The sequence below is a fragment of the Pipra filicauda genome, unplaced genomic scaffold (assembly GCF_003945595.2).
Source record: "Pipra filicauda isolate LSUMZ 115617 unplaced genomic scaffold, ASM394559v2 scaffold210_size2929891_pilon, whole genome shotgun sequence".
In the NCBI taxonomy this organism is placed as follows: domain Eukaryota; kingdom Metazoa; phylum Chordata; class Aves; order Passeriformes; family Pipridae; genus Pipra; species Pipra filicauda.
This window is the reverse complement of record NW_024104322.1, coordinates 2,184,132-2,327,553: the sequence shown is the minus strand read 5'-3', so window position 1 is coordinate 2,327,553 and position 143,422 is coordinate 2,184,132. Positions and strand designations below refer to the sequence as shown.

The 143,422-nt window shown below is 40.2% G+C and overlaps 1 protein-coding gene across 3 annotated transcripts; it reads right to left on the bottom strand.

Annotated features, from left to right (window-relative positions):
* Positions 1–22,061: 22,061 nt before the first annotated feature.
* MET (MET proto-oncogene, receptor tyrosine kinase) lies at positions 22,062–114,462 on the bottom strand. Of its 3 annotated transcripts, none has more exons than XM_027731067.2 (21): positions 114,402–114,462; positions 93,248–94,462; positions 81,250–81,441; positions 69,401–69,535; positions 67,826–67,999; positions 62,320–62,480; positions 61,047–61,149; positions 60,704–60,840; positions 59,424–59,597; positions 58,444–58,543; positions 46,692–46,910; positions 40,825–40,971; positions 38,696–38,852; positions 37,753–37,893; positions 35,166–35,396; positions 32,543–32,623; positions 31,780–31,961; positions 30,128–30,237; positions 27,342–27,507; positions 26,305–26,441; positions 22,062–26,160 (listed from the first exon to the last, which is right to left on the bottom strand). In XM_027731067.2, the coding sequence occupies exons 2-21, from the start codon at positions 94,445–94,447 to the stop codon at positions 25,950–25,952; spliced, it is 4,158 nt and encodes a 1,385-aa protein (XP_027586868.2). In that variant the 5' UTR covers positions 94,448–94,462; positions 114,402–114,462; the 3' UTR covers positions 22,062–25,949. The 3 variants fall into 3 exon arrangements, with proteins under 3 accessions (XP_027586868.2, XP_027586866.2, XP_027586864.2); XM_027731065.2 differs by lacking the exon at positions 114,402–114,462 and adding an exon at positions 114,216–114,291; XM_027731063.2 differs by lacking the exon at positions 114,402–114,462 and adding an exon at positions 113,981–114,060.
* Between the last annotated feature and the right edge of the window lie 28,960 nt (positions 114,463–143,422).

Below are 143,422 nucleotides of genomic sequence, written 5' to 3'. Positions count from 1 at the left end.
CATCCCCCAGGGTGCTGGGGGAGGTTGTGGCAAGCTCAGTCTGGTGCGACTGACAGTGACTGAGGAAACAGACTGTGTGAAATGATTCATACTGTAGAAGATTGCACATGGAATATGGTTGGTGGGAGGAAACAGAAAAATAAATAGATTGGGAAATTTTTACCACAAGACCGAGAAACATGAAGTGTGTCATCCAGTGGTGTGACATTGCAGGTGCACAGGGGCATTTGAGATGATGACTCACAAGGATTGCCCGTAGTCCATTGATAACTCTTTGTAACATTTCAATGTCCAGCACAGTGCACTTTACCCCAGTTATGACAGAGAAGGAAAAGCTCATCATTGACTGGAAAATCACAGGTGTCAGGGTATACCTAAAGTCAGTCATGGTTAGTGGTGTGAATGTAGCCAGCTTCTTTTATGCTATGCAGTTCATCCACTTCCGTCTTTCTTGCGTGAGTGTTTATACACAAATCCTGTCACATGCAGTAGAGCAAATTATTGCTAATATTTGTAGAATTTTTCAGGGCTATCACTCTAGATGCAGTAACAGGTCTGTTGCATGGAAATGAAGGAAAGTGATATTCGACAAAAAGTTGTTACAGTCAAATGGATACATGGATATCACAATAGCATCAAAAATCTATATATGAACAAAGGATGTAAATGAAAATAAGTCAAAATAATGGTTGGACAATCTGGCTGATTCAGGAAAGTCGAAGAGATTTAAAATTTCTGAAGCTATGGAGTATAAAGTAATGGACAATAGTTTATTTATGTCAGAAACAAAATTAAGGATGACCAAAGCTCATGTTTGATTAGGCCATTGCTAGATGTAGAGTGGTGAAATGTAGAACAGAAAAGGTGCATCTAAGGGATATTTGGGTTTAGAATATCGCACATTTATTTTTTGGACTCAATAATAAAAGGTAATGGTCTGTAGCATGGGAAGGCATTGTGCAATGTTCTGTTTCATGCAACAGGACTTTAACTTCCACCCAGGAGTCTGAAGAGTAATTAGCTGAGGAGGTCTGTGAAGTGCTCCTGTTAATTTTTAACACACCTTGGGATTTGCCATGAATGTTGCTTTATTTAATATTTTTAGAAGGATAGTTCAAAAAGGTAGATCTTATCAGATAAATGTGAATAGTTTTCTTATGAGTTAATACATCTATCTATTGGATGTACCATATTTAGACCAGTTTTTTTTCTTGGAAGTTTGCTGAAACTAGCATAATGAAGTAAATGATTCAGAGGAGGACTGCGTAGTCATCATAGAAACTGGTGGGAATCTTCTGGATAGTATCCTCACAGGTGATTTACTGTGACCGTAGGACTTAATGGGAAATGAATAATCATGCAGAAATAAGTAGTGTTCTTGCCTTGTGACTCAGTATTTTGGAGTGCTTGTGTGTCTTTTCAGGAAGAATATGAAAATTTCAGAGGGATTTTAAAGGAGAACTAAAAGTAATCCTGGAGATGCAGAGCAAATTTCAGGAGATGAGGCTTAAGGATGTCAAGACTGAGAAGTGACTTCGGAAATAGCAGTGATACACAAGTTAGTTTGGAATTTATATGCATCTTATCTGAAGTCATATATCTTTACTTGCTATTTTAAATTGAGTACAGCCGATTTCCAAACAGCACATCTTCTCATGCTATAAAATTCACCTTTTTTCACATGCCAGTTTCTTTACACATTGATTGAAGGCTAATTTGCACTACAATCACATACAGAACAACAAAACATCCTTTTGCTCCCTGGGTAGCTCATGTCTTAGTAGATGCCTAGTCCCACTACATGAAGCTCAGTGTGGGCTAGCAGATCTGTCTGATGAGCAGCGTGCGGTTTACTGATGTAGTGAGACAAAAACAAATTAATTAAACAAAACAAAAACCCAAACCCAAACAACAGCTATTGAGTTCTACTGGATCTGATCAGATATGACAGTTACCAATCATGTACCCTGCTATTTTGCTGTACTGCTTCTGTCACTTCTTTCTGTACTGACTTCATAGGGCCAGACCCCTGGCCCTTGAGTACCATTGGGAGGGAGAGTGCAACACTTCTTCCTGCAAGGTCTCCCTGCAGGGCTGTCAAAATGGCTTGAGAGAAGTGCAGTTTCTGTGCTAAAGCCATCCTGAAGACTGGCGAGGAGGCGATGGAGCATAGCGGTTAGCACAGCACACCTCCTTTCTCCTCCTGCTCTGGCCCCAAAGGTTGAGATAAACAATGCAGAAAAAAATAAAGTAAATAAATTGACATTTTATCTATTGCATCTGCTCAGAGGACAAACTGATGAGAAGTGTATTTGGTGCTTGCTCCTTTAATCTGGAGGATGTACTACACTCTTGTTTCCTAGGACAAGCTCTGAGTCCTGCTCAGATGGTGCTCCTGGCAGTGGGACAGGAGGAGTGGCCAGAAAGGTGTGGTAGGCTGTATCCCTGCTGCCTGCTCCTTTCCATGGGAAGAGTTTTCCTGCATCCTGATACCTGTTGGTATAAATCCTCACAGTCCTGTGGGTTGATGGGAGGCATACTCCAATTCCTGAGATTCCCAAATATGTATCAGATCTTAGGGCCTTGGGCTTTGCCTGTCAGTTTGTGTCCGTATTTCTGGGGACTTGTTGTTTGCAAACCTCCCAGTTTGCTCTGTGTACCTGACAGATCCTTAGCAGCGAAAGCAAATAGGTTTGTTCTAAAGAAGTTGAATGTTAAATCCTTAAAATAGCATTGGAAGAAAAGCTATGATAGGAAGAAAACTATTAATCAAGTGTAACTGTAGGGCAAACCTGAGACCAAGCTTCCTTCTAAGGTAACACTTAGGATCTTTTAGGCCCCAGCAGACATTCAAGAGAATGACTCAGTAGTCCTTCACCTGCTGTGGAGGTCCCTCTTAGAGTCATGGAACAGCCCAACTTGGAAGGACCTTAGAAGATCATCTGGTCCAACCTTTCATGGGAAAGAGAGAATTGATGAGATTTGTCTAGTGCCCTTTCCAATTGCATCTTGGAGGTTGTTCCAGTTTGTTCCCACAAAAATGTCTTTCCTATATTAAGATTTTTTTTGATACCTTAGAATTTACTGTCATTAGGTTTTTTGCTTATCAGGTTCATCGTCTTGCTTACTGTGGCATTTTTAAGATTGTTACAACATTCTTTATGCTTTACAACCAAAATATTTTTACAAGTTTTATTAGTTTTGAATTCTATTTTATGGTTTTCATGGATAGTATGGATGCCATAATTATTTAAATCACAAACTGGATAGTTAGAGTGCATTTCTTTTGTTAGTTTTAGGAATCTTGATTAACACATTTACCCTGGAAGCTCTTTTTAATTTCCTCATAGGATTGGATTAGATCTTATCCAGATCTAATGACTGGATAATGACTTCCTACTGGATAGTGACTTCCTACTCTGTTTCTATTCTTGGGAGTTTTCTCAGCTTCTTTCTCCACCCCATCCCCTCCACAAATAGTCAGCTATATAGCTTGCCTTATGTAATTCAAATTCAAAGTTTTGCATTTGCCTTTCTTTTGACATGTGCCGAGGAATTAGATACCCGTGCTGTTTCTTAGATTTATCTTGAAATGCAGGCCAGTGGTTTACTTCACTGGTTACAACAAGATTTAGCTCTCTCATAAATTGAGGTGCTTTGAAGCAGATGTTCTCTTTCAAGAGCTGAGTGAAATAATTAATTTGCAATACAGAATTTTTATCCAGGAATGGGAATATGCGAAAGTAGGGTGAAAAAAGCAAGTGTTGAGCATTTCAGAGGAGGACACCCAAAGGAAGGAAATACAGCTATGCTCGTTGGCTGCTACTCTAGTTCCAGCAGAGATAAGGAAGTTACACATTTTTGAAGGCAATGGGCAGTAGTGCAGCAGCATCTGCAAAGAGCTGAAGTCAACAAGAGGATGAAGTGCTGCATACTGAGCAATATACTTTTCAATCTAGCCAATTTCAAGCTATCTTTTCAAATGAGCAATGCCTATATATTCCAAATTGCCTAGAGAGTTTCAAAGCTGCTAAAAATGTCATGTTCTACTGATCCTGTAGCCTGTAATCTTCAAACATGGGTTATGTGTTGGTAGCGTTCTCCACAGTGTTAGCTATTAAAATGTCTCTACCTGCAACTTCTTTTCTTCATCTATCCTTTGACTTCTTGAATGTATTGTTTGATAAAGTTGTCAGACTTGCAAAAGCACTTTATCCAGAATTCTCTAAGGAAAGAATCCTGATTTCCTTCTGAAGTGCAAAATGAAGTACTGTCGAGCAAAGATTAGTAACTTCTTATAAAACATCTTTCACTACAGAAAATCTTCTCTCTATGCTAATTTATTTAGTTCTGATGCAATGTAAGGAACAGCTGCATAGTAAAAGTGCATTCTAAAAGTGGTCTTCAAGTTAGCAGTGCATGATCTGAACTGAACAAAGCAGTGCCAGAACTGAACAATTTTAGGGATTTAAATTACAACACCAGAGTTTCGAGGAAAAATAAGACAACTAGAAAAGTCTTCTGTGGCATTGTTCACAGTATCTGTGGGAAGGTTGCTAACTTAAACAATCTGTGCTACAGTGATAAATGTTTTGTTAATAAAATATATCATATCCATGTACCGTGACAGTGCTTTGAAAGAAGAGTCTGAAACATGTCTATTTTACAGCCTGTTTTTCAAAGATAAATAAATTTGCTATAGACAGGTACAGCTAGAGGTTTTCAAGGAGAACATTTATGAATTGCAAAGAGTTCAAAGAATAATCAGGGACCGGAAAATGCAACCAATACGATCTCTCATTAGTTTTATCAGAAAAAAAACACAACAACAAACACCTTAAATGTTTCTAAGTACTTTCTGGGAGATCAGAAAGTTGTTAATAGGATGTTTTGGTATATTAGAACATTACAGGATTCGTGGCCAGTAGTTTAAACAGGACAAATTCAGGCTAAAAATAAACTTAGTATTAATTGTCAGAGTAGTCGACTACTGAAACAATTTAACCAAGGCAACACTGGCATTAGCAATTTTTGAGTAAAGGTTGACCATTTTTCCGGAAGATATATTCTGCAATTCAGCAAGGACTTAAGGAATCTTGTGGCCTGTGTTGCAGGAGAAGGTAGCAAGGAAGATCCTGAAGCAATCCTTCTAGCACTATATGCCATGATTCTCTGAGCCCTTTTCCTGTTCAGCAGCTGACGGAGAGAAACTCAAGTGAGAATGGAAGTGGCTTCATGGAAGAGCTAAATTAGAGAGAGAATAGTTTGAGCATAATGAACTGGATCCAGTGAGAATGGAATTCAAAAGGGAGAAAAAAAAAGGTAACCAGGAAATTACTGAGGATAGAGTAGGTGTTATTGAAATGGGGAATATCATGGTCAAATAACCGGTCGTAAAAAGGTTTAGCTGAGTATTTAAAATTGGATTGTTGGGGAGTATTTTTGATAGTTAACTGATAAACGCCTGAGTCTGAGCTGGGGACTCTCAGCTTCTGTAGCATCAAGAGGGAGAAATAAGCACTCCAAGGGTGAGATTCATCTGACTTAGTTAAGATGCCTTTCATAGGACAAGATTATTGTCTGTAATGAGGTGGCTAATTCAGGTGCAGTTGTCTAAATACTAGGTGTCTCTGTTATGGCAGCCAAATCCTTTTTCAGTGTTAGAAGATCAAAGGGAAAGATAGTGATGGACCAATGAAAGGGGACAAGGGCTAAGGGAAGAACACGAGGGACTTGTAAGAACTTAAAAGGTAAGAGAGAAAGGACTGCACTTGTCATTCAGCATTGCTCTATGCTCCTTAGGGAACCTCTACTCAGGGAGGTAAATCTCATATTGATCCACAAAGGACTTTGTACCAAGAGGACTGTAGTTCTGTACAGCCTTTATTGCAGCTCCTACTCAGACATCAGGAATGCTGTATCAGTAACTATGGATAAGAGAGCAGGATTAGGATTAACAAAGGAAGACGACAAATCAGAATCAAAGGATAAGGGTTCTGCACCCCATAAGAGCTGAAGAGTACCCTTAAGATAGCAGTGTGTCTTACAGTAACTCTGAGACTTCTCCATCCTGAACCAGTCTTGCTCTCTTTTGGTGTACATCATTTGCTCTGTACCAGGAAAGACTGAGAAAACAACATGGTACTAGGAGAAAGCAAAACTGAGGAAAGCAAAGGAGCTGGAGCACTGCTTTCCCCAGCCATCAGCTTGTTACAGGAATAGAACATTAGCTCACAGGAATTGAGCAGCCACCTGATTCTGGAAAGCTCTATGAGAAAATGCAAAAATTCCTTTCCTTCCTTCTCACTGAGCCTGGTTCCTGCTTATATTTTTAGTTATTCCCTTTTGAAAAAAGAAAGTGTAGTCTTCTAGCTGGATTTATTTACTTTCATTCTAAAGGAGACATTGTTTGGCAATTTTATTTTTCAACAGGAAATGGCAAATGTGCTGATTTGTTTAATGAAGTTGAGATTCACTGCAGGAGTCCAAATTCCTTTTTCTTTTACTCTCTGTAGAACCAAATGTCTTATGAAGATAAAATCTCAGTAAAGATAAACCATGCAAACAGATGTGACTGAAGCACTGGGAATTTCTGTGCTTATGTGGTAAAAAAGGCCTCACAGAGTCAGTGGTACTTTGTGCTGTTTAACAGTGGTATGGGGTCTTAAGTTTTGATCTTGTGTCACATATTAGAAGAAATAGTAGGAAGAGGAATCAGGATTTTGAAATAAAGCAATGTAATTTTATTTTTAATTGTGTGGGCTTTGAATGATGCACAAAATTAGTACTTGAGTGCACTTGCTGCTGTGATCAGCTTCATAGGCTTCATATTGACAACCCTTTATTCAATGGTTTACAAGGAAGAATTCCTACCCCCTCCACCAAGCATTTCCACTATGGATTATCTCTGTAAGAATGGGATTTCGAGTAGGTTAATAATTCTATCTATTCCTGCGAAGATTGTGAAAAGGGAAAAAATTTTTTTGTTGTTACTGCTGCACTAAATGGGGATAAAGGGATAGTTCTCCCTCAACTGGCATGAAAGGCAACTGACAAATGTCTAATGCAAACCCAGCAAAAATACATCTCACCATAATGTCCTCAACACCCCCCAACCCCACACCTCCAAAGTAATCTTTTGGTTAAGAAGAATAACAACTCAGAACAAAAGTAACACAAAGATTAGAGGTCCGATTTTACTAGTTTCATTTCTCCATGTTCAATAAATGCACAGAGGAATAAATCATTATGCTTACTCTGAAAAAATGCTGTCATTTTTCACTTTGTGGCCCTTTAGCAAGCATTTTGTTTGAACTAACCAAAAGTGGAAAATATTAAAACTGGGAGTGTATTTTGGTAGTACTTAATAACTCACTAAATAATTTCAATACCTAGATGGATGAACTATTTTGAACCAAAGAAAATGCTTTTGATCCTTTTTTTTCCACATGTGCTTTAACCAGTTTTCTAATTTTTAGAGAATTGCTTTTGCTACGTACCTGTGCCTGTTTTAACTCCTTTTGCTGTGTTATAATGATATCCCTGCCTGATATGGAACATTATTAGTCTGATGGAAATCCTCGTATGCATTTTTTCCAGATGGTAAGCTCAGGCTTTTGCTATCTGTGGAAAGTAAGTCCAAATACTGTACTCCGCTTCTTTTCTCACCAGAAAATTTTGAACTTCTGGTTTTAGTCTCTCATGTCAGATCAGGATATGCAGCAAAAAAAAGGAGTCTCACATCTCTGTTGTGCTGTGTAGGATGAGGTGACAAAGAGGTACAAATAGAAGTGGGATATCCAGATATGAAAGTAACACCATCTAGTGTGATGGAGAGGGCTGTCTTTTCTCCCTACTTTTTTTTTTTTTTCTCATTTTTGTGGCCTTAAAGTCAAAAGCCATTTTTAGGGAAAGAGGTAGAGAGCAGCAGGGAGCCTTTATAAATGTTTCAGGTGCAACACAGGAGATGACAGAGTTTTCTTGAAAATTTAATGGTGGCAGAAGGTGAGACTTCGATAACTTATGAAAGAACTAGTAGGAACGATACTAGGCAGGAGGTGGTGAGACAGGTAGACCACTGTTTTTGTGTGCTGCTTGCTGGCATGATGACATGAAAAGCTGTTTCTAAACCTAGTTGAGCTTATTTACAGACCTGCTGTACCTGAGTCCACCTTCCTCATGCAACCTGTGTCCTCACACATTGTTTTCTGGCTGTTCTCTGTTGTAGCACGTGATGATTGGACCTCTATGTGTTCATTTCTGGTAGTTTTTAGCTTTTCATTGCTAGTTACTTGTTTCTGGGTTTGGCTTTACATTCCTTTTAGTCACAATCTTTTCTTTGCTCTGAGTCATATCAGGTTGTTGCTGCCACCACTGCTTCCTGCCTCCTGTGCTGGGACTTTTCCTGTGAGCCAGGAAAGAAAGAGGCGGCCTAGGAAAGTAGTGGGAAAATGGGAGGGTAGGGAGGAAGGGGAAGCACATCTCATGTCATGTTTTTTCCTTACAGTGTACTGTCCTTCACAGTTTCTGTGCAATACAGCCTGCCTCTTGTGGGTTGTATTCCAGGGAAGGATTTTTCAATGGTCTGTTAATAAACCCTCCATCAACTCATGAAAGTCTGTTGCAGCTCTCTAAACCTGGCAAAGTTGGGATTTTGTCATGCGTACAGTGGAGGAGCCCTGCACATGGCTGAGGCCAGGAGGGACAGTGGCAAGGGTCTGTTCTTGCCCATGGCAGGAGGTGGAGGGGAATGGACTAAAACAGGCCAGCTCTGTGTCACACCAAGGGTTTTATGTTTTAATATTTATGGGAATTTCTGTTAGCCAAGCAAAACAAAAGGGAAACCAAAACAAATAATGAAGTGGTTTCAGTGGGTGTTGATCATCCCCTGATGTCAGCTGGTGAAGAAAGCTGCAAAATCTGAGGGATGTGTGCTTGACTTCTGTGTGTGCTGCCCAATGTCATCTGAGACGTGCCTGACACTAGATTGTATGGGTTAAAGATTACTGATACCAGGCTATGGGGCAAAAAAGCCCCTGTGAAATATGACTCCTTGGGGTAGGAGGGAATCTGAGGCAACTGACATAGAGATTGTAATCTTTCTTCTCCTGCTGCAGGATATACAGCCTTAATTTTAGGCTCTCTTTTGTAGTTTAAGGCAATCAATATTAAAAGCTGACAATGAATGTACATTTGTCTAGTGTAGAAGGCCAAGAATAATGCTAGATATGGTGGGAGGGCTCTATAGGGTTTTGGGAAAAGAAAGCCAAGTCAATATTCAGTGTACCTGAAAGGGAACACTTAATTATTGGGAACATTAAAGCAGACAAACAGAAGCATAAAATTCTGTGGCAACAAAATAGGAGAGCAAATCTGTGGAATTATGACTTCTGTGAGGGCTCCTCATGTGGGTTGGACTCTGACTCTTCTAGGGAAGAGGGTTTAGAAGCAAGCCTACGTGCTTTGTTAGTACTGTATGGGAAAAAAAAAAGTTAATGGCTTACATCTTTCTGATAAAAATGATCAGTGTCCATTTGCAAGGGTTACATTAAGCAGATCCTGTGCAGATACTACACTACAAAAAATAAAATGATACTATCCCTTTTTGCTCTCTATGATTGCTCACTGGTGTGTATATGTATAGATCAGAGGCAGCATAGCTTCATGAGGGAAAAGTCCCGCTTGTCACATCTAATTTCCTTTTATGACAAGGGAACTCACCTAGTTGATCAGGGGGAGCCAGGTGATGTAATCTTTTTGGATTTCAGTAAAGCTTTTGATACTGTCTCTCACAGTATCCTTCTGGACAAACTGTTTATCCAGCACACAGCTGGATAAACACATCATGTGGTGGGTGAGCAATTGGCTCACGGGTTGAGCACAGAGGGTAATAGTGAATGGGGTAGAACCAGACTGGCGACCTGTCACTAGTGGGGTTCACAGGACTACATCTTAGGCTCTGTGCTCTTCAACGTCTTCATTAACAACTTGAACGCAGGACTGGAAGGGATACTAAGTAAGTTTGCCAATGATACCAAATTGGGAGGAGCTGTTGGCTCCATAAAAGGCAGAGAGGCCCTGAAGAGAAACCTCAGCAAATTAGAGGACTGGACGATCACCAACTGTATGAAGTTTAACAAAGACAAGTGCCGGATTCTGCACCTGGGATGGGGCAACCCTGGATGTTTGTACAGATGGGGGAAGATGCTGGAGAGCAGCACTACAGAAAGGGACCTGGGGGTCCTGGTCAATGGCAAGTTAAATATGAGTCAGCAGTGCTCTGCCAGCCAGGAGGACCAACTCTATCCTGGGGGGCATCAGATGAAGCATCGCCAGCTGGTGGAGGGAGGGGATTGTCCTGCTCTGCTGTACACTGGTGCAGCCTCACCTTGAGTGCTGTGTGCAGTTTTGGGCACCACAGTGTAAGAAAGATTTAAAGCTATTAGCATCCAAAGGAGATACAAAGATGGTGAAGGGCCTCGAGGGGAAGCCATATGAGGAGCGACTCATTTGGCTTGTTTAGCCTGGAGAAGAGGAGACTGAAGGGAGACCTGATGAGGGGAAGTGGAGGAGCAGGTGCCAATCTCTTCTCTGTGGTGACCAGTGAGAGGACCCAAAGGAATTTCATGAAGCTGAGTTAGGGGAGGCTTAGGTTAGATATGAGGAAAATGTTCTTCACCCAGAGGGTGGCTGGGCACTGGAACAGGCTCCCTTGGGAAGTGGTCACAGCGCCAAAGCTACCAGAGTTCAAGATGGGTTTGGACAATACTTCCAGGTACATGGAATCATTCTTGGGGTTGTCCTGTTGTAGTGGGTTGACCCTGGCCAGATGCCAGGTACCCACTAAAGCCACCCTCTCTCTCCCCTTTGCAAGTGGACAGAGGAGAGAAAAAACCCAACAGCTAAGGGTTCATGAGTTGAGATAAGAGCTGTGAGAGATCACTTACTGATTACCTTCACAGGCAAAACAGACTCAAAGTAGGGATATTACTTTGTTACTAACAGGATCAGAGCAAAAGAGTGAGAAAAAATAATCTTAAAAACATCTTCCCCTCACCCTTCCTTCCTTCCATGTTCTCCCTCCTTCCCCCCAGCAGTGCAGGGGGATGGGGAATGGGTGTTACAGTCAGTTGTTGTTTCTGCTGCTGCTCAGGGAGAGGAGTCCTTCCTCTCCTCCCGTGGGGTCCCTCCCATGGGAGACAGTCCTTGATGGACCTCTCCAGTGTGAGTCCATCCCTTGGGCAACAGTTCTTCACAAACTGCTGTCCGTGGGTCACTCCTCCATGGGGTGCAGTTCTTCACGAATGAGCTGTACCAGCGTGGGTCCCCCACACGGGCCACAAGTCCTACCTGGCAAAAGCCTGCTTCCCTCTCCACAGGCTGCAGGTATCTGGCAGGACCCTGCTCCATCTTGGGCCTCCCATGGAGTCACAGCCTCCTTCAGATATCCACCTGCTCCAGCATGGGCTCCTCCATGGGCTGCAGGTGGGTCTCTGCACCCCGATGGTCCTCCATGGGCTGCAGGGGCACAGCTGCTCCACCATGGGCTGCACCACGGGCTGCAGGGGCCTCAGCTCTGGTGTCTGGAGCATCTCCTGCCCCTCCTTCTGCACTGACCTTGGTGTCTACCTTGTTGTTCCCATGTTCTCACTCCGCTCTTTCCTGTCTGGAAATTTTCACCCGCACAACAATCTTCTATTCTTAAATATGTTATCACAGAGGCATTACTGTCACTCCTGATGTACTCGGCCTTGGCCAGTGGCAGGAAGCCCGTCCTGTAGCTGGCTGGCATTGGCTCCACCAGCCAGGGAAGCTTCTAGCAAGTTCTAACAGAAGCCACCTCTGTAGCCCCCCTGCTACCAAAGCCCAGCCACAGAAACCCACTGGACTTCAACGATCCTTGTGGGTCACTTCCCATCTCAGGATATTTCATAATTCTAATAAAAAACCATGAAAGATATGCAGAGATATTTATGTATTTTAGTTTATATTATAAAGAACATAGAATCATAGAATGGTTTGGGTTGGAAGGGACCTTAAAGATCATCTAGTTCCAATCCCTCTGCTGTGGGCAGGGATACCTTCCACTAGACCAGGTTGCTCAGAGCCCTTGAACTCTTCCAGGATAGGACACTCACCACTTGTCTGGGCAACCTGTTGCAGTGTCTCACTACCCTCACGATAAATAATTTATTCCTAATATTTAATCTAAACTTTTCCTCTTTCAGTTTGAAGGCATTACCCCTTGTCCTGTAACTTCATGCCTTTGTAAAAAGTTCCTCTCCAGCCTTCTGGTAGGACCTTTAGGTACTGGAAGGCCACAATGAGATCTCCCCGAAGTCTTCTCTTCTGCAGGCTGAACAATCCCAACTTTCTCAGCCTAGATACCATCTAAAGACAACAGGGATGTTTCAGTGTAGTTGTTTTGAAAGACAGAACCAGTTTAGAAACCAGAGAATTACTGTCAATGTAGAACTTTGTTTATTTCAGTCAATTTACAGGCAATATCTACTGTTTGAGTAGATTTAACTTTAAGGTTCTATTGATAATACAAATGTAAATATGATGTAAAACTTTCTTTGCCTAGAAGTCATGTATTCCCCGATGGAAAGACTTAGGACTTCAGGCATATGGAGTATGACAGTAATTTATCTGTCCTTTTCTGTTTACCATTAGGAAATAGCTGAAATAAAGAATTGTGTGATCCTGTGTGATGCTCCTCGACCACAGCAGTGCACTAGATGGCACTGTTGGTTTTAGTTTTACTGCTGCCTTCCTCTTCTAGGGAACTTGTCTTAATTAGCTTCCTTTTGAAAACAAACATGCTGTTTCAACAAAGGGCCAGTGTACATTGTTCTGGGCTGCTGCTTTTATGTTTATAGTCATGTAATCAATATGTTGGAAGGGTAATTAATTTTTAACTTCAAGCCAATTGTAGATCAAATGCCACTAGAGTTACTGGGTGGAGACAGTTTAATTTCCTTTGAAGCAATGATACTGATTAGCTGTAAAGGGTTTGCAGTGAGTTGCTAGAGGTCCAGAAGACCTTTTGCTTTGAAATACTGGTGTAAACTTTAAAGTAACACTGTTCCTCTGATACAGATTAATGAGTTGTGGCATAATTCTGATAAAGTTCCTCTCATTTACTTGCTACATTTTGTCCTGTAAATTCGTTTTTCAAAGCAGCTTTATTTGCTTTGACTATTCCCTTCCTATCAAAGGAATGGTACAAAGTCAGCATTAAGTTGATCAAACTAACTTTATGCTTTTTATCCCTTTTCTCTTATTATCTGCCTTTGGGGACTGTGGAGGCCCATGGATAAGGATAAGATATGACCCTCCATACAGCAGCATAAAGGAAGGATAGTGTAAGAAGCTGGGGGATTTTGAAATTTGTCCAACCCCTGCTTGTGGGGCACATGGTGTCCTGTCCTCCTGTCCCTTTCTGCTGCTGTCCAGAGCAGCTCTGTCTGTCTCTCAGGTTCCTTGCTTTGAGACATTTGCTAGCTCAATACTTCCAGTGCTTTCAACCTGTCCCCTTAATGCTTCCTTGTCCTCTGAGCTAACCTTTCTTGATCATATTTTCATCCATTCTCTCTCTTTCATCTTCTTCCTTGCCTCTGTACTTCCACATTCAAACAAACTGGAATCTCAACGCTCAGCTCTCCATCCCTGTCTTACAACTTTAACATCTTCCTCCTGCTTCTTTTTACAATCAATAAATGGGCCATTTTCATGGATAGGCTATTGATCACTTCTCCAGGAGTCTGGATTCTTTCTGATCTTGTGTCTTTGCTTTCCATTACATAAAAATTTCACTATAGGCTCTGACTATCCATTCTTGGGCAAGTTGCAGAGCCTCTCTACTGTTCTCATCTTAATTGATCTCTTGGGCAACTTTTGATACTTTGATCATTTAATTGGATTTTATGCTGAGTAAAACAATGAGCACTGGTTTAATCTGAAATGAAACCTTTGTTTAGTCTAACATTAAAAAAATAAGGTCAATTTCAAAACAAAAAATATTTCCTTTCTCTGAAAAAAGCCAGCCTCTTGTATTTTTATGTTTAAACTATTAATTGAATTCAGTCTGGCCTGAGCAACAATTTCTGTCCTTGTGAGTCATACTTTTGAGTAAATCTTATCAATTAATGGGACTGTGTTACTGAGCCGTGCTGCAAAAGTCTCTGATTTCTGTTGGAACCAAGAATAGCCCTCGGTATAGATTGACACAGCCATCAGCTATTGAGACTAGTCAGATTTTTAACCTTTTCAGGAAGACAAAACATCATCAGTAGGATAATGATCAGCAGAGGTTTGGGTATATGCCATTATGTTTTCTGTCAGAAATTAATGTTGTGACTAATAAAGGCAAGACTGCAGTTACTGCAGCAGACTGTTCTGTAGACTGTAGTCTACAGTTGTTTGTGAGATATTAGATTAGGACCATGAAATTTATTCTAGTTTTGAGACAAACTAGAGATGGATATTTGCAGCATACAAGAAGACTGAAAACCCAATTATCATAACCACAGGAACTGGAAAGAAAAATCTGCACTATCTTCCTGTCTGTCAGTTCTACAGGATACATCTTTCCAGTGATCTCAGTCATGGTGCTTCAGAGTGGTACTTTTATCAAATCAGACTGTTTTGGGAGGCGGTGGGGTGGCAGAGTAACATATCCCAATGTATTTACAGTAGAGGGAGCTGATGTTCAATGCATATGCCTGTCAGTTTTTACTGCTGTGCCACTCTTTGTACAGTATGTGCCACTTACCTGTTTGTGTGTAAGCATTGCTGAAGAAATGCCACCTTCTCTCAGGGATTTGAGTGGGATACCTCTGCATCCCTTGCCCACTGGCTGCAGTCTGACGGAGCTCTCTGGGAGGATAAGTGGCCTCAGAGAGCACTTGTTAGAAGAAGGCCTGGGGCCCCGGGGCATCAGGCTTGACATGAGGCAGAGACTGGCAGTAGTGATGTATAATATTGCAAACAGGGAGCCTCAGCCACCTTCTCCCTTACCTGCCCAAGTCTGATGTTTCCATCTTTCCAAATATCATAACTTCCTATTACACTGCAAACAATATCTCTTTTGTGCTCTTAGCTTTGCTCCGTTCCCTGGGTTTAGCTTGTTTTTTGCCTGACCCATCTTATGAATATGCGCTCAAGAAATTCCTTGATTTATAGCACTCTTTTTAGAAGCCAGAGATCTCTCCTTCTCTGGCACTGCCTGGCTGGATTATGCAAGTTATTCAAAGTTAATGGATCAAAGTTAGTTAAAATAGGGACAAAGGAAGTGTGAAACCACTGAATACATATACATTTAAAAAATGTATTATGTAAAATTCATGTAATATTATTTTAAATTAATTTCTTTGAATAATGCAGGCTAAGAGATTGAAGGATTAGGGTTCCAACCAGTTTGAGTTCCTGCTGGTGGTAGCTCTTTTGTTGAAAGTTGTCCTCCTCGTGAGGCAGTTTTCCTGACTGCAATGGTTCAGCTAAGGTAATCACAAAAGAATGAGTTAGGAAAGGGACATTGTCTCAAGACAAATGTAGGATATATACTTATATAAAAAAGAAGAGAACTCAGAGAACTGCAGACCCATCTAACTTGTATGACCAGAAGGATCCTCAAGCAAGTTATTAATTTCCCTTGTTAGCACCTAGAACCACAGTTCTTAATCTGTTTGTGGACAAAACCTCTAAGCACATAATGGGCTGTAGTACCTTGTTTATGCAGACAAGTTTTATTATTGATGTCTTTATTTAGCCATAAGCAACAGAGACGCTGACCTAATCACTCTACAAAGTGGTACATTTGGAGACTACCAAGTTCATCCTTGGCAGCACACTACAAAAATAAAGATAGACTAGGAAGAACGAGAAAGAAGAAAGTTAAGAAGTTTAGAAAATAAAGTCCATGACTAAAGGTTGAAAAAACTTTTTATCTTAGAAAAGATGAGATTAAGATGGGACATCTTTGCTTAAAATTTTTCTATAGATAACCTGACTTTCATTTGTAATCAGTGTTGGGGCAAAAAGAAAGTGGTGGGTCTCATGCTGAGCAAGAAATTCAGGAGAATTTTTGCACTATACAAATAATGAAACCCTGAAATCCTTGTAGCTTGCAGAGTTTGTTTTTTTTTTTTTTAAAGAAAACATTAGACAAATGTTTGCCAAGGCAGCTTAGGTATGCTCACCCTATCTTAGTGACATGGGATGGACCAAATAATCTCTTGATGTGTCTTCCAGCCCTATATTTCTGTGTAAAAAACTCTCCAAAATGGGTAGTAGTATTTATTATAGTACTTCTTAGCATAGTTATAAAGGAAAACTTGTATCTCCAAAATTGGTTCTTTCTGGTAATTCTCTGGTCAGCTTTCCTCCTCCGGCCTTGGCACTAGGCATTATCATAGCAGGCTGAAATTGTCACTAGATGTTTAAACAGAGTGTTTGATTAGAAGCATCAAAAAAGGAAACGAGGCTTTTACAATGACATTTCTACAATGTTACAGTACTTCTTAATCACAGGTAATTTTGGTATTAATTTTCTTAACCAGTCTTCCTCAGAGAGATTGATTTTTGAGCTGTATGCTGTGGTCTGCGCTACTGGATAACACCTTAATATTGGACCATGTACTGATGTTATCTCAGCTATTGCAGAGGTAGGATGGATTTGCCACTCTTTCAACAGCTTTTTATCACTTCTCCCTTGTCATGAAGCATGAGTGATAGGCTCATAGGCTGAGGGACATATTTTATACTCTCTAAGTGTAACTTGGCTGTGTGGGAAGATGCCTTATATACACAGTTTGTATCTAAAGAAAACCCACTCCCCAGTGTAAGTGTCTGAAGTTGAGGATACCTTTCACATACATGAAAAAAACACTGGCATTGCAAAACATAGATAAGTCAAAGCAGCAGCCCTCCTTGTTCAGATCCCCTGTATCTGACTGACACAGCTTCCTGCTCAGTTCTGCTTTACTACTGAACAGAAGTTCCCTTGCAACTGTGCAAGTCTGTCACTTTCTGCTTAGATATTTGGAACTTGCACTACATCTGGGAAGCGAAAAAACACTGGGAAGCATTTCAGATCTTGGAGCTGAGCACTTCAAACAGATGGCTTCTTTCCAGAGAAAGCTCTTCCAGCTTTCAGAAATGCTCCTCATAAAATTAGACCTAGCTATTAGGGGTAGTATATAGCTCAGTATGGGGGATGGGGAGGAGTGACGTGAAAGTTGTAGAAAATAGTGTTGGGTTCCTTGAACAGTAAAATCTTTTGATCTCCATGCAGTCTCTAATTTCCTGATTGTGGCTGAATGTATAAATGGTAGACAAAGTTTCTATATTCTCATTCAGGTGGGTTGGGGTTTTTTAGTTTTTTGGTGTTTTGTTTTTTTTTTTTTTTTTTTTTTTTTTTGTTTTGCTTTGTTTTTTTTTCACTGAAATGAGACCTCATTAGTTTAAATTCAGATTGAAAATACCAGAGTGTATTTGCTCCTCTGTGTTTTACTTTATGAATGGGTCGTGAGTCTGTTTTATACAATCTGCTTGGCAGATTAGTGCATAAGCACAGTATGACAAATATGATCTAAACTGAGCATTTCATTAAGGAAAGACATTTGTTATTGGCTTTCAGTATAAGCCATTAACCTTCATGGACACCACTTTCTCTGTAATGAAGTTACTATTTTAACACCATTCAAGGTTTTATGCAGTAAAATATACAACTATATAAATTTTAATGCAGCCATGGTAAGTACTATAAGGACTGTGGAAGAGGGGCATGAGAAAAGTGCTGTGTTAATGATTTATTCAGCACAGTAATAATATTTGTTTATATTGTTCATCACCATCCAGATTTTATCTTCCTATTAAGGATTGTCTGCAGAAAATAATATTGGGTAGATATTTGCACACAGAACCTCCATATCGTGATGCTTTCTGGTAATGTGAAGATACTAGAGACAAGAAAAAGAATGAAGTACTTGGTAAATCAGTCCTGTTAGACAAAAGAACCCTCAAGTACTGCAGAGAAATCTAGTTTCTGCCAAATAATCCAAAATCAGTTTCCCTTGACTCAAACTTTCAGAAGAAACGAAACTCATTTTAAGATGCTCAGAATGGTTAACAGAAAAAAATTCCCTTTATTTATCCAAATGGGCTGGCAGATACATTTTGAAGCAATTCGCGCTCCTAGACATAGATTTAAACACATTTTAAAATAATTTACTTTGTATTTTTGTGATGGTCTTAAGAAAACCATGCTGCTATAAATTGGTATCAAGATGCCTAGCAAATATATTTTATTGTTGTTGCAGATGCACAGATATTTTTTCAGGATATTTTTGAGTAAACTTAATATTTAACAAAAAGAAGTGGACATAGTCCTGCCATAGATGCTCTTTATTTACTTGCATTTCATGCAGCAGCCCAGGTTACACTTGTCAATGAGGTGTTTTCATCACTTCAGTGACATGATTCATGAGAACTGCCTGGGTCTGACAAACTTTTACCCTCTTTCCATCTGATTCAGATCTTCTGTTCAAAAGTTCTGCCAATAGCTGCAACAATTTGGTGTTCAGGAGTGTATAGAGGACACAAGCAGTTCTGGAGCATTTTTGCAATTATTGAGCTGTTGATCTTTGAGGGAAGTACTTCAATACTGTTACTGTTCTTGTGGCCAGGTGGCAGATATATCACATAGGCATGGCTAGTGATTTAATAGACCAGGTAATTTCAATTTCCAACTGACAATGAATGAAGAAGCTATTCAGATAATTACATTTCTCTACAAAGTGCAAAAATTACATAGTGAGAGTGTTTTTAACATCTAATGATGGTTGTCCTTCTTGAAGCAGTAACCTCTTCTAAGGTTTGCTTAAGGAAACCAATAACATGCAATTGGAGTTGGATGTGACTCGATCCTTGTTATGTCCTACTTGCTTACTAGTGTGTGTGTATTGTCACATCTTCCCATGTGTTTGCCGTCAGTTCTGTACCATAAGCTCCAACAAGCTGCAGCTCCACTGTCTTTCTTAAATTGCCTTTATTTTTTATTGAGTCACACAAATGATAGAGATGACAGTCACACTGTCATCTGAGGGCCTTTTTTCCTTCCTAAATAAATCTCAAACCCTATTTTAAGCATTTGTTTTCAGTTTTATCACACTTGCAAAACATGCCAACTGCCCCAGTGAGCTGCAACCTCGTGGCAGCTGAGGTGTCCATGTTTGGTCATGCGCCCTAAAGTTTTTGGCAAAACTTTTCACATCCTAAAGGAGGATATTCAGCTGTCATTTGTGCCAGAGAGAGTCTCCATGTGTGCTTGATAATTAGAACTCTGGCAAGTGTTAATTCATAGTGTTTGTAGAAATGCAGAGAGCCTCAGAGGCCCGAGCAAGGATGATTTCCCTGTTAAATCGTCACAATGAATATGAGAAAACATTGGCAGATACTAATGAACCTCCTAATGGCACTGGGTTGCAGCAAAGTACTTATTACTGAAACAGAAAAGCACATGGAAACCAGAGGTCTCCTCCAGCTGACTATGGCAAGGATTTACCTTCTGCTGAGGGTCTCTCTCTGGGCATGGTGTGTAGGGAGGAGGCTGCTGACTCTGGAAAGGAAAGCACCAAAATTAATAGTAACAGCAGCCAGGGAAGCAGCATTCCTTACAAAACAGAAATCTTTTCTGTCCCCTGGAGGTCATGGAGTGGCTGCAAGTGCTTAAGATTAGGACTCAGAAGAGTCTTTTGGCATCCTCATTGGAAGTGATTACACCTGGAGTGTTAGCAGGATGGGGATTACAAAAGGCAAATTCAGGTTCAGTGTCAGAGCACACAGTTTCAAGATGAGAGACTGATTTCCACTGGGTTGGTGTCCGTTGGGTCAATAAAGTTGCTCTGAATTCTCCCTGCTGTCTGTGAGATCACAATTTCTTGTAAATGTTTTTCCTAATCGGTCTGGCATAATCCTAAGATTTCCTGTGTCTTTCTTCAATGCTCGGAATACTCAGTTCATGACCTGTTTGTTAAAAATAATGGAAATTGGAATTTTCAGGAATAGATGTTTGGCTTAGTGAGTAAAAAACCCATTAGGATCTCTATTTCATTTATCTACTGTGACCTTTTCCTGTGATATAGTGTTACTGCTGAATCCCAGAAATGAAATTTCTGAAGGAAGAGTTTCATGTTTAGGATTAAAATTTATTTTGATGTGCTTTTGCAGTTGCTCACCTGTACTGCTTCTGCCACTGTAACCCAAATTGCAACCTCATCACTTATTTATATAAAGCACGTAGGTCTCTTCTTCATGACTGAATTTAACAGAGACAGAAAATTAGCAATATGCAAAGACTTAGCAATCCAGAGGTACAGTGTACCATTTTTCTTGATTTTAGAAACCTTTAATATTGTTTGTTGTATAAAAAATCTTCCTTAATAGAGGCAAATTACTCTCAGTGGGTTATAGTGCACTAAAAAAAGTAGGTGTGAATTCAGTAGGAAAATTTCTGTGGGGTGAGGATATCCTTCCCTATTTTTTTAATCTCTTGGCTTTTGTGTAGGGTACCTGTTTTGCAATGTTTTGAGCACTGGCCACATCCACTGTTAATATTCCTGTGGGGGGAAGGCTACCAGTTTAAGTCAGCTGCAGATCTGCTGCAGTGTGTACCTGATATAAACAAAATTAATAGGATGAAAAATTGAGCATGGGAAGCTTGTGATTCTGTTGACCCTTTCAAAAATGCAATATATACCATCCCTGAGAAATCATGAGAAGTAATCAGAGGAATGTGTTACAAATCTGGTATTTAAGTTCAGGCCATCATTTGACTGTGTGTTATGCTGGTTTAGACTGAAGACCCTGGTATTAATAGCGGTCTGCAGTAAAACCTTGGAGATTTTTTACTGACTTTTCAGGGAAATCCTCAAAATGTATTGGAAAGTACATTAGATGTAAATAATAGAATAAAAAATGGATTAGGATTGTGACACAGCAGAATGTTTCCATCCTGAACTGCTATTTTCAATGCCTTTTTTCACAGAATCACAGAATAGTTAGACTTGGAAGGGACCTCTGAAAATCATCTAGTCCAAACTTTTTCCCCAAAATATACTTTGAGTTGAAACTGGGCATATACATTTTTTGTTAAGAAGTAAACATGCCTGGAGAAAATGTGTTTTGATGTTGGGTTTGCATGATATTTTGAAATGACAGCAGCATATAAATTCTGTTTTTTAATCAGCTGAGACATTGTGCAATAAAGTATTTCTGAGTGAGTTAAGTAAGAAAGTTCCCCTGAGATAAGATGCTGGAGAAATGAGCTTGTAGTATCATCTGAGTTAAGAGTAGCACAGGACAGTGTGTGTTGCAATGTTTGTGGGGTACCCACTTAAAATACTCTTCACAAAAGTGAATTTGTGAATTCAGCAGGAGACACCTAAGGTAAGTGGGAGGAAATGCATGGGAGAAAGGTGGGGCTAGCTCCTCTTATCCCAGAAGAACCAGGGTCCCTGGGGACTGCAATGCCTTTTCTCTCCAGGTGTCACAGATACAAAGCACCTTGCAGAGATGAAACACAAGATGGATGACCATGAGGGACATAAGTTCAGGTCCTTGAAATTTCTCATGGATCATGACTGATTAGGGACTTGGATGCTAAATGCAAGCGCTGGCATCCTTGCTGGGCCACGCAAGTACTCCTTATGATACCTAAATTCTGAGTTTCAAATGTCACCCCAACTCTTAAGTGCATCAGGAATTTTAAAGCTCTGCATGGGTGTAGCCTGTGGTTAGGCAAGAGCCTTCCTAATCAAACAGACTGTGCCATAGTTGATGATGACAAATGCTCTGCACCTTTCTCTGACCTATTAATGGGCAGGAGGCTCATGAACTGTGTGTTTGATTTATTGGTGCACTCTGTATTTTTATGTTTCTGAGTTGTTTCCCCTCTACTCCACAGTTCCACAGGTTGCTCTTCCCATGTTAGTCAGAAAAAGCATACAGACATGTAAGCTTAACAGTAAACATGAACAGTAATTTCAGCACTCAGAGCATAAAGTATTACAATAATTCATTTTAATAACATTTATTAGGTCGTAACAACAACTATAAACATAAGTACCATTCAGCTCTTTGCAGATATATGAACTTACTAACATCAAATCTTTACCAGAATCACATATTCTTACAGGTGTCCCAGACACAACATTAACTTTATTAATCAAAAGTTCATAAATAGTAAAAATGTCCTCTGTTTCACATTGCAGCATTCCTCAAGCATGTACATAACAAGTTTGGAGTAACTTCTCCAAATCTATGTGTCATAAACTTCCTTAGCTGTTTCAACAACCATAGAGATGATTTTTTTTGCCTGCAGCAAAGCCTTTTGTCCTTGAGCAATCTACAATTAGTATCTCTCTCAGCAGACATGAAAGTTCATTTCTGAAACGAAAGTGGTGATGAAACACAATACAATATTATCTGCTTATAGGTTGCCTACACACTCTGCCCTCATTATAAATCCTTCAGTTATAACACTGGCTCCCAAGAAGAATATATCCCCCTTATCTGTTCTTTATCTGCACTACCTCTCTTTGAAGATCTTAAAATGGTTGGCTTGCAGCAATGGAGATATTGTACTTAGGGTGGAGTGTGTTTACAGTCAGTTCTTTTCCTTTTTACTATTTACATAGTATTTTTTTAAGGTTGCTACAATTTATGAATCATGTACATTGACTTACATTTTCTGAAATGTTCACAGTGCAGTATTTTGTGGCCTAACCAAACTTTGTAAATGTCATTAAAAATAAACTTTTTTTTAATATAAAAATAGATTACTTTATGTGTTTACACCAACAAACCCAGTTCTATCCTATTCTAAACAAGCTATACAGTAGTATGCACAGAATTCCACAGGAACAGAAATGACATGTGATGTTTGCCCTAAAGCTATAGTACTCTTCCCTAATGAATGAAGGTTTTATTTACTGTCTCTTTTCAAAATTGTTTCTCTGGTCAAAATTTAGAATTAAAAGTAGGTATCATAATTCACTGGGTTGTGTGATTCAAGAAGAGGGTAAAGGGGGCCTAAAGTTATTTCTTTTGATTGGTCATCTCCGCTCTTCAGGGATGGCATGAAGAAGTTATCAATATGCCTGCTATGGCAGTGTCTTTTTAGGTCAGGGCTGTGGCAACACCTCCACTCTTTACTTACCTGTGGCAGCAGCTCTACCCAAGGTTAGGTGGCAGAGCTTCATCTGCTTGTCAAGTGACTCATCAAACAGCAGCCTTCAAGTTTTTAGTCTCAGAGTGATTCATTCTTTATTGAAAGAAATGGAGGCTTTGCATTTTTCAGAAAGGGATCTGCTGATACACGCTGTTCAACTCAATGAAATAGTTGAACGTCGGAGTAACATTGACACTAGGAATGCTTTAAGCTACATGATGGTCCCTTTGTTTTATGTACCGTCTGACTACACCAGAGGACTGGTAAGACTGATATAAAAACATAGAATGGTTTGGGTTGGAAGGGGCCGTTGAAGATCACCTAGTTCCAAACTCCCTGCTGGGGGACATCTTCACCTAGACCAAGTTCTTCAGAGCCTCCTTCAACCTGGCATTGAATGCCACAGGGCATTCACAACTTCCCTGGACAACCTCCTCCAGTGCCTCACCACCCTCACAGTAAAGGATTTTTTCCTAATATAAAATCTAAACCTACTCTCTTTCAATTTAAACCCCTTGTCCTGTCAGTACATGCCCTGGTAAAAAGTCTTGGCCCATCTTTCCTATAAGTTCCCTTTAGGTAGTGGCACACTACAGTTAGGTCACCCTTCTCTTTCCCAGGCTAAACAATCCCAATTCTCTCAGCCTTTCCTCACAGGAGAGGTGGTTCATCCCTCTAATCATCTTGGTGGCCTTCTCTAGACTTGGTTGATGTCCTTGCTTTGCCGAGGACCCCAGAGCTGGATGCAGCACTCCAGGTGGGGTCTCACAAGGGCAGAGTAGAGAGGCAGAATGCCCTCCTTCGACCCGCCCTGCCTTTGATGCAGCCGTGGACACAATTGGCTTCCTGGGCTGTGAGCGCACATCGCCGGGTCATGTCCAGCCTCTCATCCACCCCAAGTGCTCCTGGGCAGGGCTGCTCTCCCCCTGTTCATCCCCCAGCCTGTATTGATACAGAGGGCTGCCCTGAGCCACGTGCAGCATCTTGCACTCGCTCTTGTTAAACCATCATGAGATTGCCATGGGCCCACTTCTTGAGCTTGTCCAGGTCCCTCTGGATGGCATTAGGTGTGTCAACGACACCCCTCAGCTTGGTGTCAGCTGCAAATTTGCTGAGGGTGCACTTGATACCTTCGTCTGTATCATTAGTGAAGATATTAAATAACACTGGTCCCAATACAGACCCCTGAGGGACACCACTCGGCACTGATGTCCCTCAGGACTCTGAGCCATTGATCACTACCTCTGGATGTGACTGCTCACCCAATTTCTTATCCATCTAACAGTCCACACATCAAATCCGTCTCTCTCCAGTTTGGAGAGAAGGATGTTGTGGGGGACTGTGTCAAAGGCTTTCCAGAATTACAGGTAAATGATATCTGTAGCCCTTGTCCACTGATGCAGTCACTCCATCTTAGAAGGCCACGAGGTTGGTCAGGCAGGATTTTCCCTTGATGAAGCCATACTGGCTGTCTCAAATCACCTCTCTGTCCTTCATGTGCCTTAGCATAGCTTCTAGGAGGATCTGTTCCATGATCTTCCCAGGCACAGAGGGGAGGCTGATAGGTTGGTAGTTCCCAGGGTTGTCCTTTCTTTCCTTTTTAAAGATGGGTAGAGTGTTTCCCTTTTTGCAGGCACCTGAGACTTCACCTGACTGCCATGATTTTTTGAATATTGTGAAGAGTGGCTTGGCAACTATATTAGCCAATTCCTTCAGTACTCTGAGATGCATGTCATCAGGTCCCATAGACTTGTCCACATTTAGGTTCCCCAGGTGGTCATGAACCTGATCTTCAGTTACAGTGGGAGTGGCTTTGCCCTCCCTGTCCTCATTCTGTTGTCCATCTGCTCAAGAGGTGTGGAAAGAGAGGTTGCCATTGAAGATTGAGGCAAAAAAGTTAAGTACCTCAGCCTTCTCCTCATCCGTTGTTACCTGTTCGCCACCGTTGTTTATCAGGAGGGTTACACCTTCTTTGAACTTCTGTTTGTGATTAACATACCTGTAGAAACCCTTCCTGTTATTCTTTGCCTCCCATGCTAGGTTTAGTTCCAGTTTTGCCTTGGCCTTCCTCACCCACTCCCTACACAATTGTACTTCTCTGTACTCATTTTACTGCACACCATTTCTTGATTTTGATTTCTGTTAAGACACTTACCATGAGGCTGGCTCTCTTGGCTGCCTAGGTTCTTAGAAACTTTGTTGATGTAGTGTAAAAATCCAAAGTTTGCACCATGTAGGAGGAAAATACATTTTAAAATCTTGTAACTTTCATTGTTTGCCTTAGCCTTTTGTGTGAAAACCATTTCTGCACTGCTCATCATCCTAAAAGACATGCACAGTAATAGTCCTTCCAGCCATAATGATTGATATTCTACTTTCTCCTTCATGGCATTAATGATGAATTTTTGTTCTTGGGTCTGAGCACACATTAATGACAGTTTGTGGGAACTAGCTCTGTATGGTAGCACACCACATTTCCATTTGGTAAATTGATGCAGTTGTCCAAATACTTGGAAATTACTGTGATGGTTTATAGAATCCCATAGCCTTAAACAGTATGATACTGTGTCCTTGTACTAGTGCAACTTGGGCAACAACATAAACATGTGCAACAGTGTTCTCACAAAGACCAGGCAGTAAAAATTAGTGGACAAAATGTTTTGCTTTTTTGTTCATACAACTAAGAATGGATTTTCCTCTATTTCAGACATTCCTGTCATGTGTCAACATCCATATCTATGTTGTCTTGTGATGATAAAAGAGAAGGATAGGGAGCAATGCACTTCACGTTGACATAAGTAGCATTGACATGAACGTAGTGTTCCCCAACAAAAGTGGAGAAGATTGTTGATATATTTGAAACAAGTTCAGAAAATGCTGGACGCATCTCAGGTTTTGGATGCCAGCACTTCAGCATGACTTCGTACCTGCCATTCAAATAAAACAAGTGTGCAATTACAAAATCATGTAAAAAGGAAAAAGCCCAACCCTCTCTTTCCTCCCACAGCCTCAATTACTACAATATCAGAATCAGCAGCATTTGCAGAAGGCTTTGCAAACTATTTACTTACAGTGGATCAGGGCAGTATTCAGGTTGTAGCAGCCTTCTGCCTTGTAATAAGTAAACAGTTATATCAAAAGAATTTACATCAGGATAAGGTGGTGCCCCTCGTGTCATAAGTTCCCATAACAACACACCAAAGGACCACTAAGAAAACAAAGAAATAAATAGTAAGTTATAGGGTTGGAGTGCTTTACATTCCAGTTTTAGAAGATGGTTTGACAGATTTAAGCATTCAAATGCATGGATTTTTCATTTGAAAAGTTATTTTACTGCATTCAGCTTTCTTTTAAGTGCGCTAATAAATGCTGTAAGGACTTGAGGAGCCACTTAAATAAGAACTAGAGAATCTCAACTAAGTAAATGAAAGAAAATAAAAGCCTATAGGCCTGCTACTTTGCTGATATAAATTGGCAGACCTCTTTTGAGGTTAATGGAGCTCTGCCAGTTTACATGAGCTGATGATCTGACTAACTCTGCGTAAATACATACTGAGGACAATATATGTGGTGAAAATTCTATGCATCATAAGCTAATCTGAATCTGGATTGAAAGGAGAGCTAAAATAAAAAGCGATCCTGCCAACTAATGACTTAATCTTAACAATTTTTTCTTCATAAATGGACGGGTAATACTTGAGATTGCTGTTGGCAGTCAGTAAATATTTATAAAGCAAGTAAAGTATTTTTGAGAACTAGTAAATTTATGAGTCTCAAAGTTAATGTGTTTTGTCAAGCTTTCCAGAGCCCCTCCTATAGGTGGGTTCATTTCCAACTTGGCTTCTTGGAATGTCCTTAGTTTCCCTTGGAACGGGGTTAAACTAATTCTTTCCTGAGCAGTAAAAAATAATCAGGTCAACAACTTGTTGTTTTGTGACTGGGACAAATACACTTTCTGGAGGTACACAGTCTTTTATTATTATGTGAACTAAAGTTAGATTCAAATATAAGTTTTGATTTGGAGTTAGTTCATTTATTAAATACTAGAAAGATGTCTCAGGCAATATAAAAGAAACAAATAGGTGATACAAATATGTTTGTACATTACCACATCTGACTTTGTTGTGAACTTTTGAGTTTGTAAACTTTCTAAAGCCATCCATTTCACTGGCAGTTTAGCTCCTGTTTTATTGTGCACACTGTAGTATTCTTTATCATAGACATCTCTAGCAAGACCAAAATCAGCAACCTTGACAGTGAATTTTTCATCCAACCTAGAGAAATGACAAAAGGTATTATTTGCAACTAAGCAGGCAAGATTTACAGTGATGGTGGATTATAATGAGTGACTTGCATTTTTGAAATGGTTGATTATAATGAGTGACTTGCATTGACTTTGAAAGGCAGTACTTTATTTTGGATCTATTAACCAATGTAACAGTGAAACAAAAAGTGCAGCAAAGTATATTTGACACCCATTTAACACAGTGAATGAACCTGGGAAATTACTGATACTGTTTTGATAATACAATTTGACTTACAGTTACCTTAAAACAATTGCTTTGTATAAAAAGATTTTGGCTAATAGCCTATGCATCCTAATTGAGTGCTACATCATTTCTTCCACTGCTGTTTCTTCTTCTGTATCCTTAAAAACAGCTCATTTTTATTTCCAAGTCAAGGCATGTCCTTTCCTAGTTACTCTCAGTTTTGATAAGGAGGGGTCCATCATTATCTTAGTGACTGCCTCTAAACAATAATGTAGTCCTGTAACTAAAGATGTGTTTGCTGCCTGTATTGGGAGAAAATGATGGCATAACAAAAGTTCTGCTGGGGTTACACCTCAGCCCTACCAGAAGACATCCCTAGTTTTGCTTCTCCTAAGGTTGGTGTTTGTCCTGGTAAGCAGTATCATTGTCGCGCTTGTAACAAGCGCGGGTAGAGCCCTCCTCAAATCTTCGTTCGTGAAGCCCAGCCATGATGATGATGATGATGATGATGATGATGAGTATCATTGTCAAAAAATGGATAGAGCATGGGTGTTTGCATGCTTAAACCTATCCATTATTACATGTGCAGACCTAGCCACAGCAAACACTTGCTTTTGGGCTTCTTTACAGAATCACACAATCAGAGAATGGGTGAGGTTGGAACGGATCCCTGAAGAGCATCTAGTTCACCATGACCTCCCCTGCTCAAAACAGGGTCAGGGACTGCAGGTTGCTCAGGATCACGACCATTTGGGTTTTGAATATCAGCACAGATTGAGACTCCACAACCTCTCTGGGCAACTTGTGCCAGTGTTCAGGCATCCTTGCAATAAAGGCATTTCTTCCTATGTTTAAATGCAATTTTCTCTATTTTGATTTGTGCCTGCTGCCTCTTGGCCTGTCCCGGGGCACCACTTAGATCTTCAGTCTACCATATCACATATTTATACATATGGATAAGATCCCTCTGAATTTTCTCTATGCTAAATGTTCCCATCTCTCAGGGTCTACACAAGGCATTCTCCTGTCTTAAATTTATGAGGTTTCTGTCTGGACACCTCTAGTCTGTTGAAGTCCCTCTGAATGGAACATAACCATCTGCTGCATTTATTGATGTTATAACTAAATCCAGTAATGGGAGTGGGATGGAACTCTGATGGGTCAACAGGACACAGTTTATGCCATAGCAGGTTCGTGCACTTCTTCCAGGATAGTGGAATAGAGTTTAGAGTCCACGGGGACTATATTTGCATCCTGGCTTCCTTTCTGATAGACATCACTACTGTGGCAGGGCCTGTGCTTCTGAGTGATGGATTGCACATGGCCACTGGGGAAAGGGGGTGTTCTCTTGTGGCAGCAGCTTTCCAGGCTCTGAAGTGCCAAGCTACATAGAAGTACAAAAGCGCCATTCAGTGGTCATGTGAGACACCCTGATAGCTGTTCCCTCCTCACCCAAGGAAGAGACATAGGCCAGAGGGAATGTCCTGTTGCCACTATTTGGACTTTGATTAGATGAACTAGGACTTTCATCTAGTAATACAAATAATTTCTTCTTAGGAAACCTGAAAATTATGTTGCTTGTGGCTTTTTTCCTCCCTTAAAAAATCCAGCACTTGTAAGAAAATGTTCTTTTTCAGAGGCTGTTCCACTGCACAAGTGTGCACCCTTTGAAAAAAGAATAAAAAATCTGATGTCACAGGTTAATGACCTTTTTGCAGCCAGAGTTCCAGTTTATGACATACTAAAAATAAACTCTAATGTTTAATCCTGTACCTCATTAATTCACAACATTGGTGATAAATCAGCATAATCGTATCGGCAGCTCCTGGATCAGTTAGTCTTTGTGCGAACTGAACTGTCTGGCTACCCAGACACTAGTAAGATTCTTTGAATGTTAATTTGTGTGTGTAGTTGAGTCAAAGTAAGCTCATACTCATGTAATGAAAGGCTACTGTCAAGAGGTCTCACTGGTGTTTCTCTGTGTTCCTGTTTTTCTCACAAAGTTCTGTGTGTTCCTCTCCCTCCTGTTAGGTGTGGCAGCAGAGACATGCTGCTTCTGAAGAGGTTGGGTGGAAGCACAGCAAGTTGAGGCAACAGCAGTTTAACTTCCCTTAGGAGATCCCTTTTAAACTCGCTAACCAATGATTTTGAGATGCTACACTTTCACCTCAGCTTTCTTATTTCTCACACTCAAGAAACCCGTATGTGTAAGAAATGAGCCTGTAGCAAGATGAGTAGCTCATCAGTATGCAAGACAAACATCAGTATAATTACAGAGCAATGAAAAAACCACCCTATTCTGACTAAAAAAAAAGCAGAATCTCGGAAACTTTTATTTCTCTTATCTCACTGTCTTACACAGAAGAGTGTGATAACGTGACTGGAAGTAGATGTTTGTACTTACATACAGTTTCTTGCTGCCAAATCTCTATGGACAAACTTTTTGCTTGCAAGGTATTTCATTCCTTTTGCGACCTGAAGGCCAAATCCAATTAAATCTTTTACTGTTGGATTCTGTAAAATACAAACATTTGTGATACAATGATTGCATAAGCTTAAGGAGCAGACTGCTTTTTGCTGTGACTTTTCAGGTTTTACACCCCACCTATCCTGCCACCAGAATGATCAAGACAGGTTGGTGCTTGTAATGAAACTGGTTTAAGTTTAGGTCAAGTTCTTACCTCCAGTGAGAAGACACACTATAAGAAAACAAAAAAGCTGACAGTCTCCAGAAGAGTGGATTTTGCAGCATAAGCAGCATAACCTGGGCTGGGAAGTGGAACAGTATGCTGAAACAGCATCACAGCTGACACACAGAATTCACATGTGTGAACTTAAGAGTACATGTAACTCAGTAGAAGGTACTAACTATGAACTTGGAGCTCATCAGCTAGAGATGACCAAGAAATGAGAGAGTCCTGTCTAGGACAAAATAAGGCAAATGGGAACTTAGCAATTAGCAGAGGAAGATTTTCCACAATGATTGTTAACTCTTTCTGCTGGTCTACATGGTAAGACAATACTGAAAATGTTAAATATCAGATAAGTATAAACACAAACCTGTAAATCTTTTATCCAACCATATGACTTGTTATGTAATAGTAAAGTTCCCACAGATTTTTGTGTTGTTGACATTGCTCCTTATAATTTTCTTCTGTGGAACAATCTTGTTCAACTGTGTTAATCATTCTATTTATTTCCAGAAGGACCATGGCACTATTCACAGATAAGGGCCCTGGTCTTTGTAAAATGAAAGAAGCTCAAAAGGGAAGAGGTCCCTGTCTCAGAAAGCTTAACTCCTCCAAAAATTAGACAAAATGCTTTTTTTTTTAATTGTACTGGCTATTGTTGATTGCCATAGAGCAAGGCAAAATCCTTTTGTCTCAGAAGTCACTTTGTCCTAGCACTGTGAAATAGGTGAAATACTACAGTATAACGTGGGCTTACACTACCTGAGGCAAGACCTGTGGTCTCATACTTGTGAAAAAGCAGTGAGGCACATTTGAGGAATCTGCAGTTTTTCAATGGAAATGGGGAAGATCTCTGATAAGAGAGTACTCATAGTTTGTATAAAAATTCCTGTTTCTCTTCCTTAATACAAGAATACAAAATATCGATAATAAACAGACCCTGACGCTAGTTGGACATGGAGATCCCTTACCTAGGAGTTGGAAGAGCAGATGGTGATGACTGGTACAGCTGTGCTGAAGTCAACAGAGATATATATGCCAGTTTAAACCAGCAGATGACTGGGCCCCTTGACTTGGCTCTCATAAACACATTTGTTTACAAAGAGGCTTATGGATGAGAAACGAAAAATATTTATTGCTTATAATTTCTGGGAAAGATTCTAGAGAGGAATTTGAGGGGGAAGGGAGGAAGTAGCAGTGCTGTAGCTGGGCTCGATGCCAGCCTAAGCAAGTGCTAAAGGTTAAGGTGTAAAAACAGCAGCAAGTTACAGACGTAATGTAATTAGGAGAGCTTATAACCTGTGGTGTTGGAGCAGGGCGTGGCGAGACTTGCATTACTGTTTGGTAGACCTCACCGTGTACTTACATGAGTCTCATTCCTGATGAAGTTTCGAAGATCTCCATGTTTCATGTATGGAAGAACGACTAATGGGGATCCTTCGTTGGGCAAACAGATTCCCAGGAGTGACAGCACATTGGGATGAGTGAAATCTTTCATGATTATTCCTTCTTTCAGAAACTGAGCTACTTCTTCCAGATCTGTAATCCCTGAGAAATCCAGTAATGAGTTAATGAAAAGAAACGGAAACAAACTATAGAGTTCATTTCTGTACAGCATGTCATTGCACAACAAAGCCATAATGAGAGACTACAAGTGTGCTCCCCACATCCCACAATACAACCAGGTTATGTTGGTGATTTTAATTCTGTTTCTTCTTTTTTTTATTATGAATTACTTAAAATTCAATAACAACACTTGAGTAAATCCCTTAATAAATGTTGTTGTAGTCTCTTCCTGTTCTTCCAGCAGCTTTGCCTACTCTTTAGCAATTTAACTTCCAAATCCAAATCTTCAGTAGACAGTAGAATAAAAGAATTACACTGCCTTTCCCTCATTTTCCAGTGTTCTTTTCTTTGTAGAGGAAATATATGGACATTTCATTTGATACAAAAACATATTGCAATGCCTCGTGTTAATCTGAAGTAATTGGAATTGCTCCAAAGATAAATCTGATTCAGCTGCAACTAAGAATCTTGGTTTGCAAAAGTATACTTCACTGTTATTTATCAGTTCACCCAGTTATCTTTGTAATTAATAGTAATGTCTCACTATTAAACATGTAACTCACTATTCAGTGACTTCACAGCACAATGAATTTTCCTGCTATCGTTATCCAGCAATGTCCCATGGTACACACACCCAAAATGTCCTGTGTAAAAAAATAAGCAATATTAGATTTAAGAAGTAAAATTATCTTTCTGGTATTTTCCACTGGGTAGCAATTATGCTTTAAGAAAGTGATCACACGTCATTTCTGGCCAATTCCCAACACTTGTAATATGTATTTCCTAACTAAGACATAAAACCATTACAAAAAATCATCATTGCATAAAACCATCATTATGTAAAATGAAAACTCTATTTGCAATATAATTGGTATTTCTTGACCTAAACAGAGAGTATAAATAATGCCAAGGCTGGTACCACAAATGTTTCATGTTCTTCTAATGAGTATGCACACAAATACCACGTGAGCCAATTCCCACCATAATCTCCTGTGAGACAGATGTCAAAGGAGGGCACTTGGAAGGGACAGGGAGCAGACAGGAGGGAGCTGACATGACCACTGGATTGGTGGTTCCCAGTGATCTGCAAGCCTATGCAGATCCAGTGGTCCACTGGACTGTACAAACTTGATGCCTCTTTAGTGAAAAGGATGGTCATTGTGGGCTTACAGTCTCTCAGGTCTGCTATTCCATGGAAAATGTTGAGTATTAAAAGTGATGTGTTGGCTGTGGATGGTTTGGGAGTTGCTCTACTGATCACAGACTGATGACATCACTCAGCAGCAGTCTGTGGTCTCTTCTATGGCCTAGTTTCAAGCATAAAATGTCACTAAAAGGTAGTAAGCAAAATTTGCCTTCTTTCTCATGGTCTGAGCAGTGAAATGAACTGCCAGGGACATAGAAATCCCTTCTGATCCTCTGCTTTCCTGTGAAGCAAATGGGGTAGTCTACAGAAACCCACTCTGAGAAGTCAGGTTGACCTGTTCAGGAAACAATGAAGTTATGCTCTAGGTTTGAGCATAAATTTATCCAAATCAAATTATGCACACATAATTGTGGCTTTCTTTCACAGATGTACTATTTACTGGAAACTTTTAAAATACTTATATTTGCAGTTAGAAAGCAAAATAGTTCTTCTGCTTAAGTGTGAGTTCTACAGAGAACAAGACTACCTGATTAATTCTACTATGTTCCAGTCGTAAGTGCTGGTCAGAGCTCAGTTGGCTTTGCTTTTGGTTTGAGGTAAAATTAAGTTTGTTTTATAGAAGTAACTAAAATCCCATTAAACCACAGATTGCTTGGAGCCTGGGCACAAATCCTAAAGCTTGGATTGGGTGTGTCTACAATATTTTTGGGTTTGGCCCATTTCTAGTTATGGAGGAGAAAATTTAAAATTGTTAATTATATCGGCGTCATTCCTGATATTTTTCAACATTAAAAAATGGGAAATTACTTGGAGTTTTCCAAAACAAGAAAAAAAAGAAAAAGGCCCACCCTTGCTTTGGGGATGATGAAGTGTAATACATGGAAGGGAAACGCACTGACTGACTGATTTGTGGCTCTTTTCCTGCAGAAGAGGGATTAAAAATATACTTTATAGCCAATTTTTTATCAGTATTTTTATACTCAACATGAGATCTGTGATGCATGTTCTGTAGAAGTATGGAAAATACAGTTTGTACTTTGGTTACTAATAAGTACTCAATTGTACAGAGATTAATAAATGTCCCTAACAGAAATTCTGGCTTGGGCTATGAAAGGTGAAGGGAACTTGCTTACGGAGATGTAGAGGAATAGGAGTGATGAGAAAAATTTAGAAGAATAGGAGACTTGCTGTATCAGGAAAAAAACTAAGGGCAAGTGAATGAGAACCTATAACCTGTGGTGTTGGAGCAGGGCGGGGTGAGACTTGCACTGATGTTTGGTAGACCTCACCGTGTAAATGAGACATGAGTCTCATTCCTGATGAAGTTTCAAAGATCTCCATGTTTCATGTGTGGAAGAACGACTAACAGGGATCCTTCGGGGGGATCCTAATGGGGATCTCATGCCTGCAGCTGGCATGAGAGAGGAATGACGGGGAAGGGAGAGCCTTTGCTGGGAGGAAACAAACGGCAACTTCCTCAGAGCTGGGGAAAACTTGTGGAGGGAAAGGGGTGTGGGCATTTCACCTGGCCCACGGGGACTTTTACTGAATGCATTAGTGACTACAAGAGTTTCCTGTGTTATGTAGCAATCGCAACAGATCACAGACTCCAAGTTTAAGGTCACTTGTGTCCCCGCCTTGGCATCCCATGCCATTTAGGTGTGTGCCTTAGGCTTTGCGCAATATCCTGTGGCAGATTCACTCCTGCACTGCAGCCTCATAGATCAGGAGCTCTGGCTGAGCTTTTCTGTAGCCTGGAAAAGGGTGAGAGAGAGACTGCTGAGGGGGAACCAGCAAGTTTCTGAGTTCAAAGGAGCCCCATTAATTGGCAGACTCCTTCCTCCTCATGATGTCTTCTCCAACTGATAAAATGCACACTCCTCATCTGACTTTAAAGGGGGAACCCCTTGGTTCCCCCTTGTTTCAGTGTGTGGGATGCAGTGCTATAAGAGTTAAAAAGCTTGAAAAACCTCTATGCAGACACCTTATTCAAAATGGTTTATAATGAATGGGTGTGCAAAAAGAAGAGCAGTACCCACCTCTTCCTATTACTTCGCTGAAGTGCACTATCAGGCTGTCAGCACCAATAACCACATGCTGCACCTCTTTGACCAGGTCAGGATTTAAGGCGCTGATGTCAATGTGGACGTTAGTTTGGAGAAGTGGACTGGCTAAATCTGAGTCTCCGCTAGACAGAATCGGGGAGAGGTCAGAGTGAGGGTACTGGGCAGGTCTGCACGATCCATTCTGAGACATGCTTGGAAACTGATCTGCAAGATGAACAGAAACTGTTATAATCCTTTCAAATTTCTCCTTGAAAAATGAAGTTTTATTGCATTGGAAGGCGAGGTTTGATTTTAACAGTTTGGAAGTGGCTTGGCTTTGTGGAAGTTTTGGTCACAAAGGGAAAATGAAAATATGCATTGGTAATCTGCCAAACTCCAGGAAAACTATGTCACTAGAAACTTACAATAGTGACAGCTAGCTAGAATCAGCTCTGCTTTTATGAAAGTAAATGGCAAAACTTCCACTTTTCTGAGGGGATGCAATGAAGACTTGTCACTTCCTGCCAAGCAGAGGTTATAGCATTTCTAGTAATTGGGAGTAACAAGAGTAAAATGGAAAAATGACAGCAATATGGGAGGAGGAGGTAGTAAACAATTAAGAACATGAAACCTTTTATTATTGTCATGTTCTAATTTGGTAGGGAACTTTACATCTCATGAAGGTTTCCAAATTGCTGGTGACTAGCTATATTTATCCAGTGGTAAATATTCAACCAGGGAAATGCCTAGAGGTGATTCATATCCTGTAACTGCTGAAGATAATACAGTTGGTGCTACTCATGAAAATAACATGAGTCATCTGATATAGTAGAAATTAAAATATTTCAGTAAAGCCAGGAGTATTTATTTGAGAATTTCTTTTTATCAACAGTGTGTTGTTCAGGTATTTCAAATAGTTTTTGTTTAACAAATTTTTTCTTGTATTTTTTCATGACTGAATGAAAGAACTAGGTTTAATTTACAGCAATTTCAGTCTGGAATGATTCCAGTGGAGTCAATGAGCAGAATTTAGTCTAGGGTCAAAACCAAAAAAGTGAATAAATTTAAGAAGAAAAATTATCAGGTACTGTATCACAACAAGTAAAATATGTTGTACAGACAAGCTTTATATATTTCTGTACAAAACTTGGAAAATTTTCATATAGTGCTGTTGTCATTCTAGTTGCTGAGAAAAACTCTGTGCTCTTCTATCTAGAAGCAAAAATACCAACTCTTACATTTACAAATGAGTTTATTTGTCACTAACGGCAAATATCTATTTAATAATGCCAGTAAAATAATCCAGACATGGCTGCAAAATAATTTTTGCAGCTTCTACATGTAAATCTGCATGTTTTCTAATGTTCCTGTTGTTTTATTCTTTGATAGGAGTTGACATAAACACTGCTAGAGACATGAAGTGAACATAATTCCCTGCTGTGCTTTGCCAGTGTACAGTGGCCCCAGGACCACTGTTGATTTACCTTCCACCAAGGATCTTTGCACAGTTTTCTCTTGTGTACCACTTTCCCTTCTAACCAGTGGCACAGGCTTTCCTGTTCCCTTGGGAATTTTTCAATCAAGAAACTTCTGTATGAGCTGGTGGCAGCAATTAAAGAATAATAAGGGAAGCTGGGAACTGGCCTGTCTCTCAAACAGCTTCGCGATTGGGGCTTACAGAGGTGAAATAAGGATTTGGAGTGATTTCTCTTGAGTTGTATATGGCAGCACCTTAAATAATACAAGACTGTGTATATACCAAGACTAACAAACGTGTGATATCTTACATACCATAATGTGGTAGCTCCTAATAGTTAAAGGCTCAGTAATGGTAATCACAGGACATGGTCTCCACGTCTTAAAGGAGGTGTTCAGACTAAGGTGGTATGATAAGTGTAGCAGACTCTCTTCTGAAGAATACCCACTTTAAAATGGTGTTATACAGGACAAAAACATGTACGGCATAGGATTATTGTTCCCTGAGACCAGCATCGCAGCACACATGGACCTCCACTCAATTTGTAAGTCTTCATAACCTTTTAGCTTAATTTTTAAAGCCAACATTTCTGCATTATACATTTTACAGAAGGGGCATTAACAGACAAAAGAGTATCAGTTTACAAAGCTCCATGTCCCATGTTGGGCCAACAGAACTGCTTTACCATGACTGTATGAAGTCACTGAGACACACTAAACCTACAGCCACTTGATGTTATCCTTAAAATAATTTTTTTCAGAGTGGATTTGCACATGGCGTGATGGACTCATGATAACACAAAATGATTATATCCACTAGCTCCTAACAAACTGTGGAGCATAGAGCGTTTCCACTAATAGCATTTTATATATTCCTCCAACCTGAGTAAAAGTAAAAATCCTTTGCACCTTAGTTTTGGGAAGCACCTGAGAAGTTCAGTTAAAATAGCAAGCCTGTGAACACAGAAGTCCCACTAATGCAGACACAGACAAACTAGATGACAAATTGAAATTAAGATGCTGATCAAAATAGCTATCATCTGAAGACATATGAAAATCAAAATGTATAAAATATCATCTGTACAGATTCCTAATAGAGGTGTACCTTCTAGAAAAGTTGATCTGTAGTCTACAGATTCACTTGAAACCATTTCTGTTGTTGGACTTACACTCCTTGCGCTCACCAGCCTGTCCAGGTGAGGAGTGTGCACTCTGCCATCATAACGCACTAGGTCGCTTCCCAGATCTGAAGGGGAGAAGAAAGAAACACTAGAAAACCCTCATGGTTTTGGTTTGCCAATATTCATTTAGCTATTTATTTAAACCTAGATGTTCTGCTCTGCTGGGAAGAAGGCAGGGTGTTGCTGTGGCAGACATGATCAGGACCTGAACTTGAGCTATTTGTACAGCACAAGATTTGCTGCAACTTTTTTGAAGACCCACTCTTAGCCACACTGGAAGTTTGGAAGCCTCTAGGGCCACCTTCATGGTCTGACTGTGATACTGCATCAGAACAAAACTTGGTTATATACTACCTCCCCTGCTCCTCCTGCCTTGCACAGTGTGGCAGCTCCCACTGGAAGTAAACCCAGACACAGGGGCCAGAGAGGAGCCAGGGTCTGACTAAGTTCCTGATCTGGGTGAACAAGAGACCAGGACACTGCAGTGCTCTGTGTCTTGCACAACTCAGGCACAGCCTGGAGGACTACAAGACAACTGGATGAAGCTGAAGTACTCGTGATTCCATACGTATCATTTACTCGTCCTCTCTTCCAAAGCTGATCGGGGAACAGAAGTTACTAAGTTTTCCTAATAGCTTAGAGTTCCTCCGAAATCCTTCTGCTTAAGGCATAATGTACCCCTTCACCCAGCTCAGGCAAGAGCCAAGCACTGACATGCAACTAAACATTGTGACTTGATTGTGAAACGTCTGCTGATGCATTACAACAGGGCATTGCATGGTAGTTAAGCAAAGCACAAAATTATGTAATTTTTAAAAATCTAAGACATAATAATGGACTTATTTGATGAGATTGACTATGATGGACCTTTAATTTGTTTCTTCTTCCTTCTCCAGAGAAAAAACACCAAAAAGATAAAAAGTAAAACTGATGTTGAAAGTACTCCAGCAATTAGTCCTGTGAAATTCTGATCTTGCTGGATCAGCACTTTTCCGATAACTGTTGATAAAACTTCTTGCTTCCACTGAAATAACAAAGAAAGAAAATAGTGTGATGATTTCCACAGACAAGTAAGAACTAGATTATTAGTACTAAAGTATGAGCTGATATGTCCCATCTAACTAAACTTTGATTTTGTGATGCTGTACTGTGATAAGACACTGGGAGTGAAGAAATTGTTATACTGCTGTACATGAAAGCAGATCTACATGTTTCTCACTTCATTACTCAACTTCAAGAGCTCTGGTAGTGATACAGCTGTGTATTTGATACACCACACACATGGCATGCACTCACACACACTCTGGGTAACAGGGTCCCACTGTTACCAGATGTTAATTCAAAATTTTAAATTCATACTCTTACTCAAATGGTACATGGAAATGTATGGGCCTATGGATATATGGGCTGAGATGTACATTAAAAAAACCAGCCCAACTGTATTTAATATGTGTCCTTCTGGCATAAATATGCTGTAACATCAAACTCACTCATTTGTTGACAGCGTGCCTACGTTTTAGTTCCCAAGGTCATGTGAGCCTGTCCCTAGCCAGCTTCTAGCTTGTTGACAGTTTAAAGAAACAAAACAAACCAAAAAAAACACCAACCCCAAAAATCAACCACCAAACAAACATCAAGCAGCTAACAGGGAAAAACTGTTTTAGGTCACACAGCACTAGCTCAGTCAGTTGGAATGCGTTTGGCCATCTTTTCTCTTCCTCCTGTGGAATTCATTCCTCTGGGTACTGTAATGATGGATTTGCCCGTCAAAAGAGCAAATTTTCTTCTTCACTGGGCAGACTGCAATTTCTGTGTCTCCTTGCCAGTAAACAAGCAAAAACCTTACTTAACCCCTTTATGTTTTGTTCTTTTCTATGTATGAAACCTGTCATGCATATCTATTTCTTAGCGTTTAATGAAATATCACATAGTAGAACTGGTGAAATGTAGTGTCAGCTCTGGTTGCATATGTGAAAATACGAACCAAATGCAACCTGTGCAAAAGTATCATATGAAACTAGGCACTTACAGTTCTGGGAAACATACACCAAAAGAAGAGCTGCATCTAATTTTATAGTTTGAGTGATGTATTCAAGAAATTTAATAATTACTTTAAAAATAAATTAATATTAAAATAAATTAATAGTTACTATATTAATAAATGAGTTATTACTATTTACTTAGACTGCAGTAGCAAATAGGAATATAATTCACAGCTCAGGATCCTGTTGAGATAAATGCCATAAAGATATAGAAAAAATAGATGGTCCCTGCTCCAAAGAGCTTACCTAGACTTTGATCCTCATCAGACTTACATTCACTGTTTTCAGTGAATCACAGTTCAGTTTCATAGTTTAAAGGTATTCCTATTCCACTGGGATTTTCCTTTTTTTATATATTTAAAAAATACAAAGATGCTGAAAGATCTGTCTTATTCTATGAATCAGTATGTCTACAATTTAAATTTGCAATAGCACACTGTATGATCACCTTTAGAAAAATGGTCAACTCAAACTTTTGTCCAAAGTGTTTTCTTCTTACGAAAAGAATTGAAATGAAATTATAAAATGCAGACAAAAAAAAAAATCTTTCAGGAAGGATGTGATCCTCTTGACTGCAGCAAAATTTTTTGTTGAAAAAAGGGCTTATGAGTTCCAAACTAAACCTACTCCTTTATAGCTTCCCATTCTTCCCCATATGTTTCCTCTTGTGTTTGGATTAATAGCTATAATTTTATTTCCGTGCTTAGTTCAAGTTCTACTTTGTGCCGAAGCCTCCAGAAACTCTCTCTACAAACAGGTAATAACTACAATGAAGACAATATTTATTTTAAAACAGCTGATATTATTTGAATTTCCATCCCAAACAAACATGGATAGAGATATCTCTGTAAGCACAGGTTTAGGCTTAAACTTAAAGTTTCTTGGTTCAATAGTGACACTGCGAATGATAATAAAAATGGCATTAATATCTCATGTGTGGTGTAGTTGCCTCACCTCTATATTTAGCTCACTGTTGGATTTCAGGAGATCACTGGGAACCGTACACAGAATTGATTCTGACTGCAGGAGGAGGTTTTCGCAGCTTTTATTTCCAACTTTTAGCACCTCTCCTTTAACAGCTTCTGAATCAATATAATTTCCCTTGGAAAAAAAAAAATCAATTTTATATTACATAACCATCTCATAAAAGTTAAGGAGTTACAAGCTTGGAAAATGTTTTTAATGGAAAAACAATTGAGAAATAAAAGACCAATGCAAATTTACACTGTCCTGTCAACAGGCATGTATAACTTTTTTTCATGTAAACGGTACTTTGACAGACAGGCCAGAGAGGGATGATAAAATTTACAGATAAATTCTGCTGTCACTAATACTCATACAGCCCATACAGGCCTCTAAAAATGTAAATGTCTGAGGGATTAATCCTGTTGGTCCTGTTTAGATTTTTGCATAATTTGCTCAAGAAAGGACGTATTATGTAACGCTGTTGTTTACACAAAACTGGCGTTATATTATCCACAAGCTAAAGGCATCTCAAACATTTTGTTCTGCAAGTGGTTATGGTAGCAGTAGTGAAACTTTCAAAAAGAAGTCATTAATTGTAATAATACACAAATCTGTTAAAATCATGTTCCACAGACCAAAAAGGAATAAACCTTGGTAAAGACGAGAGCATGAAAAGTGCAGTCCCTACTCAGAACACCTGCTACAATATCCCACACTTGGATGAAAAATTATTCACTGTATTATTCCAGTATTGTGATAGTGGCATTCAAAGGCCAAGTTCAGCATCTTTTGTGCTCAGGAGTGCATCAGAATTTAAGAAGCTGCCCTACCCCATGTACAACCTGACTTAATATGAACAAAGAGGTATATTAAGCAGGATTAGAAGGGGAGAAAGGAGTGTGGGACTAATACAGGCTATTTACGTGAGCTGGATCTGGGAGTTTTCCATGAGAAGGAAGAGAAGGCACTGCAGCTGACACGGCTATGGGACCTTGTATATTGGAAAGGAAACAAGAATTCCATTCTGAGGGGCAAAAAAATCTTACTTTGGCATTTTAGATTTACTGCAGAATGAGACTCAACCCTGGGGAAATTGTAATAAACATAGAGGAGAGCCAGCTTAATGTCCTATTTTGACTGGCAAAGACACACCCCAGGTAAATGCTTTTTAATTGCTGTCCATAGAAGTCCATTTTGCACTCTATCCTCTGTCTACTTGGAAACATTCTGTTTGATGTTAAGTAAATATTCAATGGGCCAAAGAGCATGTGACTGACTGCTTATTGCATAGTAGTATGGAGACTTGCTGCAGATTGTGAGCCATTCATGTTCAAATCTTTCCTTTGAATGATGTTCCTCAAAAGACTTGAATTTAAGTTTTTCATCTTCAGGATAAATATATTGTCTTGGAGAGTGATTCTATGATTCTTCTACACCATAGCTTGGAATTTTTTGCACCATCAAAACTGATACCCAAATGGACAAGAAATCCTACTGATGTTTCCTAAGGTGATCCTTAGCCAGTTATAAAGATGATGGTAGTTTTTACTTAATATTATTACCATTATGTTACCATTAGTATATTATAGTTTCATTTAGGATAACTCAATATATTAGGAGTTTCAAAACTCAGCAGTGGTTTTGCTCTTCCAGGACAACAGAATTTGCCTAAAATTTTAAGAGAAGGCGGAAACTGGCTCCTGTGAGAACTGGGAAAAAATACGTCCTCTTTTAAAATGTGTACTGCCCCTTCTTGGTGAGCAATGCCCTTGCATGCAAGCTGGAGAAGTTCATTACTGGACTGAGTAGCTGTTGCAAACCAATCTGATAGCTCAATCACCTCACAACTTTAGAGAGTTGGGAATACTTTGGGTAGAAGTCTAGAAGCAGTAGAAGAACCGTAAACTAAGGTGTGGAAATTTTCAGATTCGTGTCAGAAGAATTTCTGAGGTTCCTAAGCAGAGAGAAAGGGTTTACTTGGGAAGAATGAGGAGTGACTGCAGCTGCAGAGGTTCCTCTTCAGCTTGCTCAAAAATACCATGGTTTCCATACTGCTCTCTTTTGGACCAGATATTGAGACTAACATAATTTCCTATGTGATGGAAGAAGACTGACAATACAGTGACCTGTAAATAGGCAAGAAGAGTTTCTTAAGATTGTCTTATAAAGAATGTGTTGCACTGGCTTAGGAATAGAGTGGGCAATTTAGTAAATCTTGTCCTCCTTGGAGTTTTAATACAAAAGGGCCAGAGGACAGCCAAGATCTCAGATGTGTTGTGTAACATGCCAGTTGTTACGTATTTCTCTAGTGGAAGATTTATATTTATGAATACACTTTACTTACTGGTGGTCTATGCCTAGGCGTCCTCTGGAATAATGCACAAAGTCCCTGCACCAGCTTAGTGCATAAGCACACCCTAGAACAGGACAGGCTTTGGGCAGACTGAGGAAAGACAGAGTTTCTTTTCTTATTGGGTTTTTTTCACAGCCAGGATGCACTGGGTTTGCAACAGCCCAGCTTCCAGGTCCGGGTCAGTGGCTTCTGCCAGAGGCAGCAAGTATACTCTGTCCTCTTCAACAGACTCAGGTGTTTCACTGTCCCCAGCAGTGAAACACCAGAATTTCTCCCTCCCTGACAGCTTCCCATGTTGGCAGGAGATGGGAGGTCTTCATGGTGTTGAATCAGAGAAGTGTCTCAAGCCACTCTGTCACGACCCCTCTGACTGGGGGATGGTGGGCACCAAGCAACTTCAAAGACCCACATACTTGGCAGAGGAAGAGAGTGATGATGTAGGACCTTGAGTGGCTGGCACTGAAGACAAGGAGGTTTGGTATTTGTGGCACACAGTGACCTGTGTTTAAAATAGAAGACCTAAAGTTTTCTTGTGTGTAACATTTTCTTACAAAAACATCTTGTGGTCATCAGGGGAAACCAAATAGAACCTTTCAATCGGTACCCACTGTCATTTGATGAAAGCCAAATATGTCACACTAGATTAGTTAGATTGAAAAACTTGTGATAAAAGCTCCCTCCGCCCCCCTGAAACTAATTAAGAAAGAGATAAAAGAACTTTGGTTTGGTAGAACAGACTGTTCGCTGAAGCAAGCTGCCATTTAATTTCATGCTGAGCTTGCTTAATTACTGCACAAAATACAATCATGAGGCATGTCAACTTGTGTGTATTTTTGAATGTGGGTACGGGGTGAGGGAAAAGTGTTGCCAATATGGCTTGTAATGATCTTTTGGCTCCTGACTATAATTTATGAAAGTTGCCTCACTGTTTTGATAGAAGCACCCCACTATAACTAATTCTATTTAGAGGAAGATGTTAAATTGGTGCTTGTCCATGCTTCATTCCAGGAGACCAGTTTTCACTAATGCTATTCTCCAGATGGTTGCTAGGAAATAACCAGGACATTAGACTTAGGGAGACATCTGTCTTGGGTGCCATGACTACAGGTCGATGCCACAAAATTGTGAGTTTGGTCACTAGGACAGTCCTCAGTCAGCCTTTCCCATCTAAATGGCTTCTTCCCAGCAATAAAACAGTACCAGAGACTTTTTCCTCAGGGAGAATACAAAGTTCACAAGTAAAAGAGAAGGAAGTTAAAAAACCCAACTAGTTTTTAACTCTCAGTCTCTGTGAAGATTATGGAGCAAGTCCTCAGGGAAGCCCTTCCAGGCAGAGTAAGGACAAAACAGTAATTGGGAACCACCAGCACAGGTGGATTTTGTCTGACCAGCCTTCTATGCAGAGATGACAGGTTCTGTAGATGAAAGATGAGCACTGGACAAAAGGATCCTCATTTTAGCAAGTTTTGCAACACAATCTCTCCTAGCAATGAAAACAAATTAGGATGGTATGAACTGGATAGATGGTCTATAAGGTGAATGAAAAACCTACTTGACATAGGTCAAACCTTAAAAGTCTAACACGTGGCATTTGTCAAAGGCTGATACTGAGACCAACACTAATTGAATCTTTATTGACAACCTGAACAAAGGGATAGAATGTGCTTCTTTGAGCTTTCAGATGACAACAAGTTTAGGAAAATCACTGATATACTGGGTCATAATGTGAAATAAGGCAGCAGTATGCCACTGTAGTGATGAAGGCTCAGTACACATTTTAGCAGCAGCAAAGCTTGAAGGTGATTGTTCTGCTTTGGTCAGCACTTGTAAGGCCACACCTGGAGAATTGTGTCAAGTTTTTAACCCCATCGAATAAGAGAGATACTGACAAACTGGATGAAGTACAGCAGAGGGCCACTGAGCTAGAAGGGGAGCTGAAGCACAGGATACACAATGCAAGGCTAGTGGAGCTGGGTTTTTTAAAGCTGTAAAATCTCCATTCTTGGAGAGTTTCAAAACTCATCTAGATAAGGCCATAGGCAACCTGACCTGATTTTTAACTTAGCCCTGTTTTGAGCAACAGAGTTAGACTATGAAGATCTCCAGAGGTTCCTTCCAATCTATGTTATTCTACGATTCTTCTCAAATTAGTACTCTTTCCAACTGGTTGATATGCATGACCTGGAAAATACTGGAAAACACTGCTGTCATTGCACAGAGGCACTGAGCCATGCAGCAGCTCTATATTCCCAGATCTCCGTTGACCCACACACCAGAACTCTATCCAGCATTCCTCCAAAACTAAACATGAGAACTGCTCTGCATTGAGGAAGGAGTGATTGTATGGCCAAGAGCTCCAAGTAGAAAAACAAAATTAAAAAATAAAAATCAGACCAATTATTCTTTGGTATTTGTCCAAAACACTTTGCAGAGGAAGATTAATATTCAGAGTTTGACTGGAAGTCAGCATGGCTGACAGGAGCTCTGCAGTGATCCTTCTGATGTCTGGCAGCCCAGAAGCTGGCCCACTGGACCATCTTGGGAGTCAAAGACCTCAGGCTATCAAGATTTCTTCATTGTGATAGGGGAAAAGAGTTTTGGCTTACAGAGCTATGCAGGAGCTACACAAAGAGATGACCCAAGCATTAAGACTGATTCTCTTCCATAAAGCATTTTTTATCAATTATATTCTATATAAATTATAGAAATTTATATAAATTATGTGTACTTTACAACAGATTTTCATAAGCATTCATTGTAAACTAGAAATACCCATATTTATACCTTTTCTATTTGATTAATCTAAACTCAGAAAAGCATTAGATTTCAAAAAATTGGACTCACACAAAATTGATTTAACTTTCTTCGCAGTACTGTAGTAGAGAGCAGCCTGTGCCTGTAAGGGCCCCAAATTCCTAAGAGATGTTTCTCAGTGCCATGTAGGCTACTCTCAACGCTCTTTGAAGAGGCATTCATCACCAACTTTGCATTTTTCACGGGTCCATAAATATTTAGGCTACAGCAGTGACTGATCCTCATGAGTGACTTTGTGCACAGGCCAGAGTTTCCCTCAGCTCAAGAGAGCCAAAGCTGCTAGGCCACATCTTCTGTGAGGAAGGACACAAAACCATGTGACAGTACGAGCTGGGACTCGGGCGCAGGCCACATACTTCAGGCTCTGGGCTGCTGGCCATGTTTAATCCTGAACTGGTGACGCAGCTCATTGCAATCAGAAGCTGATGCAGCGTGGTCCTCCCACGAGGACGAGGAAAGCCCCTCTCCAACTCCACCTGATGCCAACCACCCTGGTATATATATCTTTGTTTTCAGCTCTGCATCTTTTAAATTGTGACAACTGGGGGCTTGGGTGAATGCAGTACCAAACACAGAGCTCTCTCCGCCCTTGCTTCCTTGGGGCTTATGTCATCAAAATGTCTGTTCCACACTGTGCTGCTGATGTGCACTTGTGAATAATTGAAAAACTTATTTCAGCATTTCTTACCTTAATTTCCAGAACATTTTGGTTGCCTCTTGAGATGAACACTGGCTTTTCAAAATGCTTAAATACTGGATTATTTACATAATCAAAATCAAAGTACAGGGAGCTGACACCATCAAAAATAAAGAACACTTTGGTTACAAAGGGTGGTTGGAGATTGAAAACTTTCAGTGAAGGTGTTGTACAGCAGATTATCTCTGAGCTAGAGCGGTGGCTACATGCCTATAAGAAAAAAAAAGAGGTAATTGTAGTACGTACATGCATAGGAAGTTAGTGATTAACGTAACTTTCTTTAACAATACACAAATACTGAAAAAATAAACACCAAGGGTCTTGTTCTTCTTTAACCAAAGCAAAATCCTCATCAGCGCAACACAGCATTTATGTAGAGCTGGGAGAAAAGTATAAAAACTTCACGTCAATGGTGTTTGCACTCTTGTTGAGGAAATGTTCAAGTAAACAAGCTTCCTGGCCTGATTGTTCACAGCACTTTAAAGTAAATATTTTGCAGATAATTAATGGAAAATGATTTCCAAAGCCAAGGACCATCAGGAGGCTAGCCTGATGTACTGAGCAGGCATGGTTCAGCTTACCCAGCCTATGTCACAGTGACTGCCACATGGATTTCTCTTCCTTTTTCACTACCAGAGCAACAGTAAGAGACCAGAGGACAAGGTAAAAGCTAACAAATTTGACTGAAACAGTGGAAAACAGAAGTAAAGCAGTGTTTACCCATGGCATAGCTAATTCGCTATGTTTCCAGAAAGGCACTATGGACTCTGTGAGAAAGCGCTTTAGAGCCAAAGCCACTGTGGATCCTGGGCCACAAAAACTCAGCAAAGTGCATCTTCTTTCTAAAAATGTATATGTAAGGCCCCAGGTGTGTGTCACTTGTTGCTTACTGAAATGTCTGGCCATGGCGCTTCTCTCTATCCCACACTGCCTTGACACAGGACTTGTCTAAATCACATTTACAGTTGACAGAGGGACAAAAGCTCACCTAGAAGGGGTTTCATCTGATCCATTTTAGACAACAGCTTTAATTAGATTAACAGTGCTCTAGAAGAGTCAACTCTCTCTTGAATGTGAGGCTTTCTACAGGACTACTCTGCTTATAGTATCAACAGCACATCTACAAGCATCAGCAGGAGGCATGGTGGGTGCTGGGCAGCATCACACCAACTGCAGTGTGGTTTGTTTGTGATTGTATCGTGTACTCCCTTCTCTGTGCCTCCCTTTCATGCTGCCTACCATGGATATGGTTGAAGAACTTCTGGCACAAACAGAGTTACTTCAACTCCACAGATGTATTTCTCTTCCAACTGTATAAACCTTCTGTAAGTAGTTCCCTGTACACTGTGCCCTGAGAGCAGATTAATTTTTTTCTTTTTTAAAAAAATATAAATACTGGGATGGACATGTGCCACAGTAAGAACGGGGCTAAGCTCTTAGTCATCATAAATCTTACATCTGTTCTACAAGAGACTTTCCTGGAAAATCAACAATCCTGTCAAATACCTTTGTGCATCCAGAGAAGGTCAAAATGTATGTTTTTCTGTTTTGTTTTTCAAATTAAATTGGTTCTTATTATATAATGCTGCCTGAAGGAGCTGTGAAATTAGTTTAAATTAATGCAATGTTATTTTGCTGTTTCAAATCAGTGACATAACTGTTCAGGCTATATCAGTTATATTAAATCAGCTGTCTACAAATCAGCACTTTTTGTTATCACCACAGGTATTTATGTTTCTATGAGTACTATTGTTAAATCTTGAATCTGCCAAGGGAAAAATTTTCAGTGTTCTGAGCACTTCAGTTTTAGAGCTCTTACGTGTCTGTGAGCTGTGAGTTCGGCACTCAGTTAAATAACTTGGTGCAGTTCTTAGTGATGCTAATGGGACTTGCACCTGTGTATCTAACTGGCCATTTAGATTCCTAGCAGAAATTCAGAAATAGTTGTGCAAGTCCCATGACAGTATGGTAAACTGTGGGACACAAGACAAAGGCAGATTTTTGCTCCATTTGCTTACAGTATTAGACTGTTCTTCTTTTGAATACCTTGTTATACACCAGGCTTTGTTCTATTACATGGATCTAGAAATTAATTTGAATTAGTATGGTAATAATAAGATGTGTCATTAGTATAATGGATGATCAAGCCATACTTTTCCATGATATATGAATGTTTGTAAGGTTACCTATCATATTGTGTCGATTCTAAAACGGGATTACTAAAATATATATAATTATGAAGCTAAGTATGTCCCAAATAATCATTATATTTATTTGATTAATGTAAATTCATAAGACTCTTTATCTACTGCAGAGTAGTGATGTCCCTTAAATTAATAGCGGTGGTATTCATAACTTTGTTTGTGGCTATCTATTAGAATCAGTACTTTACTTTATCAGGCTGGTCTCTGAAGCAGAAGCTTTCAGAAAATGATAAAAATCTAATAATACTCTTTGGAAGGGATGCAATGTGACTGATTGGTAAGGTCAAGAAAAATCTTATTTGCAATGCCCTTATTGGTACATGGTTTGACATGACATTTTTACCTTGAAATTGGTTTTAGCAATTGAAGAATATGACAGTTTGGTTTTCATGAAATATTGGATTGAGGATCTCTAAGAAAAAAATCCTAATTCAATCTATTGCCTTCTCAATTAAAATACTGCCTATCACCCAGCACCTTTAACTTTTATTTAATTAAGCTTTAAAGTACATTCACTTTAAAAGCTAAGCCTACATTCTTCTCGTGACTATAATCTACATCTGAAGACTGTGAGGAAGAAAAGATAAAAATTATGGTACATTTCACAAGCATAAATAAATTCCAAAGGGAATAATAATCCATTGCACAATGCATATGACTCATCACTTAAGGTATGTATTCTTGTTTCATTTGTAAAATATGACCCCTGAGGCAATTAATTCAAACCTGACCTACAGAATCTGAACTTCAGTGCCCAATTCAATTTTTTTTCATCTGATAGAACAACAGGAAAAATTATGAGGGAGGATCTCTGAGTTCCAGAGGTCTCCCAGCAGCTGACCCAGATAAGAGAGGGGCAATTGGATGTGTATTACAGGATCTGCAGTTGTCAGAAGGGAGAAAAGATCCAATTTTTCCTTTCATAAAAAGTAAACTTTTGGAGTTCCAGTGAGGAATGAAAGATGAATGAAGTTAAAGGCAGACTGGGAGACTCTCCAACTGTCTTTGCCAAAGGATGATTTCTCAATAGGAAGAGATGAGAATACAGGTCCAACTTGAGGAAAAGCACATTCAGAAGACTTTTCTGTGTAAAGCAGTGACACTCAAGCAGTGTATCTTGAGTGCTTTCCAGAGAACTCATTGGCTTTTGCTGCCATTTCAGGTAGTATAATAAATGGCCCTAATGGATCGGTAGCATTTTTATTCTAGTTGTCTTCTTGGATGAAGGCATGGGAGATAATACTTCTAGTCTATCAGATCATTGGACCAGAAGGTAGAGTAAAACCTCTCTTGCTGCTGGGTCTGAGAGCCAGCCCTTCGCACGACATGACCAATACTGACTGGGAGTCTAAAGTCTGGGCTTGGGATGGTCAATGTACCTTGTAGCACATCACTGGCACTCGGTGATTTCACACTGTGGCTTTTCCCTGATATCCCCTGCTATAGTCTTTCCTTGGCAGGAGATGTGCATAAAATGAAGATCTGGCACAGAAAAATACAAATGGTTCCCCTTTTTGAGGGAACTCTTTGCTGGGCTTCTGTGGTAGCTGTATGCCACAGAGCCAAGGCAGATAGAGGATCAAACTCTGAGTGTCTTTGGATAAGTAGTCAGGAATATCTTCAATAATCACACACTCAACATCCACACCTTCCAGGGAATTTATTTTATAATTGTTTAATACCTCTAAAGTAGACACTCACTGTTGAATTCTAGGCATTTTGATGAGTATTATGAGTATGGATTGTTCACAGACATATAAACATTGAAGGAACTTTAGGGCATTTTAAAATTCTCCTGTAAAACAGCAGGAAATGGCACCCAGCAGAGAGAAATTAAGAAATACTAAAGATCATTCAAAAGACTACTTACTGAAGAGATAATTAAAAGTCTGTAGAAAGAGAAGATCTTGCATAGCTACAGGGTCAGTTGTTGAAGGTCTTGTATTAGAAGGTGTTACTTCTTAGTTTTGTAACCTTGCATATATGGGACATTCATGGTTAGAAGAGATTAAGCAGTGGGAATGTACAGCCAAATTAGTTTATAGATGGAATATTAAAAATGGTACAAAAAAAAAAGGATCCCTAAATGACCACTTGTTCACTATGGGGGAATCAATGCCAAGTACAGGCTTTCAAAGAGGAAACATTGGCTCCAAGTGCTTCAGAAACAGAAAAATCATCTAGCATGACTTACAGCAGAGGTTAGAAGACACTTATTTTGTAAACAGGCTCCTGATCAAACACATTCTAAACTGCATAGGTTTTTTTACAGGCACAACGCAAAGTGAAAGGAAGGAACGAGCTGCTTCCCTGTTGGTGCACCTCACAGAGGAACTGGATGTGTGAGCAGAAGTGAGAGAGTTTCTGTATCCTTATGCATTCTCTATAGTTGTTGGGAATTTTTGCAGCACTTCCTAAATTCTTAATTTTTGTTCCAAGTCAGAACAAATGATAAAAAGAACTCATGAAATAGAAATTAAAAAGAAACACATTGCAAGTATTGAAACATATGGTTCAATAACTCTAGAACATCTTTTTCACTCATTGAAATAAATTCAAAGAAGGCAAAATGTATTATTTTGAGTGTTAACATAGAATGTAATATAAACACAACTAGTGTGAACACAGTACTGAACAATTTTAAGGAAATTTAAATAAATATGAAATGAACATTATAAAGGCATTTTTGCCATATAGAAGAAAAATTTTCAGAAATATTAAACTACAAACATGAAAGCCAAAAAGCTCAACATAATATTTCTTCTATAGGGGGCTGGCATATTGCCCCCAAAACTTCTCAGTCTCAGTGAAACTGCACTTACAGGAAGCTGTTCCAGAAAAACTCTTTTATTAGTTGTACCGCTCACCTCTTTCACAGGGATGGAAAAAAGAGGCAGAGAAGAGCAAATGCCCCAGGGCATTTCAGCTGGCTCTGCTCCCCGAGACTTATGGATGCACAGCATCCTCAACAGCTCCTGCTGTTTACAGAAGTGATTCTCCACTTATATTGTGACTCTATCAGGACTCTAGGCCACAATTAAACCTGAAGACAGCAAAGACAGAGAGCTCACAGGAAAAGGTGAGACCTGTTTTAAATTGGGCACCATTAGTTTGAGGCAAATGGTTTAGGGTCTGGGAGGTGGCAGAAAGAAGAAGAGCTCTAGGAAACAACATTTATCAGGAGAATTTGGAGCGGTTTGGTTTATTTCAACTGAAAAAGAGAAAGGCTGGATCATAATGTAATGCAAATATGTAAAATTAGCAGGAGAGACTGATTATCTGTTGCTTGTGTCCACAGAGGGTTAAACAAGCAGATAGGTAATTAGCTGCAGGATTTGAGTTAATTATTAGAAAGAAATCTTTCCAAACCACTAGGTAAGCAGGTAGAGCAGCTCTCTCTAAAGCTTGTTTAAGCAAGGTTGTGAAATTTCTTTCACAAGGAGCTTTAATAACAGCCTAGACAAATATCCGTCAGGCAGTGGTCTGCATACATTTGCTCCTGGCGCAGGGAAGCGGGCCAAGCTAGGTCTTTGTGGTCCCTCCCAGCCATACTCTCCTTTGATGCTTTGGGATGTGTTTCAGTGCTAGCTTTGGTTTTCCCAAGAGCCAGAGTTTCTGAATGCTGACAAAAGCGGCTTCTTGGAAGAGGCTAGAGAGAAAACTGAACAGAAAAAGGTCTTAAATAACAATTAAAAAAAATGACTCATATAGTTATCCTCTCCCAAACTAAGGAAGCAAAAAGACATACAACCTCAGCTATAGCAGTTCTTGAGCATTTTGGCTTGTATTGTACTGTTTGTCTGGGTTTGGTCTGTTCAGGATCACAACCTGTCTTCTTTATAAATCAGACAGCTAGTCTGGATCCCTGCTGGAAATAGATCCTCATTGTTGTTTATTTTTTGTAATGACTGGATGAAATTTTAGTTTTTTTGTATATCCCTCATGCATAGAGCCCAGAATCTCCAGTGCAGGATGGGTCAGACTGCAGCCACTGGCATCTGCCACCAGCAATTTCCTCAGTTACACAGTGCAATCTTGTTTTGCTAGCTATAAATCTTCCCTTTCTAATATCCTTCCTTGAGAAATATGCTTGAGGTAGAGAATAGTGGCAGAACAAATGGCTGCCACAGAGGCAGGGAAGGCCACTGAGTGCCAGAAGCCTTTAATTTCAATAGAGCAAAAATATATTGCTTGGGCAGTGTCAAAGTATAAAACACTCTGGATTATAATCTGTTTGAGGTTATATTCCATTTTTTGTGCAGGGAGAATGAACTTGTGTACAGGTGCTCATACACTGGGGCAAATTTCTTAGAGATCAGCAGGGGTAGGGGATTGGTGTGTTGACAAATATAACACACACTGTAAGGTAGGAAAAGAAAAAGATAAAGGAGATAATTCTCACTGCCTATGTCTATGTCTTTTTTCAACAGCAGGTTAAAAGGCAGGATGAAAGCAAAACACTGCTCAAAGGCAAGGTTGCTCCCCAATATTTGGGGGAGAGAGTAAATTCTATGGCATTCATTGCCTGGAGTTGCCAGTCACTTTTGGACTTAGTTCTTTAAAATTTCAGATCCTTTCAAATCTGTTCAGATTCTAAGGAAGTGAGGCAGCACCAGAGGCAGCTGAAAGACGGTTCTGGGGTGAGACTGGGCTGTGCAGGGGTTCCCGTTACCACGAACACCTAAGTGCAGCCTCGTGTGGACCCCGGGGGCCCTCGGTAGCCAAGGAATGGAGGAGGGATGGTGCTGGGAGCGACCAAGGGGGAATTTCAATGCTTCCAGGGAGCGCCATCGACCTGGAGTGTGGTGAACAGGGCGTGGCACGTGGCACAGCAATTTGCACAGGCAGGGAGAGCAGGAAAGACTCCTCTCTCGGACCAGCTAGGAGCAGCCAACAGAGCAGCCAACAGAGCAAACAGGCTCAGAAACTGGTAAGGTAGAGCTTAAGCTTCCTCAGTTATGGCTGACATGCCATAAAGCTCAATTCCTTGCAGCTGCTGTACCAGCTGTGCCAGAGGCCTCCACAGCCAGAGCTGCTGATGGCAGATGCAGCTCTCCAGGTCACAGGTTGCCAGGAGTGCCTGATGCCTCTTCACGATGCTGGGGCAGACAAACAGTTATTTTGCAGAAGATGTGCTGTGGTTGAAGAGCTGTGTCACCAAGTGAAGGAGCTATGGGAAGAAGTGAGCAGGCTTCACAGTATTCAAGCAAAAGAGCAAGAGACAGAGCAAGACTCTCGGGAGTCTTGAACCTCTGTTATAGTGAAGAAAGAGGTGGACTCAGAACTCAACAGGGAAATTAGTCAAAGGAATGTTAGTCTGTTAAAGATGAAGGCTGGAAGCTGGTCACTGCACGTACCAGGAGGAAGATTCCTCCTCCTTCTCAAAATATGACAGGTAGGACTTGCACATTCTACAACAGGTATGAGGCTCTGGAATTAGAAGGCTGGAGAACTGAGGAGATGGGTGAGAGTCCTTCTAGGGTAGTGGGGTCTCTTAAAATAACACCACCTGTACCCGCATCCAGACCTCCTCTGTCAAGAGGAAAAGAAGGGTAGTTGTAATAGGAGACTCCCTTCTAAGGGCAATGGAGGGCCCGATATGCAGATCAGACCCAGCTCACAGGGAAGTCTGCTATCTTACATAGGCATGGGTAAGGGACATTACTGGAAAACTCTCCAGTCTAATAAGGCACTCTGATTACTGTCCACTATTGGTTGTTCAAACTGGCAGCAATGAAATAACAAAGAGGGCAACCAGAAGAGGCTTCAAGGCCCTGAGACGATTGGTAGAGGGATCAGGAGCACAGGTAGTAATCTCCTTTACCTTTCCAGTAACAAGGAATAATATTAATAGGAATATAAAGAGTCATCAGGTCAACAAGTGGTGGCTCCAAGGTTGGTGTAATCAGAAAAATTTTGGGTTTTTTGACCATGCCACGATCTACTCAACACCTGGTTTACTAACACCCGACAGGATGCAACTTTCTCAGAGGGGAAAAAGAATTTTAGTGCAGGAGCCAGTGGGGCTTGTTGACAAGGCTTTAGACTAGCTTGGAAGGGGGAAAGGGGCAAAACCAGGCTCACCAGTGATGAGCAATGGGATGATGTGCCAAAACTTGAGGAAATGAGCACTCATGGGATCCCTCAATCTGCCTCAAGAGGTATTGGCTACAATGTACCACACCTGAAATATTTCTACACTAATGCATGCAGCATGAGGAACAAACAAGAGGAGTGTGAAGCTTTGGCCCAGTCCCAGAGATTTGACATCACTGCGTAAGTGAAACCTGGTGGGATGAGGCCTGTGACTGGAGTGCCCTGTTGGATGGTTACAGGATCTTCGGGAGAGATAGGCAGGGCAGAAGATGTGGAGGGGCGGCACTGTATGTAATAGAAGGGTTAGAACGTATGGAGCTCACAGTTGGCAATGGCAGAGAGAGTCTCGGGGGGCAAACAAATAATGCAGATATCAACACGGGAGACTGCTACAGACCTCTCAGCCAGGACGATGACACTGACGACTTATTCTTTAAGGAATAAAGTCAACTGTCCTTGTCCTTATGGGTGACTTCAACTTTCCAGAAATTAACTGAGAGCATCACACAGCTGGTAGAACCAGGGCCAGAAGATTCCTAAAAACCTGGATGACAACTTTATGGAACACATCCTAAGGGAGTCGACTCAGAAAGACGCTCTCCTTGATCTGCTGCTTGTCAACAGAGTGGGTCCTGTGAGCAAAGTGGAGATTGGTGGCCATCTTGGCCACAGCAACCACAAAGGGATCAAGTTTAAAATCTATGCTGACAGGAGCAAAAGTGCCAGCAAAACCTCAGCTCTGGACATGAGGACAGCAGACTTTGTGCTGCTCAGGGAATGAGTAACTAAGGTCCCTTGGGAAAGGTTTTTGCAGGTGCTGCAGTCCATCACTGCTGGTCACTTTTCAAACATCACCTCCCAAGGGAACAGAAGCAGCAATTCCCAAGTGTTGGAAGTCAAGCAGGGGAGGCAGAAGGCCGGCTTGGCTGAGCAGGGATCTTCTCTTGGAAATAAGGCACAAAAGGAAGGCGTATGCTCAGTGGAAGCAAGGTCAAGTGATATGGGAAGAATACCGAGATGTTCCTTCCTGCTTTAGGGAAAAAATTCATGTGGCCAAAGCTCAGCTGGAGTTGAAGCTGGCCGAAAATGTGAGGATCAATAAAAAGAGTTTTTTCAAATACATTAATATACTGCAGTAGGCAGCATAGAAATATAATTGACCCATTACAGGATGTGGATGGTCACCTCACAAACAGGAACATAGACAAGGCAGAGGTGTTTAACACTTTCTTTGCCTCTGTCTCCAACATGGATGAGGGATCAAGGGTGTCTAAGTGCCCTCAGCTGGAGGACCACGACAGAGAATGATCAACTCCCAGTTGACTCTGAAATTGTGGAATCTGCTACTCCAGCTGGATTCCTAAAAAGCTATGGGGCTAATGGGATTCATCCCAGAATCCTCAAAGAGCTAGATAATGTAATTTCAAAACCTCTCTCAGTGATTCTTGAGCAGTCTTGGGAATCCGTAGAGGTCCCAGCTGACTGGAAACTGGTGAATGTTGTCCCAATTTTTAAGAAGGGCAAGAAGGAGGACCCCAGAAACTACAGGCCTGTCAGTCTCATAACTGAGACTTCACCAGTCCATAAGTGGTGAAGTTATGGAGAAGATTGTTATGGCAAGTATTGAGGAACACCTGAAAGACAACACAGTCTTTGGTTACAACCAGTACAGCTTTGTGAGAGCAAGGTCTCACTTATCAAACCTGATTTCCTGAAACCTGATAGGAGGGGCAGACACTTATGTTTTCTCTGTGGTGACCAGTGACAGACCCCAAGGGAATGGCCTGAATTTGTGTCAGGAGAGGTTTAGGTTGGATATTAGAAAAAGTTTCTTCACCCAGAGGATGGCTGGGCACTGGAACAGGCTCCCCAGGGAAGTGGCCACAGCACCAAGCCTGACAGAGTTCAAGCAGCATTTCAATGATACTTTGAGGCACTCGGTGTGACTCTGAGGGATGGTCCTGTGCAGGGCTAGGAGTTGGACTTGATGATCCTTGTGGGTCCCTTCCAACTTAGCATATTCGGTGATTCTGTGAAGCCCCAAATATTTGACAAGCAAGGAATGCAGTATCAGGGCCTGAAGAGAAGCAATATCGCATATTCTCACAGGGGAACAGAGAAAGCATATGAGTGATCTTTACTTTAAAAAAAAAAGACTGCTCAAACCCACACAAAGCAAAATCTCAAGACATGGTTTCAGCAGTGATCTTTTCTTTGGAAATCCTTTGTGTCTAAAAATAATCATGCCTACATTACTCATAGCCTAATAAATTTTGAGTTTAGTTGATTTCACTGAAATGTTTTGTTTTTCAACTGACGGACAAAGTGACTTTTTGAAAACACTGAACACTGTGTTTCATTGCAAAGGCACTGATTTTCAGATTAAAATCTGAACCCATTAAATTACAAGCCACGACTACATGCTGTGGAAATTCAGGTCCCGACACTCATAATATTATACAAATTAGGATCATGAAGAATATGATGACCTTGAAGCCATAAAAGACTGCAAATTTGCAGACATACCATTTAAAATGCATTGAGCAAACCTAGGTCTAATACTTAGAATTCAATTCAGGAAATAGTGTATAATGATCATTAGAAATAACCTGAGAATATGAAGAGTAACATAGCATGTCATAAAGAGTATAGGTCAATTTAGCTTCAGTTAGGCTAAACAGACCTTACAGGATAAGAAAATATTGGAGGTACAACACAAAATGTGTAGGCAAATGCTTACAGAAAACAGTTGCAGTACAACTAGCCATTAAATGCAATCTTTGCTTTGCAAAAATTAAAGTGGATCACACGGTCATATCTGTACACCTTATTTAGGTTTAGACATTGTGTAGTGTCAACTCAGGAACAAAAATCAGAAGGCTTGGATCCCTGACTGACCCTCTGTTCATGCAGAGGTACCCAATTGCAAAGCCCCAAACCTTAGTTGTTGAACTTTGGTAAATTAGGAAAGATTTGCCCCAATAGAGAATTTTGCAAGCAGAAATTCTTCAAAATAATACTTACTTTTGATTTTAGATAGTTACTCTTCCTCTTTGTCACATATCCACAGTCACCACTTGAATATGACAGTAGCTTGAACCTGCCACGTAATCTGACATACCTGTATTGTGTTGCTCTGTGTTTAGTCACTTGAATTTGCATTGCTAAATTGCAATATAAAAATCTTACTATCAGATACTGTAAAAGCCTTATTTCTTTGGAAAAGGTTCCTTGGAAACTGCTGTTATACCTTCAGCCTAATTTCAAATTTGTTGTTGAATTCTGCCTATACAGTGAAAACAGCCTGTGCAGAAAACACCAAAATATCAGTGGAAGCCTCAAAGTTTCAAGGCAAAAGTCAAAGTATTTTGACTGAAAATTCTTCAACATTCATCACACCAAGATGAAAAGATAACAGATTGTCTTCTCTAAGACTGACTCACCACAGAGAAGTTCATTCCTAGTTTAGGTACAGTAATCACCATCTGAGGAAAGCACACTGAGTTCAAGTTGATTCCCTGAGCTGTGATTGTACTTCCACCACTAGGAAAAATTTAAAAAAAAAAAAGGAAGAAGAAAAAGAAAAAAAAAAAGAAGATGAGTAGGATAACAATACATCTGCTGTGATAATGTTAATTACAAATTATATTTTAAAGTGAATGGTAACATAAAACCAGAATTAGGGATATATGGGGTGAGTGCAAATAGCTTTGTGCAGTGAGATTATTTTTCTGGGAAATAAATTTTATACTTACTATAACAACTAATCAAATAAAGAAAAGAAAAATAATTTTTAAAATTGTGGTATGCCAGGGTACAAAACAAATGTGTACATTTTAAAAGAGTGTGCATACTTGTACTTCACATTTGCTTTTTAACTTATTGCTTTCAGTGGTGCTGAAAAAGGTGTCTGTTTTACTGCTGACATTATTTTGGCAAAGGCAGATGGCTTGGATTATTGCTACTGAGACCATAAATATGCCACTTGAAAACACACATACACTACCATACATATATATTCATAATATTTATATAGCGCTGGATTTAGACTATTTTAAAATCCATTTGCTCTCCTGAGTACCCCTGACTTGTCACATTAAATTATTTTCCTCACTAATCAGTGTAATGTCCAGATACAGTACAGGAGACACACTTAGCTGTATAGTAGGTATCTCGGCAAGACACCACAGGTAGGTTCAGCAACAGCTAGGAGTGAAATCATATAAGGAAAAGAGCCACCCTTCCCCCTTCTCCTTCACCTCTGAAAGGAAATGATCTGCCCTCTGCAACTGCACCATAATGGAAGCAATTGGCATGGCAGATGAAGATAAAAATGCAATTTCTTTTGATGGATTGCTGCGCAGCATAGCCATTCTTTGTTCATTCGTCACTTTTCTTGTTTCTATGAGAAACTTTTACTCACCTAAGAAAAGATTTGGACGGATGAATTTTTAAAACAACAGGGTCTTCTCTGTATGTGAAATGGCTGCTCGCGTCTCGAATTGCTCCATCGATTTCCATTCTCACACGATATTCCTGGGGAATTTGCTGCCCTGGAGTGTAGCACTCCACAGTGCTCGCCAGTATGCTGGGAGGACTGCAAAGGGATTGCTTGTCAGTATTATAAAGCATGTACTTGGTTTAAAACACTGTCCTTTAGTAAGCCCCAACATCGCCTAGGGATCTGCTTGTAAGAAAATGTCATTGATTTTCCCACTGGATAATCATATGGCAACAAGCACCACTGCCTAGGCTCAAGATTCATCTTAATTTAGTTGACGTGCTACTGGAAGGTGTTTCCCTAGCACTGCTGGCAACCACATCAGCCCCTGCACCCTGCAAAGGCAGCTTTCAGCCTGGAAAACACCACCACACTCCAGGTTTAAGGAGAATGACCTGATCTGCTGTAACCAAGGGATAATGCCTCTTTCAAATCCACAGGACTTATCCTGTGTTAAAAACCTCAAGTAAAGGTGCTAGTGTGGGATGTACCCACTGCAGAGAATCTGTGCTTAGTATTTAACATTTATATACAGCTGTGATTGAAGGCATTTCCACACAGGGCACATCAAAGATTTTTGACTGAGCTCCTACTGGATCCAGTACAGAGACATGAGAAATTCTGGCTTAATCCTCAAAACAGTTTTATATATACCAAAGGCAGTCCCAATGTGATGCTGCCTCTGGCTGTTCACTGACAGCAGTGCAGAAGTAGCTGCTCCTCTGCATGGGATACACATTTCCACACTGGTCAGGTCTCTACCAAACAAAGCAGTAGGAAATGGTAACCTGCACCCACTGGATCTCACTGGCAGCTGCTGCATGAACAATAGCTCTTGATAATACAAGGGAGAAGGCTGAGCGTGTGGGAGTCGGGGTGAAAAAAATTATGGGAAATAGGCAGCTTCTAGTCCATTAGAAGTTGATTTGCTACTTCTCTATGCAACCTTTTAATGAGGTTAATGAAGACATGACAGAATAAACAAGTCTTCTAGGGAACCGTAGTCCCTTCTAGAAATCTTTCAGACATCCTGAACTCAGGATATAATCCAGAACTGAATGCTTATTGCAGTATAAATTCCCCGATAAGTGACACAAGGAGAGGAAAGCTAATGCATTTTTGCATTTGCTTTTTTTAGCTCCAAGACATTTTAATCAAGTCATTTCAATATTAAAGGCATAACTTTTTAATAAATACATTACCTTTTCAAAGTGCATGGTTGCTCACCAACAAAAATCCTTATGGATTTTCCACTCCTTAGGTATTTTCCAGCTACAGTTAGCAATGTTCCTCCAGATTTGGGGCCATAAGTGGGGGATATACTTGTTATTACAGGATTCTAAGGGATGGTAAAAATAAGAACAGTGGATTATAAAATTATTTCAAAATATGAAGAAGAATCTTAAAACATTTATTAGCATTTCCATGAAGTAATAATAAAGCCAACAGGAATACAGAATATACTGGATTGGACTCATGAGAAGTTCCTTCCAGTTAATACTGAAGCTAATTTTGACTATAAAGGTTTAATATCATAGTGCTTACCACATACGAAAATGTATTGAACAGTGTTTTGCCATGTCCAACAGAAACACTACTGGATATATTAAAACCTGGACTTTTTGCAGCAGGAACTGTGCATTCAAGCCTTTAGAAAACAAGGGGAAAAAAGGGATTACATTTAGTTTCTGCTTGATTTTTTTGTATTAAAATAGAACCACTTCAAACTCATAATAATGAAGAACACATACTAAACAGATCATCAGTGTATGAGCATCAAGGACATTTCAGAAGTAACAGCTAAAAGAACTCTGCTCCTCCTCTTTAATAATAAATACACACACTGTAGTCTTTATACTTGGCCAGAAAATAATAATAATAGTATATCAAATATATTTCAGAAAAAAGAAGCATGCTAGAGAAAAAAAAAGACCTCCCATTCAACAGCTGAGGGTCTTTTTGTTTTTACTTTTCCTTTAGCATCAAATTTTGGCAGATAACAGGATTAGAAAAAATGCATTATATACACACATTTGTTGTATAAATTTAAATATTACCAAAAAATTAAACTTGAAGTTTTGTGGCAGCATATGTCAATGTATTATATTACATTCACACAGTCTCATATGTGACATAATCTCCTTAAATCATTTTGTTTCCATTAAGACTGTTGAGAACAGCAGTTAGGAGAGTGCTCAATACTTCTTGAGTACTTGCTGGAGTATACTTGCTGCTATATATGTGAACAGAGAAGCTGTGCCATGATTTGCACATTGCTTTGGTGGTAGATAGTCATATGCTTTGAACCGAGAGAGGATATTCACTGAACTTCCAGTTTCTTCCAGATAACAATTGTAATAACCTCTGTCTTAAGTCATTATCCCACCATCTCAAATACTTATTTCTGAGGAAGAGGAGGAGAGGTGCAGCTGGGGGTCATAAGCCTCTGGATGACGAAATATCTGCATCTTCTCACATTTCTCTCCAGCAGCTTCACAGACCAAGACGACAGAGGTGACATAACTGAGTCCAGCAGGATCCTGGCCAAATGAACCTGCCCGCTTTTCAGAACTTTGAACAGCTTCATTCTTGCCAGCTCCCACAGATGTTGAAGACCATTTCGCAGACAAAACAGAAAAAGCTGCTGCAGGGGCTACTGGCATAAACTTGATTTATTGTTCTCCATTTTGAGCACTTTTTTCTTGGGGAGCTTATCAAACCAAGGGATTTTTTTCAACTTGAAATTTCAGAATCTGAGATGATACATATTTGTAAAAAAATTCCATATAAAAAGACATTCACATTTTAGGTTTCTTACTTGTTTTTGTTGCTAGATTTTGCTTCCAGAGCACAAACTTTTCCTCCAATATGGACTACTGTATTTTTTAATTCAAATCTATTATTTTTGCTGAATCCAAAGTCCCATCCACACAGTGTCAGCTTTGTCCCACCTTCTATGGGGGCACTGCTTGGGAGAATCTGTCAAAAAAATATTGTGTTAGTTGAATCAGGTTTTCTTGAACTTCAAATGGAGCTAAAGAATGTGCAAAGAATTAATTTTAGAAAAGCATTTCTTTTGGTAGACTATGTCCTAGCATTCATCTTAATTGTTCTTCACCTTTCATTTGTCACATTATGAGCTTTCTCTGGCAGTAGCAATAAATAACGAAACCTATACCAGAAAGCTTTGAAAGTTAGTGTTTAGGGGCACTGAACAAGCTGTGCATTGTAACAGTCTTTTAAATCCTGCTGTTCTTGTCTTTCACATCTTATTTCTGGCATGTTAAACATACAATATACTTATTTTGTTAGAAGCTGAATGCTGAACACAAAAGAGCCCCAAAATGACCATTTTTTGTCAGCTTGATGAAAGTTGGGTTCAGAGTGAAGTAGCTTCAAAGACACCATAATCTGGTATCGCGTTGACTGTGATAAAGTTAACGTGACTTCTGCTATTCTTTCCTTAAATCTTTTACATTTGGTCACCTCTAATTCTGAGTTAAAAATAAATTACCCCTCAGAAACACAGAGACAATCTACAAAGGAAATGCCTTTTTTTTATATATATATTTTAAATTGTCCTGTAAAATATAACAATGGTGGGAAAAACGTAGGAACACTATAGAAGTCTTACAAAACTCAGTAAAAGTACTGGTCAGTACTGCCAGTAAAAAAAAAACAACAAACCCAACCAACAAAACCCCCCAACATTGGTTCAGGGATTATGAGGACTTTTAACAATACTGCATAATTTTGCAAACATACCAGTACTGCTGAACGCAACAAAGAATGAAAGACTGAATTTATACTTGTGATCATAGTGCCTAAATGTCTTAATGCTTTAGTGATAATAATTTGGCCCCTAAAATGCAATACAGCTGTGCCTTTCAAAGGACCTGACTTAATTTTCAAGCTGAAAGTGTTTGATTGATACTTGGCTATTATTTCATCTGGAAATCCAGTAAGATAGCACATTTCTGTTCAACTCTCTTGTAGCTATACTTCAAGACTCTCACAAATGAAGTATTGTATATAGAAAGGCAGCTGAAGAATACTTCAAAAGAATTATACCATATACTATATATGGGGAAATTTACTGCCCCCATTAGAAACCAGACAAAGAGTCTGATCTAAAATTCACTGAAGCCAGAAGGAATCTTTTCTGTTTTAAAGAGCTTTGAATCAGCTCTCAACAAGCAAAGAAGAGGGAACCTATGCAGGAACAGTACTTTTGCACAAATCCTGTAAAAAAGGAGTGATACCCCCACAGCCCCTTGACACACAAAACTGCAGCTAAGAGTGTGGAGCAGTACTGTACCCCATGGAGTCTGTGCTATTCCCAAGTTTAACTTTCTCTTATTTCTTTGGGTTTTTTCCTTCAAAATCGAGATTTGACTTCTGATCCTAGTTTTCCACTCTGCTTAATATCTCAGCACACTTACCTATTTTTGGAGTAATAAAACCCCAGTAGAAAGTGACATTGCTCTGTGGGATACAGGATGTCTCTGTGTTTTGTACAATAATGCACTGATGTGGCATTTGAAGAGTTTGAAATGTAATCCATAAGTTAGCAAAATAAGGGTGTTAAAATCAGGCTGCACAAAGCCATACAGAATAAAAACTGAAGGTACCGAACTGGTTTTTAGTGATCTTATCTGCCAAAAGAAACTTGTAATAGCAGCCCATGTACCTTAATTGAGGGAGAGTATCTACTACATTCTGCCAACAAATTTAGGAGGCAAGACCTCTAAGCAGAGAGCAAAAAATAAACCAAATCTTAATCTTCTGGTTTTAAGTTCTGCAGAACTTCTCCTAGACTGTTTTTATTCAAGTCTGTATTTTTGTTCCATTTGTTCTGTATGATGAAACATCTGAAAGTCAAATGTGGTTTTTCAGACTTGTTCTTGTGAGAGCTGACAGGAATGAGTAGTCAGCCTCCTGGCATTGAACTCAGGTATACGTAGGTATCTTCTCTGTGCTTACATTGTCCAGGTAGTAACACAAAGTAAGCAAACCCAAATCAGATATAAATGCTATGAAATTCAGGATTCAAAAGTTCTCTATAGTACGAAAACCCCACTGATAACATGGAGCAAGCCCTGCTGCAAGGCCTTCCATTCTGCTGTTTTCTGGACTTTGGGTTAAGGGAGGAAGTCAACTTTTGTGTTTTCCTTTTGCTTATGTTGACAGTCATTATGCCAATATCCACTCATATACTTTATAAATTTTTGGAAGAAAGTATATATTTATTAGTTTCAATAGCCCATTCATTTCAATTAAGAGACAAGAACATGTACAGACCATATGTGAAATTTCCAGCAAAAACTCCAACCTCAACAGGCAGCAGAAGGCCTGATGTCCTTGATACATCTGATACAAAAGCCAGCTAAAATGACTCACTTTAAAAACAACAACAAACCATGTCAGATTTCTAACCACAACAAAGAATCAGAAGGGATACCAATTTATTTCTTCTTTTACACCCTTCACCTTTCAGCGTGACCTGAACACCACACACAGATGCTTGCAATTTGTTCCAGCACCAAGTGGTCTCTGAGGAGACTCCCTCGAGTCCTCTGGCTTCCCTCTAGCACTGCTCATCCAGGCTGACAAAACACGCCCCGTGGTTGGCAGAGGCAGTGGATGGGAGTAGAGTGGGAGCTGGGCTGTGGAGGGGACATGTTCCAGTGCCTGCCCTACTACACTGTCGGTAGCAGGGGGGATGCCCGGGCAGAGCTGGCTGCTCCCCACCACCCACAGCTCCAAGGGAAAGTGCTTAAAGCAGGGCAAAGAAACAAAGGATCTGCAGGACTCCATGGGAAGACTTTGCCAACCCTCCTGAGAAGAAAATATCTTTTTCATTGCCCACCACTGTGTGTAATAACCTGGGAAAACTTTGTTGACAACTTCATTAGCTAACATCCACTGGACCAGACCCTCATAGAGCAATCTGTTCCCTTCAGGTTAAAATGATCATATGACATATCTCAAACAATCTGTCCCTCTGGAAGCTGCAAAATATTAGGCAGAGGTTCAGACTGAGTTTCAGATACTATGCAGAGCAGGTCATCCTCTGTTTGTTAGGAACAAAACAAGCTTGTTTCTTACATTTTATGCATATGGGTTTAAAGACAGATCAGAAGATGATGAATAATCTGTTTTATATTTTTTTCAGTAATCATGTTAAATGTCATGGTCCAGTAGAGCATGAAATCTGTCTTAACAGCTAGCAATCCAAAGGGACTTAAGTACCCAGCTGCATTTTTTTCCTTGCAAGCCTTTTAGAAGCAACTTCTACCAACATGGGCACGCTGTAATTTGAGATTCACTTTGAGATCCATTGGTGCCACAGATCCATATTCATCACAGGGGTAGACTGGGTTTGTGCTGAGCAGGAAGGGTTGAGCCACATGGGGAAGGGGAGCAAACACCTAGCCAGCCTCACATCTGCTCCCTCTGCCCCCTGTCCAAAGCATGCTCCCCTGGATGAGACCTCCCAGTGACTTCATAGGGACTGCAGAGGTGGCCTTGGGGATGCACCTCTTGGTCTTGGAGCACCTCTTGGAGCCTTGTGCATGGGCTCCAGGCTCTTGATTCTTAAAACTGCTGAGTGCATACACTCAAAATTAAAATTAAAGAGGGCTATATGAGCTCAGCACCTCTGAAAATCAGAAACTAAGCAGTTCAGAGCCTGAGAAATCCTTTTGAGTCATGGAAATATACTGCCACTGCTGGAAAGTTTTGTGAATAAAAAAACATTAACGGATGCTACTTGTGTTTGAACTCTAGGAAAGATGAAATAAGCTGTGCAAGACAGGTGAGTACCTTAGGCCTGCAGAAGCACAGAAAAATGTATCAGGGTAACTCTCAGGGCATACCTTTGAATTGATGATTCATAGTCTCATACAAACTAAGGCCAGAAAGCATTATTTCATCATCTAATATAACCTTTTTGAAATAAATGGCTTCTTATATAAAAGGAAACTACTCACATTATGTGTTAGCAATTTTTGTACATCTCCTTTGCCCAAAGGTAAATGGCAATAGAAGGCAAGGCAAACACAAACACCCCCCATCCTTTCCATCCATTTTGGGTTTCCTGTAACTCTCCATTGTTTGTTCACTGAATTTTGCCTGTGTCAATCCTAAATTTAGTATCTGAAAGGTGAACATGATAAAAAAACCAACATGTGTTTCTAGATTTCTTTCTGGATTAACAGCAGTTTTGCCTGTCCGTTCTTTAAAAAGTTGCTGTACATAAAATCATCTGCCTGGTTGAAAGAAATACATTATTAATTTAAAACCCACTTTTGTCTTCCTTTCTCTCTAGGAGTTTAGCACATCAAATTTTCATCCCTGTTTATAAGCTGTATTCCCATAAAGGAAACTGTACTTTTAACTACACGATGTAGTTTAAATGCACTAACACAAGTAAATGGGTATAAATGCTACCAGGAAGTTTTATGGTTGTCCTTCCCTCAGATTTCTAGTCCATCAAGCGCCTTACAAACCTCTGCCTTCACAGTTATGTCACACTTCACCTGAGAAGATCTGGTTACACGTACAGCATGAATCCTGCATTAACCACAATAAATTAAAACTGGACCACACCAATACAGCTCTCTGCTCATCTCAAGCTTGCACAAACCTTGATGGTCTCTGGCCAGCTGGTAGTAGCCTCTGGCTGTCCCCTGTCCTGGGGCACAGAGTGTGCAGCTACACGCTCGTCCCCCATTGGTGGCAAGTGGACCCATGGAACAAGGAGCCAGGGAAGGACATTATGAAAAAAGCATCTCCTCCAGGAGCTTGCGTAGGGGAGAAAGGGAATTTTTCTCATAGAGAAACACCGCACTTTCCTTCCGTGCTGGAGCCAGCACAGGGACAGATGAAGAGTGAGAGTCACAGACCTCCTGCACGGGGCTGGGCTGTGGCAGCTGTGGGTAGGAAATGCTTTTCTCCATTTTCCCCTTTGAGAGGAGTCTGAGAGGAGGGTTACTCCTTTCTGTGGCTGACCTTTCCCATAAGACCCCTGCCAGGCTAGCTCAGATCCATGTTGTTTCCCCACCAGAAGCGCTTTGTAGGGCCAAGGCTCTCCCATGGCTGGTCAGGATACTCAGACAGACCTATCCACCATGAGCACCTTAGCCCACAGCACTCATGGAGAGCATGTGCATCCAGCCAGAGGATTTATGGACACCGAGGCTGAGGGGAAGTTGAAGAGAGCAGACACTTAACTTATCACAATTACATAAACAGAAAATGTCCACAGAGCACAGACCGTGTTCTTCCCTCAAGAGAGAAATGGAAGAAATCCACCATTTTACCTCATAAACCCTAGGCAAGCAGGTGTCCTGGGTCCAGGTGCTGTTGGGGCACTCAGGAGACCTGAGGCACTGCTGGTTGCACCAGCCGCACTGCATGAAGGCAGGTGCCAGCAGGCACTGGCTGCAGGACCTGAAGTGATGGCAGCCCGGCCCCTTCAGTGGGATCTTTGTTATCTGCCGATGGAGAGACATAATGCACAGATCATTTTAATACATACACTAAGTGGCAAGGAGAGTCTCTATTTATGCATAGCGCAGTGGTGCTACTCAGATTTCAGATGTGCAAGCCTCAGTTCGACTTCTCTTTAGCTCAGTAATTATAGGATCTTATAAGTAATTTAACTGACATGATTTTAAATTCGCTTGGGAGAAACCCTAAAGGCATCTTAATGTTATATACAGTTACTACCAGCATCTGGTGTTTACAGCAAGATAGAATTTTTTGCTGATGGAGAAAGAAAACAGCAGTGTGCTCCTCCCAGTTCTGCACTAGTTCTTGGAAAAAGCAGTGTATCTCAGTATGCCTTAGTTCATACATTCGTAAAAATAGGCAGGATGGCTATTTCAACTTTGACGAGGCTGTTTTAATGCCTGTGGCATACTTATGGCATGTGACTGCCCATGTACTTGTTTTTTAACACCTAGCATCAAAAAACTTACACTGTACCTAAAATATAAGTTAAAATGTATATTACCCAAAATAGCAGGATAATTATGATAATAGTCACTTCAAATACCTAAGAATTATTTTTGGACAAAATATTGAAATTAGTATATAATTACATTACTGTATAAGTACCTCATACTTCTTTATATTTCCGTACGTTCCTTAAACTTATTTTGGACATTTTCTGAAGATTGCTCTTATAAATATCTCACATATTTCTAGTAAATGATTAATAACTATCTTTACTAATGGCTGATCTATTTCTGTAAATTTTTATAGAACTCAAGGAGTCAAATTATCGCTTACGATTATGGTTTAGGATTATCTGTAATATTATCTGCTGATGTCTTAAACCTATTCAATGCACATCTACTTATGACAATAGCATATTTATGATAGCTCTTCATCTTTTATTAACTCTTTGTAGACCATATGCTAAAATAATTTTCAAACATTACTGTGAACACTGACTCCTAGTTTTAAGCACACCTATGTAACTTTTGCACACAAAACCCTCCTTAAAAAGCTATGACACAAATCAACAAAAGCCAGGAAACTGTGACTGCCATTCTTTTCTTAAGCCATTGTATGTTTTGTCTTTGCAAGCACTTGAATTAGGGACAGGGTTTCAGCCTTAAATTTGCATTTCCTGGCTTTTGTTGGTTTATATCACAGCTCTTACGTTATTTAAACATTTCTCAATATTAGCCTGTTGGTTTGTTCAGTAGAGGGGAAAAAATATCTTGGAGGAAACTTGCCCCCCTCCCCACAGTGTTCCCAAGGGAATAGCAAGGCTGTGAGGATGCAGCACATAAGGCAGTGGTGTGAACAGCTGCTCTTACTGAATGTTGCTGCTGTGAAGGCAGGTTTATGCAGTGCACAGAAGGATTAGAGTATGAACCACTCACCTTTTCCCCAGTCACTACCAGGGTATAGCCATCATCTGCTAATGAATTCTTGACAACAACTTGGGGAGAGACAGGGTGGGAGTCTAGCTGAAAGCTGACATGTGGAGCTGTGGGTTCTGAACGGGAAACCACTATCTAAGAAAGAGAGAAATTTTGAAAATCAGCAGGCAGTGTGTGACACAAATGCATGCTGCTCAGCAGTCTCACGTTCTCTGCTTGCATTAATTACTTTGCATTACATTGCATAATATTTTGCATAATGTTCCATCATGATCTGATTAAAGCGCTATAAAATCTACTTTATTTAATACAGCAAAATCATGGCTGTTGGAGGATCCTCCAAATACACTACATTTATTAAAATGTGAAGGAGTCATTGCATGTTTCCTAGTCCTTTAATTTCAGTCACCATAAAAAATGAAGATGGGTAATTTAATCAGTCCTGTACATTTAAGAATGAAGAATTTTATCTACAACATCTATTTAAAAGAATCTTAAAACTCCAGGTCTTCAGAAGTCCGATATATTTCCATTTATTCTCATTTTGGTTCTTCAGCTTGAAAAGCAAACTTTAACCTGTGTCAACCGTCTTGCTGCATGTGGGGCCATTAGAATGCAAAGCAATGGCAGGCGCAGATTGTCGCTGTGGGCAGAGCCACAAGTACACAGAGCTTGATTCCCAGAGCTGGCGACATGGCTATTGCTCAGACAAGCTCCTTGCAAGATGTGACTGGGCACCTTGGCTCCTGCCAGGTGTCCAGGACAGAGCATTCAAAGCACTTCTTAAATGACAGGGAATGCTGAAGGGTCATTTAGGAGATGCTCCAAAACAGGAGCCTAACTTAGTTGTTCTGAAGACCCTTTGCAAAAGCCTTTCCTCTCTCTCCCTCTCTCTAGATTCTAGGAGATCTTAGGGAGATTAGTCACGCCAGTATGAAATTTCCCCACTGGTCATCTCTCTGCATCTTGAATTACCTAAATACTTCTGAGAATCCGGATCTATTTCTGCAAACACACGCCTAACTTTACTACTGTAACTTTGTTGACTTTAACGGGATGAGTCATGGCTGTTAAGCAGAGGCATAAAGCATCTGCAGATCAGTGTAGATATTTGATAGTGAGATTTTATAAGCTTGGGCCTGCAATCCAGAAGGATGTGCACCCAAATGTGATAGCATCAGGCAACAAAGGCAGAGGATTGTTTACATGAGGGAAGATCATGTTCATGTTTCAAAAGCTCATCACGTGTAGTTTACTTAAGGAATTTAGATAATGAACATTTGCTGAGAAGTTAGGATTCAATGGGGTTCATTATTTAAAAAGATTGAAGCCATTTTGGAAATAACTTGTATGTCAAATGTTTAATTTTTCACTATAATGAATCTTTTCTTCTGACTCCAAAGGCAGGATCAGAACAGCCAGGACATTGACTTACACGATTTCACTGGCTTTTCGCACTGCCAAGGTCTTTCACCAAGATGGCTGACTCCAAAACTAGACTTAGAGATGCTGTAATTATAGCTGATTTTTTTGGTAATTCAAGACTCAAATAAAATATATGAGCAGTTAATTCATGGCAATAAGTGCTCCACATCCCAGAGGTATTTATAGTTTGGGGTTACAAGAGGCTTTTTTTCCTTTAAACTGGCTTTGTTACAGACTTTCCTATAGATTCGTTTCACAGCACAGAAAGTGCAGCTTTTAGAAATCAATAAGGTATGATCATTTTTGGTGACACAGAAGTATGGTCTCTGACTCAGTGTAACAGGGTATGAGCTCTGTTTTCTATTCAGGACAATGAAAAATAGAATTGACTGAAAAGCTGCATGAAAAAGCTTGATTAATGTTGGCATTATGGGGAGAGGTAGCACCACAGCTGCAAATACCTTTTTAGTTGATCATTAGCCATGTCTCATCTCAAATACCCACTGCTATAAAATGCTAAGAATTCTTTTCCATCATTAATCCAGGCTTCCTCTTATTGCCAAGCATTCTTTCTGATTGAGCCACAGTGTTAACCCTTTAAACACATCTGCATTCCAGCCTCACAGCAATACATGAAAATTTGGATTCCATCTGTAGAATCTTAGAAAAATTACTTGGTACTGACCGACTCTTATTTTACTGAGGCTGACACTCAAATCACCTGCTCAAATCCCAAGCCAGTAGACTTTGACCTCATGACATACAGGGAGCTCAAATTACATTTCCTATCTCATTTGGGACCACAGAATAAAAGTTTGGATTTTGCTTATAACTAATCTTCCAGCCTACAGTACTGCCTTAACAGAGAGTAGATGCAAAAATGCTCTTTTTTATGTATATAAATGTGGGGGTTTTGTACACATCAGCCCAATCCTTGAAATTCTATCTTACTCTTATCCAACATAATCCTGAAAAAAAAAGGCAATTTGAAGACAGCTTTTACAGTAGAAACAAGAGGCTACTTAGGACTCCAGTGTCACTCTCATAAACCTCTGATTGTTATGGCTTGGGACTGGGCTGGTATGTGTGCAGTGTAACTTTAATGTGCCATGGACGCACCACCATACAGGGCTACTTCTGCCATGGAATGGCAAATGGTTCAGTACTACAGAAGGACTTCTCTCTTTGCAAAAACTGTGAAGTCCTGGGGTTTTTTGGGGTGTCTTTTTTTTTTTTCGGGGGGGGGGGGCAGTGGTGGTATTGTATTGTGGGTTTTTTTTAAATTTTTATAATTTATAAACCAAGCATTTCTTCAGAGCATAAGAGAAAAAAAAGCATATCTATGTGCCTGCACTCCAGCAGTTAGGAGAAAGGGAAGGTCTTACACAGATAAGTAATTAACTAAAGGAGAATAAACAGACATTAGCAGTAAACAGTCAGTGCTTGCAATAGTGAGAAGTCACCAGAAGTGTTCTACAAGGTGTCTGTGCTGGGATCCATACTGTTCAATACACTCATTTATGAGTTAGACAAGTGATTGAACAGTCCAAGTTTTCTGATGATCTGAAGGTATTCAAGTTGATAAGGATGAAGACAGACTATTAAGGATGGCAGAAGGACTTTACAAGACAGCGTGTCAAGACAATAAAATGGTAGGTACAATACAACAAAGAAAATTAACTTAAAGCAGTACATGATAGATAGTTATTTTAACTGTTTTGCAGCAGCGAAAAAAATCCCAAACTGATAAAAACTTAGGAATTATTAGAAAAGGATTAGAGAACAAATCAGAAAACATCCTGCTGTCACAGAAGTTCATGGCTTGCCCGAAACTTGAAATCTCTGTGCAGTTCTGGTTGCCTCCTGCCAAAAAGAACATATTAAAAAGGGAAAAGGTTCAGAGAAAGGAAACAAAGATGATCAAAAGGCTGTAATGAACAATGACTGAGTATGGCAGATGTGGAATCTGTGAAAAAGGAATACAGAATCATGAGTGAGTAGAGACTGATCATATATTCGTTTTCTACGACTACCTGAAAGGAGGTTGCAGCCAGGTTGGGGTTGGTATCTTCTCCTAAGGCATAGGACAAGAAGAAATGGCCTCAAGTTACACCAGGGGAAGCTTAGATTATGTATTAGGAAAAATCTTTTCACCAAAAGGGTTGTCAAGTATCGGAATAGGCTGCCCAGGAAGTGGGGGAGTCATCATCTCTGGGAGTACTTAAAAGATATCTAGAAGCAGCACTTACAGACATTTTTTAGTTGTGGACTTGGCAGTGTAAGGTTAATGGTTGGACTCAATGATACTAGAGGTCTTTTCAATCCTAAACAATTCTCTTATTCTATGATTTTACTCTAATAAAAGTACTAAATACCATCAAAAGACAAAATCGAGACTTCAGTTCAAGGCAAACAAAAGAGTATGACATCCTACCAATACGTCATGACCTATGGGACTCCTTGCCAAAGGATGTGAATGCAAGAGAAATACACATTTAAAGGGAAACTTCACAGGTACACGGAAAATGCTAAACAGACAAAACTCAATAGCTCAGGAAATTGAGAGAAAGGAGAACAGTTGGAGATTTGAAGCAGAAGGCATTAGCTATGTTGCCTGGCTCCCTAGGCATCCACTTGTCAATACTACTGGAGACAGAGCACTGAACTAGATGGACCCTTTGTTTATATACATGTGGCTCTTCTGATGTCCTTAAAAATAACTCTTCTGAGAATCACACTGAATATCAGTAACTACAATGTCAGACATCCTACTCAAAGCAAAAACAAAATTTATGTCCCTCTATTTAGAGAAAAAACCCCAAACAATTACGTTATCTTTCACCATAGCTCAAACTATTTCCATGAAGATAACAGCCAACAGTTAATTAATTACTATATTAATTAACATATTCTTTATATTGGAAGTCAGTGATCACTTAGGTTCGTCTGTGCATAATATGGCATAATATGTGCATAATATGACTGTAATCATTTGAGTTGAAAAACAGGATACAACAGCTTCTTTTACAAATTGTTCTGATGCTCAGTTCTGCTAGTCAGCAGTATTGAATTACAAATGTTACTGTCTAAATGTTGAAATATCTTCTGCAAAAATGAGAAGCCTTCTTAAAGGAATACCATCTAAGTATCATATTGTTATTTTTTCCCTAGATGTCTGGCAGGTGTATGCCATTATCCAGCAGAGATAGGCTCAGGGTTAACTTTATTGTGCAACGCCTCAAATGCCCTGGGATATGCAGCATAACCTTGCAAAGGGCACATATGTAGCTCTCTAAATGCTGTATATCATTCTAATCCATGGAGAATATAATGGATCTCCTCTGAAGACTATAAGCTTTTCTACTTGAACTGAATATTAAAACATATGTGCTCTCAATACATTATTTGGCACCAGGTGTTAATTTTAATTTGACTATATGGATTTTGCATTATTCAATATTTGATACTTTTTTGCCTGGGAGAATCAAGATATATTTTTTTACCACAGAAAGAATTGCTATCATAAATGTTAAAAGTTGAGCTATAGATATGAAAATGTTACTTATCAAGAGTTTGCCACAATTTTCTGTTAGCTTAAAAATTATAAAGACGGAAGAATTGCAGCTATTCACATTCCTACAGATGCCCATGCACACAGTTTCTGCTTAGCCTTAAATAGGTCAGACTGCTAGTATCGAAAAGCCAGATGAATTGCTGGGCCACTGAGGCAGGACACTGAGGACAACTTTTGCAATGACTCCATAGGCATCCCATCACTCTTTCTTCACCCTAGCTCTGTAGGGTTTAAAGTCCATGCTTATCTATCCCTTGACCTCCTCACACTTGTTTCAAATATGGTTTGCCATTTGCACTGTTTTGTTACAGCTACGTTTACCTAGAGGGACAGGAACCAGATCAAAAGGAGTTTGACAAATTCAAAGGTGCATAGTCTTCTAGCACACTACAGTATACACTGGATTTGACTGAACACACTGAAAGATGCAAAGTTCTGTATTTTCTTTGCTCTGTGTCAACTCATTTTGCTGACAGGCACCATGGCTTTCAGCCTTGATTCCTGGAGTGGTGATGTCTTGCTGTTTTGCTGTTTGCAAGAAGAGAGCAATGCTGAAGGCTTGGCTCTCTTCTTGTTGAATTCTGGGACAAATTTTTCCAATCCCTGAATGCAGTTACAAATAAAAAGCAGATGTGATTATTTTTGTCTATATTAATTTCTGTAGCATGCATTATGTTCCCTGGCATGTAATCTATGAAAGCAGATACGACATATACCAATTTCCCTTTTTTTGGGGAAATGAGATGTGTGTTAAAGCTTGGTGGTGGTGGTGGTGTTTATTTTTAATCATAAGTATTCCTGGGAAATGAGTGTGGCTATCAAGTGTTCTATCCACTTGGATGTGAAAGCCAACAGATTCGTGCTCAGTGTGTGAAAATTTCCCTAACTACTGATCTGTAAGAGCCCCATCCCTATTCCTCATCGGACAGAATCAGGGACACCAAAAGGTTAAGGAAACCCCAAAGAAGCTCTTCATCATTCAAAGTGGAATGAAATTACTGAATTCAGTGTCACAGCATACTATGGAGGACAAAACAAAAATAAATTCAAAACCCAAAAAGCAATACTAAGGAGAAAGAAGTCCATAAATGACTATTAAGTGTCAAATACGGGTGCATTTTCCAGCTCTGGGAATTTCTGGGCCACTGAGTGCCAGAAGCTGGAGGGTGCTGGAAAAGGTATCACTGTGTGCTTTTACTTGCCTCATACCTCTCCCTTATTCATCCTAGCCTCTGCCAGAACTCTGCTCTTTGAACATTTATTATAACACCATACACCCTTTCTTCGCAAAAAATCTGGTTAAAAATACTGGCATATAACAGGTCTCCAGAATAAGGCTTACTATTAATCTGTATTATTTCACGTCTAACAAGTTCAGAGAGCTCCTGAGGATGATGAGTGGCCTGTTGTCTGACATGCTGTAGTCCAAGGATGCCTATCTGTGCCATCATGCTTTGGTTTTTGTGCCCGAAGCCATTTTCTCTTCAGAATCTGTTCAGACATGACAGTGCATTACCATGTTTTGCTAATGCTTGGCTTCTCAACTAGAACTGGCTCATGTCCAGCCAGATTGGACAGGACTGCAGCCAGCATGTGGCTGACAGCATCTCAGGGAGTTTGTATGCCCACGGGAAGACCCTTTCCTCACCTCCAGAAGCAACAGGATGAATGTCATACTGCACCACTCCACATGCAGCCCAGTGCAGCCTCACTGTACACTGAGTTTCACTGATACAGTCAGAAGGATGAGATGGCCCCGCTGCCAAAATTGCATCTATAGAGAGTGGTTGCCCATTGTAGCTGTAAATCGTACAGTAAAAACTCCTCTAGCCCCTTTTCCTCAAGAAGGTCACCAACAAGCAGTGTATTTAGTTGGGTGTTACCTTGGTGAGGCCAGCTTGAAGCATAGGGAGCACATGCAGTATTCTGCTTCCAAACATAGTGTTAGGCCAAAATCCAGCCTCTGCATACATCAGCAGCATCAATCTCTTGTTCATGGTTACGGGTTTTCAGCCGTGAGCTTTTCAGAATAAATCTTGTAAAACATTCCCATACCTCACACTTCCCAGAGCTATCACAAAGATTTCCCCTTCCTGAAGAACTTTGCTCTTTTCTTCTTCTCTCATAAGCCACTGTCTGAAATAATACCAAGATTGAGGCAGGAAAGAAAAAAAAAAAAACAACTGAGCAAAAATAAAAGATATTTTATCTCAATATATCATGAGGTGTTTGGTTTTTTTTTTTTTTTACAAATTATGATTTCCCAAAATACTGGCTGGTAATGAAAACGTCTTTATCAGTTGTGAGTTGTATTCTCAGTGCAGCTTCTTTGGCTCGAGCAGAGTAAGGCTGCTTACACCAGCTGAAAATCTTATTCCTCCGCTACAGCGGTGTGACTGGGTGCTGTTTTCTAATGAAGTAACCACTGTGAAATACCTGATTCACTTCGCACCCAACAGCTGTAGTTTCAGTCTGTGTTCCCAGTCACAGTCTGAAAACAAGCACAATAAGAAAGGCCAAAACAGCTGCAACTTCTCAACAGAAAAAAAAAAAAAAGAAGGGAGAAAAAAAGTTTGTTTTCAGGCTCCAGCTTAGGAAGGAAGTAAAGCCATTTTTCTTCTCTGTCTCATGCATGTCAGCTGTCTTAGAAAAATTATTACTGCTCTGTTTTGTAACAGAAACTCCACAATATTTGGTAAACTACAAACTCTAGGCTATTCATGGCCAAATACAGATTTAACATTTCTGATGCAGCCAAAACATGCTCAGTATGTGAATGGGCTGCAGTACTCTCCAGGAGAGATTTGGAATTCACCTCCTGGCCCCAATTATCCTCCTTAAAAGAACTCATGAATCTTCTGTATTTGGACCATCCATATTGATTTTATTCTAGTTCTACATTTGGCTGAAAAAAAGTAAACATTTAGTGAAGGAAGCTGTATTTACTTTCCTGTATTAGAGCTTTCCAGAGCAATTCAAGTGAATAATTCTATTTTATCAAACTAAAAACACAAGTAGGATAACAACAGGTTGGATAAAACATTCCTTGGTTGGATAAAACATACCTGCTTTTGCATTCTGAATATTACTGGTTCTTTAGAAGACTTTTTTTAAATAAGTGAAATGTGGACTATGTTCTCGGGTCATTAACAGAGTTTTAATGGGTAATGCTATAAGCTTTGGTGGAATCACTTGCAAAGTTAGGAACTATTAATTCTGATACATTTCAAAATACATCAAACCCCCAGAATCTGGTAGCCATCACCTACAGGAGGAAAAACATACATGTTAAATCTGCTGAATTTTTCAGCAATGCTGTGCTGTAGTCATGTTGTAAAGAGATAAAAATGGATGGAGACAGAAATAAAGTTGGAGGTGAGGGGAGTGCAGGAAGACAGAAAGTGATGAGCAGAAGAAATGCAAAAGGAGATGGAAAAGTGGCAAGAAATAGGAAAGAAAGAAAAGACAGAGAATCAAGTGGTTGGCTGCTGATCAAGTATAAGCAAGTATAATGGGGGAATATGAGAAACATTTTCCAAAAAATTTCTCTCAGGTTGAGGATCAATAGATTGCTGCTGCACTTCCTGGCTCCAACAGCACAGATTTGGAGCTTCACTTCAATTTAGGTGACACAATTACTACATTTTAAAGATATTTCCCCCCCCAAAACATTTCTTAACTAAAGGAAACCCTAAATTAATACAGAAAAAATGTGATTTAAACATTCATTATTTTCACCAAACTGTTCCATATTTGGGCACTGCAGGGTGCAGTTGTCAGAGACAGAGGTACTGTACTACTATTTCTTTTAATCTCATGAATGGCTGCTAGTACAGAAACTTATGTCAGAAACTAAGTTGTCTAAATATAGTAAGGTTTGGAATTTTGAAGAAGATACGAGATGAACTGGGTGCACTGGAAGGGCTGAGCTGATTTTCTAATTTTAGAAACCTATATGAATATTTTTTTCTTTTGCTTTTAACTAGTTGGCATGAAAATATGTTCTCAAGATACTAACACAATACAACCAGTGTTAAAACAGGTTCCCTGATAGGTAGAATTCTGTAACTAATTTTCTCTGAAAGCATGCCCGTGTCGGAAAGGATATAGTCAGCTCTGAACAGCTACAAGGGGAGTGCGCAAGAAAATTCAGTATTTGCTTGTACAAAGAGCTAAAAATATGAGTGCAAATGACTGTGCAAAAGTGAGATGCGTAATAAGCGAACAGCTGAGGATTCTTTGCAATAAGTTCCAGTAGATTTGTGAATGAAACAAAAAAGAATATAATTACATTTCTTTGCTAAAAATCTGTGGAAGCATTTGGGGATATCTTTTTGATAAATTAAGTCATTGTTAGATAATCCTGATTTTTTTAAAACCCATTTCACTTAAGTAATGGTCATATAATAGCTCAATTTTTAACGATCTCCATCTCATTGCAGCTAATAGCTATATTTCCATAGAAACACCACAAATCTGCTTTAGTTGGGCATTTAGTAATGATTGTGTTTGAAATCACTTCCTAGATAACTATTAGGAAAAAAAAATGAACAAAAAAATGTAAGAGAACATTAAATTCTGGAAAAATCTGTGTCTGCTGTATCCTACAGATCTGGTATCACTTCCAAAATCACTTAAAGGCAAAACAAATACTAACATTTTTATTTGGAGGTCGCATCATTAAAGGTAGTCAGTCTGCTTATTCTCTGCTGGTTGCACCCAACACTCAAAGAAAGCGATCCTACTTACTACAATATGAGCCCAATGCTGACTTCCCCCTGTAGCTCAAGCCAATCTGATTCAATGATGAGAATACTTCTGCTAACAGCCATGCAGTTTACACAATAGCCTTTTCTTTTGATCTGTAACTGAATGTGGAATGGGAAATGTATTCTGGAAATATTTAATTGTTCTTTGAGTTGCGTAAACATCTGAATGAAGTGTGTGGTGCAGGACTTGAATGAATAATTTAAAGAACATTATAAATAAGAATAATGCTCCCTTGCGCTTTCTACCAAACCTTCCTAAAAGCTTTGTGACAGCCCAGAAGAAATGCTGCGAGTAAGAGAGTAGTTGTTATTAACTGTATTTTGTAGTAAGGAAATTACTTCAGAAAGGTTAAACAAATTGCTGATGTTTGCTCTGTGAATCAGTATCTGCTTTTAAGAACAGAGCATAGTTTGGTCCTGTGCTCAGTGTGTAGCTCTTAGCATTTGCCTTTCCTGCACAAAAGACAAACTGCAGCTTAAAGTTACCAAGCTCATCATGGGAAGTGCAGGAAAAACTGGCAGATTTGTCACTGAAAGTTTTGTTTTCAGGGAAAAGAGAAGTATGATTTTCCCCACTTTTTCATCTGTTCTTTGTGGCAAATCACTTTGACCTTCTTCCCTGTAGAAGCATTACAGAATTTGCGTTATACTGCAGGCTCTGTGTCCAGCCTGTGCAGAAGACCAAAGGTACAGGATTCCTTTTATCCAGACAGGGTGCATAAACTGGGGACAATATGTAACCCTATTTACTGCATGTGGTAAGGACAGAAAATGAGGGGAAGGAAGACAAGAAAGAAGAGGCTTGTTTTCCTGAAAGGTTACATGTGCCCAAGTGTTTTCTAATGGAAGGTTATGGGAAATGGGAAAACTGGAATGACATAGCAACTAACAGCCTTCACATCAGGTTTCAGATAATGATGGTTAGGGGACAACACTACCAACTTTGATGACTCTCTGTAGCCTACAGAGCAAGAAGGGCCAAAGACTGCCAATACTTCAGGAAGCTCACAAGAAGACAAATAATAATGGCAAATTAAAAGAACACAGGTCCTTGGGTGCAGGAAGGATCCAGGTTGAGATGCACATCCAGGCTGGACTTTGTGGCAGTTGGAGAAGTCAAACACTCCAAGGAGGTTACTGCAGGATGATAGTGCTTGAAATAAGATGGGTGTATAGAGGGAGCCCCTGGTGATTTCAAAGTATTTTGTCTTTGTCTTCTGGTGTTTAATTTTGACTGCCAAGTTTTTAAATGGCTAGGCTCTATGGGTTCCATTTATTTCATTAGTCACCTACAAAGAAGTTGTGTAGTACAATTTACCTGTCTAGATTATTTAAGTACTCAGTGGACAGAGATAGACTACTCAGCAGGGTGATTTACCACTTTTTATGGAAAATGTCTTTTAGGACAGGAAAAGAACAGAGTGAGATGGGAGTGAGCAAGAGCCTGAAAATCTAAGACGCATTCAGAGAAACTTGAAAGTAGGTGGAAAAGGAGCTAATCTCAATTCTACAGCTGTGAGTCATAGGCTATGGGTATAAAAGCAAGGAATTTGGTGCCAGAGGAGTGGATCAGTATATAGAAACAACTAATGCTGAGGCTCCTGCTTCTACAGTATAAGCTGTCTTGGCATTTTACATTGAATAGGTTTAATCTGATCCTCTAGAGCAAAGGACCCATATGAAGTGTATTTCTGAAGCTGTTTGAACCTTTCTACCCCAGCTGGGGTTGGATCATATTTGATATGTATCCAAGACAGAGCTTTCAGTTTAGTTTTCTTTGAAAGAACTCTTGCTCATATGAACCAAAACTGCTCTGTGAACTGAGCCAGCTGGACTAAGTGGATATCATGGTAAAATTTGCTCCACAACCATTGCTTCAAACCACAAAATCCAGGTAAACACTTAAAATGTTGAGCGTTCCATTAGGCTATTTGTTTATATTCCAGAAGTTGTATTTTATTTGGTAATTTCAATTTGTTAATGCCCTGTTAAACTGGGGGTAATAATGCTTCTCACTTTTCACCATCCTGCTAAACTCCAGTATGTTTCCTTTATTGTGAAGTTATTGTAGTAGTATTTACCTGTATGAAGCGGCCCTCTGAAGTTCCCAGATTAGCAATGGTGAGGTTCTGTTTGGTGAAGACAGATATCGAAGTCAGCAGGACACTGTTGAACTGGCCCATGAACAAGTCAACCCTCTGCAGGGGAGTCGTAACTTCTAAGCGATATTCATCATCTTGTGCTCTGCAGTATGAAGCATTTCTTGAAAAAGCCTGTTTGAAAATGAAGTACAGATGAGTACTGTCTTTACGAGTAGTAACAGATCTTTGTCAGAATGAAGTCATTTAGCATAAACGCATTTGACCAAAAGGATTTTAAATGTTTCAAACTTAATTGCTCCATCAGTTATGATGTTCCATGAAGAAGGCAACAACTTCTTAATGTTTAAGGGAATGTTTCTTTTAACTTTTTTTATCATCTCTGTTGGAATAAGACATTGGGTCTTTATTTAACTAAACGATATGAGCACATATATCAAGGTATCCTTTCTCTTAGTGATTTCCTTAATACTGCTTGTCCAAGAGTCTCAGAATTTTTGTACTGCAGAGTCTGCCCAGTGACACATTTGCTTCTGAACAAGTTTCCTAGAAAAAGATTCTCTAAAAACAATGCAACTTTTTGCATTAAAACAACAATTTCCTATATTCTTCTATTCTATTTTCACCACCCTTTTCAGAGATAAGACATTAAAGTGGAGAAAAAGAGAAAGGAAAGGGAGATAAGTCAGGAAAAAGATGTTTCTGATTGTATGTTTAAATGAAACTATGGGAAAGCCAGATTTTTTTAATTACTCAGACTGTTGTATCGATCATCTATAGTTCATGCACTTTTTCATCTGATCTCTATATGTCTTGAGTATACTACAATAGCTGCTGCATTTGCAGGATTTTCTCTTTCATTTTGGGAATAGAGATTACACAGTTTTAATCTGCATTGGAAAAATTCTTGAACAATACACTCTAAGTTATCTCTCAAGAAGAATATAACCTCCTGACAATCCAGTAGTAATCTATTAACTCATAATTTCATTACTATTGATACTACATCATCTGTTTTGGTGAGATCATACAGATAATAATCAGGAACCCCCAAAGGATCTCTAACCAGTTTAAATTTGGAAGTCATCTAGCATGTTTCCACTGTGACGTACTTTATGAATAAACATGTAGGAAGATTATAAAGGATCTTATGGTGGTTCCCTCTGTTAAGATCAATAGTGAACTTCATTTTTCCTATTTTTTTTAATTGATTTGGTTTTTGTCACAAACATGTTTTAAAAAATCTATTAAAAAGCTTGAATGAAACCTTTTCAAGACAGTCAAGAGTCCACTAAATTCAACAGATTTGCATCATCCCCTTAAAGAGCATGTCGGAGTAAAATTTTTTGTCTTGTTTTCTAGATTTAGATGTCTTTCCCTCAAAGTACTATAAGAAAGCAAGCAATGAACAAAGAATTCCTTGTTGGAATAAAACCCAAGGCAAGTTTCAAGGCATTGAAAATGCTACCAAAAAATGTTCAACCTAATAGCTCAGTCCTTCGCTGTTGAATTGTGATGTTTCTGAACTGAGAGCAGCAACAGCCCTGGTGGGTGAAGTTTTCTATAATCCTTGGGTATTGCAGTCAGGGCTAGTGCCAGCTTTTCTAAAGGTGCCCTGCCAATTTACTGTATCGTTTAGGCGAAAACCTGCATAAGAACACATGAGCAATTGAAATCTCTGTGCAATGTCTTAATGATACAGAAAGAGGGCTTCTAAATTAGACCTGGTACAGCAGTGACTTAACAGTTGCACTATCCACATACTAAAGGGTTTGCTATATTAGTCTTGTTATTAACTGTTAATATACAGTGTGTTTTATTCAGCAGAAACTGAACTAATACTTTGAACTAGGAACACTGAAAACACTTTAAGTGGTTTTTAACCCAGTATTCGACTGGGTTAAATCATCAGTGGGCAAATCTAGATTTTCTTTGTTTTGGCCACCAAACAAGCTAAAAGCTGTATTCTTTTGCACTTATGTCCTACCCAGGCTAAAAGTATTTCTGAAACATCTGTACAAAGATTACTCATACAGTGAGTATGAATAGTTCAAGTGCAGAAAGATGTACAGTTTTCATGCTTTTTTGAAATAAGGCAGATTTCTGATTTTACACTCCCCAACTTGGGATCTCTGCTTTTTCCTGTAACTCCTTTTTTTCCATAAGCAAATGAATTTCGGGAGAGAGGTTCCTGTGCTAATCTACCTCCTCCTACATAGTCATTTCAGCACAATTCAAACATCCTATCATACCGCCTCCTGAAACCCTGTTCAGGGTCTTTGAAAAAAGTGGTTAGATTTTCCTGCTTGCCCTGACACCATTCCTAGCTTCTTCAAAGTCAGCTCAGCCATAAAGTCAGCTCAGCCTTCCTCAGAGATGCCATAATTTTGGTATCGGCTCAAGAACCTGCAGATTGTTACACATATGGTTCTTACAAAACTCAGTGCTTCATGGATTAACCATAATGTACAATTAGTTGTTCAAGAAATAGGAAGGCTTTGATCTTTGAGCAGCACTGAAGAGATTAAAAGGCTACTTAGAAAATGAAAGGAAGATTGATAACAGAGAAAACATCGGCAAAGAAGCTGCTTTAAATTAACACTTTTAAGCCTGATTCTCTTCCTTCCTCCCACCCTCTCACCCTCCCTCTCAGTACACATAACTATCCATTTGGCTGTCAATGTGGAAAAATAACTGATGTCAGATGATGCACCCTGGATACTATGCCAAGTTCTAGTGAGAAATCACACAGCTATTGAAATGGACGATTAGAGCATGGGTAAGTGCTTGGGTTCAGCTATATTGCTCCTCTTGTAGGACAAGAGGTGCCAATTGTGCGTGTGATTCATGGTGAGGGCTTTGTGAAGCTGGCGCAGGTGTGCCACTGGAATGCAATGAGGTGTGAGCAAGCCCTGCCTTACAGCCGTGTCCAGAAGGGTAGGAGATAACTAACACTATCATATTTGTTCATGGGGAAGTTGAGGTGTTTCAGAATTTACCCTTGATTTGGTCCACAGAAGACAGATATGCCAAAAAAGTCTCTAGACATCGCTGAGCAGAGCTATCAGGAGCTGTCACAGTTTTGCAATTAACTAGTGGTTTATATTTCATATTCAGTGACCATAAAGTATTTCAGACAGAGTTGCACATTTGGAGCCAAAGGTGCAAAATGGAGAGGAATTCTTACAGACATTAATGAAAATCTCAGAAAAATACCCAGTTAGGTCAGCGTCAGAAAAATGATTCCAAAGTCTAGTTTTTAGTCTGAATACCACACTAAGGGGGTGGGTGGGATCAAAATTTTATCCAAAGATGTTTTTGTGAGCTTTTCTGTTACTTGCAGTGACTGTAAATTGGAGAAACACTCCTCCAGGCTCATCCTTCTAAGAGCTGACCAAACCCTGCTCCTCTTAGTTAAGTGCAGTGCTCAATTAGAAAGTGTTATTGTATGTAAAGTCTTGATGTTATGATTCATGTCTTGAATAAATTGGAAATCAATGACTTCATCACTGTAGAACATTTCATACTGTCTTGCGAGCCATTTGTAGGACATCATTAAAAATAAAATTTAATTTCAAAAATTGGAGAAATGGTCTGAAAGTAACTAGGTGATATTTCCTAGTGTCAATCATAAAATACTACAGTTATGAAGAACAATTCAAGTGAAAGTAGGAATATGCATAAGTCTTATTCTCTGATGGTTTGTTTATATAAAAGCTTTTAACTTGTTGGCTGTCAGGATTCAAAATCATAAGTATTAACTTTTGTTTTCTGCTATGAATTCTGGGAGTCTCCCTCAAGAGAAGTGGGCACTGACAAGTAGTAACACTGTTTCTCCTTTCACAGAATCAAGAAATACTTTAGGTTGGAAAAGACCCTTAAGATCATCTCTACAACATAACAGTAGGGGGAAATGAGCTACTGCTAAATGAGCTGGATCCAGATACCTGCAAATGGCAAAACCCCTTTTTCAAAGAAACTGCTGTAGAGTGAATGAATAGATGATGCTACATAAATTGGTTCCCAAGGCAATTAAAACCTGAGAGAGTGTATAAGTTACTTATCCCTTCTGTTGTGGAAGTTGGTGAATTAAGATGAATAATAAAACTACAGGTTTCAGGATTGGGTCCTGTTGGAATCAAACACATAATGGTGAAGAATTTACAGGTCCAGCAGACTCTGAACAGGAAGAGTAAGAAGGAGGAACACAGAAGAACCTTATCAGATTTTCCTCTCTAAATATTCTTGTGTATTTTCAGCCAATACAGTTTTGGTGTTCTGTAATACACTTGAATTTTCTGAGTAGTTTGCAGTATTTCTCTTCAGGTGAGAAGTACATGTGCTCACTGCTTCTCTCCATGAGAAATACAAGAATGGCATTCTGTCCCCAATAATTCAGTTAAGCCAGATTGTTGCCTGAGGATGATAGTGACTTGATCATCATCATGGTACTTATGATTCTTGTGATCCTAGGGAAGGAAAAAACAAATAATATTGAATGGTTCAATTTTGCCAGTGGACACCAATTCATATGGTAAACAATTCCCACAGAAGAAGATCCACCATGCTTCTGATTACTTCTTGACCAGTGAACGACACCTTGAGGGTGTGTAGGTGCTGTGAACACATCTGGGACAGGAGACTGGGTTTTCTGTTTCTAAGAACTTGTGCTGAGGCACTGAAGCTTTACTCTGAAAGTTAGAAGAGTTGTTTCCTCTTTTTGTTTTAAACAAAGAATTGTTTTCTTATTCTTCCTTCCTCCTCTTCCCAATATTCCTCATTTATTTGAAAGCAATTTGAAGATTTTTTTTTTATAAAATACAGAGAAAGTAAATCCCTTTCTGAGACTATATTTTTTTAAAGAACTCCACTGATGTAAAATTTTACATAGTATCATTCCACTAACTCTTAATAGTGGTTGCTCTGATCTACTTCACTGCTAAAATGAGATGGGGGAAGAAGTTACTGTACTGATGCTTCACTTAAGGTAATAGGTAAAAAACATCCATGTTAAATGCAATTAGTTAATACAAATTAAGATGATTTCATGTTCTTTTGTCAAGATCATTCAAAGAGTTATTTGCTTTTGTCATTGAACAGTACTGCATTAGTTCTCATAATCTGGTTAGTGCATTAGCACTAAGTAAATCCTATTGATTCAGCAGATAAAATGGACCTAAGTAATCTTTGTATTTTGCTGATTTCCCTTATATTAATTTAGCATTTAACTCAGCATACAGATTATCAAAGGAGAGGTGTTGACTAATTACATATTTTTAAGAAATAAAGTAATGCATCGGAGATGTTGTGCTAATGAAAGCAGTTTTGTTGTACACTTATCAGGTGCATTTTTCATAGAGGTCCTTGGTTACATGTAAGCTGTGGTGAAATAGAAATAGCGTTATCCAAAGATAACGCTGAGTGTGGAGGCTCTTATTCCAACATAGCATTGCACAACAACTGCATGTCTAGCCAAAACAGTGGTGCAAGAGATGTGTGGGACAGAAAGAAGTCCAGAAACTAGGTGAAAATCATGCAATTTGCTCTGATTTCCACAGGCTCTGTATAAAAGCACGGTAATATCTGCCTTAAGAAAATGAAGCTCTTACTATCACTTCCTACAAGATCAGTCCTCTGGTATTTTTTTGTTTTCACATACCCTGTAGACAGTGCAAGTAACATTTTAATATGACTTACACTTGCTTTCTGAACCATTCATGCCATGGATCTTCTTCCTCAGCATTTTTTTTTTAATTTACTGTGGGATTTAATTTGGCTTTACTTGTGTGTTTGGAAATAAGGAGTAATTCCACTCTGATGCAAAAGCTGTCTGAGATCAGAAACCCACATGTCATCTAGAAAGTTTAAGTAACACAACTCTCTCCTGGATAATAATTACCTACTGTTGCTTTAGTGAGCAATAATGATGGCCAGATGTGGTCCTGACTCAGAATAAGTAGAGTAAGTAGGGAAAGTGCTGAGGTAAGGTGGGTGCTGAGCAAGCTGAAAGGAAAATGTCTGCTTTGTCAGGACTTATGTGTCTCTCCATTGTCTGGCAGCAGAACCCAAGGAAAATTCTTTGCTCACTTTCATGTGTCAACCACCTACCAAAGCCAGGTGGGATGAATCCAGACTTAAATCTGCACGCAGTGCACTGCACAGTCAGCTTCCCTTTCTTTGGAACGTGAAATTGTGCATAAAGAAATCCAAGCAGATCTTTCAGAAAGGGTTGACACTGTCTCATTGCAAAATAGCCATCGGCAGACTAGATGGGAACTTAATCTGGGGCAAAGGAGTCTTAGAATTTGGTCTGAACTCAGGAAAAGCAGCTTAATCCGAATATTATACATCTCTAGGGAGTGTCCTTAATGTTACATACCTACCAGTATACATTTTGGACATCTCTCTTGCGCAACTGCAAAAGTTCCCAAATTTGCAAGGTGACATAGGATAAGAAAATTATTCTTTGTCCAGTTCTAGTCTTTAGAGTTATTTAAGGGCCTTCAGAAACTAAGACCTAAAAAAACACATGACCAGACATCCATTTTAACAAAATAAAAATTACTTTCTGCATGAAGTGATTTCTGTGAAATTCCAGAGAAAAGCAACAGAGTCACTTTCCCACACTAATAACCAATAGGGAACCCTGCCTTCAGTGGAAGAATTTGATTAAAAAGTCTGGAAATGGAACATTATTAGTAACTCTGGCTGATTAAGCTGTGCCCTTTGCAGAAAATGGTAGTTTAATGGATACCACTTTTTCACAGAGAAATCCAGCTTTCATCAAGAAGATGATAAAACACCAAACAGCAGCACTGGGAGGCAAACAGACAGATCCCTAACAGGACATAAGCAGAAGGAAAACTGTAGTTTTTGCAGCACTTGGGAATTAACAGATTGGCCTCCAAACTCAATAGCTCCTAGGACTTGGAAGAGTAAAGGTATCTACCACCAGGGGTGGTGGGGTACTTTCCAAAGAAACTCCCTGCCTTTTTCCTTGCCTTGTCTTTTTCTCAAGAACTCTCATGTGATGATAACCTTGTGGCCAGTCCTAGGGACAGAACAGCCCTTACCTCTGTAGTTCAGTGTTTACTGAATCTGGTCCAGCCTGAGATAACTTTACCCAAACCCATGCTCTCACCATACCCCCTACACACTCATACCTGTACCTCTACCCATGCCTGTCTCACATGTATCGCAACTGGAGTCCAGACTCTTCCTGCACTCACTTATGAGATGCTACTTGCCCCAGTAAGGTCTTCCATGGCCAGGTGGGTAGGTGGCCATGTACCCAAGAGTGGAGGGGAGCTGGCCGGTGAGCACGCCCTGCCTTGCACTCCACTGGTACAGGCACAGTGGAGACCCTCAGGGTACTGCCAGGACTTTTGGCAGACAGACAGCAAGGGCACAACAGGAATGCAGATGCAGCTTATCACCTTATTATCAGGGTTTAAGCATGTTTTATAGGGTGTCAGTTCACACTGCCCATCGTTCAGTTCCTCTTCATTTATTCTTCTGAGATGTCACAACCCCTTAGAAGAGTTTGCGTATGGATGGCAACAGATTTTGTGCCCAGGCAGAGTGCTGTATGCCATCTGATACAGCATTTCCAGATGAATAAATGACTGAACCAATCAGAAGGATTCTGGTGCCTGACTTTTAGGGAAAATATTCAGTGACATTCTACTCAAAAAAACATCTCCGTGCTGTGAGATTATCTAAATAAACCACATCAAGCCTTTCTAATCAGAGATGTGATGCTATTTTTAAACCTGCCAAAAATTTTAAGCCAAATGGTGTAGGATATTACAGTTACAGGGCCTCAAAAGAGTTATTTGTCTCTGTTTATTTTATTAAATATTCCTAGACACAACCTTAGAATGACAGATCAATAAGTGCCTTTGCGGTTTCCTGATTGAAGGCAGCAATTATTTTCTTCCATTACAATATAAGCATAACCTAGTTTTACTCATCTATCATGTGTGTAATGGTAATAAAGAAGCATCACCATGTGTTTATTTTACTGTCACTTTATCTTTTGTTTTGGTGATCTTCTGTTTTCCTTTCACATAGTTGAGATTGTCAAGGCTAAAATCAACCCATCTTCCTCACTTGAAAAATCACATTTAATCCATGACAAAGGTGCACACTACTGGACTGTGTCTGCAAATGAAGTAAGCAGCACTTGTCTCCTCATCTAAACACACTTCTGCTCTGAGGAGTACCACACTGGGGCTGATAGTGACTAACTGTGACCAAAGTAATTCTGCCTAAAGACTACACCCCGTTTTCTCCTTGTTGTGGGTGAGGAGATTCCTGAACAGTGATTCAAAACCCCCCACAGCAGCTACCTCTCAGATCTCTTTGTCCTGACTCAAGCACTAAAACTACTTTACTATAACTTCCAGTTTTTCTTTTAATTCAAAGCCAATTCTGTTTCCACCTTGCTGTCATTTAAGTGTCAGACAGCTCTTCACTGAAGGAAATTATTAGGCAGTACTAACTGGTCACAGCTCTGCTGAAGTACATCTGACATCAGTCAGATGCTTCATAAGATTCACTTTCCCTAACAGACTTCAGTGAGCCCAGGTTTTTGCTTCATATGTATTACACTTAAAATACAACTGGAAACGTTTTATTTTCATTTTATGAAGTTTTCCTGAGCACTAGAGTAAGTGAAGTACAGTTGTGCCTAGATTTTTATCTTGTGGTTGGTTGACTTTGCTGTCCAACTAAGCTCTGATGGGAGACTTTTCCCATGGGTGAGCAATACCTTCCTTAATCCCCGTGAGTCCTTCTGATGTTTATAAAGGGGCTCCTTAAACTTCACCAGTTTCCACAGCCTGAGCATATATTGGATCTGTCTCTGGATTCACACTTGAACTCACATCTTTAGGATTTCTTATTGCTAAGGTTGTTAGGATAACTAAAAGAAAGACAGGCCTACAGTAGCACAACAACAGAAACTTAATTCCTTTAGAAAACAAAGCTAAAACCTATCCAATTTATCAACCACATCAAGATGAGTTTGGTTTTCTTGGGGTTTTTTTTTTGCATTAAATATAAGAAAAATGAGTCGAGGAAGTGTTTTGAACATATTATTTAGGTTTATCTTGGTCTAATTCTACCTTTAGAAGCCTCAGATTAAACAGTCCTGAGGGACAGCCACTTAAAAAGATGGACTACCCAAAGTACAACAAAATTATGTACAGTTGTCTTGTGGGACTTTTTTTGATAACATGAAATGGCCTTCATCAATCAGACTCTAACTGTAAATTATCAGAGAGCACTTTCTTGCAAATGGTGCTAAAGGCTCATTTTTCTTTTTAATGTTGAAGTTAGTGGTATACCATATTCACTGCTGGACTATTTTCACTGTCCTATGACTTAATCTCACAGTGGTCAGTGCCTTTCACTTGCATCAATGGTCTGTGGTTATTCTTTCAACATCAAAGAGAAAGGTCATCTCGGTTACATTACAAAAAGCAAGTTTTGAATTTTGCCAAAATAAACTGTGACAAACTCACAGATAATAAAAGCTTTCTTTAAGTTGAAGGTGACTTACAAAAAGGAGAAAAATGGTTTATGCCCTCATCTACGTTTCCTCAATGTACAAAGAAGGGCCTAAGAAGAGTTGAGGGGTTTGAGACTTTTTTTAATTATTATTTAATCTTCAGCAAGATCATGGAAGATCAGATTTGACATTCCTGAGACAAAGCATAAGAAATTACGTACTTTCCTTCTGCCTGCTCCTTCCCTTCCTTCACATTCCAACCCTGCATGTGTACTTTACACACTAGAGAAAAACAGGAGTATAAAGGATGCTTGGCAAATTCTTGCCAATCTTTTCGGCCAGTTGAAACCCAAAAAACCTCACAGGATACTTTTTATTGGATCCTTAATGAGTCCTCTGGAATAAATGAAAGGAAATGGCATGGTAAAGCTTGACAGTCTTGATATTTCTGTGTTAAGTAAATAATCAGGATAAAAATTTCTGACTGCCTTTATGCCATTTAAAAGAACCACAAGAAATTACAGAAACATTTTCTCCCTCTATCAATTTAACGTAGCAGAAATCAGAGCTCTGATGACATTTCTTGAAAATGGGCAACTATAATAAACATGTCAGCAGTATAATACATTCAGTTTTGATATGCAAAGCAGCAGCAGACTCTGGAAAAGCTTTTGAAACACAAAAGTACTTCCCAGCATGTGAAAAGTGGCGAATTATTCTGTCAATATTTTAATGGTATACTTCTCCATGAAAAGATCACCTTATGAAATGGATGTATAGGCAAGTACAGAATGAGATAAGCTAAAGGCCATGAGCTTTAAAGACAGTCACTCACAAATCATATACCCCGTGAATATAGAAAAAAGTATTTTCCGAGAAGAACAACGCTCCTTGTTATAAATGAACTGAAATATGAAAGAAAAAGGGATATTAATACCTGAAATGAAAAATTAGGACAGCAATAACACAGTGAAGAAAGATAAGAAGTTACCATGCTGAATGCTTGCTAACTTGTTTTTAGTTCCTGGAAATTGCCTGTTCTCCCCCAAATAAAGGTAATTAAATGCTATGTCTGTTGGAGCTGCTGTATCAGCATCCGCTGGCAATGCCTACATCTGCGTTGAATGCCTGGAGTTTGCCATAAGCAGATGTCTCCCAAATGCCAAGGTTGTTGTGGTTATGCTCAGTCTGGGTCAGACCCCTCCCCTGAGCACATTCCTGCTACTGGTGAGAAGCCACAGCATCTCTGTAACAGGTGCTTCTCCCCAGACGGCCCTGCCTCACTCCTGGCAGTGAGAAGCAGCCCTTCTCTTTGATGAAAGAGACTCCCATCTCCAACCAGGGCATGTGTTTGGTTGCCCTGTGCTGGGCAGCTGTGCTGAGGAGGACTCTGATGTTACTTGGGATTAAGAAGGCCTGTGGGTTCCACCCTCACTCTGAGCTATCCCAACAATGGGACATGACAGATCCCATCCATCTCCAAATGCAGGTGAAGCCATTGTTCTGTCCTAACACAGGCCTCATCTTGGCTGAGCAGAGCCCCACCACAGAGACTCTGGCCCTGCCCTCCGTTAGAGGACAGCGTGCCACCTCTGAGCTCCAAATTTCTTGTATTTGAGAAAAGAAAGTTCCCCACAGAGGATATTTAAGGGCCTGCTGCATAAGCAGGTGATTTAAAGTTCTAATGTTTCATGCCCCAAAGTAATTGTTAAAAGTACCTGATTCCCAGATTAGGCATTCCTTTTACAAGAGCTGAAACCAGCACAAACACTGGCCAGAAGGGAAAGGGATAATTTCTATGTTTCCTCTGCTCACAGTATTTCAGATGTATGGAGAGGAGCAAACACTTGAACTCAGTGTACAGAAAGGCAACCCTTCCACCCGAGACCACCTGTACCCTCATTCAGATACATTTCTCATAGACATCTCTTTCATGAAGAAAACTGATGTCAATTGGACCATTTCTGTACCAAGTATGAGTAACCATATTACAGTCTAGCTCTTCGCAGCATGTTTCAAACAATCTCTTTCATTTTTTTCTGAGGAGGGCAGTGATTCAGCATTAACACAGTTTTAAATATGAGTGATGTTCTCAGGGACTCCTCAGTGCACATGGATATGAATGTTTATGAACACCTTTTTGAAATATGAAAAGAAATAACCACCTAAACGTTCCATTTATCTGCATCACAGTTTCCCAAGGAAAAAACCTTACAAACTAAAAAAAAAAGATTTTTCCCCCAGTCCCACTACTACATTTTTTTGCACCATAAAGACCTCAGTGATTTTCATACTCAATTTGCAGGAACTAATCCTTATAGAGATGAATCATCAGCAATGCTAAGTAACCTGAAATAATCAGGAACTTAGATTTTGTAACTGAAACTGAAAGGACGGATACCTGGCAACAGAGTAGGCCAAGAGAGAACAAAAGTTCCAAAATATAGCAAATCAATTATCACTTACCCTGTTCAAGCAGTATTTGCTCTCCTTCCCGTAAAAGTGATGGAGACATTTCATGTTCTGCTTGTCAACAATCTTGTTGAAGAACTCATTGATGGTTCGCACAGAGACAGCGCAGACAGCAGATCTCTTGGTTGGTTCAGAAGAGTCTGGTTTGCTTTGTGCAAAAACACCATAGAGAATATCATCGTTCAACCCAAGGCCCATTTCGTGGGCTAAAGCTGCACCAGGTTTGCTTACATAGGCAGCTTGCAAAATGTTGAATACCTCCTTTCGGATGGACCTCTTTCTTCGCTTTTCAGTAAAAATGCACTCAAGAGGCATTTCCATGTAAGAACGCATCTCTGAGTCTAAAGTGCAGAAGCGGATAATTCTAGTGTGAAAAGCTTGTGAGTCAAGAGTTTCTCTCTGTACAGTCAGAAAATACACAAAGTGATCATTTTCAAAGGCATGGACGTACCTAATGGGATACGAGTCACGAAACTGAGGAAGGATATCTATATAAGACTGATCTGTGAGAAATTCAAAACCATCCTGTGTTTCTTTTAACCTTCTAACTGATATAGAATGCAGCACATAGGGAGGTTGAAATGTAGATGTCACAGTATTTCCAACAAAGAAGTTGACAAACCTGTCCTTTTCGGTCACCAAAACTTTGGTTCCTAAAGGGCTTACAACACAGTCAGGACAATTATCTGCTTCTCCATCCACCCGAGGTGAGTACATGCAGTGCACCTCACTTTCAATGTCAGCAGGGTTGTCAGGGTGAATGATGTGACGGTGGCAGATGCCTCCGGACACGCTACCACAGCTGATGAGCTGATCATCATAATAAGTTTCTAAGAGCAGTGCCATGTTGACATTATCCTTCCATACGCTGTTAGATAAATTGGCTTTATCTCTGCAGTCTTCACATGGCACACAGTCAGGGTTCTCCAAAACAGGCCCAGTCTTGTACACAGAAATGTTCTGGAGAGTTTCATTTAGTACATAAATCTTGTTGACTGCTCCAACATAAACATGATGCTTGTATAAAACTACATTCTGAATTGGTGTTTCTGCGATGAAGTTAGGAAGATCATATTTTACACTGAAATTCATCTCTGATTTTTTAGCTGCTTCTTTGCATTGTCCATGGCTCCTCTGCAGCAAGGTAAACAGGAATACGATAAACCCAGAAGGATATGCAGTAAAGGGCTTCATTGTCAGAGATTTAATCTGTCAAAATATATTTAAAGGAAATAGTGTTTATATTTCATATACTAAAACATCAGTTTATTAATCAACAGAAATCCATTTCTAGGCTGCATAGAGTAGCTGATGTATTTCAGTTTAAGAAGTGGTCATAATTTTGCTTAGTGTCATAAGAGTTGTGCTAGAAACTGCTATGATTACTGTTCTTTGCGGGTACCCATTTCACTGCTTTTAGAACAATTCACAGAAGGGTTTTCTTATGATGAATTTCTCGAGACCATTTGGCATGTTGTAGAGCAGCAAAAGAGAGATGACTACTTCCACATGGGCATTAAATCAGCTGACTGATACAGTTTAAAACAGGATGGTGTACACATAGTTAAAAGCAAAACTGCCCAGGACGCTCAGGTCACAAAGCACACAAAGCAATTGGAGCCCTTCAGTGTGTGGATATAAGACATTTGTCAAGTTCTCAAGGGGCTGAGCTGAGAAAGCTGGCACAGCTAAGCTCAAATGTAAGAAATAGAAAAGACATGAAATAACATGGATATTTAAAATGTCTATTGACATTTTTGATTAACCAAGAAAGAGACTTCTCTCCACCAGACCAAAGGAAGAAACTCCTCTCTCTCTCCCTCCAGCTCCCCAAATCACTGTCTTTCATAAAGGCCCAGTTTGGAAAAAAGAATGTTTTTTTTCAGCCAGCTCTACTTCTTGGAATACTCATTCTCACTAGTGTTGACAAGGCTTTGTAATATATTATTAGAATACTTTATGCATCATGTGGTGCCTGGCATGTGCAAGCTTTATTTTAGGCCCTGTACCACAGCAGTAAGTCACTCTGGTGAACCTTTACAAGATACAGCCGATCACTGTGTTGTAAACAAAGGGCTATCAAATGACCTACGGCCATTAACTGATGAAATCAAACAACCTATCGTTTCTCTTTTTTTTTTACATCTCCATACAATTGTTTGATGTGGCTTGGAGAACCAAAGGCAGATGACTAGTGTGATATTTCACCCTCTCGAAAGATCAATTAAATGAACTGTGGTTATGAGCGTTTCAGCGCAGTATCTACATTATGCCCTGTCACACCAGACGTTTTCTGTTAACGTCATGACACAGTTGTTAAGCCAAATTTAGCTTCTTCAAGGAGAAAACAATTATGCATTCTAACAGCAATATGATCACATAGTTTGGGAAAATCCTTCTAGTTTGACTATAGTTAGGCAATTGTTGCTAATCAAGAAATGCTTGTGACCACTGAAAGAATTTAAAATAGATGACCTTGAAAATTACAAACTAATAATAGGAATCTGTTTGGACTTTTTATTTCATTAGGACTTTAAGCAAAATGAAAAGATGACTATAGACCAGAGCTGTTTCAGCTGTTTATAAATTCAGTGTTTTCACCAGTTTGGGTAAAACAATCCATCAATAATTCTCCTGCATTTCTTGTGACATTTTATTTCAGCATCCACTGAATTCTTTCTGTGGTTTACCTCCTTAATTACACAAAATAATAGGTTTTGGAAAAAAAAAAAGGTCTTCCTAACTGTTATTTGATAAGAATTATGACTGATAGTTGGGGATAAAAATCAGAAACACAGGCTATTTGCAAGAATTAGCTGGTAAGAACAAGTCACACTTTTAGTATTGAGAATAAAGATTTTCTTTCAAATCAGTAACATTTTTCTGGTACTAATTCCTGATAACAGAATCCTGGAAACAAATCTAGTATGGATTAACACTTAAAAGAAAAAAAAAGAGCAGGTATATTGCTATAACTCAAAAATAGTCCCAGTACACAGAGTACTGACTTCTATATTGTATGGGGTAGGAAACAATTTTCTCATTCCCTGTAACACCTTGCTATTATGGAATTTTTCCTGCTCTGTGCTGGGATGAAACCAAGAGCTTTCAAACTTTGTGTGAAACACCCAAAAGTCACACTCAACCCAAGAATAACTGTGTTCCTCTCCTGCCTGGCCAGTGTGAAGTGAAGGTCCCAGCACTGGGAGGAGTGGGCGTGTGGTCTGTCTGCCTCTTTTCAACCAGCACTTCAACTCAAGAAACTGCTAAAACCGATACATTCCTGCAGATTCACTTCTGACGAGTCAACATGTTCTGACAAATACTAGATTAAGCAGAAAATTCCAAAAATGCTCTATTTCTGACACAACACAGAGGCAGGTATACTGTTTACTGCAACAAGTTTAAAATGACATAACAGAGGTGGCCCTGCAGTGGAGAGAGAAAACAATGGGTGGGACAAGAATTAGACGAGGCTGACTGACCAACAACACATGAAAAAAGATGCAAGGATACTCGACAGGCATCAATTTGTTGCAGTATATTCCCTGCTATGTTCTTGTTTTAATGTTGTGAAATAGATTTCCCACCCCCTAAGCCCCTCAGTTTTCAGGTTACAATCATCCCCATTCTTCCAGTATCTGAAAAAGAGGATCTATAGCTGTCCAACAGTAAGTACCAGTGTGCACTGCGGAGGTATTTAGAGCCATGATGTGATGTGAGGCCAGTATCCTTAGATAGGCTACTCTGGCTAAACTTGGTGAAACAGCACTGGTTTCAATCTGTGCTTTGGAGACCGAAAATTCTTCCTTAGATTCCCTTAGCAAGTGCAATCGGAACCAAAAACTTAACAATAAAAGCAAGGGTGGGATTCAGTGTAATGTAAAGGATGCCACAAATAACAGGTACTGTATTTCACCACTACAAGAAGGAAAATACGAGCAATAAATGAAAACCAAGTCATCTTTGCTCTCATATTTGAGCCTCATCACAGTGCTTTCCTTCGTATGCTTTTTCAAGCAACCTCTCAGGCAGAAATTTGCTGATTCCCACATATGGGAAGCTCAGGTTCAGATTTACGGGCAGCTCTAGGGAAGATGTTCCCCACAGTGCATGTCACCAGCATACTGTGACTCTTTCCTCAAGGTACCTAAAATCAGAAGTAACATGGTCCACTGTGAGACATTTAAAGCTTAGGGAGAACACAGGAGTTATATGAACAGTACAATGTATTTCACAGTCCTCATATCATATAAACTCTGCTGCTCCTTACTGAGCCTCCCATGATGTTTGGTGCCTCTTTTCATCTGAATTTGACCCAGGGTCTTTCTCTATTCCAACACTGCAACCTCTAGCACAGAGCTGTTCTTTTGCAACATCCAGACCAGGTCACTACAAACATGGTTCACTTGAATACACCCTAAAGAAACAGGGAAACTTAGGAGAATTAAAAATTCAGTCTCACCTCTCTTCAAAGGTCCAACAATCCCAGTTCTCCTTAGCACACACTCAAATGTAATTTCAGCTGAACTTAAACACTAAAAGATTTTTGCTGAATTAAAAGCAAAATACTTAGGCTATAGATACACCTTTTGAGTACAGATCAAAGAACTAGCTGCTGTCTATCATTTACAGAAGGAAAACAAGTAATCCCTTTGTTTCTCTACTTGGTTTGAATGATGGATGCTGTTCAATCTTTTGTGACCTTCCCATGACTTGTGTGTCAGTGTGTCTTTCATGTGTCTACAGAAGACTTGTAAGCTTTAGCCTGCGATAACTATCAGTGAGCAATAGCTGTGGATGGATTATTCCTTTGTAAGAAGGATGGATTATATCCTTTTGTAAGAGATATTTTCAAAGCCAGTGTCATGATGTGCTCATTTTTCCATCCCTCAGAAGACAGTAGCCAGTATAACTGATGAGAAAATGGATTTTGGGATGAGAAAATGGATTTTGGTTAACCATTGCAAGTGGCTGGTAACGATGTGTCATATTAGTGTGACTGGCAACCTCAAGTGCTATGGTTGGTGTTTCCCCTCAGGCTTGGTCTTCAGTGTTTGTGTACCACTAACAGTTTCCCAATAGCAATTTTCTTCCTACAAGTTTCATTCCCCCTAACTGTGTCCTGGGTTATAATCTCTAAATATTGAACATCATGGCTCTCCTTCACACTGTTTGCCACTGTATTGACAAGTCAGGCCTGGCCTTACTGTGGAATAATGTTCAAGCTGTCATACTAAAGAAAGCCAGAAAACACAGCCATGCTTGTTTTACTTGCCCTCATTTCAGAAATTTGGGTCCCATTTATCTCTGATCACAAGCACTCCATAGGTCTGCACAAGCTCAGACAACACGCTGACCTGAAAGTGTTTTGTAGGATGTGTGATGCATCTCATTTTTCCTTGCTTTATTACAGAAAAGGAAATTACAGGGTCCTCCATATCACACAGAGATTGTGTTTGTACAAGAACACATTTAGTCCTCAGATAGGTCATTTCAGGTTAGGTAACAGCAGAGCCATGTCAATTTACGTTTCAAAAACTCTACTGTCAGCAAATGGTAGCCTTTTCTCCTCTTTAAGGAAAAGCTTTATAGTATGATTTTATACTTTTTCCAGGGGGATAGTACACCTTGTTACTTTGGTCTCTGACAGAGTTATGGTGGCAAATTTATATGAGATAACCCTAGTGATGACTCCTCCTGAGAGTTCAGTTTGCTTTGCTATTCTGGACCAAAATCCATGCCAGTTCAGGGCCTGATTCCCTGTGGATCAGAGGCCCTGCTATGGAGATAGCATCATCATTTAAGAGGACAGAGCAAATGAGAGAGGGTGATGATAACAGCTCCATCCATCCAGCTTTAATCTATTGTTGCAAATCGGTCACAGCACTGGCATCAGCTTCAACAGAGTAAGCCCACAGTGGATGTGTCTTCATCATACTTTTCAATTAACTAACTGCATCTTAGGGAGTTTAACCTATATTCTATGCTGACAGGTAAAAAATGTTCTTAAGTCTGAACGGAATTAGTTACCTTAAGTTAAGATAACAGAGAAGACAAGGAAATTCAGTAAGTCAGTAGCAAATATACAAATGATCCCCGAGTTGAATTCAAATGGCTAATCTGAGTTAAAATCCATGTTCAGCACTACTTCAGCTCTTGTTGAGGTTACTCATCCTGACTAGGGTGGCGACATAATTTTCCTGCAGTGTACATTCCTGTGTATGTACACTAACACTATGCAATTTTCCAGTGCATGGAGTCACAGTGATTTACATCATAAATTCATTGATAGCAGAGCTGGGAGGATTCTATGGTATTCCAAGAGGTGTGTGTGCATGCAGACAGCTGATGGGGAAGAACTGGTGGGCAGGGCACAGCTTAGGCAATTGCTGAAAGATCTACCATTAACTAAATCCTCTACATATCCAGTGCAGTCATGCGTCAGAAGAAATCGCTTTAATTAGCAAGTTCAACTGATACATAAGCCTTTTCTTACAATATTCAAACACAGTAAAAAAGAATCTAAATTATCTCTGCATAAAATACACTTTTTAATATACATGGTTCATTACTGGGTCCGATATACCATTGTAAGTCACAGCGGTTATCAATAGAAGCATTTTTGTTGTCTACCATATTTATTTTTAACAGGCATTAACCCCAAGATCACTTATCTAGCCTTTGCAGTGAAGAAAATGCTATTCTTGTACTCATTTGTCACTATTTTGGAGGTGTCCTGCAGTGCAATAAAGTGTAGAGTGTTTTAATTGAAATGTGCTTCAGAACTTTATATCCTAAAGCCAACTCATGTCATGGGTCTCTACCACAACTGAATTTATTTAAGTATTTTTTGTTGTGATGGGCTCCAGTGGCACTACTGGTTCTTTTGTAATGGCCCTCAGCAAACACTCACTGATATATTACAAATGAGTGGAACAGATCAAGATACATATTGCTCAAAAAGATTAATTTAAAAGGTGGTATACAGCATTTCTTGCAATTCAGGGAAACTTCTCATGTGAGGAAGTGGCACTCATTCTAAGGGCTAAGGAATCAATTCCACAAGGAACACAGACTAGAAGTTCAAAATATACAAAGAATAACTGAAAAACAGAGAGGAACCACCTGCGATAAAGTAGGTCTTTCACTGTTTCTTCATGCTTATATTCAGATGGATTTGGATCTTTAAATACAAGAGGACAGCTTTCCACACCTGGACAATAAGATGGAAAGATTTTTTAAAAACTATTGTATTGTTTGGTGATAACAGAAACATAGAAAGCAAACTTTGAACAACACAATGCTATTGTTCCATTCTGTTCGTCTGAAATGCAAGTTAGCAATTGTACAACTTCAGTAAGAAAATATCTGTGATGCTATTGTGGCTCTTTACCACTACACTGGTAGCAAAATAAACCCAGTTCTAGCACAGACTTCTGCTTGGTATCTGCAGCAAATAATTCAGCCTGACAACTGACATACAAACATCTTATCCAGTCCAAGTGTTCAGTGCAAGTAGAAAAAAGCTCTGTGTGTGGAGAACAACACGCTATGCTTGTTACTGTACATGTCAGGACTAATAACACAGCACAATGTTGGTCTTCTGTTTCAAGTTAGTGAATATGAAGATACTTGGGTTTTACTCCCAATTTTTCACATATTTGAACAGACTAATTCATCTCATGTATTTTCACTGCATATTCAAAGTAAAGGCCTTTTTCAACTCTAGTCAGTTGAGATAAATGCAGACGTTCTCAAGTAGACTGAGGAAGTCACACAAGCTCAGGTAAAGATGTCTTTTTTTGTGTGTGTGTGATAAAAAACCTTAGAGTAGGAGAAAGCATCTTTCTTGTATTTCTGAGTCGATCCTGTTGATCAACTTTTTGCATGAGTCTGAGTATTTTGTGGTTGTCTGTACAGAACAGGGACAGTGTAATTTCCTTGGAATGTAGTTCCTCCTTTCGTAACGAGCCAAGCTGGCAAACCTGGCTGCAAGTACAGTTTTAGTTTAATTCCCTTAACTATTCTCAGCACTTCAATTTTCTACTTTATGTTTTATGGTTATGTATCTACCTGAATTCTTGTATTGAAATGCGGAGCAGGTTTTGGAAGCCTTTACTGTCTTGTAAAGCTAACAGTCTTCCATACTGTGATAATTAAAGGAATGGCATGGGTCATAAAATGAAAAAGATTAAAAGGCAGATACTCATGAGTAACCAAGACAGCATACAGATTTGCTCTAAATGTTCCAACAGCAATTATGCATGATCTTGATGCAGGACATTTTCTGCAGTTTAATTGTCATTTGGTGCTAATGGTTCTTAGGAGTCCCTGAGACAATAACTCTTCATAGCCAAATATTAATCTCTTTTTTAAAAAAAAAAGTTCTATGTGTCAGTAGACATGGATGATAAAGTGTATTATATGACAACTGTACCAAAACAGATGATAAGGTATATTATATTAGAATGATACCAATGGATCTACAAGCACGCCAAACTATCAAGTTTCCTTTTGATGTCATAGTAAATATAAAAATAATAAGCATAACATCAGTAACTAAAACCTAACAAGTCTCTGAATTCCTCCAAGGTGTGGTACGAATACCTAGATACCAAGCAAAATAAATTGTGCTGGCTCTGTTCTTTCCTCTGAAAGAGGTGGCAGGACAGTGTCAGGCAGCCGGCTTTCTGCTTGGCGGGTGAACATAAAGCATGCCACTGCGTGCCCCTTCTCAGTCAATGTGTCTCCAAGAGCCACAAGGCAAATTAGTGACAAAACCTAGGGTCAAGGATTTCCAATAGGTTGCTGATGCCTTGCATGATACACAGCTCATCAAGCTGAGGTGTCACGGTCAAACCATGCAGGGTCCCAGTGAGATCAGCACATCTGTATGAGTGAGCTGAGGCCCCCAGATTTGGAGAGTTGGCCCAAGGGATGGAATGAGACTTCAGTCTGCTGGGGGTGGCTTATCCAGGAAAAGGAAAAACTAGGAAAAATCTCTGTTTGTGGACCTCTGTCAGCACTGTAGAAAGGACTTCTGGCTGCTTCCAAGGCCTCTCCTTGTATCTAGGAGCTTTTGCGAGGCTGCCGAACTGCTCTGGCCTGGCACAGTCCATTTGGTTGATTCTGTGATTTGTCCACATGTATTATATTTAGTGCTGGAAAGCAGACCACAATCCTTCCGTGCCCAAGCTGGCTCCACAAGATATAACCACGATTGTGTAATGCTGTGTTTGAGAAAACCAGCCCTGCCAAACAGAAACCACCTCTATGCAAAGCTAACTTGGTGGTCTTTGCCCCAGGTGAAACATGTGGTGCACTCAGAATAGCTACAAACAAAACTGAACTGGCTAGGTTTGTAAATGGGCTAGTGAAAGCAACGAAGTCTATATTTATGCCTTAGCTTAACAGAACACATCCTTTATCTGATACAAGAGCTAATAACCTGATGGTCTACTTAGCTTCATAGCAGCTTTTTGATAATCAAAGAGGAACAATGGCAAGGATAGTGTTCATTTCCCATCTGTGTTTGGTTAGGAGGTTATGACCTTTTCTTTTTAATGCTGACCTTGCTTTTGTCACCGCAAGTTTATGTTACTGCAATGCACTTTAACTGATGCCCTACTTTCACTCGGTTTAGAAACTGAGTTAATGACGACTCATTGGCATGACTGCTGCCTTGCTGCAAACCTGTGATTCATGATCTCCTTCCAAGGACTTTACGGTATTGGTGTTCATAAATCCCCAAATGGCCTGGGACCAGCCTATCTGACATCCTGGCTCTCACCAGAGGCAACAGTGTCACAGCTGCAATCAGGAGAGTGGCTGATCTGCAGCAGCTTCAGCTCACTCTTTTTTGGCAGATGTCCCTCAGCAAGGGTCTGTCAGCCACAGCTTTTATTTTGAAATATTGTGCTGACCTTCAGAAGATGCTGAAAAGCTCAACAGTTTGAAGAAGGAGTTCAGGGATGGCTGATTAGTCTGAGTTTCTTCACGCTAATGGGATTTTTTTGTTTGATTCTGAAAGGATTTTTCAGCTGCTTTATTACTTTCTTTCAGCCTGTCCTCCCCCCTCATTTTGGGGATACCTGGGGAGCTTAAATGTGCAACTATTGCTCTTCAGGGGCTCTCATTTATACTGAGCCCAGAACCAGGTTTTGGACTTGTTCAGACCCTGGAATGCCTCCTTTGGGAATCTGGAGCTGGATTCAAGGAGACTGTGAGATAAGCAAAAAGGCTGTTTCCAAACTTCAGAGGGTATTTACCTTTCTCATAGGGGTGAAATGAGGATAAATGAATTCATTCTTACAAAACACCTTCAAAACACAAAAGGCTTAGAGCACTGTTGTTTAACAGGCATAGTACAGCAAGGCTGAGCCTGCCATAAAGGGACTGATTCAAAACTGTGGTCTTCATCCCTGAATGAACAGGTTGGCCACAGGTCTAAATCTGGGACTAGGGTTTGGCTGTGCTGCTCTCTGTCCTGTGCTCTCTCCCAGGTACCTGCAGCCCCTGCATGCACTTTCCTTTCCTTTTGCCATGAGATCCAGCATCCCACCCCATGGCCATTCCTTGCTTTCCTCCTCCTCCTGTCCCTGTGGAAAGACAGTGGACATGAGTCCTCCTAGGCAAAGCTGTCCTGATGCTTTGGAGCCAAGCAATCTGGGAGGAAGAGAGGGGATGAAGCATGGTGCTGGAGGCTGCCTGTGAGCAGCAGGACTTGTGCCTGGCTCCATCCTGTCTGGGGACTGCAAAGGAGCTTTAGCTGGAGCTGTAATCCAGCTAGGACTGAGAGCCTCTTACTGCTCCACGTGATGTCTTCTCCTTCGGAGCTCCAGCTCAAGTGTGATCTGGGGAATGTTCAGCACAAACTACAGACACTGGTAAATCTAAGCACCTGAGAGCTTTGTGGCCAGTGAGTGTTAGCTTTCTGGATCCCTTTGTTGGACTTGTGCCCTAAACTCACTCTAAACCCCATTTTAGATGCCAAAGGAGCATCTCTGGATCATACCCATAACTTTAAGCTTGGTCTGTTTATCCAAAATGAAAATAAAATGGCAGCAGTAAAATTGGAAATGTCAGTTAATGTATGTTTTTAATTTAGGACTTTATAGTACAATTGCTCCCAAGCATGAGGTTTTACTAAGTAGTTGAGATTTAATTCAATACTTTGGACACTGAATAAAGATCACTGTCATTTTGCAAGAACATTTTCTTTTACATCCCTGCTCCTACTAAAATTATTGAAGTTATATTGTATTGCTTATTAGCACCATGTATGTTGTGCACAGACAAAAAAATGGACTACTTGTGATTAATAATTACTCACTTGAGCATTTTAAATTTGAACAAGATACAGATGTTTGGAGTGATGATGGGACAGACTTGAACTCTTACACATCTAAGCTTTCCCTGGAAAGCCTGGTTTCAGACTTAAGCTTTGTCAGGATAAGCTATCTTAGCTTATATGAAGCCATCACCTTTTTCAAGACTTGACTCCACAGTCTTTATGCAAACAATATTCTCATCGATTCCTGTGATAGTTGAGCTGATTAAGGACTAGAAAACGGGGTGCTTAAAACAGTCTGAAAGGCAGAAGATCTGTTGCAATGACAGAATCTCAATATTACCTCATTTAAAATGAGCAATAGATGATACAGGGTAAATACTGAAATATAAAAGACATAACAGGGATGATAGGTGCAGAAGAGTAAATCTTTAAAAATCTTATATATTGTTAATGAAGATAATCATTACTCTTTAAAAGACTAAATTAACCCACGTTGCATTTCCAAGTAACTAGCTAATGGATGCAGGCATTATCTTTTCATATCTTTGAAATCCCTATAAACCATGACTAGTCAAATATTTGACTGATGGGCTTTTACCCCTATTAATAGCATGTGATGGAGGTCTCGGTAAATAACCTACCTTCAGATTTCTCTTTTCCAGAGCAGAAAGAGGTATTTTCTGATTCTTTGGCCACCTCTTATTGCTCCTTGCTGCTTCCTGAAAGGCTTTTTGTATTGTGAAAACAATTCACTGGTTGTTACCTTATTTTTGTGCCCTGCGGGGATTTTGGGCGCTACTCTCCTCAGATAAGCAGGGAGCTCTCCCACTGCAGTCCAGGGAACTTTGAAAGCCATTCCTGCTTATCTGCAGGCAGAGGTTGGCCCAGCTTGTGTTTCATTTACAAAAGAAGCAAGGTATCATTTGCATAAAAGGAGTTCTTTCAAAGCCATGTTATATGAAAACTTCTCAATTTGAAAACAAACAAACAAAAAACAACACACAGCAATTTTCAGGAAGCAGCAAAGTTGTCTCTGAGCTCTACCTCAGCTGATTTTATCATGGGAGCTCACATCTGAAGAAGAACAAACACATACTTATTTTCATAAACATGTTTTCAGAAGGAAAGAAAACTCCACAGAATTGGCAAACAGTCCTTGTAATGACCATGTAGGGAATTTTCTCTTTTTAAGCCCTGCAGGAAAAACACAGGATTCAGTTCTGCAATTAGAAGGTCATTAACGATTTCTGTGATTTCATGCACTCTTGTGCTGACTGTACCTTCACCTCCTGTCTGGCTCCCATTTCTCTCAACTTCTATTAGCACATTCTGCATTCAGAGCTTCTCCTCTCATGTAGCCTCCCACAGTTATCCAGGGAAAAAAAAGATACCTGTCGTTGGTCAGGTCTTTCTGAATATAACCAGGAGAGAGAATCATCCTTTTCTCACAAATGGACATGCCTTGCAATCCACCTCTTTTCTATACATAAGGTTGGGAAAATAAGGACAAAAAACTGAATGGAATCTGATAGAAAGAATAACTGAATTCTATGGGATTTAATGGAAGATAAAATGTAATGGCATTTTAACATGTTGCAGTTCTGAAGCACAAACAGAACGAATATTAAATTTCACAGGATAATTCAAAACCTCATAGTAAGGTTTCCATGATGGGTAGATTCCATAGGATTTTCCCATTGTGGAAATTTGACTGATGAGTCGTGGTGGAGACCTGACAAGATCTTGAAAATATCACAGGAGAGGACATCCCCAGACAAGGAGCTATTTAATCCTCTGAGAAGGCAAAAGGACACAGCAAAATGCTGCCACCGTGCCATGTTCTCTGCTGATTTGTTTGTAAGGCCAGTGTTTGCAATACCAGGAGAAATAAGCATTTGGGAATTTCAGATTATACTTAATAAACACTAAATACTAGGAAATGAAGAAAACAAAGCAAAGCATAGAAATAAAGACAGTACACATCTGAGTCCCCTACATGTTCTCAACACTTGCATAGTTTCCACTGAAGGTGAGAGAATTTACTTGTATCTGGACACCCTGAGTTTAACTGAAGGCACCCACATGTTGGCTGAGGGAACACTTCCATTTACTATTTGGAGGTGCTGCAAATACAAAGAACGATAAAACTCATTATCATGCAGCACTCTGTCCTTTAACACTTATGGGAAAGCAACAGTAAAGTGGATGCTAAAGTTTTCCTTCATCAGAAGAGTTAAACAACAGTTAAAACAGTTTTCAGTCATCTGCTGCAAGCTAAATTGCATCTTCAAACATGAACAGTATTTTCCACTCATTTGAATGGATGGTAAATAGACTTTTCAGGGTGAAATTTGGATTATTTTCTCTGATGCAGAAATGCTTTATCACCCAGGGAGCTCCACATGGGCTCACTGCTTCACTGGAGCCCAATACTGTTTGCATTCTACCTGCTCTTTAAAATATTATTAATATTGCAATTGTATTTTTTTTTATTGCAGTTTTGGGTATTTGTAAGAATGATATCAAATACTGAGCATTAACAAGAAACATTTTCCCCCAGGAAATATATTGGCCTCTAATCCAAAGAGCAAAAGCAATAAACCTAAAGAGTTTAAGCAAAGGTTTTACAGGACAGTAATATATAACATTTAAAATTAGTACCCACTTTCTAGAAGTAGACAGGAAAACTGAATGTAAGTCCAGTAATTCATTTAACATTTTCAATGACATTCGGAAAGGGCAATTAATCAACTTTTGACATGAATTCAACTACCAACACCTTTCATTGTCTTCAGCAAAGCTGCTTCTCTCTGCTTTTATCCTGCTTTCTCAGACCTAACTAACAGAATCTGGTATATTTGGATAAGAAGACACATGCCATGAAGACACATGAAAATGATATAATAATACCTATAACAGATACAGGGATATATAATAACAACAAATAAAAGGATCTGTAATTTCCATAACAGAAATCCTAACACAATTTTGATTCTGTAACAGTCTCAAAGACAGAGCGAAATTCGAGCCTGAGTTACCCCAGCATATGCCTAAGACAGACGAAGCTTGTGAAGTTATTTCAGTTTGTTCTTTTCTAGTCATGCTTTGGGACAACTCACAGATTTGGGACTTTTCTCAAAAACTGGGTTTACTTGGAAACTTGTTACTTATATCCTCACGGGATCATCCATGATGTTGGTGTGTAGTGGGAAAGAAGCAAACCCCAATGCCTTAATAAAAATACCTCTGATGGTCCTGAAATTCTGTTAATTTAGTCTGGGTCAACCAATCCAAAAAGCACTCATTCACGATAAAGCTAAAGATAAAACAATAAAAAGTCATGTATATCTCTAGGCATTCATATGGCACAATAGACCTCTATCAAGCTTAAAACCACACTAGCTGGAACAGTTTCAAAACAAAGTAAAAGAAACATGAGGTTCAGCACCCAGTGCAAACAAACTAAAAAATAAACAAAGAAACTAAAGAAATATTATCTCCTAAAATAAGTAAGTTTGGAATTCTAACTGTAGGTGGCAATTGTTTTCATCTCCTCATTAAACATGCTCAGAAAGGATTTGTTTCCACAAAATTTAGACCAAAATAAGTAGTTCCTGCGAGACTTAAATTTTAGGTGGAAAAAGATACATCAACCTTTTATTGTAGTTGAAGAAGAGTAAATCCATTATACAAATACTCTGCAAACACACACCAAGGCAGAGCTAAATGCAGTGTCTATGAAGAGTCAGGGTTCCTACCAGACAAGCAGCACAACCACAAAAGGAGGTAAAAAAACCAGTTGCCTAAGACCCACACGTGTTGTAGGTCTGAGCCTTTGCAGTGGGCAATAGAAGGACTGGAATTCAGCTGAGGGCATGTTCTGCCAAATGTGGGCAGGGGCAACAGCTGGCAAAGCTGGGCCTGGGTGTAGAGATCCCACACTGGGGCCATGTGGCTCTCAGCCCTAAGAAATGCTCAGTGTAATCAGTCCATTAGTCCAGGTTTCTCCCAGTCCCAGACAGTTGTTTAAAATGAGCATCATTTGAAGCAAGCCAGAAACCTTTACACTGTATTTCATAAATAACTGTAACTTTACTGCCTAAATTCACGGTGGTCCACCCCTGTTAACACTTACAGGCAAAATGCCTTTCTAAGTCTCATAACATCAACTCTCCCCTCTGAAGGGGGTTCAGCTATGGCATGTAGGGTGCAGAGGCAAGCTGCAAGGTCACAAATCTACACACCTCAGATACCAAGAGGTAGGAGTATTATATATGCTTTATTTTTTGGTCATCTGCCCATACCTACACAGCTGAAAGCCCTTCAGGTATTGCATGCCATCCTCCTGCAGTTGGGCCCTTGCCTGGAGGCCACCTGTTTGGCCACTCTTTGCTCTCTGAAGAGAAGCAGAAAATTTTATGGGACTCTCTTCAGTCACAATCAAAGCTACGAATCTAGCCATTATACAAAATAAATTATACATTTGGCAAATTTCATATCCTTATGCTGAAAGAAAATCTGCCTGAAGCCAAAATTCTCCTGTGCAGGAAGTGAACAACTTACATTGTATAAAATTGTCAATAAAAATTAATTACTTATTGCCTAAATCTAGCTGTCTTTATAACTGTGCCACCTCAATTAACTGAGTCTGCCTGTAGAAGTGTAACTGAGAGGCCCCTGTGCTTCGTCATCAACTGCAGAATCATGCTATTTTGAAAATAAAAGACCTGTATCCTGTCCAAGAAATAAACTCTGGAGGTGACTTGCCATGTTGCCATTTTGGATTACAAAAAAATACTCGGCCAACACACAGGGGAAGGCTTAATTCCAGCAAACACACACATAAACAGGAAATCACTCTCCAGTCAGAAGGTATTTTTCCTTCGTACAATGGGGTTCAAAGATGTGTCATCATATAGTTTAAAACAATTGCTAAGGAACCTTACCATTTCCAATAGCTTAGGAATAGAGTTGGCTTCCACAGTTGAAAGCCTGTCCGAACTTGCATGGGAAGCACACAAACACTAACAAATATATGCTGGCTTAGGCCAATGCAGAGTTTTTAATCAATAATCACGTCAAGCTGGGGGACAGGGAGGGGAGGGAATCAATTTTCAGAAGGCAAATGGTAACAACTGTAGATTTAATCAAATTGCAGCTGCAATCCCTTACTATTCTCAATATTTTTGAAAGAAAGTAGCTCCATGGAAAAGAATGAATTTCAATAAATGTCACACACTTAGGTTTATTGCTGAATTTTTAAATTTATCAAGCTGGGTCACTGATCCTTTGCAAAAATGATACCCATACATGTCAAAAAGATTCTGATATTGTTTAGTTGGATAAACAGCAAAACGAAGAAAACACAGTAGAGGAAAGCAACTTACATAAAAAATTGTTGTTTCTCCATGACTACAGTAAAAAAAGATATGCCAGTGTGACCCTTCAAAGAAAGGTTAAAGCTGCAATGCACACAACAAAATGGATTGCTATCAAATACCATAGTGATGGCCACAGTGTGAACACTTGAGCAAAATGAAAATCTTCTGAAAGCATTTGGCAATTTTCCTTTCACATGCATTTGCAACCAAATTTATCACGAATTCAAACAAGAACCTTCTGGTGCCTTCCAAACAAAAGGACAATTGCATGTTCATTTTCTTGGGACAAGCAGAAGAGACTATCACGGAGCTGTAGGATGCACAAAAAAAGCAGTTTGTTGAAGTACTTTTGGCTTATTAAACATCTAAGCATTACAGAAACTCTTCTGTTATTGACACCTACTTGAAAAATTAAATGTTCTGTGGCACTGGCTTCCCTGGAGAGTGGTGCGCTCGTGGTAAAGGCAGAGGAGAGGAGTTTCAGGCCATCCAGTGCTTCCCTGTTTGCACTGCATGCACCCTGTGCCTGGTTTACGTACACACAGCCTCTCCTTAAAATATAAGCACTATCAAATCCTTAAAATTTGAGGGTTATATACTCCTCAAATTCTTTATCTCCACTTCCATTTTCTACTCTCATATTTCATATACTCTGTTGCAACTTATTCAAGGAAAGTCCATCTGAGCCAAGGGGACTCAGTCACCATCCAGCCACATCAAGTGACTGAAAAAGATCACAGTGTGACTAAAAAGTCTCAGAACAGATCAAAAAACATTGCAATCTACTCATGAACACCGTTTCCTTCAAAGGAGTTATATCCTACACTAATTTGGTCTGTTAACTTTACCTCTCCTTTCTTTTTCTAATGTTAAAAATTGGAGGAAAAAAAACCTTTATCTTCTTGTACAACATCATAGTTTTCCTCAAGGCAAATAGCTTGGCAATTTGCTAGATTTGTTAATGCTAGAGGAAACAAGTTAGCACACATACCATGTGTTTGAATGCCTTTGGAAATTAGATTGAAACACTGATTTGATTTCCTAAAAGGTATCTTCAACAAGGCAAGGTTAGAGATTTGGAGAGTAATGAGAATTTGTGTGACTTCAAACAGCTCTACATAAAACAGACCTGATATTCTGGGGGGAAAAAGGTCACCTAATTATTCGTTTCCTGAAGGCCCTGTCTATACTACATTTCCCCTGGGTAAGAAAACTGATTTAAAAATGGCTTCTGCTAACATGCTTGCATCAGTTGCTATGTATGAGATATAGATTTTTAAAACCATTGCTAAAAAACCCACAACATTTTTCAAGAGAAAAACAGAAACCTTCCCGACTCGGCTGTAGCAAAGAGGTGCCCTCCACAGAGTCCCGCACAGAGCTGTGGCCCTGCCTCCTTGGCGATGGCATGCTGCTCAGGGCCACATGGCGTGACCATCAGTGGTATGTTGCATGGGCTTTATTTCCAGATACAACCTTTGCATAGGAGGCAAAAATCACAGGCAAAAATCTGCTGGCCACAGCAGACAAGACGCACAGGTTGATAGCTCCGCTAAGGGTAACAGCCTAATGAAACATGAAATTGTGCCACTAGCTCAAAGGCCAGACGAGGTAGCAATAGGGAGGTGGAAACCCTGGACACAAGGGTTTCACAGACACCCACCACGAAGGTGTCATTGCCATCCAAAATCTTAGGAAGGTGTGTTTGAAGTTTCCTTTCACACAGTGCAACCCATTCCTTCTCCTTTGCACCAAACAGATCCTTGTAACTTCCTACTGAGTTTTGTGTTTCTGTAGTTTCAGAGAAAACTATTCAGCTACCCTATCACTTCCTTGTTCAAGAAATGGTATGTAGTACTGAGAGAGCCCAAGCAGGATTTCCCTTGGGAAATATATATCCCCAAGCTAGATATTCCACAAACACAGATGGAGATGCAGAACCTCTCCTTGCTTTCTGCCTAAAGCAAAGAAAGTCTAGACAAATCCCCACCACAAAGCAATCGTGGTACAAAGCAGATCACCCAGTGCTCTGGGACTCCACTGCTGCAGCTCTGGCTCTCTGGCTATCCCAGCACAGCATGCTGCCGGCATCAGGTTCCCTTTGCGGCGGTGAAGGCAAGGCTGCTTGCTGCTCTTGTACTACAGCCAGCTGTGCCAGTTAGTCTCTGGAGTTCTGGAAGCCAGATTTGGGAGGCAGCAGGCTTTGGATTTCTCATCTGAGCTGAAAAATACAGAGCAGGTACCTGCAGATCATGTAAGAATAAAAGTAGGTGGGTTGGCCCCCTCAACTGCATTGGACCAGCTGGAAGAGGCTAAAGATCATCAGCTGAGGTACCAGAAAACCACAAATACAGGAAAATCAGCTTGAGAAAGGCAGTCCTGGGAGGACAACATTTGCCACTCAGTTTTGCATTCATAAGCCTTTCATTGAACCTCTGCTGAATTTTGGCTTTCTGGCTGCCTTGCCCTGACTCAGTGAGCTCCCATCCATTTCCACCAGAGCAAACGACCTCTACAAACCACTCTCCAGCCACAACATGTGCAATTTAGTTTACCAATAAAGAACCCCTATGCAGTGGTTACCCTTTGAAGAGAAAAAAAAAAAAAAAAAAAAAGAAAAGCCTTACATGATAATAAAGAAAGACAATTCATTCCCTCTCCACCAAAAAGGCACAGAAGTTGAGTCTCTTTTCTATAAATAAAGAAATGAATCTTTTACAAAATATTCCATTTTCCAAATGATTCAGTTTGTATTAGAAGACAGTTAGAAGAAGAATCATACAGTGCTGACGAAGGATTAGGGCACAAAGAACAAGCAATACAGTCATTCTCTAAGTTACTTTTTTTTCAACATGCAGCTCGGCCAAAGGCTAGCTTTTTGCTCTCACAGTGTCTGATCTGTAAACATTTAACCAGCTCTCTGAGAAACATGTGAGACACTTTATCTTGCATGATTATGAATCCGAACCTCTCAGATCTCAAAAAAAAAAAAAAAAAAGAAAAAAAAAAGAAGAAAAAGAGACAATAAAAAAGAGACACTGTCCTCTTTTTTGATGTTGGATAATGTAAAAAGCACCTGTAGGATGAAAGCAAATGAACTACCACACAAGGCACAGGTTCTTAGGGAAAAGCATGCACTGCAGCTTGAATAACCCCCTGCGGATTACACATGCACAGTTTGCTAAACAACACTGCTACTTGATTATTAATCCCTATTTTAAGATGTATGTGCAAAACTTAATTTCTAAGGAGTGCATTCAGTATTTATAAAAACAAAGACCATCTAATTTAATGCTTACATGGAAACCGTGGTGGAATGCCATTATATGGAGCAAATTGTTTATCATTTGCAGCAAATTCTGCTTCAAAAAATGACAAAAAAAAAAAAAAAAGAAAAAGGAAAAAAAGCAGCCAAATCGCATGGAAGACTGTGAACGCCACACAACCATAAAGTACACATGCCTAGCTTGGAGAATCCTGCAGGCTCACCCCGAGACCTGCGCCTCACGGAAGACGGCCGGACCGGCCACCACAAACCCACACCTTAGGGCCACCGAGCTGGAACTTCCAGGCTGCGCTGCCGGACGCTGCTCCTCCGCAAGCCCCGGCCCGCGAAGCGGGGAGGGGCGAGGAAGGCAGCGGCTCAACCCGCGGCCAAGGGGCCGCTGCGGACAGCATCCCGGGAACCGCTGCTCGTTCTACCCGCGGAGCGCAGCCCGGGAAGCGCTGCCCGCCCTGCCCTGCCCTGCCCGCGGCAGCGACGTCGCGGGCGTCCCCGGGTGCGAGCGCCCCGCGGAGCCCGGCCGGGCAGGGGCGAGCCGGCGCCGCAGCCCCGCACGGCGCTTACCTGCCCCGCGGAGCCCGGCCCGGCGCGGAGACCGCCTGCCCCGGGCAGGGCAGCACGGGCGGCCGCGGGCGCCGCCGCGCTCCCGCGAAGTTCCCGGGCGGGGCACAACATAGCACCGTGCCCGTCCTTCCCCCGCTCCCGGCTCATCTCGCTCCCCGCGTCGCCCTGCTCGCCCCGTCCTCCCCGCGGCTGCCGGTCCTTACCGGAGCAGAGCGGAGCGGGCTGCGCGCCGGCACCGCCGCCGGAGGGGCGAGCGCTGCTCCCCGGCGGGTTGGGCTGGGCTGGGCTGGGCTGGCTCCGCAGTCCTCGACCGGCAGCCGGCCCAGCCCGGGCGGGCGGGGCAGAGCGGGGCGCAGCCCGGCGCACCTCCGCAGCCCCGCGCTGCTCTGCCGCTCCCCTCCGCCTCGCAGACTCACCCTCCCCCCGGCCCCGCGCTACCTGGGGGCGCGCCCCGGCGGGCAGGGGCGTCCTTCTGTCCCGCACGGCACCTGGGCTGCGGGGCGGCTCTGCGCGCCTTTCCCTCCGGTGCCTCCGCCGCGCTCGTGGCGGCTCCCAGCGGTAAATCAGCCGGTCCCCGCGCTCCCTCCGCCCCTCCGGCGCGGTCCTGACCTGCTTGTGACTCACCACATCCCAGGAGCCCGGGTGCGCGGCGGGGGAAAAGAGGAAGGGGGCGCCTTCTTCCCTCCCTCCGTCTCCCCTCCTTCCTTTCCCCCATCCCTCTCGATCAGGCGCCCCTAGCCCGCGGGCAGGAGGGATGGCTGCCGCTCCCCAGACGGGGAAAACCGCTAGGGGACACTTGCTAAACCTTATCGTGCACCGGGGCCAAGTGGGTACCGGTAGTGTGCAGGCACAGCTTCCTGCTGTGCTCCTGGCCGCTGGACACCCGCCGTCAGGTGTCAGCGCTTGACTGATGCTAAAGCCTTACCCTGAGAGGTCAAGATATAAGTACCTGCAGACTTGTCTCTGGACCCCCCCAAGTTGTGTAGTAGTAAAAAAATTTAGCCCATACTGCTCCATCATGTCAGTGATGACTGTGCTCTGAATGTCTGTCCACAGACATTGAAGTAAATGACCTCAGTTCACAAGGCTGTCAGATAGCTCTCTCTCCCCATATATGCTTCCTACAGGGTACTAAACTGCAGAGGTTGGGGTTTCTCCTTCACAAGGTTTGCAAAACAGATGGTGACTTCATCGTTCGGAGGTGCTGAGAAACTGAGTCATGAGCAATGCAACCCATGCAATGTTCACTTGTGGAGCTACTGAGGGACTGCAAGTCTCAACACTGGGGCCTGCACAAAAGGATCCATCCTTTTTCTGGTAACAAGTTTCAGCAGCTACTGATTTAAACCAGATTTTAAGTGAAAGGCTCCATATTCCAATAGAAGTTATTGGAGACATCCCTTTTTCCTTTGCTTGCTTCCTTTTTTGGCCCCAACTCTGCTCCCCTTAATCATACCATTTAAACGGATGAATGTTTTTCATGAGTAAAGTACAAGGAACTGTAAGAAACACTGCCCAGTTTCATGATTAACCATGGGAAAAATGTCAGACCTTACACAAAACATTTTGAAAGGAACATTAAATAGAGTATTGTATTTGCTTTAGGCCTTGGATGTCACCATGATGTGTATATAGACAAAGCTGTACATCGGAAAAAAATGTTTTTAAAAAGCAGTTAGCCAGCCTTCTGCTAATCTTCAGCAGCATCACTTTCACAGTTTCCTCTTTCCTATTGGCTTTTTGGAACTAGTGATGAAGACATCTAATCTAGCTACAAGCTGATTCTTTGCAAAAACAACTGTGTGATTGAGGGCAGCCTGCCCCTCCACTTTCCCTCACAAGGAAGTTGTAGACTGCAATGAGGTGTCCCCTCAGTCTCCTCCAGGCTGAAAGGCCAAGTGACCTCAGATGCTCCTCATATGGCTTCACCTCTAGGCCCTCCACCACCTTCATAGCCATCCTTTGGATACTCCCTTATAGCTTTATATCTTCCTTATATTGTGGTGCCCAAAACTGCACACAGTAATCGAGGTAAGGCTGCATATTCAATTTACCATTGACCAGACCCCCAAGTCCTTTTCTGCAGTGCTGTTCAAAACAACCTTTTGTTCCCTAGTCTGTACATGCATCCAGGGTTGCCCCGTCCCAGGTGCAGAATCCAGCACTTCTCTTTGTTAAACGTCATGACTGATCTGATCTCATTTCTTTAAAGTCCCTGGAAATCTGTCCATTTACTTCAGTGACCTTTACTTCAGTTAATACTCAGCGATAGTTAGAAAAGGAAGACTGGGAAGCAGCACACACAGTGCCAGGGAAAAGTGGGGTTGCAGTTAGATTGTACTGCTCACTGGGCTTAGTGATCAGTCAATCAGCATGCATCCATACAGTCACACCAGATTTAGAAGAATCTGCCTTATTAATTTTGAAAAAAAGTGATAAAGAAAAAGATTTTTCAATCTGGAGTTCATCCTAAGGACAGCCCCTCACGTTACCTGTTCTTAGTCTGCTCCTGGGTTCCCCATGCACCTGCCTGGGCAGAACAGCTAGAGCCCCGGCTGTTATCAGTGGGACAGCCTGTGCTATTCTAAAGCTAACAAACAGATTGTCACTAACATAAAAAGGAGAAACAGATGTTTCCTTTCCATTTTGACCATGCTGATGCCATGTTATTTTAGGTTAGCTGTATGAGACAGTGACACTGCAGTGGGGCTTTGATAATCCTCAGATACTCCTTTCACCATTCTTGTACTCAAATGTGTGCATCACAAACAACTTCTCGGAGGTTTGAAACACCACTAAGGTGCAGGTGTGAGTGAAAAAGAAACTATGACCTACTTATTTATCATCCTGGGTTTTTCATAAGTTTTCCTCACTTCTCTCTCCTGTCCAAAAAAAAGCTGGTTCTCTGCACTCTGGCATAAGTATGATGGTGTGGCACATTTTAGAAAGCTGACGGCACTGGAAAAAACAATTCAAAGTGTGAAGGAGAGTCTGTCAGAGTGATCTATTCAGTAAGAGAACTGGAACGCACCAGGGAGTGTATTGGCACATGTTTTCCAGCCCTAACGTGTTTCGAGATAGGAAGCTGATGAGCAAACACTATCACATTTCCAAGAATACAAACATACAGTTAGAAAAATGACTTGCAAGGCTGTATTGAAGTTAAACTTTCAAATGTAAACACGAGGAAGGAAAACACAGGACAATTTTTATTTCTGTGCATTGGCATCCCCAACACACTAAGGCTCCCATTTCAGTCTTATAGGTTTCATTGTGACTTGTATTCAGAAACTTGGAAATTATTTATCATAACTACACATAGCAAAATGAAGTCCATACACCTAGGTACCCAGTTTATACTTAATTTCAGTAAGGAGAATATATTTCAATATATCTGTAGATCTGGATCTAACCACCTTTTTTAAACATTCAGAATCAAACATGAATCTACTGTGCATTCCTGCAGAACTACACTCTACTGTATGGCACCACAGCTATATGGTACCATCAGGGATTTATGCTTTATCTTCTGCTGCAGTCATTCACACCTTTGGGAGCAGATATAAAATGCAAATGTCATTGTGAGACTCCAGAGACTTCAGGCTTAGCAGGGCTTACTCATGAGTAAATGATTTCAGAAGGAGCAAGACAGCAGAAAGGAATTAATTTAATGCTTAAGAACACACAAGACAAAGATCTCCAGACCTGAGCTTAGTAGTGGTGGGTATCAGGTACCCTCCTGCCACAGTAGACTGACAGTAACTCAGTCTGAGTCTCCCTGGAGGTTGGTAGACAAAAAAAGAGCCTTAGATGAACCCACCCGACCCAACTGCCTCACAGACCAGTGATCCAAAGGGAAAATTACAGTGCAACAGCCTGCTGGGGTAATGTGTAGCTGTATTTCCTGTAGACCCTTGTTTACTGAAAGGCAGTGTGGCTGCAAATGCCAGGGGCAGTTCAGGGAAGAGGATGTGCCTGAGGCACATTTCCCTGTGACTACTTTGTCCTTCAAGTCACTCTGACATGATCTGCCTTTCAGTGTTTTCATGGGCTCAAAAAGCATGTGGTGGACAAAGAGACTGTGTTGACTGGGTGATTGGGGTCTGGAGAAAGCATGCCCATGGTGGTTGTCTGCCTCTCAGGAAACCAGGCTGAATATCACAATTGAAACTTAGATCTGTAGATTCCAGAGATCATCACTGTGTTTTATGGCATTATCTAGGCATTTATTAACTACGCCCGTAGATTCTGCAAACTAAATAAACACTTTCTGTTTGTTTGCAAGAGGGTCAGCAATGTCACCAGAAGAAATTTTAGCCTATGACTGGAGGTTGCAAAAGTCCCTTGCAAAACCAGAAATAGAAGTCCAGAGTTAGAAGTCCTAATCTCTAACCACTAGGCTACCCTAGGCTGTTCTCTGTTTGTATGGAAAACCACATTGTAACCAAAGGTGTTTCTAGCCACTGAACTGTGGATGATAGGTTATTTCTGAGCAAAGGGAAGGCCTTTGTTTGACTTCATGGGGGTTTTATCCTTTTTGTCTTTTTGCTTGTAAATGAACACCACAATTGAGCGATTCCAAAATGCAAATAGTACAGGCATCAACTAAATGTAATACTTGAAAATGGAGGAAAATATGTATGGGGTTAGTGCATCTGAAGTCTGGATTGCCATGGGTCTGTGTCCCTGTTGAGTCAGCCCCAGAACCTTGGTGATCACGTGGGAAGCTGGTACATGAAGTTCAGGAATCCAGCAAAAATTATCTCTCAAAAGAACAAAGATTAGCTTACAGACAGATTAGTTCTTCAAATCCATCTGCCATGCAGTAATGTGAGTGCTCATGCTGCAAAAGGAGGAGGTCAGAAACCAAGGAGGAGGGTGGGCTTGTAGCAGCCAAGATTTATGTTGGCTTAAAGAGGGGGGCACCTCACCCTCTGGAGCGCGGTGGGGGAACTGGGATGAGATGGTGTGGATTGCAGCACTGCTTCCCATCTTAGCCTCGCCTTCTTTCCTAATGCTGTTGAAATATGTTAAATATCCAAATCCCTCTGAACATACAAAACCCGGAAATCATTTCAGGAGTGGAAAGCTCAACAGTCTTTATGATTTTATGTTCATGTCCCCAAAACTGATAGAAATACAGTAGCCCTTGGTGCATTCACTGAGCTCACACAGCAGCAGCAAAGGCTTTCAGCACACACTGTAGAGAACTTATCTAGCACAACTCATCATGAACTGCTTCAAGCAAAGCACAGTGACAAAAACCAAACCCTGTATCATATACGTGCCACTTTGGCACAGTAGGTTTGTTTGTATAACTGCAAATGAACCTGCTGATATTAAAAAATCAAATATTTACGAAGTAAGGGAATTGCTGTATATTATATTCATATGTTCACTGGTATTGCACATTCAGTTAAAATATGTTAACTCTTTCTTGACTTTTTTTTCCAGTAAATTTTAAGTTAATTCCACCACCCAGCCCCCTTACTTTAACTGCAAACATGCTGCATTTGTTTTGTAGTAAAATCGCTCAGATTTTGGTATTTCTAGGATCATTTTTGGACCAAGGGCTAGAAGTTTCCAGAAGACTCTTTTCAGTCCTATTCCTGTGATTCAGATGCAACCTTTTTTTCCCCCCTTCAGTTTGCTGTTTGTATTTACAAAGGGCATAGCATCCAGATCTTTGAAAATAGAAAATCTACCTACTTAAAAGCACAGGGACAATCCTGCCTCCAGCTATATGTTCACCTGGTGAGTAGGGGAAGGGTGTGACTGTGCTAACACACGTGAGCATGCGTGAACAAACGCAGTCCTGATTCAGCCTACTTTTGGAGGACATAAGCTTCGCTAGAGATAATCAGATGCCTGAAGTTAAGCACATACCTAAGTATGCTGAGTGACACAGGCATTTGCAACCTGATTTCTGCAGTTGTGTTCATCACTGCAGGTCATGACACAGCTCCACAGTTGCCATTTGCACAAGTATTACTGTTGGTGAGCTCCTGTGCGTTGAAAGAGAACCATCACTTTCAGATTTCTCCTTAGTCTGAAAGCATCTCAGGATGCTACTGCTTAAGGTAATGCTGCTATAAGCAGTATCTTCAAGGAGTGAAATAGCTTTGAGGAAAAAAGCTCCTTTGTTTTCTGCTTACATGCATTTATAGCATTTTGCCTGTTTTCAGGTTAACTCAAAAATTTTTTTCCTCAATAATTTTTTCAACATGTTTGAGAGAGGAAAGCCCTTTAAGGACAGAAATTATCTGTGTAAAACTTCCATAAAATGCCAGAGAATATAGAAAATATTAGATTCTGTATCAATCTATATTTTTTTGGCACAATGTTGACCAGGCATCAAGTGGAAAGAAAGGAAAGGTATTGCGGAATGTGTTTGGTAATGAAATCAATTGCATACACAAGTGTTTGCAGACTTGGGAGCTTGTGTCTTAGCTCTCTGTAACTACCAAAGTGGAGGTCTTTGGCAAAACCTCAGACTGCTATAGTTTATAGTGGGACTTTGCTTGACATGCTTAGTTTTGGAGAACTGTGTCTAGGTTTCGTCATTTTTTCACCACCTCTAGGGTCTTAAACACAGAATTAATTTTTTGTTGATTTGGAAAACCTGGTCCTTTATGCACATATGAGTGTGTAAACTTTGTCTTCTATGTGTCCTTGAGGAAGAAAGCCATAGTTCTAAAAACTCATAGTAGGTTTTTTTACTTAATGTCAATAAATATGAGATGTTTCTCAGACGTAGTTTAGATTGTGTTACATTTTATGTACGGTACCTATTCTGATACATTTTTAAAGATAAAGAAAGGTATTCTGTGACCAAGCCAACTTATTGTAGGTCAGGCTTGGATTTAGTTAATTATCATTAAAGAATCTGCATTTTTAAGTTAGCTTTAGAATAACATATTTGATTCTGTAAGTGATGTAAGTATATGGTATTTGCCAAAAGCTGTGTTTCATAAGGCTGGCTTAGGATACAGCCCAACTCATAAGAATCTTGATAGGAGATTATTCCTTTCAATAACCTTCACTATATAATTAGACACATGTGCTGATTATGAATCTAATACTGTGGAGAATGAAGTCAACGTTAAAATTCCATTATTTTAAATTAGGCAGGAGCACACCCATAATGTGTTGCCAGGAAATATTTGTGCCCTTAACATCTATACTGATAGCAGTATGTTTCTTCACAAGAAAAAAGGAAAATATCAGACTGTCCTTGTTCTACTATTAAAATTTTGTCATTTGTACTCCTTTGGTAGCTAATAACAATCCTGTGTAACATCCAGGGAGAAGGCATATTTAAACATACCAGCAAGTACTCAGGTGAGTTTAAAGTTTAACTTTGAGTTTGGGAACATTTTCAAATCAAACGAAACAAGGAATTTCTAGGAAATACTGAGCCAAACCAAAAGGGATTACTTCATCATTGTAATTTTATGTTCCTCTTTCCTCTGTCTGCTGAGAGATTTTTAACAAAGGCAAAATTCAAAGTTAAAATGTGGGTTTTGTAAGAACACCTTCATGATTTTGGTCACTTTCATAGATTTCATTTTATCTCTAAGGAGGATCAAAAGCACCCCACTGAGAACTGGGCAGCAGGAAAGAGGGCACCAGTAGGAGAAAACCCATCTGGCTCAGGAGATTTAGCCATATAATGAGTACATCAGAAGTCAGAGACTGGAAGTTGGTGCTTTTTTTCAAATTAAGTTGCGATACTCACTCTGCCTACCTGCCCAACCTGCTGTGGAGAGCTGGGGAAGGCTCAGGCATTGTGCACTGGTGTTCACTGGGCTCAGTGGTAGCTGTGAATCTCTGCCAGTCCCTCATAGATATGGTGACTGTGTCTGCCCTCCATTTGGCAGGGGTGTTTTTAATAGCATGCTCATTATACAGAAATATTTTCATTTGACAGACGATTTAAATGATCCTATAAAAGCTGCAATTACCATCAGGACAAATCCAGCTCTGATTGACTCCCACGTTTGCTCCCAAAGTTTGACTCCGAACTAAGAGTTAAGAAAGATTTTACCTGTTTTTATTCTTTTTACATATGCTCTTCCCTCTTATTGCTGTCTCCCATGCCATCGTACTGAAGAACATCTCAAACTGCTGCTGTCTTAATCTTCCCAAAAATCACTGTTGAGGAGTACTATTAGCTTCATTTTACTGATGGGGGACTGCGGAACAGAGAAAAGCACTGTCTTGTCTAAGGTAAGATAGGAAGAAAACCTCTAGAGAAGCTGAGGGAGGAAAGTAAGTCCAATGGAGAATTATCTTTTTGATGGTCCAAAAATCCTAAAGGAAACAGGTATATTTTTAATGCCTAAATAGGTCAGGGAGGTAAGCCTCATGTGAAAACAAAATTAAAATAACAACTTTGAAATTGGGACCCTGAGCTATGACACTAATTCTGAAAATATTCCTTTAGCCGATACTGTGTTGTTAATCTAGTAATTTACATGCTTATATGGCTGCTCACATAACTGCTTGTTTGTGAAATCCAGCGATTTTTGTCTGCGACCATTTCTTAAGAAACAGGGAAGAAATCAGAGTTTTTTGGATCATTTGCCTTGAGCATCCTGGTCACCAGATGAAGGAGGTCACCTTGGTCAAGCCAGCTTGTGCAGTCACCTGGCCGCTTGGAAGCATTCAGGTCACTTCAGCCCGTCTTCTCAGTGCCCTGAGAAATAGAGGAACAGTGTTGCAAAACTCTCAGAAGCTACACTGAGGGCAGTGATGGAATGGTCATTTGTTGGGGGCTTTCAATTTCCTCCTAATGTGCAAACTAGACAGATCTTTTACATCTTAAAGTAGCTTCTAATGCTTTTCTGAGAGCTAAAATATATTGCAAACATTTTGCTGGTATGTGTTAGTGCTCTTTAATGACAATAATGATGTAATAACTGTTAACATTATCTTAGAAGGCTGTGATGTGTCTCATTGCACACATCCTATTGGCATTAATCAGGGGACAAGCCTAATCTCAATCCAAACATGTCAAGGGAGTGGCTGGGGTGGAGGTGTGACTGGAGATAAAAAAGGAAAGGCTGCTGCTTTCTAGGAAGCAAAGGAAGATCTCCAGCCCCATCACCCCTCTGTGGGGTGGCCTCTCTGTCAGAGGTAGGTTTGCCTCTTCTCTCAGCCATTCCTCTCACCCAGGCAAGACCCAGCTCTCTTCATGTGCCTTGTGAGATGCCCAAGGTAGGGATCTTTTCAGTCTGGTCTCCTTTTATAGTAAACAGCATCACAGAGAAAAAGCTCTGAGAATTTACATCAATGCGTCTAAAATATCAGTCACTTTATTTTTCTGCATATGCTACATTCAAGATGCAGGACATCTAACGCTTCCTATCTGCGTCTCAGTTATAGACAGGTAGTCAGACAAGAAGAGCCCAGCTTTTTTTACCTGGAGTGCTATGAAGGAAGCACCCAGGCAAATGCAAAAGATGGAATTTTCAAAACCAATTAATTTAGATCAAGTCCCAATGGAAATATTCCTGCTAAGTTATCTCCAGTGTTGTGCAAGAGATTTTGAAGCAGGTCGTTTTGCTTTCAAGGAAGAAAGCAGATAAAATCCACAAATAGAAAAATAAAAACCCAACACTTACCCAGCTCCTAAATTTCTTGATTCAAGGTTTCTGGTTTTTTGGTTTTTTTTCCTCATTATGAAAGGTAACATTAGACCCCACTGTTGAGTTCTGTCTTTTTGTTAAGATTAAAGATGCAGCAAAATGTACAGGGATAATTTCACTGTTGTGATAATTTACTGTTTCATTAAAGTTTCACTAAATGTGTGGCTAATGAGGTACCCTTGGACTCCTGATCTACTTCTGCCACAGTAGTTTTGAAGATAGTTCTTAAATGGACACCAAGAGATTGCAGACATTTTGGCTCATTGAGCACCTTGTTTCTCTTCTGCTGTTCATATCCTGGCAGTGCCATTAGTCTGATCAACATTTGGTTTATGTGGAACAGGTTGCTATTTTTAAATTTGAAAGTTTCCAATAAGGGGTTTCCTAATCAAATCTTGATATGTTTTTACTAGACTGAGTGTAAAACACAGATGCCTCTGTCCTGGGTGGGAAGCCACCTCTGTGCCTTTTGGAGGGGATCAGAATGGGTTCTGCCTGATCCCCCTGCCCAGTCTTAGAGCTTGGTGCCACTGCTCTGAACAGCTACAGGTGGGTTTGAAAGGCTGCAAAGATCTCACTCAGAACCTGTACTTTAGAGACAGGCTAGGTGTGAGCGTCTGGAGGTAGGTCTGAGGTGGCGGCATGCCTCGGGCTTGCAAAAGGACACAGGTGTCTTAACCAGGTTTGACCTGATCTGCTGGAGATGGGAGATGTTTACAGAGAAGCTGAAAGACTGACTGAAGCAGAGGGGTAAAGTGTATCTTGCATATGCTGAGACTCACTTTAGATGCCTGTTTCCTGACCTGGCTGCTGGTATCAATTACACCTCCACACAGTGTGGCCTGAGTAACCAGCTCACACGTGGACACCTGCAAGAAGGCACCTCCAGGCGGTTGCCTTCATCACACATCTTAGTTGGGAATGGCAAAAGAGCTGGGATCATGGCTGAGATGTTATGTGTGGGCAAGATTATCCCAGGAAAGAGACCAGAGAAAGGGATTAAGAGACAGAACCATGGGGAGAGCTGGAGAAGGAGAAGCAGAGATCGTATTGAGGAGTGGTCAGGAGACAAGGAAGAAGTACAGTCACAAACATGAGTTTTGAAGAAGAGGACATAGCTGCCATGGATATGGAGCCTAACCAGCTTTTTGGAAGGCAGTGACAGGCTGAGCTGGCCAACTGTGCAGCTCTTTCTTAGGTGGCTAGGAAATCCCAGTGCCAGCTCTGCTGATAACAGCTCCATTTGTGTATTCATGGCCCCACATTCCTGGTGTTTATTGAAGGGCTTGCTAGAATAAGGGAGGAAAGCTCATGTTGGATGCAGAAAAGATTGAAATTGACATTCTGAGTTTAAATAGGATTATACTAATTAATCATCCTCCTGGGAATCTGACAGATCCTGACGGATGCGATCTATCCAATCACATTAATCTTCTCAATGTGATGGCAGCTCTGCATGGGCCACCCGACTCCACTCATCACAGAGCCAGCAGCTGGGGCCATGGCCACAACCCCAACCCTCAGGACAGAGCAAACCAGCCGGCAAGCAGCCTCACAGCGGGTGTAAAGGCAATGGCAGCCAGGGAATTCAAAGGAAACCACTTGCTAAATTCTGCATGACCTTTTCCTTCATTTACAATGGGGATGTGGTGTTTCCTGGGGAAGACTAGAATAGGACGAGGGTATTTCTCCCTTTAGATATTCTTAGTAGTTCTGCATTCTCAGTATTTTTAAAAACATACAGATTTATTTCCATGAACATAGGGATATATTTTATGTTTTTTCTTCTAGATAAGGAGCTTGTTATTAAAGAGATCTGATATAAGCAAAAATAGGCCTAATATTTAGTACTTTGGCTACATAATAAAGTCAATGTTTTCTAAATAAAAATGAAATGGGGAGAAATTGCCATTTGTTTTGTATTTTATTTTTACCACCGTAAATGAAAGTATGTTTGGAAGACTGGCTGATGTGTGATGTTCTGATTTCTGTGCAGTATATGATCACATCTGAATTCAGCATCCTTCACAAGCCTCTGTAAACACCAGAGCACTGAACACCCAAGACCATGACAGATGCCTCACAGGAAGCCAGCTCCATATCTTTACACAACAGTTTCTACCTTTTCTTAGGAAAATAATTTCTCATGGACAGGTTTTGGAAATGAAGGAGATGTCTCAAATAGTTCCCCAATACAAATATCACAATGATACGTAAATATTTTAAAAGAATAGTAATGTTTTAGGGTGTGATACTAAGAAAACTATGATACTGCCACCTCGTGGATTCTGAGATAATATCTTGATCATATTTTATCATCATTATTTACATAGTAGCATAAAGATATCTTGCACTTCATGCCCAAATTTCTTATCACAGAATTTTGAAATGTAGAACCCATATTTTTGTAAACATTTAAACTTCTACTGATATAAATGAGCATCTTACTATGTAAGCAACTCCATAAGTTAAGTTCCTAACACTTACTTTCTCTTTGAAACTTATGAGACGTTCTCACATAGACAGTGTAGTAGTCAAAACTTGACAATTCTTTCCTCTATAGCATCCACAAAAGCTAATGCTGAATTGAGATGTAGTGATACTTGCGGATTGTGCCTGGAATTTAATTTTTCTTGAGTTGTTGAAGGCTGCTATTACAGGGAAGGAAAGACTTCTCCATATGTAATCGTTCATTGTAATATAAACTGAATTTCATAATTCATCTCTGAGAAAGTCTGTGGTATGTGCATCTGAGAAGTCCTTTCACCTGTGGTCTTCTGGTGTATAAATAATGTGGGGTCTGAAGCACCCTATTCTGTTGGACCAAATGAATCAAGAAAAAGTGAAAAAAGCAAAAGAATTTCTTTTTTTCCTGAAGGATTTGAACCATTCCTTCAGCATAGTATCAGTGACTGCTAATGAGTCAAGGTATGAGAGAAAAAAACCTAACATATTATGGGAACTTCAGTACTGTCCTTGCTTTTTGAGTTTACCATGAACAGCACCAGGATCCCAAATCCCATACATGTGGGAGCCAATATTTGAAGCAGAGCTTTTGTAAAACATTACTGCAGTTTGATGTGCAGCATGAATCCATTCTGAGACCAAACTGTTGGCAGCTGTAATAACCAGTGATATCAATATTTGTATCAAGGCAGCTCTTCCCTTTAGGGGAATGAAAAATAGCACTTCTGCATATTTAAAATCAGCTATGAAGACATTTGTGAAAAAAGAGCTGTTGTGCTGTACAAAGACAAAGCAGAAGCTAGGGGCAGGACCTTAAACCCCTAAAATAAACAATGCCTGAAGACTGCTGTAGTAGAAAAACTGGAAAACAGACACCATTGCTGAAATAAACTCCATTATGGTTCATATTTAAGGCTAGACAGTGATTCATGCTGTTTCACTAAACTCAGCATGCTGCAAAAGGCACTTGAAATAATTAACACTTAGAATTAAACTACTTAGATTTCCCATCATCAAACATTTAACTTTCTGCAATTCCCTCTGCAGCTGTGATTTATTTGCATTTATTATTTTCTCTGTTTACCAGTTTTCAGTTGCTTTTTAAGTTGCTCATACTTCCTTCTTCTTTAAGTCTGAACACTGGCTTATTGTTTTGGCTTTAGCTCTTGCATCTTACTCATACTCACACTTCTGCTGGCTAATTAAAAAAATGCATTGCATCAAATATGGTCTTCAAATTGCTGAAAGGAGTTTTCTGTTTATTTAGTTTTATCACTACTTTCACCTTACTTGTTATTCATAACAGGCATACTCATTACTGCAGTTTGATTGTTTAATATTGGCAAGAATATCACTGAATATATTTTTTCTATTTGTCTTACAAATAAACCCCAACATTTTGTTTATATAAGGTGTAAGTAAAAACACATGTGAAGAGGAAGTCTCATTATATCCAAAGCTTGTATCAAGAAATACAGATCAGAGTCCTTAATATGACAAAGTTACTGAATTTGTGGAGACAAAGGCCTGATAGATAACTTGAGAAGAATGGTCCTGGGAAATATTGGAATATTTACCATCTTTGACAAAATGCACTTTGAAGTTATGGTTACCCTGGGAAACTTTATAAAGTATTTGTAGCCGTATGAATGAAGGAAAGATCCAAGAAGAGACACTGACTATATTAAGTGTATAAAAATTGCTACATTGGACAGGACAGAAGTCCAAGAAACCCATCAAACTATGAGAGCCACCCACAACTTATATTTGGGGAAGAAGCACAAGGCAAACATACAAGGACATTTTTCCACTCGTTTCCAACACTCTGCATCTAGAAGTTTTACTGAGCCAGTTGCTGATTCCACAGGCTTTTCTTTCATTTATCTTCATGGACATTTCTGCCATTCGTTTCTCCTGCCATATTTTGTACTTGCATGTACATCTGGCACTCATTGTCATCTGCCAATGAGTTCCACCATTTAACTAGAATCAGTGTGGAAAAAAAACTCCAACACTTCCTCCTGTACATTTTATCCTTTCTGCTTTGTTTTGTTTGTTTCGTTCTCCTGTATTTTTAGAAATACTGAATATTTTTCCCCTACATTTTTTTCTCTGTGATACTTTAATTTCTTTGTACCATTTACATTTTCTCCTTTTTGTCGCTTTTCTAATTTGGCAAATCCTAATCAATTTAATGTCTTTTTTGAACATCATCCTTGTCAGTGTATTCGAAACCTTTTTCTAGTTCCACTGTTTTAATGTCAGTCCCAGAAGCCCATGAAAGCAAATCCTTTCCAAACCAATAAGCTTTTCTTAATACTAATATGATGTTTCAGATTTTGAGAATGTACAAATTTCTTTTGGAATATATTTCTATTTAAAACTAGCCTGAGAGTTGGTCACTCAGGTGTCAGAAGCCAAATTAACGCAAGCTGGGTGTGAACTGCACACCCACATGTGCACAATTATTTCTTCATTATTTTTAAAATTTATTGCATGCATTTGACTGTGCAATTCCTAGCCCTTATGTTTTCCCAGTCAATTTGCGGAAAAGCTGTTTATCCCTCAGGGGATATGATGGGAAAATAGTAGCAGACTACCAGATTTTGACTGAGTTAGTCAGCATCCTCGCTGCAAAATACTGTCTTAGAAAAAAAAACCAAAACAGGTCTAACTGCAGGCTTCAGTCGGATAATTTACTTGTTCTCAAGGTACTTCCAAAGGAATTCTTTTTGTTTCTGTGTGTAGGTGGACTTGAGGGTTAAAATTTGAATAAGAGCTTTGGTTTATACTGCTGTGGCTTCACAGGATATTCTGGTGAACATTTTTGCTAACCTTCTGAAAATGCTGCTATTATTACCCTTCCTGTGATTGGTATTTGTTGAAATAGTTAATAGTGAGAAGATTTCCCAGAGCATGCTTGGATTAAAACCTCAAATAATGACAAAAGACACTGGTCAACACCTCTTAGAGCAGGGGGCTCAGAAGCTGACATAAGCCCCCAAATTTTGTTGATGAGCTGCTTTTCACAGAGCTCATCACCTCAGAATTCAAAACATAAAGCTCAAGCTTCTGTAATTGCTGAAAATTAAATTCACCTCACCTAATTTTGAAAGTGTGAAAGTCTGGTATGTAATGTCAACTAGTCAAATACTCTCTGTAGTCAATAAGGAGGGGAGGATCTATCTGGAGAGCGACAGTTCTTCAGATTCCACTTTTAGCATGTCCTCATCAGAAAGTTTGCATTGTTGCTTGGTGAATCCCATCTTGAGAGCCACCATGGAGTGATACTCATAAGGGAAACAAACTTACTTGGAAAGGGAACAGCAGATAAGGAACCTAAGGGGAAACCCGACTGATAACCTAGCCAGTCCCATTATTCTCCTCCAGGCAGCTGGAATCAGCTTGTAACTGCACTTCTCAGTCTATGTGAAAAATCTAGGAGTGGAATGATGGTCATTATTCAAAGTCTTGAAAATGTACATCCCCAAAAGATGTTAATTTAAAAGATAAGTTATCAATGGTCTTCAGAGAGCAGATATCAAACAGCATTCATGGCTCTGCTGTCTTGCAGCTTCAGCTGTCCTGTGGCATTTTTCAGAATGGCATGTATTTACTTTCCAGCAGCTCTGTGGGTGGATGCATGGACCTGTGCTCTGGTGTGGCTGAGTTCCGAGGCAGGATGAAGTGAGGTGCCGATACCAGTAACCTCAGAAGGCTCCACGTTTTTGCCTTCATTACCTTCCCCCAGGGGCACATCTTACCAATGTGGTTCAGGTTTTGTGCAGGGAGAGGAGGCTGTGTGGCTGTGCTGCAAGGTGAGGTGTCATGATAAATGAAATAGTCTGTGTGGGGTTGACTTCTCTTTTGGGCAATGGCCCTGTGTCTCAAGGCTGACCCCCAGAACTGCAAAATAGAAATATACCAGTTAATGCAACACTTCACATAAACTGAAAAGGCTACTACAATATTTCAGATAGTGGAAAGGTACTATGAAAGTGTGTTTGGAAGTAAGATGATAGCATAAATTCCAGAAAAAAGTTAATGGGCAAAAATACAGAAGGAAACTAAGAAAAGAAATAAAACACTGCAGGCAAAAGTGAAACTCAATCCAAACTTCAGTAGCTGTGAGAATATTTTGAATCTTACAACTATAATTAACTATTTGAAGAGGTACAATGCTTCTTGTGAAAGGAGGACTTATATGATTAGGTATACATAAAAATAGTTTGTGATCAGTTATTGGGCTTTAAACAGTATTTTGGAGAAACCTGTAGAGTTGGAAATCATTTTGGAAGTGCATTAGATGCATTTTGCATCACAAAGTCAGCTACATGGTTTTTTTTATACATTGCAATATTTACTTTTAGAAAGAAAGATTTTTTAATTAGAATAAATAGAATCCTTAAAAAATAAGTTTTGAGGAATTAATTGGCAATTTTTTTTACTTACCCTTTCATATAGAAATAAGTATTTTCTGAAGGAAAATATACATTCTTCCAAGTCAACTTTTCTGATTTTCCAGAAAAAGTATTGCTTTCTACAAGGATTACTCAAATACTATGAGTACCTTGAACTTATCATTGCTCCTTTTTTTTATTTAGACTAAATATTAATTGACTTTGACTGCTTGAAAGAAACATTAGAGTATAAGAATAAGAGTGATTTCACTAGATTGCTGCTTAAGTAATCTGGCTTTGCATGTGAAGACCAGAGAACCTCTTACGTTATACAGATACGTAATCTAACCCTGGCACTATTATTTGTTGACTTTTTGTAAAGCTAAAATTCTGGTTAAGTTTCAGCTGTAGCAATGCAGTTAAATTCATGGATAAGAATTTTTCTGCTTGACTATCCTGTCTTGGTTTTTACAGAAGCATTTTTCTTTTTACTTCAAGACGGATGAGAAGTGAACATGGATTATTTCAGGCAGTCATAGCCTAAGAAGTTTAGAAATTTGAGTTATTTATAATCTTGATTCAGGGAGGGATTGTTTAAAATTTTACTCCCTGAAGCAATGTCAGTGTAAGTATGAACTCATCTTTCTTTATGAAGATAATTACATTCTTCCTAACACTGCTGTGCCAATAAAGTGGAGTGCTCTGACAGAGGAATTTCTCAGAACAAAAGGATGGCCCTTCTGCTCAAGGGAGATGTGAGAAGGTACAAGGTGGACAGTGTCTCTGTCGTCTGAACATGTTCACTGGAAACTGGCTAAGACTCTTGAAATAGTTTCAGAAGACAGCAGCTGATGAATGGTCATTGCCAGGACTGAACATCTTCTTCCTATTTTCCACCACACAAGTTAATTATCAGGGGTCTTGGCAATAAGAAACTGCCCTTCTTGTAATGAGCTTCATTATGAACTGTAAAATTGCCAGGAATATTAAGTATTTTGACCTGTTATAGTACATGCCTCCTTAGCTCTGTTGTTTTCAGTACTCAGCATAACTAACATAAAACTAACCTGGAAACATCTCCCAGGACTGGAAACACTCACATAGAGTATAGTGGCGGCAAATTCTAGGATTATAGGATCCCCAGGACATTCAGAATTCAAATCTCCTTTCTCAGGATGTTTTTTTAGCTTGATCACATGCATATAAATGTTTTAAGAGGATAACACAGTTCGGTTTTGTGTTGTGACAATAAAAACATTTCTTTCCCATACAATCATAGAATCATTTAGGTTGGAAAAGACCTGAAAGATCATTAAGTCCAACCATTAAGCCAGCACTACCAAGTCCACCACTATACTACATTCCTGAGTACCACTACTACTCTTTTAAACATACCCAGGAATGGTGACTCCACCACTTCCCTGGGATCATATCTGTCATAATGTGATCTTCTGGTTTTGCTGGTATAGTTCTGCTTTGAAAAATTCTCAAGAGAAAAGGTATCAATCATATCATCAGAAGGAGACAGATTGTAGATAATTCCCCAGAGACTCCTGGCACGGGATTTGGCAGAGACCTAGCCAGTATCCTGCAAACATTTTGCACATTGTCCCACCCCTGCCTGCCAGGCTTCTTACCTTTTCCTTTCAACTGCAATGCACCCAAGACTGAATGACAAGCCATGCATACTGCCTGCTTCCCTACTTTATCAGAACAGGGAATGGAGGGTGGACATGGTGGGATCTTCCCACCTTCTCTTCAAAAGTGGCCAACACACCTGGTTAGGGGTGTTACACACTGCTGTTGCATCTCTGTGCATAGGGGAGGCAGATGTCAGTTGACTTTCTTTGAGATAGTTTGACTTATTCTACCTTAAAATCTATCTACAGTGCACATGAATGGCAGTATTATTTATTCTTTTGTAGGATGTGCATCACATCTAAGAGGTATTAGCCTGATTTCAAACAGAAATTAAAACACAAATTGTACTGCTAGAGATCTTACTATTTATGTGATTAAACCCACTCCAAATGTGCTGAAATGAAATCAAATGGAAGAGTACAGATGTTCAACAGTGTGAGGGAAAGTTATAGAGTACTTGGAGTTTACATTCCAAAACTGAGAGTCAGCTTGAAGATGGATGAAACAATACCATGACATATTCCTGTTGATTCCAGTCAAGATATTTCCTCTGCCTATCCATAGCCTATTTTAAAATGTACCTTTATTTTTAATTTACTACCAGCTTTATTCAAATGTAAATCTATTGAATTCAGCAAGTTCTGATACTTATCTCATTTCCTCACTATGTTTTCCAGTCTTAACATGACTTTCATCTTCTGAAAAGCCAAAGGAAGAAAGACTTGCTGATGTTTATTGTATGCAAACTGAAGCTGAGCATCTGCAAAATGTTGAAGGCTGGAGGTGTATTACTGGGTCCTGACCCTGTTCCAACACCCTTTCACAGGCCCCTGAGGTTACCTTGTTTTCAGATAGAGTACTGGGCTGAGTGGACCTATCCATCTGACATGGTATAAACTGTGATATATTCTTCTGATTGCTACTCCATTGTTAAATTATTTGAATGCTCTCTTGAGAAGACTAATCCAATTAAGCTCACTTTTCGAGTTTGAAAATACCAGCATGAATAACAAAACCCAGCATAATTAACAATTATGGGTCTTTTCATAGTCAAAGTCTAATGACCAAAATAGAAAAAAACCCATCAAACTCCCTTCCTCCTTACTCTGTAATGATGTATGGCTAAATACAAGAAAGAGAAATGATCACTCTTTTTACATGTGACAAGTGAGTTCCTACTGGATTTATCACAGCAATACTTATTCGGTGAGCCAGAAATCATGGAAGCATCCTAGGGAAGAATTTTTGTTTCTAGAGAGAATGGTTAAGGTCACTGAGCAAGTAAAGAAGAAAGCTTGTATTCATAATGCTGCTACTAGAGCCTCGGATTAACATTTGGGGCTTTAATTTGAGCAGTGTCAAATACCATAATGCTTAGAAGCAGCAGTACAAATATTTGCACTTAGAATTAGGGTTTTTATTCTTTTACCAAAGCGTATGTGCTTCTGCATTTTTAAATATAGAATCACATATGAGATCAACCTGGCAACCTAGGATGCTAGAAGATAGGGAGGTACCATGTCCAGGATACTTCCAACCCCATGGGCTGGAAGTCTGGAACCCTTGGCTAACTTAAGAGCTGGAGTCCCAACATCTCATTTCTTGTAACCAGTCTGGACATCTTTCCTTCTCTTTTTGTTTGTTTTCTTGGCAATACAGGGGCTTACCTGAGTGGGTGGGTGAACACTCAGATCCTTCTACTGCCTCCCAGATCTCCCTCTACAGATCTCCCATCTCCAGGTGCTAGGTATGGAACAGTGCTGCTAGGATTTAAATGAAAGATGTATGCTCGAACAGTTCAGTGCTGCCAAAATGCACGTGGTTCTGGTATACTCATCTGCAGAAATGTAGAGAGCAGGAAGATTTTTTGTGTTTATCTCTAGTATTAAATGGAGGTTTGAAGGATGTTAATTTTTGGGACTTCAGAAATCAGCTGGAAAAACCAGTCCCTGTTTTGAAGGTGGTAATTGGAGGCAAAGAGTTTTCCCACACAGTGTAAATCAGATTAAGTGCCCAGTTGTTTGCACTGTACGTGCTTGTTTCACATAATGCAAAGTGCCTAACAACTGTACCCATGTAGTCGTTGGCATCAAACGGTAAAGAAGAGCTGTCTGACAGCCTGCTTGGCCTTTAGCTGTTCTTCTAAGCCTACAAGGCAAATTTGGCCAGCACAGTGGGAGAGCAGTTACACCCAAGTAAACAGTCTGATTCAGAGGTTTTTTCCTTTGCCTAAATGAAATGTACATAAGGGGAACACAGCAACCCTCAGTCTGGAGAGCACAGGGCTCGCAAACAGTAGCTTACTGTAGAAATACAATGTGTTGTTGAGGAAGGCTATTTTTTTTCTTTTGTCATCCAAGATAAAATGATCTTTCCCAAAGCATGATGCTTATTCACCCTTTCCAGGCGGGCAATGCTGTAATCCCTGGTTTCCAAAGCTGTTCCAAGGAATAGCTCTCTCATTGCCCTGATGGCTGTGGCTTCTCCCAAATCCCACGGATTATCCAGGGAATGCAGCACAAGCAGGTCTGCCCCAGGAACACAGGGCGACATCCTGCAAACGCCCTGTCGCCACCAGCCCAGGCTGAGGGTGTTTCTGCAGAACAATAGGCGGAGCCGTATTTCACTGTCAGCGCGGTGACAAATGGTGGCCCACTGAGCCCCTGAGACATATGCAACTTGGCTGGCAATCAAAGGCAAGGGTCACGAATTGTCGTCTTACATCTTAAAGCTCAATGAGACGGTTTTGTGCCGTATTAGTCTCTGTGTATTAAGTTTCAGCAAAGAGGGGGCAGGGGAGGAGGGAAGAGATTTTTATCTGGAGTTAGGTGATGTTAAATATTCTGAATAATTAGATAAGATTGTGTGTGTCAAATCCTGTAAAGAACAGATCATGTTTTCTGATAAAGTATCTCTGATTCCCTCTGTCTTCCTTCCCCCCACTATATACATGAATGCATGCACACACACACACACGCACTTTTTTAGTGATTTCAGGGCTTATTAAAGAATCCAGGCTGATAGCTCTGAAAAACCTCACTCTTTCTGAATGGGGGAATGAATCCATATTCTGTGCATTTTTGGAAATCTCAAAAAGTAGCCAAAATAGGTGAAAATTCACTTTCCATGGCTGATCATTTTATGCTCAGCCATGGAAATTTTAAAGCCTGACTAAGCACCCATTGACAGGGCAGTGTCCCAGAGCTTACATCACAATGACTGCTGACCTTCAGCTGCTATTGAATTTTCAAAAAGGTATGCAAACCTTACCAGGAATAAGTGTACAAGGATACCCACAATGTACTCCTGACTCTATTTGAAAGGAGCCTTGACCAAATTTGAGCCTTGCTGGAAAATCCTGATGCAAGGATGTGATTATGCAGATGTGTCCCCATGGCCTGCAGCTCCTTCTGAGAAGTGAGGAGAAGCCAAGAGGAGGACTAGCCTTACCGCTTATGTCCAAAACCAAATCCACCTTCACCCCAAGACTTTTCCTAATGGAAAGAAGAAAGCGGTATTTTGAACATTTCTGTTATTCATATCCTCTCAGTTCCCTAGCTGCTAATCAATGTTATTAAATTAGGATCTATGGTAGCTTATCAGGGAGAATGCCTGAAGGCTCTGGTAAGCAAACATATGATAGAGGTAGAAACACCAGGAAAATCACAAGAATATCATTAAGACAAAGAATGTTTTAAAGACAATGCCACCACTCCAGAGGATTGCCAGCTGGGGAGGACCACCGCTTAGTTCTTTTAGTTCATTACAATCCAGTAAATCTGGTGTCAATAGAAAGTATATCCAAGGATGGACTTGATGTCACTCTTTACAGACAGATGTCTTCTACAGCTGAAAAGGTTTGTCTTCAGCACTCCACTTCCTGCAGGGGTAAATGTGGAGAGCACCTGTTCCCATCTGCAGAGGACCTGTTGTGTGGAGTGATAACCTGAACATCCTTCTTCCACTGCGTGGGCAGTAGGACTAAGCAAGGAGGCTGTGTGTTCCTTTCCTGCAGATATGTTGGCTGATGGATCCCACGTGCAGTGGGGTTACAGTTTCTGATGTGATTTTATTGCATTTTGCTCCTCACATATTTACTTGGGAATAGTGTTCCTTGCTCTGGGACCTGATTACTATGGAGAGAGGTGAGGTGTGTGACTTTGTCTCAGCTGTGTGCTGTGGTTGACTAGGACTGGAGCCCTGGGACAAAGGTGAATGAGTGCTTCCCCATGATTGGTGCTCTCATGACTGATTCAGGGCAGCCACAGGGCTGCTGCACTACAGCAGGTCATGGTACATGAAAGCTGAGACAACCATGCCCTACCAAAAACTGATGAATAAGGCAATAAATGGAAGCAACCATCCATATTCCCTTCCACATTTGTTTCTGCAGTCCAAATACTTTAAGAGTACAAATAGGTCAATGTTAGGCACGCCATCGTTATTCATTCCTTCAAGCTCATACTTGTCTCTGAATCACAAAACTATTAGATGAAGAGTCATATATGCTGAACAAATCCAGCACCTGATTGATATGAATGACTATGCAAGGCTCCAGGTCAGGGCAGGACTCTGTAGGTCGTGTGGAAAAGACTGTGAAACAGCACTCACATGTAAGCAATTCTTGTAGGAGATGTTGAACAAGAATAACATCAACCCCTTCTCTTTCCTGACAGGAATTTTACACTTTGTATTGATGTACCCTTGAGGAATTAAATAGCATTTGAAAATATCTATACGAACACACTTAGTGCTGCTGAGAGAGCAGAGGGAGGACGCAGAGACGAGTGGGCACTCTCTCTTCCCCTGGCTGCTATGCAAAGAGACAATGAGAGTGAACAGAGCCAGTGCTTACAGTTGTATCCAAGGATAGTTTAAAACAAAGAGAAAGATAATACTTTTGAAACCAGGGCCATAATTACTATTTATATCAACAGCAATTTGCCTTATTATGGTGCACAGCATTTGTTACCTAGGCAACAGATTTCTGTAGAAGCCTGGCTCAAATTAAAGTAAATCAGGCAAGATCTAACATCAATATCAATATTGTGTTTTAAAACCAAAAGACTAGAGAGTCAGCAATCCCACCTAAGTGTTGTATTTTCTATTATTATTGTCATCGACAGATACAAGCAGCACAGTTTGCATCTAAGTAATACCTTTCTCTACTGTGCTGGACTGATCTTCTTCATATGCATTTGAAGATAAAGTGAATTCTACAGAGTTCTGCTCTTTCCTGAGGAAGTAATTGTGGGCATGGATTTGTGACAGGCAATACACTTCTGCAGCCATGTATAGAAGAAGCACCCTTGACATGTCTAACCTGATATTTTATTTTCAAGCTCTTGCTCAAGCCCAGCCTCTAAGTAGTTTATGAGCCAGTATGTGCTTTTCTGTGGGCTCAGACAGATACTTGGTGTACACCTGGGAAGGAAAGCTTGGGTCTGGTCACTATAATGGCACCTGTGCCCTCTTGGGTGACATGAGCAGATGAGCATGGGAGAGGTTGGGCTCCCTGGATCAGTCTACAACCAGAGCTTATTCATGGGTTGCCCTAAGCTCAGGTGCTTTGAGTGAAACTGTTAGGCAGGGATATGTATGGAAAGCATCTACCCATGGATGTGCAATGTCCTTGTGCTTGCCTGCAAGCCTGTCTTAATCCCAAAGCATAAGCAGAGGCCAAGCACCACTTTATGAATCACAGAATCAAGTAGGTTGGAAAAGATCTCTGAGATCATCGAGTCCAACCCATGACCTAACACCACCTTGTCAAGTAGACTATGGCAGTAAGTGCCACACCCAATCTTTTCTTAAACACCTCCAGGAATGGTTACTCCACCACCTCCCTGAGCAGCCCATTCCAATGTCCAGTCACCCCTTTGGTGAAGAACTTCTTCCTAATGTCCAACCTAAACCTCCTCTGGTGCAGCTTAACATCATGTCCTCTTGTCCTGTCACTAATTGCCTGAGAGAAGAGACTGACCCCCATCTCACTCCAACCTCCTTTTGGGTAGTTGTAGAGAGTGATGAGGTCTCTCCTGAGTCTCCTCTGCTCCAGGCTTAACAACTCCAGCTCCTTCACCCTCTCCTCATGGGACTTGTACCACACCCTTCACTAGCTTTGTTGCCCTTCTCTGGACCTGCTCCAGCACCTCAATATCCTTCCTGAACTGAGGGGCCCAGAACTGGACAGAGTACTTGAGGTGTGGTCTCACCAGCGCTGAGTACAGGAGAAGAATCACTCCCCCGGTCCTAGTGGCCACACTGTTCCTGATACAGGCCAGGATGCCATTGGCCTTCTTGGCCACCTGGGCACACTGCTGGCTCATGCTCAGCCTGCTGTCAGTCAGTACCCCCAGGTCCCTTTGTGCCTTGCCACTGTCCAGCCACTCTGTCCCCAGTCTGTATTCATAAATATTCAAATTCATAAATAGTGTGTGCTTTCATGATTTTCCTATGCATTGGCAAATAATTAAAGGACTGATCATTTACAAATCATATTTAGGGAACAGTGTGCAGATATACTTTCAAATGTAACTTTTGGGGAATACTGGGTTGTATTTTAGGACTTTACCTTATCTGAAGGAACACTGGAATGTAAATCAGTGAAGATTAAAATTTTTAAGAAAGGAGTCTGACTCCAACAGATACTTTAGAGTCCAAGGCAGAATAAGTACAGAAAGACATGGCTAAGCACTATGAACTATAAATACATTAATCTCTTTCTAAATTCTGCTTTAAAAAATGCTAGTCAGCAAAAAATAGACATTTGTAATGAACCACCGATCATTCTAGCGGTTTTTTTGCACCTTTTCTCATATGATTTTTGCATTTTTTTCTTTTCTGTAGATACAGAAATTCTGCAAAAAATTCTGTCTTGAAAATTTATATGAGTCTAGAAAAGCTAATAAGAAGTGTGTAGTGAAGAGCAATGTAGGAAGGCTCACATATTTGCCTCTCTTAGGCAGCTCTGCCACCATAATCCTTTAATGGGGGATTTTCCCTGCAGATTTTTGACCTATTATATAGACTTGAACAGCTATTACAGACTTTCCTTTTCAGATTGGGCTTCTACTCTTGGCAAAGCCACTGTCTTTGTTATCTAACTCTTCCTTAATGTACCTCAGTCAGCCTTTCTCCATCCCAGGGCTACTGAAACACTAGGACTGTTGTAGCAATTATGGACAGACTCTGCAGCTGCTTTGTGGCTGCCTGTCCATCCCAGTTGCCTGCCCTTTGCACCCCTCTGCTGAAAGCAGCACTGGGGAAGGCTGCCAGCCTATGGGGCTGGAGCTTGCTGTTGAGACAGTCACGCACCTTCTGGTGGTGAGCTTCAGGACTATGCCATTGCTTTTTATGTTGCCTCTCACATAATCTCTGAGAGTCCTGAAATATCACTGAAAGAAAAGTCCCCAACGTTAGAGCCATTGGGCAGAAAATATTTTTCTGGAAAAACTTCATTAAGATGTTGCAATATGACCCCAAGGTAGTGCCCACCTTCTGAGTGCCTTTACAAGTTCATAGCTGCCAATAGATACCACAGTGGTAAACAACACCAGTTGCCTGATGTTGAGAGTACAAGAACTATTTAGTAATCTGAAAGAACTTGGGCTTGCTGTGCCACACTAAGGTGGTTGAACATGCAGTTGGGAAAGTTACATCAGTTTGTGCTGAAAATGTTGGATGCTTTTCTTGGTAATACACATCCTGACTTTTGATTTGATATTTCTAATAATACCAGCAATCAAATATAGGAAAGACCGCTCCATCTTAATATAAATGGAGAAAGAGGTACACATGTTGAATCATTCCCTTGTTGGCAAAAGATAGGAGTTTTACTCAGCTTTGGCAAAAATACGCATTTATTAGTTACTAAGTTTCCTCTAAATCCTTCCTGATTAGCGTCTTAGGGAGGTGCAGGACTTTAGAGGTAGCAGGTTTTGGATGAGGTGTTTTCACTGGCATCCATGCCTGTTAATGATTAGCAAAAGTCCTCTGGTTCTTTTTTTCCGAGAATATCCTGGCCATGTCTCAATTTTCCAACATGCGAATTCCCCACTTTGGTTTTAATAAGCCATTGAACTGTGTATGCCACTGTACTGTTGTTTTTGGAGCTGCTCAGAAATTATTTTTCTTAATGAAAATTATGCTTTATGATGAAAAATGAAGATCATGTTTTCAATTGAAAATGGCTTTGTTTTGATACCTCAAATGTCTCATGGGAGCAGTAGTCTGCATGCTTCATATTCCAAAGCCTTCAGCTGTGAGGGCTTCTTAAACAAACTGCTCCTCCCTTGACCTGCAGTGTGAGTTCCTGGCTGTAGGACTTGTCATATGATATCTAGTCCAGGTTGAAAATCTGAGCAACAGAGGGGACTGGAGACAGCTACAGCTTTCATGAACTACCACAGGGACAATCCTGAAATGTTTGGGGTTTTTAAAGAAAAAACCCCAACACAACAACAACACCAAAAAGTCAAACAAATCCCTCAGAAAAAAAAATATTATTTAGATTTCTGGTAATCTGCTTTAAAAAAAAAAAGTAATTTAGATTTCTGGTAATCTGTTGTGAGGGTTCGACCCTGGCTGAATGACAGGTACTCACCAAAGCTGCTTTAATCACTCTTCTCCTCAGCTGGACAGGGTAGAGAAAACGAAATGAAAGGCTCGTGAGTTGAGGTGAGAAGAGGGAGAAATCACTCACCATTTGCCATCAAAAGCAAAACAAACTTGACTACGGCAAATTAATTGAATTTTTTACCAAGCAAATCAGAGAAGGGTAATGAGAAATAAGCCCAAATCTTATAAAACGCCTTCCCCCCCCCCTCCCTTCCTTCTTCCTGGCTTAAATTCACACTTGCTTTTCTCTAGCTCCTCACCCAGTGGCACAGGGGGACAGGGAAAGGGGGCTGTGGTCAGTTCATCACAGGTTCACTCTGATGCTCCTTCCTCCTCAGGGAGAGGGCTCATGCTCTTCCCCTGCTCCCATGTGGAGTCCCTCCTATGGGAAACAATGCTCCATGAACTTTGCCAGTATGAGCCTTTCCCACAGGCTGCAGTTCTTCACTAATTACTCCAGCGTGTGTCCTTCTATGGGGTGCAGTCCTTCAGGAACAGTCTGTTCCAGAGTGAGTCCCACACAGGGTCATAAGTCCTTCCAGAAGCCTGCTCCAGCATGGGCTCCTCTCTCCACAGGGCCAGAGGTCCCTGCCAGGAGCCTGCTCCAGCCTGGGCTTCCCACATGATCACAGTTTCCTTCAGGTATCCACCTGCCCTGCTGTGGGGTTCTCCACAGGCTGCAGGTGGATCTCTGCTCCAGTGCCTGAAGCACCACCTCCCCCTCCTTCTTCACTGACCTGGGTGTCTGCAGAGCTGTTGCTCCCACATATTCTCACTCCTATCTCGGACTGCCCAATTTTTTTCCCCCTTCTTAAATACATTGTCCTGGAAGTGCTACCACCACTGCTGATGGGCTTGGCCTTGACCAGCAGAGAGTTCATCATAGAGCTGGCTGATATTGGCTTCATCAGATATAGGGGAAACTTCTGGCAGCTTCTTGAAAAGCCCCCCTGCTACCAAAACCTGGCCATCCAAACCCAGTACATCTGCTTTTTGAAAAACACAAAATTTTATCAGGTAAGTGGATAGTTCTCACCAAGAATTTAGTTTAGCTGAAAGCTTGTCAAAAAACCAGTGTGATAAAAAGAGTTTGCATATCATTAATTGTTTTCCTTTTTAACAGAATAACCCTACTTCTGCTAGAGAGCTGATTTGTGCCACGCCAGAGGAAGGTTTATAAGACACATGCTTGATGAAATTACAAATAGCTGCACTTGAAATATGCTAATACAAAGCACTGAACACAATGGAAACTAGGAAACAGGAACTGATCACCTGCACTTGAGTGATCAAACTCTCCTGCTGCGTAACGAACCTGTAGCACCCAAAAATGCTGAGCATTCTACATTAGCTACAACTGCTTTCCAACAAAATCAGGCTAATTTTCAAGGTATTTGGATCAGAAGGTCTTGCAAGGGAGTTTTTTTGATTGCTTAGCTACTGGTTTGTAAGGCTTTGCATGACAGCCTCTTGAACGTCATCTCTTTTCCTGTCTGTGTTCTCATTCTTACTATATGATCTTAGATATTTTTTAAAATAAATGTATTATCTTTTTAAGTCAGAACCTGCTGTGTTGTTTGAGCTCTCCTGTGGCAGCAGCAGGTCTTGAGTTTTTTTTCTCAGACACCTTCCTCTCCCTGTTTCAGTTCCCTCATGTTGCTGTTTGCACAACTGGGGCTTTCTCACGCTTGTGTGCACTGTGTCATAGGTCTCTGAATTGCCTGAGTTCATCTCTGAGGATTTGCCTTCTCTTTTATTGCAATGGGCTGCCTTGGATAGGTTTTGCAGTGCTAAAAAGAAGTTGGGGAGAAGTTTCTTTCTATACAAACCTTCGATTTAAAATCCACAGGTTTATAGTATACTCGGTGCCAAGTTTGCTTTCTTTGCGACAATCGATGATTTTCAGCCTATAATAAAATGATTGACTGGACCTTATGGCTTTGTCTAAAATGCTTTGTGCCTTTGTGGTCTGTGTTAAGCTTGTGTTTTTCATGTCAGTGCACTTCATGGTGAGGTATTCTCATTTCCTAGCTTCCCTGTGTTCATTTCTTTCTACATCCATTCTCCCCACACCTTTTAACCACATAGCAGGAAAACAGGCATTCTTTGGGTGGTGGGAGTCAAGCAGAAAATTTTGAGGCAAATTAAGGACTTTTTGTGTTATTTTAAATTAGCAAGCACTGAGGAATGGCAGATTCACAGAAAATTGATGGGGTTTAGGCATGTTAGTTGATATTATCCTAAAACCAAACTGTTGTGTCTTCCAAGATACCTTATGTCTTTTGTCTCTCCCTTCTCCCTCTCCTGGTCCTGTGAGACTGATGATTCACTGACTGATTCCTTTGATGTCAATGGGATGAAAGTCACGGCCAAATAGAGCTATAGGCTTTTAAGATGACTTTGTGTATTATTTTCTCATTGCCTTAATAAAGCTACTGTAGCAAATCTACAGCTGCCAAGATAATTTTAATATAACAACTGTGTTTCCCATAGTGGTATTCTATAATTATATTGTGCCCAGGAAAAAAAAGTGCCTTCAGGATGTTTCTGGAGGCTGCTCTTCTACAGTATTAATCTTGATTGATAATCTGATAGGTAAACCTGTTTACCTATCATGCAGTTAGTTGGCTTCCTTTGTTAAACATGACTATATCATGTAAGATCTACTTTTCATTCAAAGAGCTTGAATTGGCTGAGAGGAGGTAACCAAACCGTCAGTCCTACTCCGATATGTGAGCAAATGAACTAGAGCATTAGCTCCCATGTTTGCCAACTCTTTGGGATGTGACCAAATCTCAAAGTCAGAGATGCTATTTTTTTAATGACCTAAAGGTGTTTCATCTGCATGGGCAAGTCAAGTTTGCTTCTC

Bases quoted from the DNA above. Each gene is read 5' to 3' on its own strand.
- MET (XM_027731067.2), bottom strand. From the start codon at position 94,447: ATGAAGCCCTTTACTGCATATCCTTCTGGGTTTATCGTATTCCTGTTT. The intron at 26,442-27,341 runs GTAATGTACAAA...TTGTTTTCTTAG, and splicing joins TCACAACAAAGTCAGATGTG to TGGTCCTTTGGTGTGTTGTT. The intron at 26,161-26,304 runs GTAAGTAAATAG...TTTGAATGGCAG, and splicing joins GAATACTGCCCTGATCCACT to GTACGAAGTCATGCTGAAGT.